Source organism: Diprion similis, chromosome 14, assembly GCF_021155765.1.
Source record: "Diprion similis isolate iyDipSimi1 chromosome 14, iyDipSimi1.1, whole genome shotgun sequence".
NCBI classification, from domain to species: domain Eukaryota; kingdom Metazoa; phylum Arthropoda; class Insecta; order Hymenoptera; family Diprionidae; genus Diprion; species Diprion similis.
In genome coordinates this window covers 10838535-10978751 of record NC_060118.1, presented here as the reverse complement: position 1 = coordinate 10978751, position 140217 = coordinate 10838535, and the positions used below count along the sequence as shown (strand labels likewise).

At 39.4% G+C, this 140217-nt stretch overlaps 15 protein-coding genes and 1 pseudogene across 16 annotated transcripts in view; 2 read left to right on the top strand and 14 right to left on the bottom strand.

Annotated features, from left to right (window-relative positions):
- The window catches only part of LOC124414520 (mucin-5AC), a 95554-nt gene extending 89951 nt beyond the window's left edge, over positions 1-5603 (top strand). The window contains exons 5-8 of one of the 2 annotated variants that reach the window (XM_046895476.1): positions 658-811; positions 891-938; positions 1470-1585; positions 1682-5603. In XM_046895476.1, the coding sequence (XP_046751432.1) occupies positions 658-811; positions 891-938; positions 1470-1585; positions 1682-5524 (4161 nt within the window). In that variant the 3' untranslated portion in view covers positions 5525-5603. The remainder of the gene's footprint in view (positions 1-657; positions 812-890; positions 939-1469; positions 1586-1681) is intronic. The other variant, XM_046895477.1, reaches the window with a different exon arrangement.
- Positions 5604-15507: 9904 nt separating this feature from the next.
- LOC124414490 (collagen alpha-1(I) chain-like) lies at positions 15508-20466 on the bottom strand. The gene is made up of 8 exons (XM_046895438.1): positions 20332-20466; positions 20038-20095; positions 19217-19245; positions 18674-19063; positions 17710-18556; positions 16990-17625; positions 16378-16926; positions 15508-16158 (listed from the first exon to the last, which is right to left on the bottom strand). Exons 2-8 carry the CDS (start codon positions 20060-20062, stop codon positions 15707-15709), a joined length of 2928 nt encoding a protein of 975 aa, XP_046751394.1. The 5' UTR covers positions 20063-20095; positions 20332-20466; the 3' UTR covers positions 15508-15706.
- Positions 20467-45218: 24752 nt separating this feature from the next.
- Positions 45219-51850, bottom strand: LOC124414489. The gene is made up of 12 exons (XM_046895437.1): positions 51667-51850; positions 50869-51027; positions 50235-50488; positions 49345-50112; positions 49111-49191; positions 48724-48825; positions 47898-48108; positions 47659-47754; positions 47429-47596; positions 46373-46635; positions 46028-46282; positions 45219-45917 (listed from the first exon to the last, which is right to left on the bottom strand). Exons 1-12 carry the CDS (start codon positions 51686-51688, stop codon positions 45396-45398), a joined length of 2901 nt encoding a protein of 966 aa, XP_046751393.1. The 5' UTR covers positions 51689-51850; the 3' UTR covers positions 45219-45395.
- A 1601-nt stretch (positions 51851-53451) lies between these two features.
- Positions 53452-54776, bottom strand: LOC124414553 (annotated as a pseudogene).
- Positions 54777-60175: 5399 nt separating this feature from the next.
- On the bottom strand, positions 60176-63561 carry LOC124414488. The gene is made up of 5 exons (XM_046895436.1): positions 63502-63561; positions 63369-63403; positions 62897-63139; positions 61975-62302; positions 60176-61138 (listed from the first exon to the last, which is right to left on the bottom strand). The coding sequence occupies exons 1-5, from the start codon at positions 63559-63561 to the stop codon at positions 60176-60178; spliced, it is 1629 nt and encodes a 542-aa protein (XP_046751392.1).
- Positions 63562-65029: 1468 nt separating this feature from the next.
- LOC124414487 lies at positions 65030-67763 on the bottom strand. The gene is made up of 5 exons (XM_046895435.1): positions 67734-67763; positions 67000-67171; positions 66867-66948; positions 65477-65729; positions 65030-65113 (listed from the first exon to the last, which is right to left on the bottom strand). Exons 1-5 carry the CDS (start codon positions 67761-67763, stop codon positions 65030-65032), a joined length of 621 nt encoding a protein of 206 aa, XP_046751391.1.
- A 5703-nt stretch (positions 67764-73466) lies between these two features.
- LOC124414635 lies at positions 73467-77785 on the bottom strand. Its single transcript, XM_046895636.1, has 5 exons — positions 77711-77785; positions 76052-76553; positions 75156-75683; positions 74435-74635; positions 73467-74151 (listed from the first exon to the last, which is right to left on the bottom strand). The coding sequence occupies exons 2-5, from the start codon at positions 76550-76552 to the stop codon at positions 73780-73782; spliced, it is 1602 nt and encodes a 533-aa protein (XP_046751592.1). The 5' UTR covers position 76553; positions 77711-77785; the 3' UTR covers positions 73467-73779.
- Positions 77786-85315: 7530 nt separating this feature from the next.
- Positions 85316-93404, bottom strand: LOC124414634 (polyglutamine-repeat protein pqn-41-like). Its single transcript, XM_046895635.1, has 4 exons — positions 93322-93404; positions 88175-88389; positions 85668-87713; positions 85316-85623 (listed from the first exon to the last, which is right to left on the bottom strand). The coding sequence occupies exons 1-3, from the start codon at positions 93341-93343 to the stop codon at positions 85785-85787; spliced, it is 2166 nt and encodes a 721-aa protein (XP_046751591.1). The 5' UTR covers positions 93344-93404; the 3' UTR covers positions 85316-85623; positions 85668-85784.
- A 7982-nt stretch (positions 93405-101386) lies between these two features.
- LOC124414836 lies at positions 101387-105205 on the bottom strand. The gene is made up of 4 exons (XM_046895931.1): positions 105053-105205; positions 104661-104897; positions 102373-102515; positions 101387-101494 (listed from the first exon to the last, which is right to left on the bottom strand). The coding sequence occupies exons 1-4, from the start codon at positions 105146-105148 to the stop codon at positions 101395-101397; spliced, it is 576 nt and encodes a 191-aa protein (XP_046751887.1). The 5' UTR covers positions 105149-105205; the 3' UTR covers positions 101387-101394.
- Positions 105206-108086: 2881 nt separating this feature from the next.
- Positions 108087-109094, bottom strand: LOC124414486. Its single transcript, XM_046895434.1, has 5 exons — positions 108992-109094; positions 108821-108916; positions 108451-108726; positions 108190-108373; positions 108087-108096 (listed from the first exon to the last, which is right to left on the bottom strand). Exons 1-5 carry the CDS (start codon positions 109092-109094, stop codon positions 108087-108089), a joined length of 669 nt encoding a protein of 222 aa, XP_046751390.1.
- Positions 109095-111261: 2167 nt separating this feature from the next.
- Positions 111262-114112, bottom strand: LOC124414837. Its single transcript, XM_046895932.1, has 3 exons — positions 113960-114112; positions 113568-113804; positions 111262-111418 (listed from the first exon to the last, which is right to left on the bottom strand). The coding sequence occupies exons 1-3, from the start codon at positions 114053-114055 to the stop codon at positions 111272-111274; spliced, it is 480 nt and encodes a 159-aa protein (XP_046751888.1). The 5' UTR covers positions 114056-114112; the 3' UTR covers positions 111262-111271.
- A 2882-nt stretch (positions 114113-116994) lies between these two features.
- Positions 116995-118002, bottom strand: LOC124414485. The gene is made up of 5 exons (XM_046895433.1): positions 117900-118002; positions 117729-117824; positions 117359-117634; positions 117098-117281; positions 116995-117004 (listed from the first exon to the last, which is right to left on the bottom strand). The coding sequence occupies exons 1-5, from the start codon at positions 118000-118002 to the stop codon at positions 116995-116997; spliced, it is 669 nt and encodes a 222-aa protein (XP_046751389.1).
- Positions 118003-119284: 1282 nt separating this feature from the next.
- LOC124414484 lies at positions 119285-124644 on the bottom strand. The gene is made up of 8 exons (XM_046895432.1): positions 124469-124644; positions 123395-123592; positions 122404-122781; positions 120486-120716; positions 120221-120338; positions 119836-119909; positions 119472-119526; positions 119285-119334 (listed from the first exon to the last, which is right to left on the bottom strand). Exons 1-8 carry the CDS (start codon positions 124541-124543, stop codon positions 119285-119287), a joined length of 1179 nt encoding a protein of 392 aa, XP_046751388.1. The 5' UTR covers positions 124544-124644.
- Positions 124645-128932: 4288 nt separating this feature from the next.
- LOC124414483 (protein GRIP-like) lies at positions 128933-130655 on the bottom strand. Its single transcript, XM_046895430.1, has 4 exons — positions 130473-130655; positions 130342-130394; positions 129923-130249; positions 128933-129205 (listed from the first exon to the last, which is right to left on the bottom strand). The coding sequence occupies exons 1-4, from the start codon at positions 130504-130506 to the stop codon at positions 128933-128935; spliced, it is 687 nt and encodes a 228-aa protein (XP_046751386.1). The 5' UTR covers positions 130507-130655.
- A 131-nt stretch (positions 130656-130786) lies between these two features.
- Positions 130787-132353, bottom strand: LOC124414482. The gene is made up of 4 exons (XM_046895429.1): positions 132303-132353; positions 132077-132220; positions 131518-131721; positions 130787-131083 (listed from the first exon to the last, which is right to left on the bottom strand). The coding sequence occupies exons 1-4, from the start codon at positions 132351-132353 to the stop codon at positions 130787-130789; spliced, it is 696 nt and encodes a 231-aa protein (XP_046751385.1).
- Positions 131538-139772, top strand: LOC124414852 (tol-Pal system protein TolA-like). The gene is made up of 4 exons (XM_046895948.1): positions 131538-131732; positions 132067-132229; positions 136556-136843; positions 138670-139772. The coding sequence occupies exon 4, from the start codon at positions 138694-138696 to the stop codon at positions 139573-139575; it is 882 nt and encodes a 293-aa protein (XP_046751904.1). The 5' UTR covers positions 131538-131732; positions 132067-132229; positions 136556-136843; positions 138670-138693; the 3' UTR covers positions 139576-139772.
- The last annotated feature ends 445 nt before the right edge of the window (positions 139773-140217 follow it).

Genomic DNA, 140217 nt, shown 5'->3' with positions numbered 1-140217 from the left:
GAAATCTAATCGACGACTCGCATTCCTAGAGACTCAGTGAAGTCGGGTGTTTAGCTTCTGCCGCGAGAAAGGCAAAACAAATCAATAACCAGAGGTTCAACGATGGGTTGAAGAATTAGACAAGAGGATGTAACGTCCCTTCTGGAATTGCCAGTATTTAGAAACTGGAATCATTTTCAAACCATCCAGTTTCCTGGAGAACATCACATTTATTTTAGCTGTGTACGTGAATTCGGGGAAGCGAATCCTGGACGTCTCGTTAAAATGCGTGACACCCTCGACTCCATGTTCGCTGACAAAGGTTTCCGGTGTTTCCAGTACGTAATCCTTGTTATAGTCAACCTAGTCACATCTGGTGTGTTGGAAGCATCAGCATTGCGGGATGTCGAGAACCTTGCGAGAGTCTGGCTTTCTGAACTGGGAAACAACCTGCGAGCGTCATTCGTTCTGCGAGGATTACCCGATCCACCTCGTGCTTATATAACCCAGTCGAAAGCGACGGGAAACGGTTTGATCGACTTCCTGGCTCCCTGGTACTTCCTTTCTCAGAGGGGGAAGGAAGGAAGGAAGACTGAGAATTAATTGCCTCGATCCTCATTCCTCATCAACTGATCGTATTTCTCAATTTAATTCTTGTGCATTTTCGCATTTTCACAGGCTCAGGACGATGATCAGCGAGCCAGACTGCCCGAGTTTCTGACGGAACTAGACCTGGCCAGTGTCGAGGCGTCCCAGGAGGATGTCGAGTCCCTGAAGACGGTCGTCAAGCGGCTCGCCCCCGCGAAGAATGGCGAGTACCTAATGTACCAAGGTTTGATGCCACAATCACCACGGATCTTATTACGGCCTAAGTGCCATTCGAACACCTCTTAATCGCTATCGTCTCTTAGTTTTCTTTGGCAACGAGGACTTGCTCAAGGAGTGGCTAAAGGGCGCGGGTTTGTCACTCATCATTAGTATCTTCAGCACGTGCATGATCCTTCTTCGTTTTTATCTTACCTCCAATCCAGCATGAGCTATTAGGTGTATCAGTCTCTCCCCCTCGTGATAGCTCAAAGAAACAGTATATCCACACCAATGATTCCTGGTTATTAGTCGTTCCAAACGTCAGGTTTAATCAGAGCGGCTTTACTAATCTCCGTTTCTCAACGTTGGCATGATGTGAATTTCGTGGGGCTAAATTGCCTCTAAATACAATCAGTAATGAGATCTTGAGGCGCGTTGTAGTTAATCCCGCACGTGTTTCAAATAACTTCCTACGTCTCTCTGCGATCCGCTTGGTTAATTTGCTTCGAAACGATATACACGTGGAAATTGGTACTGACCTTGTGCCAAATTTCACTTCTTTCCTCATTGAACTCGCATGACCGTCGCGTGATTCGTTCTGGCATCTTGTCTCGATCGTAGAATACTTAAATCCGTTAGTACCCCTGACAGAAAGCAGTGAATAAATTTTTTAACACCCTTAGGTGTCATGGGACAACCCGGAGTCGACTTTCCCGTCCTGACCACCATTCCAGCCACGAAGTTCAGCTGCCGAGGCCTCAAGGGTGGCTACTACGCGGATCCAGAAACGAACTGTCAGGTGAGCTGGAGGGATTTTTATTGAAGGTAGTTTAGATCCCACAAAAAAATTTGACTGCGGACTCTTTCTCACATTCGGTTTTCTTCTTCTCTTCAGGTCTTTCACATTTGCGATAACGGAAGGAAGATCTCGTTCCTCTGTCCAAACGGCACGATATTCCAACAGTCGCAGCTGATATGTGATTGGTGGTTCAAAGTGGACTGCAGCAAGTCGCCTGAGCTGTATGAGCAGAGCGCCGAGCAGCTAGCTGAAGAAGATCGAAAACGTGCAGAAGCGAAGAAGATGAACTCGGAGTTCCACAGAGCCAGTGGCAAAAATACCGGGCAGGTTTACTACCAGACGCAGAATCAGAACATCGATTACGACGGAAGGCAGAACGGGCGGACCAATCCGTTTGGTCAGAATCAGGATGCTGCAAGTGAGAGCGGAGAGAAGAACTCGGAACAGATTGGAAGAAATGGAAACCAATTTGGTCAACAGCAGCAGTCTAGAGGCAGTCAGTCCACCCAAAACTACAACTTTAATCAGCAGGCTGACAGGAATACCGATATCCAGCAAAACGTTAGACAAAATTTCAACACTCGAACCGGTCAGGGAAAGCAAGGAGTCAATTTCCAGGACCACTTTAGTGCCACACCAAACTCGAACGCTCTCCAAGACGAGAAGGTCAATTACAGGACTCCAAAGGCCTTCGGCGAGTCAAGGAACAACTTTAACGAACTAACGACGACCGCCAGTCCGTTCAGAGAGTACCAACAGCCCGCGGAAAGCGCGGCCTTCGCTACGAGTCGAAACAACAGATACAACAAGGCCTTCCAGTACAATCAGTTCAACAGTTTTTACTCACCAAACCAGGTCAGCAGTACCGAGGGATACAAGGACGCCTTTGGGCAGAATGGGACGCCTCAGAAAGCGCCGTTCCCGACCTTCGCGCCGATCTTCGTACCCCGGACGACCTCAACCACGCCAACCTCGTATCTCGGAACTACGACTCAAAGAGCTTACGTGAACACCGATGTCTATCGGTATAACACTGCGACTCAGACGCCGTATTCGAATCCTCAAACCACGACTTCCGGCCGGCAGGAAAGCTCGGAAGCTACGGTGGAGACTTACACCCAGGGCTATACTCAGGCTACCAACTTTCCCTCCACCCAGAGACCGTATGTCAATACCGACACGTACAGACTCGGTGGCAGCGGTGGAACAGCAACTGAGGCCTCTACGACGTGGTCCACCTTTGACCAAACAACCTCCGGGAAATCCGAGGCCTTTACTACAGAAGGAACGACTCTGACTACCGAGGGATTCACCTCTGACCAATCCCCAGTCACCGGAAAGAGTTTGAGCCCCTATGACACGAGCTTCACGTACAAGTACGGCAAGATTGGTTCCACCATCGGACCTTACGTTCCGTTTACTAAGAACTACGCATATTCCACTACCACCACCACCACCACATCCACCAGCAAGCCTCCCGTGTATACGGCTACAGTACCAACCATTCCTGATCAGAAGAGGACTGGAGCAGGTCACGAGATCGTTGAAACGGAACGTGAGCATGCCATTGACATGTTGCATTCTCTTCAGGAACTGGAAGCGACTTCGCCAACCACTGGAATGCACAATGGAACAAGAGATGGACTTAGTATTCCACCTTCTTCTGGTCCGGCTACCTTGCATACTTTGGCTCTCTATTTCGCTACTGCTGGCGAGAATTTTGACTCGAATGAGACTTCGACCGATACTGCGGTCAGAATAGGCGACGGGGAGGGTGAGGCAGTCGTCACTACGGAGAAATCCGTATCGGCGGAACTTCCGACGAACCTGCTCACTCAGAATACCGTCAAGTCGTACTCTAACCTCTTTAATATCAACTCTGCCATCCAGGCGGTAGAGGATGTCACGACTAACACAAGGCTGGCTGAAGAAGACGACCCTGACAATGACCTCGACCTCCAGCAGAGCCAGGGACCGGTCAGCGGGACCAATCAGCGAAAAAATAACCCAAAACTACGCGAGCTCGCTCAGGTCTTTACTCACGCCCTTTCCGCCTACCTTCAGGACCCCGAAACCTTCAGGAAGGTACTGACCGAAATCAGACCCACCGAACCTCCCACCACAACGGGGTCCGAGTTCACCGAGAGTACGACTGTCTATCCAACCACCCAGGACGACTATCCATCAGCGACTAAGGAAAAGGACGAGGTACTGGACTTTTCCGACGTGACGAAGACGTCGAGAAGGAAGAAGCCAACCACTCCGTATCCCGCGACTACTCAGACCCTCTTCACACCCGCTGAGATGACGTATCAGACTTTGTACACTACTCCGGGTGTGATTGACGAGTCTTTGAACGAGGCTCAGTCCAGTGACTTCCGATCGTCGAATGACGAGGCCAAAAACGATATCGCCCAGGAGGTAAACCACGTGTTTAGATCATCCCGCAACGACGGTATTTTCAACTACAATTCCGAGGCCAGTGGACCCAGCGCTCCTGCGACTTCCGACTATGACAGCTACGTTCCAATCGGTGCGGTGGAATCGAGGAACCGATTCGGTGGTTTCCAGAACAATAGTGCCCTCACCCATTCGCCGTATGGAGAAGGAGTGAAACCCGAGGGTGTGACGCCTATCGGAGATGGATACGTCCCAGAGGCGACACCAGCGTCTTATGATCAAGCCCAAACGAACATCTTTGCGGACTACGGAAGCGTCGACAACTTCGTCATCACCCCGGAACCTGTCGAAGAGTTTCGAACCGAGGAGTCGACCACCGCGAATCCCACTTCGTCCGCCTATCAGGATGACAACGAGCTTTTCACTACTTCCCGAAGACCCTTCAGGATAAATTATTACGATTTCACAACACGGAGTCCGAGGCACAACGACGAGTCACTGGCTACCGCTGGCAGTACCTACTCCGACTACAGCAACAGCTTCAACGATCTTTGGAGCGGTGGAAAATCCCCGGAGTCTGAACTTGTCACAACCACAACGGACTATCCGAGTGTCGGAACGACTCTTCAGTCAGAAAACGGTCCGCAAAAGTACACTCAACAGCCTTCGACGACCCATTGGACCGCCTCGCCGACCGTTGCGAGACTCTGGGAAACGACTGTGTTCTTTGACCCGAAACGGATCAACCAGGGGTTGACGAGCTCAGGGGAAGATGCGGTCTTTGGCACGACGACGCCGACTCCAAGTCAGGAATCTCTGGCCACTGACTCTTCGCAGTGGCGATGGTCTTCCGGTGAAAACGATTCACCAACGGCGTTCACCCTGCTACCAACGACCTACTCGGAGAACACAGCGACGCCGTCACCGAGCTACACGACGCATTCGAGCATCGTGACGACCATCACGTCGTCAGTAAGCTCGGCAACGAGTCCAAGCCTCAGCTTTGGCGCCCTTAACGTTACCGAAAACGAGATCATCAGAGCTCAGGAGATGTTCGGGGCTCTGAATTCGACCAGCTCGAATCGGCTGATGAGGGTGATGAAACAGGCTGACAGTAACTCCACCGTTCGACAGCTCGTTTTGCTTCTAATCAGCCACTGCAAGGGACCCATGAACAAAACCATGGAACAAGAGAGGCAGCAGCTACTCGATGCGCTCCTCAGGACTCCCGTCAACGAGTTCAACTCCCAGGAGTCCCGCGACATTGTAAACGGCATTAGCAGCCTTCGCCTATCCACCGGAAGTGGCGATCTCCAATCGGCCGACACCACGACGCCAGTTTCCGTTACCACTTTCCGCTCCAGGATGAGCCGGAAGTTCAGGCCCACCACCGAACCACCGATGCCAATCGTTAGATCGGACGATGCCGATCCTTCCGAGGCGGAAAATTCATTGTCTATAGAAGCAGAATCGCCCGCCGATAATCGAGCCCTCGAACTTTTACGCTCGCTTTATACCATAGCTGCTAAGTGGGGCTGATCCGTTACCTGATCGGATACGTTATATAAATATATATTGAGGTATTAAATCAGAATCGGTTGTAACGTAATCGATTTAATGAAAAGTGGGAAGAACTGTCGACACAGAGGATTTGGATAAATTTCACACTTTTATACGCAGGATACTTTTTTTTCTCTTTTCGTACTCTTTTTTTTTTTTTTTTTGCTTTCTTTTTACCTCCGGAGAACTGCTTTTTAGAAAGACGTAATCCGTTTTCGATTTAGACACTTCGTTGCTTCGCTCATCTTCATCGTGATCTTCGCTTATACTGCATCTGTATAATGAAGGCTAAGAGTTTTTTTTTATGAACATGTGCATCATACAAATAAGTATATATGTTATACGAGTTGAGTGAAAGTAATGATTCGGGCAGAGGGAAAAAGAGGAATAAAAATCTAGGGTAACGCATAATTAATAACTCTGTGTGACACAATGAACAATATTTTTATTCATACGTGTTATATAATACTATATATACATGTACGTTTGTGAGGAGGAGAGAAGTGGGTCAATAGCATCGCTCAGTGAGATGCGAGTAAATATAAACCGAATCAAAAGTATGGTATAAATAAATAATATATATATTTACGTTTGGCCAGCATTTGCAAAGTACTTATAAAGATTTAAAGTAATCAAGTTTCAAAGCCGAATGAGTTTGCTAATATTTGATTTTATCTTGTTTTCATCGTCAATTAATTTTTCCTTGCCATCGGTAGCTAGAAACACGTTTCACGTTTTGTCGTTAAAGATAAATAGTAACACTAAAAAACGTGCGATGATTATTCAATTCAGGCAGTTCATTTTCCCCAGAGTGTGAATATGATTCTTTAATTGCAAAATACGTGACGTGTGCAATTTAAGGTATCTAAGCAATTATTGCATTCGTACCGAAATAGGCTTCTTCACATGAATAGCTTATTCATTTAAATTTAAATATATATATATATATATAGAATATACAATAAGGACGGGGAAATTTCTTCGTTAATATTTATAAATACGTATAATAATGTTGAATGTATAGATTATCTAATTCGTGAAGAGCATTCTAATTATTTCCTAGATTTTATTATCGTATGTATGATCTTTTTCGAAAATTATATCTATGATAAACGTAATTATTTTACTTGGAGAAGAAATCAGATTTGCAAGTTTGGCACTATCGACATTCCCATTGAAGATTCATTTGTTGTTATTTTCGTTTTAAGGATTCCGGATTCTTATTGCACGAGGATTATAAACTATGAATCGTACAATAATTATTACGATTATTTATCACCGTTTAATTGCTGTCTCATGTATACACAACGGAAACGTATTGTACAGAAGATTGAAAGAAACGTGAAAAAATATCTATCAGACTAAGAAACGATATAAAAAGAGAGTTTTTTTTTCGTTTGTTCTTATCTTTCTATCGACAAATAATAATAATCATTTTCTCAGGCCTGAGAAAAGAAAAAGAAAAACAAAAAATTGAGAATAAATTTTGTAACAATTGGCGGTTAATTAATAACGTATGAAAATTCGGAAAAAAAATACGAACTGATGCAATGTATACAGATCTACAGAAGTATGCGAACTGTAGCAGAAGAACGTGAGAACGACCAAGTAAACCGAGACAAAAGTTGAGTGTAAAAAAAACTTTCGAAATTTTATAATAACAGTTTCACTTTTTAATTACGATGAACACCGAACGAACAACTTGACACGAATTACTAAATTCATATTTCAATTCAGTCGTTTTGAACGGTATATATTGCAGATTATTATCTTCGAAATAAATGGCAATATGAAATACTGATAATCGAACGATTCGATTAAGTAATACATATACATATATAGATACGTATAATCTAGGTACGCATCAAATATTTATTTCAATTCGTAAAATATGTTACGGTATATTATATAGAATAATATTTGCCTATACATGAGTCCTAGCGAATTAATACCATTGAAAATAGTATTTTAGAAAATACGATTGGTGTTGGTATTATTCTTAAACACAAGTTTTGAATATATTTTTCTTATTTTTTTTTTTTTCTGGACAATTTCAACGAGGGAAACAAAATTACAGAATTCTAATTGCGTGCATATATACACTGTGGTTATGTATACATACCTATATATCTGTATATACGGCATGTATGTGTCGAAAAGAATCTAAAGTATAACTAACCATACAAAAACACGAAGACGAGAATAGCTAAGCAGAAAATATATATATATATACACTGCATATACGTATATACCGAAATTATGTAAAATATGTTTGTACAGAATGTGAATACAAAAGAAACGAGGGTTTTGTTAATAACTTACTCGGCCTTTCCTTTCCCATGTACGCTCTAATACATAGATAATAATTTCCACATGCATGCACGTACATTTTACATTGTATGCAAACATATTTGTATATATATTGTATATATTATTATATAGGTACATAAAAATATTTCATACATACGGATTATACAACGAGGTGAAAACGAAAAATAATTCACTTGTGTTCCAGTTCATCCAGGCCATGTGCAATATTTTTATGAGGGATACACAAGGTAATTGGATTAAAACACACACACACACACACACACATACACACATGCATATCTATTTTAAAAAACATGCACTTTAATCTTTAATGAGGGTTAAATTATTTTACAATTGGAATTGTTACCCGTAAAAAAGGACTCGTTTGAGTTGGAAATAGAAATAGATAGGAACAAACAACATCAAGTCAAGTGCTGACATGGATAATTGTTTTTAAGAAACTCATTTGAGTAGTTCTCAGTTTTTCATAAATTGAACTATTATCACTATAATTTTGAAGAATGTTATTTATTTTTTGATCACTTGTTGTTGTTTTTTTTTTTTTCAGTAAATTTAAAATATCATTGTAGAAACATTTATATTTTTATTTCATTTCTTAACAATGGATGCGTGCGAAAGTTTCGAGGAACGAAACGTTTGAGTGTAAAGAAAAATCGTTGGAAGAAAAAATTTCGGTTTTTTTTGCTATCGGTATTTTCCCAATTCGTCAAAATTCGGCTGTTCCGTGTTTTGTCAGATTCTTATTTCCGCGATGAAGTGAAATGAAGCTGAGGGAGCGGTAAGTTAACATCAATCGTTGCTCGCCGCGTCTGAATTTTCCTCCTTTTCCATCAACTATATAAAGTGACGCCAGGCTGGATCGTAAATTATGACGTTCTTCAACCTGTCGTGAAATTTACGACAAATCAAACGAGTTAAGGATAGTAAGTATGCTTTTACATATTCGACGTGTTGCAGAGCAAAATTCTTCCCCGTTGAATCGTGAAGATTGCAGATTTTCCGGTAATTTGAAAAGGGTGGAGGGCAAAGAGATCGGCAAAAGAGAAAAAATTGCATTTCAAAATGTGATTGGATATAATTTCGTTATTCATCGTAACGTGAATTTTAATCTATCAGTAATAAAAAGCATTTTGAAAATACCGAAGTCCCAGATAATCATTACAACGAAACAATAAATTTTTTGTTCTTTTAAAACCGACTGAAATTGTTAGTCAAAAAAACAGAGTCAGCCCCAGATTTTTATTCACTGATAACTTAAACGATTTAACTATCATTAAAAAATAACATCCAAATTGTTTATTGTGTCTGAGAAATTAAACTTCAGATTTCAAAGGGTAGGTACTCAAATTCGAATGAATCGCATTTTTTGGTCCACGAACCCGAATCGGTTCCGGAAAGTTACCAACTCGATAAAAATCTCGCGAGTATTGAGGGTCGAGGGTTGATTTGCTCAGATTTCAGACCACCCCAAGGAAGTGCTAATTAATAATTAACGGCGTGAGTCTCGACGTGAATAATTCGTATCCTTGAATTGGTGAGAGTTGTAATTCCACGAAGGATTGTATCCTCGCGTCAAACATCCAGCAGCCAAAGTTTCAATCACTTTTCTGACCTTTTCGTGCCTGCTTCTGAATTCGTCTTCAGAAGATCGGCGACGGCTATGATTGCGGATCAAATTTACAGTCGGTAGGCAACACGCTGCTTCCCTTCACCATTCGTACAACCAAACAAACAAACTTCCGACAGACGGATCCAGAAATTAGATTCGCCAAGGAACAACTCGAGAAGAAAAAAAGGGATCGAGTGTGAAGAACGGATTTGCGAAAAGCGAATTCTTAGATCAATACTAATGAAAATCCTCCTTCTTTTCGAGATGTGCAAAAATTTTACTCGCACTTTTACGAAATATTGCAAAGACAAGAATGAAAAGTAAAATAAAAAATTTCAATCGAGTTTCATTCTTTTCATAATAATAAACTGCAGTTTTTTGCGAGACGAGATGGATCAATTCGCGCATAAAATTACGGCTAGTAGCTTGCCTTAATCGCGATGCATCTGCGGCGTAGGAATGCTATTTTGCAAGAGCCACGTCGCCTTGGGGCCTCTTGTTAGGTGTTGTGTGGTTTTTCGCTCGACGAATCGTCTCACCTGAGAATCAAGAGAGCTGCAGGAATGGATTTAGCTCCGTTCCATCAGATCGTTTTCCCCGAGTCTTGGTAGAACGGAGGGGAATTTGTTCGAGAATTTTTCTTTTGGGGTGGTGGATTTAATCGGAGAACAACGCGTTTCGCAATGCTTATCGCGATGGTGGTCGACGTCAAATGCACGGCTTCGGGCATGACGTAGTAGATAATTATTTAACGGATAGGCGTTAATTACCGTCAAGTACGCTTCAAACAACGAGCAGGTGCTCATCAGCTGTTGCTGCAGTGGATTTAAGCCGGTTTCCATCCTACGAAGAATTAATTAGATCCGGTAATTGACAGACGGCTGTCCAATTATCCTTTTGATCGGCGTAAACGTCCGCGCTTAGATTCGGGTTATACGTTATACGCTTGATAAATTATTCATAATCGTTATATATTGTTATTCACTCGTCGGATTTTAATTTGTACGAGACCAGAGTGGCAGGAATAACGTGATGGTGGTGACAATCTCGTTTCAACCCTGAATTTTTCAATTCCAAATCTTTTTTCTTTCTGCACTTTCCGTTTCTCTGTTTTTTAGAAAAAGAAGAAAGTTATTGTAATCAGCCCGAAAATGAAAAGTTGACTTTTCACTACATCTCAACCCTTGCATTCGATCGGTTGAGTATTTGTTCAATTATTTAAATAACAAAAGTTCAAAAAATTAAATGAAAACGATGATATCTTCAGAATGGATGAATGGATTTGTACAGTTCAAAGTTTTTTAAATCGTCATATTTTCGTGTAATATGGTGTCCGAAGCCTTTAAAATCGTTAATCACGAATCAAAATTTGTAATTCGAAATTCGAATTGGATATTATTCCTTTTCTTGCTCTATAAACTTGGAACCTGCGATGTGAAAACGGAAAGTTCGAGGGCTGGTTCATGGCCAGTCTAAAGCCAGTGGTTCTTTTTTTTAGTGAAAAAAAAAAGAAAATATTCAATGAATTTAGCATCACCCAGATCGATATTTCAACGTTACAAATATGTTTGATAAAAAATATTACGTTCATTGAAGTAACGAGCCACCGCTCTAATGCATTTGAACGACCTCCAAGGCAGTGTTTGAAGCGATTAATTACACAGTGCAATTAGTTACATTTTAATTGCTAACCATAATTGTAATCAGTATCGAATTTCTCTTCAGCTACAAATTACAATTGTAATTAGTATCCAAATTTTGTTCCAATTACAAAATACTGTTATGATAATAAATTTTCAATTAGCTAATTGCGAGTTTGCCTAACGCTACACCAAAGTAAACCAAGAAGTCAATTTTGCCTTTTTGGCATCCAGATCTTGAATGATTGGCTGGAGAAGAGGATTTGTATTGGAGTAACGAGCTACCTCGTTACCGTTTTTCAAAAACGTGGACTGAATGAAGACCTAATCCGACTAGCTTTACAGCTCGGGCTTATGCCGGCTATGTGCAAATATTTGCAGAGTTCGAGATCGTGTATCCGCGTGGGTGATAAAGTGGATGAGCCATAAAGGCAGGCAGGCAAGCAAGCAAGCGGTAGTTATCGAGCAAAACCAGCCACTCGGGAATCTATCAAAGGATTCCACCGTTGGTGGAGAAAGTTCAGATGAGTTTTTTCCACTATCATAACAAGCGGGATTGAGGATCGTGTTGCTCCGAAAGCCTCAATTGCCGCATCGCTAATGCAGCCACATTACAGATTTTTCTGCACTATATATATATCTAACCGTCAAGCTAAATAGCAAACATCAAATTATGCGATTACCCGTAATCGACTTTCGATTTTTGTCCATCAATTCGGTCGAGCCGAAGCTTGCATAAATACCGCGTTGTTCATTATCCTCGGTTAGCATTTTAAACTAGCTGTGTATTGGCCGTATATAATTAAGGATACGATATCTAATACTCACGTGTATTCTCTCACGCTTTGAAATAGTAATGATCAGTTACTGCCTAATTATACCGGAATATTACACTCGCGAGAGAATTTTTTATAGCCAGACGCTGCATGCAAGTGTAAAGTACTTCGAGACTCTTCCATCGGATCGATTCACCGCATATTCCTTACCCACTTACATTTTATTATTGGCTACCTCGCTGTCTGGTTTACGTAATACCGATTCAGCGCGTGAAGAAAAAAAAAATAAAAAAAAATAACGTAACTTAACTAAAAAACGAATTGAAGCTAAATTTGCGACTAATGAGTCGTGCAACGACGATTTAGTTTATACCTGCAGAGGTTCAAACGTACTTAATACCTGCTTCCGGTCTCATGAAATTATGATCCACCTGCAATTACCTTTGAGAATCATTAAATCGTCGTTAGACGTGGTTGACACTCCGAAGCTCAATTACACAAATGCAACACGTCGAGTATCACCCGAGGCTTTTTGCCGTTTGAACGATGGTGGCAGTTACGTGAAATGTTACTAAACTCGCCCACGGGAAGCAATCAATTTCAATCATCCCAACACGCAGCGTCTCCAAAGGGAGCTTGCCGGGAATTTCGAGTCAGTCAAGGTGGCCGAAAATCGGTCCCGACGAACAAGTTACAGACCTTCAATTGCACCAATATATGTATCAACATTTCTCAAGATGGGAGTTCTTGATGAGGTGGTGGAAGCTCAAATTACGTTTAGCAGCCTTGTTCGAAGAGCTAGAAGGGAATACAAGGTAATTGGACACACTCGGATGCGGCTTAGAATTTCTTTCTATAAAAGCCAACCTGGAACGCGACCGCAGGAGTTTATTGTACATCGCTGAGTAGCTTCTCTGATAGAAATATCGTCATTTGATTGGTGATTACAGGCCAGAGATGCTGTTTGAAAGTGTTGAAACCTCAGAGGCCGCGGAGTTTTTCGAGATTTTGCGGTCACCACCTCGAATCCATCTTCCCCTTGTAGCCGCTCTCTGATTCCAAAGCCTAGATCCATTGGAAACGGTTTCGATGGTTCTGTCATCTCGGAATCCAAGTCCAAACCCTCGACCATCGCTCATCTCACGACCGCATCGAGATACAAATCATTCACGAACAGTTTGCGTCCGTGAAAATCGCGCAACGAGATGAACTCCAGTCGTTTCTGATAACCTTGATAGTGAACAGCCTCCGCAAAGACTAGGACCAACCGGTTTTCAGTCCGTTCAAGTGCCGCTATACCGTGGCGATAGATCTCGGTGGGTTAAATCGGGAAGAAAAGGTGATGAAAGTTTGTGAATGCAAATCCAATAACAGTAACGGTAGCTACTAATCGCAGAATCTCGGTGCAGATTTTTTCATCGAGATGCGTTCGGTATAGGTTGAATGAAACGCGATAAGGAGCTGAGGACGAACAAGATGCGCCAGAATTCTTAGTACTGAGGGATTCCTTAATATGGTACAAAGTCGCCGCTTCTCTTGACCGCGTTTCAGTGATGAGCGAGTCATCCCAACCTCGATCGACTTCTGATTGAATGGTCATTGTCTCCTAATTAACGCGAGGAATTTCTCGACGGTGAGAATTCAAGCTAAAGATTATTATACAATTAGCGAAGGACGAAACCGACCGGAGTCTCCGACCCTGATAGCTATGAGGGTAAGATTCAAGCGAACAATGCTCAGAAATTTATGGTAATTAGCAGTTCGCGGGTAATGAGCGTTGCGAAATGCGCCGTGAAGCTACTCTGAGTTCGTATAAATCGCGCTCTAGACGCGGTCATCACACATCCAGAGTACAGTTAGCGTTACGCCACCGGTTCACGGGAAGGATCGCCGTTTTGTAATGGCGTCATATCGTAAACTCGACCACGTCATAATCAAGCGATCAATTAGCATGTTACATCCGCAATAAAGTGATCGAAGCCCTACTGTTCCAAGAGCGCAGGGAATATCTGATAATCCTCCTCGTAAACACCATTAGAAGAAGGTCTTCTCGTTTTGTTACCTCAATGATTATGCGGTAATTTTTCCCATAATGCCCGTTCACTTTTTTCTTTATCATCGCATCGTAAACGGAAACTGGCACTTTCAAGAGAGTAGTAGGCGATCATTACTTCGGAGCCATACCGCACTTCATCTTGACGGTTTAACATTAAGAGAGCATCACGAAATGCCTGAAACGTTTTCTTTGCTCAAATTTATGCCTGAGTTCCGAGATAGCGGGTGAATATCTCGCATGGTGAAGAGTTCGCGTGCAAACGCTGTGATAATACCCTTTGCTAGTTTGTTTGGTAAGGTACGACATGTGGTGTAATTACGGAGCCAAGGGGTCGAGCTATGATGCTGGCTAGTTACGGACTCGAGGCTTGACCTTTGACAAAGTATAAGGTATGAGGACTCAATCCGTACACAAAAAACGGTTGAAAATTAAAGGAGAAATTATTTTACGGAAAGTAATTTCTATCGGATTATTATCTCAAGTCAACTCATTAGCCCGAAGCTTACCTCAAATGATAAAATGATGATTGGGCTGCAAAACAATTTTCATGCCTTACGGAGGAAGTGCAGATGGTTTGGGTATGGTTTGTATAATAAAGTTGTAAAGGGTGTATGGAGACGGTGCAGGTTACGGCGCGTCAAGATACACGGAGAAATTTATGTAACTCTGCGACGAAGAGTCTGTGCGGAGTTATACTAATTACAGTAATAAGAGGGAAAGGTATATATGAAGTGAAGACGTGTGCAGTAATGGGTTACGGCTGCTTCCACGCACGTCTCCATGCATGCGGACAGGGTGAATTAAGTAACCGAGTAATACAATAAGATAATGGTTGCAAAGGTGTTTCCTTTATTTCACATAATATTAAATATACATATAATGGCATCTCACCGTCGGAGTATCAAGACCATTGTTACAAAAATATATAATTACAATTATGTCATGCGTTGCTTAACTTCGGTTGTATCAATCCCTTCAGAGGTATAATACATAACGCGAGAATCAGACGTCATGCTGAGAGGAAGAAAGAAAGAAAAAAAGAAAGAAAGGATGAAAAATAAACAAGATATCCGGGTGTGATTTCGTACGTTCGCAGTCTCACCGTGCGTTACGCGATTGGTGAAACCTCGGAGATACGTTTCATTAAAATCTTGATGTGACTTTGTTCATGGGAGTACCAACATCGTCACACGCCGGCTATCTAACTGCTAAAAAATATGATTTGATAGAATATCGAAGAACAGCAAGCCCATGACGTTGAAATTGGGCGGAATTCTCATTCAAGTTGAAATAAATAAATTCGCATATCGCGGTGATACTCGAAGCTGATAAACGTCAGTAAAGCATCTTAAATAGTATTCTTTCTGCCAGCAGTGAAAAAAAAATTGCAGATAACATTATCGAACACAGTGGTTTTTCGAGAAAAAAGGCCCAGAGACTCTGCACATCTTTGTGACATTATAATATTCAAGGGCAGTTAATATATATATATATATATATATATATATATATATATATATATATATATATATATATATATATATATATATAGTTACACAATTACATTTACTTAACGGATAAACACGCGTTCAGGTATACAGCTGGGCCGTTTTTGTCATAGCTTACCGCGTTTTCTATTTATTAAAAAAGAATTAGGCTTGTATTTACACTTAAGGTTCAGCACCAACGGTTCTTGGGGCTGCTGTGGGGTCTTGGCTAAATTTAATTCAACGGTTCACGCTACCTTACCTATCCAGTTCGCGGTGGTAGGTATTCGCGGTCTGGTTCCGAAGGTCCTTCAGAAGGGAACGGGTTGTCTGACTGAGGAACTTTGTTGCCTGGGAAGCCCAATGGGTTCGTTGGGAATGCTGGTCCAGTAGGTCGACCGCTCGGATATCCATCCGAACCTCCTTGGCCCGCCGTTCCAGAAGGTTCCGATGGTCCTTGAGGCTGGTTGCTTGGAAAACCGCCCTGCGTGCTCTGAGGATAACCTTGTCCCGATTGTCCCTGGGGTTTGTTGTTTCCTGGAAAACCTGATCCTGGATATCCGGCGGGACTACTTCCACCTTGAGGTCCTTGAGGATATCCTTGACCCGATGGTCCCGATGGTCCCTGAGGCCTGTTGCTTGGAAAACCTCCCTGCGTGCTCTGAGGATAACCTTGTCCCGATTGTCCCTGGGGTTTGTTGCTTCCAGGGAAGCCTGGTCCTGGATATCCGCTTGGACTGCTTCCACCTTGTGGTCCTTGAGGATATCCTTGACCTGATGGTCCCGATGGTCCCGATGGTCCCTGGGGTTTGTTGCTTCCGGGGAAGCCTGATCCTGGATATCCGCTTGGACTGTTTCCACCTTGTGGTCCTTGAGGATATCCTTGACCTGATGGTCCCGATGGTCCCTGGGGTTTGTTGCTTCCGGGAAAGCCTGATCCTGGATATCCGCTTGGACTGTTTCCACCTTGTGGTCCTTGAGGATATCCTTGACCCGATGGTCCCGATGGTCCCTGAGGCTTGTTGTTACCAGGGAAACCTGATTCTGGGTATCCGCTAGGAGTACTTCCACCCTGTGGTCCCTGAGGGTATCCGGATTGTCCCGATGGTCCAGAAGGTCCTGATGGTCGCTGAGGTTTGTTACCTCCAGGGAAACCTGAGGTGGGGTAACCCGCTGGACCGCTTCCGCCTTGAGGTCCCTGAGGATAACCAGATTGTCCCGATGGTCCTGATGGTCCCTGAGGTCGGCTGCTGCCAGGGAATCCTTGCGTTCCTTGCGGGTATCCTTGACCTGCGGGTTTGTTACCAGTCGGGAAGGTCTGGGATGGATAATTTCCCTGAGAACCTTGGGGTCCCTGCGGTTTATTTACTGGATATCCATTTGGGCCACTTCCACCCTGGGGTCCTTGAGGATAGCCTTGTCCCTGTCCCTGGGGCCCTGATTGTCCTTGGGGTCCTGATGGTCCCTGAGGTCCTGATGGTCCTTGAGGTCCTGATGGTCCTTGAGGTCCTGATGGTCCTTGAGGTCCTGACGGTCCTGATGGTCCTGATGGTCCCGATGGTCCCGATGGTCTCGATGGTCCGAATGGTCCTGAGGGGCCCTGTGGTCCATTGTTGTTTGGGAATCCTGCGCCAGGGAAGGTGCCAGGGCTTCCACTTCCACTCTGAGGACTTTGGTTTGATGGGAATGAGGGACCGGACGGACCCTGTTGGTTTCCAGGCTGCTGATAGCCTCCGACGGGTCCTTGCGGGCCAGGAGATCCCATGATGGAGTAATCGTAGATGTTCTGATTCAGGTAGAACAGACTAGGTGCAGAGTTGCAGTCAAACTGGTTCCACCACACGCACACGAAGTATTGCTGATGGAAGATTGTTCCGTTCGGGCAGAGGAAGTCGTAGGTTTGATTGTTAGAGCAAATATGGAACACCTGACACTGCGTTTCGACGTCAGCGTAGTAGCCTGGGAACTGTTGGGAGTCACAGCTGAATCCGGTTTGGGGAATGTCCGCGTAGATGGGATAATCGCGGCCAGGTTCTCCCGGAATCGCAGAGTAATCACCGTCATCTTGGCTACCTTCGTCATACTGGACCGACTGCCCACCTGGGAATCCACCATTAGGTCCTTGTCCACCACTCGGGAATCCACCGTTTGGTCCCTGTCCATCGCTGGGGAATCCACCACTTGGTCCTTTTCCACCACTTGGGAATCCACCATTAGGTCCTTGTCCACCACTCGGGAATCCGCCGTTTGGTCCTTGTCCGCCATTGGGTCCTTGGGGGCCTTGACCTCCGTTAGGATATCCTCCTGACCCTTGAGGTCCCTGTCCACCATTAGGTCCTTGACCACCTGGACGTCCACTGGGATAGTTTCCACTTGGTCCTTGGCCACCACTTGGTCCTTGTCCACCACTTGGATAGTTTCCACTTGGTCCTTGTCCACCGTTTGGATAATTTCCACTTGGTCTTTGGCCCCCATTCGGCCCCTGGCCACCAGGACGTCCGCTGGGATATCCAGATGATGGTCCTTCTCCTGCACTTGGGTAATTTCCACTCGATCCTTGACCTCCATTAGGTCCTTGGGCACCAGGTCGTCCACTAGGGTATCCAGATGATGATCCTTGACCCCCATTGGGTCCTTGGGCACCAGGTCGTCCACTAGGGTATCCAGATGATGATCCTTGACCTACATTGGGTCCCTGGCCATTAGGACGTCCACTGGGATATCCAGATGATGGTCCTTCTCCTCCACTTGGGTAATTTCCACTCGGCCCTTGACCCCCGTTAGTTCCTTGGCCTCCGGGACGCCCACTAGGGTAACCAGATGACGGTCCTTGTCCACCGCTTGGATAATCCACACTTGGTGCCTGTCCACCATTAGGACCATTTGGCCCTTGGCCACCGGGACGTCCACTGGGATATCCAATCGATGGTGCTTGTCCACCTGGACGTCCACTAGGATATCCAGTCGACGGTCCTTGTACACCGCTGGGTCCCTGACTGCCTGGGCGACCACTGGGATATCCTGGCGATGGACCTTGTCCACTAGTAGGATAGTTTCCGCTTGTTCCTTGTCCACCGCTGGGCCCTTGGCCACCAGGATGCCCACTAGGATAGCCGCTTGCTCCTTCTCCACCGCTGGGCCCTTGACCACCAGGACGCCCACTAGGATGTCCGCTTGACGGTCCCTGTCCACCATTCACGCCTTGAGTGCCTGGACGCCCACTGGGATATCCTAGAGACGGTCCTTGTCCACTGCTGGGGTAGTTTTCACTTGGTCCTTGTCCGCCATTTGGTCCCTGACCACCAGGGCGACCGCTGGGGTATCCTGGCGATGGTCCCTGTCCACCCGGACGACCACTAGGGTATCCTTGACCATCAGATGGGTAGCCATTGGGTCCTTGGGGTTCAGGCTTGCCAGGTGATCCAAGAGCTCCACCTTGCCCAGGGAATCCTGAGCCAGGATATCCTCCTTGGGGATTCTGACCACCGATTGGACCGTTAGGTTTTCCGGTGGATGGAGTAGACGGAAAGCCAACTGGGCTTGCGGGTTTCGAAGGACTTCCAGGTGCACTGGGTATCAAAGGATTGGTAGGTCGCGGATAGTTATAACCTTCTTCTGCCTGAAAGGATGAAAAGACAATGAGATTGATGCGCCGTTTGCAGAGGCAGCTGAGAACGCAGGTCTGGAGGTCAAAGCGGCGTGGGTATGTAATTTAAATATGTTGCAATAACGCCAAGCTCCTTTAGACGTGCATGTGGGTACACAAACTTACCAAAGATGTACGAGCGATAGCCAGCAAGGCTGAAACAGAGGAAATGTTACAATTACATCCTTATACTCGGTTGTTTGCTTGGTTGGATCGTTGGTTGGCTGCTACCAAGTTAATGCTCACAACGCGGGTGAGTTCTATTACGAAACTTAGATAAGCGATCTCATTGTCAGACGAGGAGCCCGCGGCTCTGCGTTTCGCGGCATGACACTATGTAATCCCTGTTGAGGATATGTGTTCCTTCATTTACTTCTCCTATGCTGCGTGTGATTAACACTGATGGTCACGCAAACAACACACGCGCGACCAGATCTAGTCTGTTTATCTCTGCGATGTGAAACGCCTGGCTCTCGCCTCCTCTCCTATGCATACATACATACACTATCGCCCATGTATGAATACCCACACATGTATGAATATGGAGGTTTAATACCTTGTGTGAATCCACCGGGTGAGAACAATGCCCCTGATTAATTAGCGGGAAGTTATGTCACAGATTTTCAACTCATTTCTTTCGTGCGACCGTATTTAATTCCGACTGTCTACCCCATCTCACATCGTCCGTCACGTTGTCTACACAATGCCATGCCACACAAGAGGGTAGATCTTTCACCCTTAATGCGAATTGCTAGATATTTTCTTTTCTACGAAGAGTACGTATCAACGATTCGATTTATGCGAAATGTTATTTTCGAAGAAGAGGAAACTAGTACAACGATACCAGGGAAGAATTGTCAACATCTGAGTTTTTTGAAACGTTCAATATTTTGATTTAAAAAATAAAAGTGTCAGAGTAATGAATGTGTCACGAATGTTAGGCTCACCTATCCACAGCGACCACGACTTCATGATTGTTGGTGCTGCCTTCCTTAAGGTGTAATTCTGAAATTAAGAACTGGATTAAATCGTGCTGATAATAAACGAAACTCTGAACGACAATGCCACTTCGAAAATTCAACAACTGAATCTAAGCTCGATATCTCGAGGTGAATTTATCACTGGCAAACAGTATCTGAGACTGAGAAAACCGCGAAACTCGTGGCTACGTGCGTGCCATATAAGCGATTCACAAAAAAAGAAAGAAAGATAAAAAACACACAGAAGAAGGAGGAACTCACCTGACTGATCCTCTCGAGAAGAGTCGATCAAAGGTAAGTCAGAAGGTGACTGACTACGGAGGACTATTCGGGGTACATATATACCTCCGTAGATCTCACCCCGACGATTGAACCCAGAGTGTCCGGGGATCGAGGAGGCCCCCCACCACCCAGCGAACATCAAATGCAGCGGCGTTAGGCGCGAACCCGCGCGATGATCATCAGGGTGACTTGATTCCTGGTGACTTTTCTTCGGCTCTGTCTACCGCCACTCGCCCCTCTCTACCCCTCGTCTCTCCGGCGAACATCCAAAGCCGTCCAAAGCATGGCTCGACCTCACGACGACGCCACTGACCCGCCCCGAGGAGCGAGGGGAAGAAGCCTCGTGGGCTAACCTGGTGGGGGCCTCAGTCCCATCTCCGGGACATCGGGAGATCGGCTCGTGGGAGGGCCGGGGTTAGTGAAAGTGAAACACTGCAAGTAGAGTAACATCTTCACGGTGCCAGCCTGCTGCCCCCAGTCGTCGAGATTTCCCCCTGCTTCAAAGTCCGCATCTGTCTCTCGTTTCGTTCGTTTCGCATCGACCGTCATTGCTCATCCGTGCATCGGATCTAACCGCACGCGATCGATCGATCCTCCTTTTCACATTCTTCTTTGCACCGTGCTCTTTTGATCGGAGATTTAAATCTTACACCTATTTAGCTATTAACCCATTACCGAATCAGGGAGCGATTGTTGATCGAGAGCTGATTTTTGGACGGGTGCAGGTAATTAACACCGTTCTTCGACGGTGTAAACGAAACCGTTGAACAAGATCGAATCGTGAGAGTATATTAACGTTTCTCTCTGTCTTTTTTTTTTTTTATCGTGATGAAACGTGGATCGAAATTTAACCCAGAATTACCAAACTCTTCGTCAATTCTCACGCAAGTTGTTTTATTTATTTTTTATTTATTTTTTTTCTTTCTTGTGGCTGAATTATGTACAGCTACTAATTAATTATATTCATATATAGATGTATCACTACATTTGCACACTGCGAGTTTTCAGAATGTGGCTGAAAATGCAAATCCGATTTCCCGGAAGCGATGATCAAAGCTGATCAGGCTCGGGGGTTCAGAGGTGATATGAAAACGAATTTCTCCTCATGCGAGATAAGTCGAGCTTACGTTAGACGCGTGGGAGCGAGAAAAGAAGAGAAAAATCAAAGGGAAGAGGAATTGAAAATAATAAACTAAAAACAAGAAAAAAAATGCAAAAAAAAAAAAATAACGATTTAACGACACTGTATGACGAGATTTTCTTACGCGGTTTATTTGAATTTATAATTGGAATGAAATTTACTATCAATACTTGTTCCCGCTTCCCTGTAGTTACCGCTGAATGTATAAAATCACGCTGTTCTTCCGCGACAGAGAGTAGTTAACGGTTTAAACTACTGCAGCTATCCTCTCTCGGATTCTACTCGTAAATATGCAAATACCCGGTTATCTTCAGCTTCTGCCTACACGCCGCTTAACGCTTCCAAAGTTGCAGAAACTCGGACTACGAGACTGCTCAGGCAAGATAACTCCCAAGCACGATTAATTACCGCGAGAAAAGGTTCTACTTTTCCCTTCTTTTCATCCCTAAATCGGTTTATCCCATCCTCGCTTCCGGTTCCGGTTAGAATTTCGTCTCGATTCGGTGCATGGAAGCCTGGTTCTAAGTTCTAGAGTCCAGCGTATCGCAGGTGCCGATTTGATCTTTCTATATCGGAGTCTGCGGGATGTAGGATAAATATGACGATCATTTTCTCGGGGCAAAAGTGTTATGGAAATGAGCGTTAATGACCAAAGCATATGATGAGTCTGAAACAATGCGACGGCCTTGGCTCATCCGAAACCGAAAGCATGGCAGCTGGAATGGGATCTTCTAGGAGGGGATCGGTGCAGCTAGAGATCCTTTGGCCAGACCATCCGTAACGCAGGGGAACAGCATAAAGCCTGAAACTATGGCCAAGCTTCTTTCACGAGCGAGTTATCCTCGGGCGGCTGTTCAATGAATCCATTTGTATTCCGTCTAACCGTTGAAGTAATCACCGAACGAACAAACGCCCACTCGTTTCACAAGAGTAATTCTTTTACAAGAACATTTGCTTTTGCCCATCTTCTTTGGTTTCTATACGGTACAGTTATCATTGATCACTACGATGACTACAAGTCTGGTAATTCTGAAACACAATTTTGACAACATTTGCTAAACGGGCATTCTCGGTGACGCATATTAGCCATTTTTCTCTCTCGGTGCAGTTTCTAGAAAGTCAATTATATCTCGCTGTGCTGCAGTAAATGATTTTGACAGGGTCAATTTGCACGGTATACATCTTCAACATCTGGCTCTCAGGCAACGGACTTCTTTTCTTACCTCCCCCTCCCCCTAAAAATCACTCCGGTGTCCAACTTCTCGAGCAAAAAACTAACAAGCTTGGGTAACTCGGTGCTAATTCGTCTCGCGTCGCAGGTGTTTTAATTGTTAATTCACGGGTTGGACGGCTTCGATATGACAGTGACAACCGCGCGAAGGAGAAGGTTGAATTCCGACCTCAAAAAGTATAATAATTCGTTGTTCAACGCGGCGTGAATTATTACATACACGCGACAAATCTTGTTTACTCCAAACCGCAGGTTTTATCATCATCTTTTTCTATACAAATTCCCTTACGGTAAATTACGGTACAAGGTATTATTCCTACGAGTCTACGAGCATCACGGATGGCGGATATTTCTGCTAAGATTGCACGAACTGCAACGGCAAGTTAACGCGATATGTTTACGCTGATTAGATCGAGAGATTTCCACCTAATTTAAACGCGTATCATGTGAGGCACGTTCAATATGCACTCGAGCCAAACTCACGGAATCACTTGGGCGTCTTGGCCGCTTACATTTGTGAAAAACACTAGAATTAAGATCACGTTTCATCGACTCTGATTAATTTAACCATTAAAAATTAATGAGCCGGTAATTCAGTCACGCGACGTATCGAATCGTTTTCGTGATCGTCAATCGATCGTGGATTCGATTCCTAGTGAATGAACGCTAATCTCACAAGAGCATGAAAAGACTAGCAACAATGGTAATTTTCCAATGCGGTGTAAATTTGGCATGTCTTACAATAAGCTGATACGCGATAGGAGAAACCTGTAACGGCGTAAAGGCTACGAGTTTGCGCCACGATCTTTATTGTTCTCCGTGTTTGTCCAGGTGGCAGTGGGCCAAGGCGAGATCCATTAGATTTGAAATTTTGGAATCGAAGTCCCGTGAACAGGGAAGCGAGCAGCCGTCTATGCATTATAAAACTAGTCGAAAGTCGAGCGGCGAAAGACGCGCTTATGCTCACCCGGTGAACTTGAGGAACTGGAAACAGGCGATAGCAACGCGATACCGAGACTTCAGACCCCAGTGCAGACGCATAATAGGCGATTATCACACTCGGCTGGGAAAGTACGGGAGAATGGGCCAAGGTGGAAGTCCGCTGACCGCGCTGCGGATGGACGCCGTTTTTTTCAAAATTTTCAGTCACGGTCTTCATTTGCAGTTTTTAGCGTAACCGAAAAATCGAGGGGATATTCACTCGGGGATTGGATGACAGGCTGTTGGAATTATTTCAACGATTTCAAGCGATTTTAACTGATTTCAAGTGGCTTTAAAATTACTGCTTTAAAAATTGATTTGCAATTTCATACGATTTCATACGATTTCACATAATTTTAATCAATTTCGAACGTTCTCAAGAAATTTAAAACAATTTCAAGCCATTTCAGTCGATTTTAGTCGATTTCAAGGGATTTCATGTGATTTCGTGCGATCATATGAAATTTCAAGCGATTTCATGTGATTTCAAGCGATCTCATACAATTTCATGCAATTTTATGTCATTTTAAGGGATCTTGTACGATTTTATGCGATTGCATGCAATTTCAAATTATTTCAAGCGATTTCATGTGATTTCAAGCGATCTCATACAATTTTATGCGATTTTGTGTCATTTTAAGAGATCCTGTACGATTTCAAGCGATTGCATGCAATTTTAAACTATTTCAAACGATTTCATGTGATTTTAAAGAATTTCAAACAATTTCATGCGCTTTTATATGATTTTACGGGATGCTATACGATTTCATGCGATTGATTAAAATTTTAAACGATTTCAAGTGATTTCAAGTGATTTCACAACAACTGCTATTCGAAGTGGCTTACGATTCCACAAGTGAATACCCCTTGCAGAAAACATAGTCTAGTTAAAAAATAAAAACAGATCCTTAAACTGTACCCAAAAAAAGTAGTTTTTGATGCAATTCCTTTTGATTACGGTCACTCGTGCTATATTTTCTAGTAATTATCGCAATGCTGAGACCTCGTTTAACCGAGACAACTGAAATAAATTTAACAAACAGATTCAACCCTGCAACAACTAGAGAATATATATACATATATATAAATATAAAAGTATTAAAAACTACAATCACATTCAACGGTCACTTATACCTCATTTTCTCGTAATCCTAACAATTTTGAAATCGTTGTCGCAACGATTACACACATTAAAATTTTCATCCCATAATCTTCAAGTAATATCTAACGAATGAAATCATCTTCATTGTGATCCTCGTTTCAATTGAATGGATATCGAAACTCGACGTTCGTCATGTCAATCAAATCCATTGTTCTTCGCTCATCCAAGTCGGGACTCGATTCTTATTCAATTGGAAAAGAAACGGGCAGTTCCATCATCACCCGAATCGCCTTCGCTCATGTATGATTCTTACTCCGGACGTTCTTTGTCGGCTCTCAACCGTCGGTTACATCGTCACATCTCCACATCTGCTGCCCTCCCCCCCCCCCCCCCCCCCCACTCCCCCCCACCTGAATGATTTTTCAAACGCTTTTGTCGTTAATTGTTTGAGCGGCGCGGTATGTGGGTGAAAGCATTTCCTTGTGCTCGAGATTAGCGCCACACAACTGTTGATAGAAATTATGCAATATCCATTTGGACGTGAGGAGATGGATTCCGGGGTTTCTCCAGTTTCTTTAAGCTTCTCAATGTCTCTCGTTCAATTTTTCATATCACCGACAGAATCCTTGATCGTAATTGGAGATTGTGTCAGCTTCTAGATCGCAACGTTTGGCCATTAGAAGATACCTATAATAGAGATCTTTAAACGTCTCGGTACTTTGTGATTTTTTTTTCAATCGCGTAACAGTGATACCGCGCAGCTAATGCATCTTCGCCTATATAACGGACAGCCGCAATAACTTTCTCTCGCAAAATTTAAACGTAAAAATATAACGTTGTTATATCTGTTTAATAGTCGTAGCGTCGCGGATGATATGGAATTTGAACGGAAAAACAGAATTAGCACGATAATGTATCGATATAATTGACCAAAACTTAATTAATTAATAAATAAATAAAGGAAGGAACTTTGAATGTCGCTGCTGACGTATTAATTATCGCGTGTTATAAATATTTCACCAGTGATAATTAACCTTTCCTCCGAACGAACATAATATGTAATAATATTAGTTAAGCATAATATGCGTAAATGATAAAAAATTGTTTATGCAAATTTCTTGAAAATTTATTCATCCAACAATGTTCTTCCTTACCGCTCAACACTAACCACAAATATAATATAAAATAACGATTGAATGTTGGCCATAAAATATAACAGACAGATAATTATCATTTATGAAAACATCAAAGATCGAACGAACCTTGTATGCTGTAAGCGCGTAAAATAGACACGGATTATAAGCATAATTTGTCGATCGATGATTCATCCTCCGTAATATAAGCGATCAACATCGTTAATTCTGCACCGATATTATTTCGTATTAGCTATCGATCGTGGATTGCAAATCGTTTCTGATTCTCTTTCATCAAAAATCTGAGCTCAAATTTGAATGTTATATTTCTCGGTAACCAGGATCACTCGGATCATTGAAGAAAGGATAATTCGCAGAGTTTGCAGTCGGAATTGCCAAAGAGAGACATCGTTATTATGTGATTTGCATCAATTTGCAATTAGCACAGTTGTGAGCGAGTTTTTTCCGTGACTCTCTCCCTCGTCATCTTCTTCGCATGAAAATGTCCTTCGGAGTGTTTAAGAAGCTGGAAGTAAGAGGGCGGGGGGGGGGGGGGGGGGGATCAACAAAAGGCGATATCTGCGAGCACAGATCATCCTCCAAGGTTCTTCGACGATATGTAATGCAATCGTGGTGAAGATGATTCGAAAGAGTCGAACCAACTGCCCGGAGGCCTCTAGCTTCGAGTCATCTTCTTCCCCTTTGGCTTATCTTCTTCTTATTCTCATTCTGATTTCTTCTTAACAAGCGTCAGCGCATTAATATTGCTCCATTGCATGCACAGATACGGATTGCAGCGAGGATTCTCGCGTCAGAAGATATGACGAGTAGGAAACCGCCTCTCACGCTCTTGGCTCATCTTCACTAGGTATAGCAAAGTACATACGAACGGTTGCAGTTGCGTCCAATTACCGAGCTACAAACTTACAAATCGCGACCCGCGAGTCACCTTTCGCAATAACTATAGCACCGTTTTTCTGTGCTCCAACCTCCTATCCTACCGTGATGACTCCTGTCATCCCGGACGCGGATCGTCCTGGCGATCTGAGAAACGTAAAAGGACCTCTCGAACTCTTTTACCTGTAAGGAAATGAAAATCGAATCTCCTTACGAATTACATTTCATTTATTTCACTACGGCTTACAGTATGCCACTAAAAATTGCAGTTTCGACGAGAAATATAAATTTTATCAATGTCCGGTGTGATCCTCCATTTCGGCGACCGACGTTCCGACCGAGAAGAAAACGGCAGCCCAGACAGCGAAGAGGGTTATCAGAGTCAGAAGAGTTCGGGCTCGAAATTTGTCCCAGCGTAACGAAATCGCGTCTCTTCCTTCACTGCACATCATTTCTGCACTCGAAGTCACCACGCGGATTGCTTCGTGATGATCCATTGCAAAGTGTATGAGCTAAAAACGAAGAGATAAAGTTAGAATATGAAGAAAATTAGAAGATTTTGCGATCTGCTTTTTCCTACGATCTCTGAGAATTCCTGAAGATAATTTTCTCGCCGCTACTCCACACGTGGAGTCTGTGTATTAATTTACGGTGTAGATTCATCGCGATTATATGTACAGCTAAGAGATGACGCGGATCTTTGTACAATATAATATATTCTGTAATTGAGTAACGCTCACCTTTTCTGCTCAGCTCTGAGCTCAGGATGACTGCTTATACGGCTTTAAGATCCAGCGATGTAATAATATTTTATTGTAAATATTCGAGAAGATCGAGTGCTTTTGTCTATTCAAGAAATGTAGAACGCGGCCGTTAAGATAGCCACAAAATTGATTATGAATTTATGCCAGAGGCTTCTCGATTCATAGCTTATCTTATCTATCTGATAATGCCAGATCACTGATATAAGCGATGCAGCTATTAATTGCTTGATATAATAAAATTACTCGGTCAATCCATTAAATGAATGATCAGACGTTCTCTTATCGAAGCAATTCGCATCGAGAAATTCGTTTTTTTTTAATCGTTTGAAATTCTACGAAGTCATCTTTTGAATCAGAAAAAATTTGCCAATGAATTTTATTCCGATCGCTAATTGCAGTGAATTATTTAGACAGTTTAGTATTAAAAATAGCGGCGATTTTGTGTCTTCGGTAAAAAAAAAAAGTTCTTGCACTTTCGCGAATCACGTCGCCCGACGACGTACGAATCACCTGCGACCCAACGCGTATACTTTAACATCGTAATAATATAATAATTTCCTACGGCAACCGAATGCATAATCTTCCAGCGCATAACTGCATGATCATGAACATGCACGTGAAAAGATAAGTGCACCGATAGCCGAGGGATAGCCGATAAGATTTTCATCGAGTTGCAATTCTTCCGCGTCTTAAATTCTCGCTACAGGCGTTCACGTGCAACGAGAGAAATTTCCACAACGGTTTTGCTCACTATACATCACTTGATTTTTTTTCATTTTTCACTTGTACATACATACGATAGAAAAATAGAGTTTTTGGGTAAAAAATGAAAGGAAATCTTGTCTGTGTTACAATTATTTTTGATTTTCATCACTTGTATTATATTATTTTCTTATAATTATTGCGATTATTTGATGTGGTGAACTGAATTGAGTTGGGATAACCAGAAAATTCAGCGTCGAAAACTGTAATCACACTAATTATTGCAGTTACTTTTGTTATTTTTTCATGTAATTCTAACAATATTGAAACGGTTATTGTAACTGTAGCACCGATTTTAGTAAAATTTACTAGTCAAAATTAGAATTGATTTTTTTTTTTTTTTTTTTTTGTTAAAAGAAAGTTTTGTTGAAAAATCTGAAATGAAGAAGCGTAACGCTAGTGGAAGAAAATGACAAATTTGAAAAATGCGACGCCTCTGGCTAATCGCTGGTAATGAATCAGCGTTCCTTTGGAATCGAGAGGCTTGGAACGCGCGTGGTTTAGTGCCTTTAGAAATCAGAGGCACGCGACACGCACGACATCATCTCACTCCGACACCCACGCGTGTTCCTCAGAATCCTCTGGACACGACGTTCAATCGCCGTAGGAAATGAGGAGAATAATACGGGACGGGAAGTTGAAATGAAATCGAAAAGCTGACTGTTGCGTGGGCGGAAATTAAAGAATCGCCATTGCTTTTTTTTTTCTCTGGCTAAATTTTGTTCCACTTTTACCAAATGTTTACAATTTAACTTGCAGATGAGTTTTTTTTTTTTTTTTTTTGCTTTGATTTTTGCTCCTGAAAAAAACTGTAAACTCTGCGAAGAAGAAAAACAACGACGAATAAAAAATCGTATATGAACATAAGGTAAAGTTTTTTCATTCTAGAAATGAACGAAAAAATAAAAAGAAAATCAGAAAAAATATGTTATACGGTTTTATAACGATTGAAAATTTAAAAAAATAGAGACCGATAGGAGAAATTCACAAGATAGTGTAAAGAAAAATAAATTGTTTATGTAAACATTTATCTATATGGTGATTGACGAGTAATGCAACAAAGTTTATAATAGAATATAAAACGAATCCTTCTTACTCGTCTCAAGCCAATAAAATTGACTTCATAGTTTATCGTTGAACACGAATAGATCGCACAAGGTGTATAAGATGAAAATAGAATTCAATTAAAAACAAGCCGTAAAACAGAATAAAGAGGAATAGAAAATGTAATAGTTATTCGTTATCGGCTTATAACCTGATCACGATTTACTTCTTTATACACACTTCGCGTATTTTCCTTTACATGAATTTGAAATCGACTTCCTTCCTTCGAGCGTTGCAGGCTTACTTTTCATCGCAACTAGTCAAAAGTAATTTATTACTTATTCAAACAATTTTTGGAAGTACAAATTATTTTCCTTCTCCGAAACCAATTCATACAAGCACCGGTTTCCTCCCCAAAAAATAATCAACACCTACCTACCGATAAATCGGAGAACAAAATTGTTTTGTTCCAAGTGAGGATCATCAATCATCTTACAGGTAACGATTATACGAATAGCCGATAAGAATCCATGCAGCGGAATCAAATCCTCGGAGGTTTGAGAAACGTGTTTAAAGTCAAAGCGGCGGATTCTTGACCTAAAAAATCATAATTCGTACGTGGGGCAAACGCGAAAGTGGGCGGTCTGTAAAATTTCATCGGTACACATATACACACATATATATATATATATATATATATATATATGTATAAACAAGGTGTAAAGGTACAAAATATATGTATATAGATACTACATTCGTCGATTGATGATGTTCTTCTAGAATGTTTCTTCTTATATCTCTTCTAGCATTGAGTGTTGCGCTATAACGTTCGCATAATTGCGACACTGACGAGTTCTCACTTCTTTCATTTCGTGCATTTCGTACCTACATAACGTCTATAAAACATTTTCTAACGATAAGTGAACAAGCTCGTCACACCAATTTCTTATCGAAAATTTTGCTTTAGCCTAAGCGACGGTTACAAATCGACACTCGGAGTGCCACTTAGTTTTCTTTTCGATCGAAAAAAGGATCGAAATAATTAAAAAAAAAAAAGATATAAGAAACAACTTCGAATGATTTTTGGGTCAACGGTTCTCTCCTATGCAGTGAGAAGAAACAAAATGGGAAATCAGAGGTTGCGTAAATTTATTTCCTTCGGGGTGAGCAGGACGCTCGTAATGCTAGGAGGACGAGGCAATCATGTGCCTCTTTGATCCTTTGATCCGCATCGTTCGCCTCCCTCGATCAAGCAACACTAGCTATTATACGGAGCCGGTGAGTCAGTGATCGAGTATATAGTGACGTGGTTAAAACGACTGACAAGAAAGAATTTTTTGAAATTCGAACAGCAGCAAAATCTCCACCAGATCACGAAGGATTATAAAAAACAGCTTCCTCCTTAACGATTTGCAGACAATTTCAGAAGTGAATTAATTCGGCGACTGATAAACTCGCGATAAAGGAGGTCAATTTTTTCTGATCCCTAAAAGACTTGAATGGATTTTAAGGGGTGAATTTTTTATGGTCAAGAGAAAATAAACGATCGAAGAACGGGTGCTTAAATTGTCCAAGCAACCTACAAGCTCGTCGATAAACCGTGAAATTTATTTCTTTTTAATACACAAATCGAAGGAAAATATGAGTCAAGTTAACGATTTTATTAACGATTTTATCGATCTCTATTTAAGTATGTAAAGAAAAGGTGACTATAGGAATGATTTTTTTCACTCTAGTTCAGAAATGATTCGTAAATTTTCTCTGCTACCGATCTCAAACTTTTTGATAACGATTTTTCGACATCGATAAATCGATTTTAAACATACCGATTTCCTAAGCCAGGCATGGCAAGCAGCTCCATGAATCACAGATTCTCGATCATGATGATCATCAAATAATTAGCGATATATCATGATACCGATCTCTCGAAATACCGAACGTCTAGTTTCGGTTTGAATTTTTTTTCTCTTCTCTTTCCTTCTCCGCGGATGATTCCCACTCTCTTTGCGGATCGTGGAGTCACAATATTACGTTATAAAGCCACGTTGGATAAACATGGTTCTCATAATTATGTCGTAACGATAATATCATACCGACCTACCAACCTCGTGCCTTTGTCACGGCCATCACAATAAATCAGATCAATCTCGGGGGAATAATTCATCGATTTTTTCCCTCGATCGAATCGAGTCTGAGAAAGAAGCGCTGAGCAACGAACTTTGCAAATAGTAAATATATATATATATATACACACACACCTATTTATCTATAGACGATATGTAATCAAAGATTGTGAATAGAAATTGTGACAGAAATGAAACAATTGAATACGTCAGCGGATAATAATTCACCCTGATGTTCTCTCGATCTCCTTTATATATATATATATATATATATATATATATATATATATATATATATACATAATTATATATCCTTTATACTATATTCCTCTCATAACTTATAGTGAAGTGATTTTTTGCTCGGGATCATTCGCGATTCAGGCGAAAAGAAAAGGACAAGAAACAAGGTGAAATACATTTCACATTCGCCTGATGCCACACACTGCGACCGTCCGTCTCACGCTCGTAATTTGCGATATAATTTTATTGTGTGTGGTAATACAGAAGTCGAGAAGAACTCGGCGCTCAATTATCTGCGCATATAAACGCACATTGTATCATTCAGCGCATGAGAACTTTGGAAACTCGGTATCACCGGCTGGCAGTACTGACAGAAAATCGAGCAGGAATTTCGCCTTTTCGTTCTTACCAAAAACTCCAATTTCCAGCGAATTTTATCCAATTTTACGCGGAGTCTTGAGACCTCGTGGTGTGCAAAAGCCTCGAAAGATTCGCGATCAATTCCACGGTCGTTTCCACTGCCAGGTGCATGGGAAAACGCATTACATCTCGAACTGATTCACTCAAACGGTTCTGAATCACCGCCTCTCGATCCTTCAAGAATAGTCGTACTTGACTACAAATCGAAACCCGCGACGCCGATTTATTCGCGATCTTGAATATCCTTCTCTTGCATGGATAAATGGATTATCCAGGTATGTATATATGCAACTGGCACGTGCGAATCTCTTTTCATTCCACTGACGTGTAGCTGATTACGTATGTAGACAATTGAACGTGCATCCGCTTTGAGATCTGGACCGCAGCCACCGGCGATAAACGCTTAAAGCTGCACGCTCAGAACGGCTACAATAATAAGGAGAGACGGGAATCAGCCTGCAGCTGCAATCCTGAGGCTGTAATAACGATTTCAGGATTCATTTTTTTCTCTCTGGTTTGTTTGATTTTGTTTTTTTTTTGGTTTTCTCAATTTCCTCACCAGCCATCCGATTTTACCCGACATGAAAACCGATTTCAGGATTCATTTTTTCTCTCAAGTTTTTTTTTTTGGTTCTCATCAATTTTCTTACCGGTCATCCGAATTTATCTGATTGGGAAACCGGTTTCAGGATTCACCGTGTGGGATGACGTTTCAAATTCGAAAAGTTCGACAACAACAAAGTTTCGAATGGTTGGTGTAACCTGATGGCTGAAAGTTTCGGAATGCAAGAAAGTTACGATAGAACAAAGTTCCGAAAAATAAAGCTTCGAAGGAGTAAAATTCTGACGAATTACCTAAAATATAATCTGACAGCGTGTTTATTCAAAGAGTGTGTGTAAAAAATAAGAAAAAACGAAAATCGGAAGAAGCAGGATCGCGAACGTAAAAACATCGAGAATCCAAAACAAAGAAAGATCAAAGTGGAGAAAATCTTGTATCATTTAAAATTTTTATGTTTCAGATTTCGAAATCTTCTCATTTTCAGACTTTCGAAACTTTGATGTTTCCTCAGAGTTTGATTTTCTTACTTCAAGTTTCGCTACCAAAAAATTCAGGATTTGATGTCTTCGGACTATGGAATCTCGGAATTTCAACCCGCTCAGAATTTCGCAAAAGTGAGAACGTCTGGTTGATGAGCAATTCAGTTCAGCCGTTGCACGTTTCCAGGCTCTTTTTACATTTCGTGTTATTCTAGTATTATATCATACGCAGTATATTATCAGCCTTGGCATCTGCCCGGATCGAGACATTTGATCTCGGATCTATAAGCTCGATTTCTGTTCTTACCTGCACAGATATCCTCTCGAACATGTATATATAAAAAGCCGTACGTCAATCGAATACAGAATCGGATGATCGACAGCCGTCAACGTTTCTCTTTTGTGGATCTAAATCTTCACAGCGATGAAGAGTGCTTATATCCATCCACATGGTCTTCCATGACGTGATATTTTCTAACGCGGATGTGGAAAAATTCGTGAATAAAAAATCGCTCGATATTGCGCTCGAAGATGTAATAAACGCAAAACCGTTTCAGTCACGTCCGTTTTCGTCATCCTGACTCGGTGATTGAATAACGCTGTTCTGCAACGAAATCCTCCTTTTCATCACGTATGTATTACGTGATATGATTTTTTTTTTATTCTTCAAAAAACTTAGAATTTGTCATTTTTAGAAGATTTTTTTTAAACAAAATGAAAACATTTAAAGCAATTCGAATTCGAGGGCTTTATTATTCATAGTTTCAGGAACATTTTCAAAAATTTTCATTTTGTTATTTATTTCGTTGAAAAAAATTCTCGAATATTCTTGAAATCATAAGCAATAAAGTTCTCAACCTAAAACTGCTCCAAGTGTTTTCATTTTCTTATAAAAAAAAAAAAAATAAACGCCTGAAAAAATTTGCCCATAAAAAATCATTACATTTTGATTCAGGAGCATCAAATCCATGATAATTATACATAATAATAATAATAATAATAAAAGGAAAATTTTTTTTTGTTCAACAGTGTAATTAGCCAACATGCCGCGGAGTAATTATTCCATTAATTATACAAATAAGCGATTATTTCACGGCCTAAAAATGTCTGCGATGCAGCTGACGGATCTTTTGAGATCACCAAAGGCGCCAAATTGCGAAACGAAGCTCAAGGATCAGTTGCAGATTTGTAAGCCATCTCGACTTTAATTCGTCCGCGTTATTCGACAACTCGATGTCTTTATTCGAGGTGAAATTTCCTGTTTCGTTACGGCGTGAAACGGCTTACATAGACTCCTCTAAAAATCCACTCTTATCTCGAGTTCAGCAGTTCGGTTTCCCAGACGTGCAACGAATATCCAACGGGGTTGCGCAACTGATTGCGGTGCTGATACAGCTCGGTGCCGATTGAAAAGGTGGTGAAAAGCTGTGCGAATCGTGGAAAGAAGACTGTAAATGCGAGCTTTGCTCAGATATGGAAAATTTTATATGAAATTTAATCCGAAGCTTCTAAAACCATTTTCACTGAAATCGATATTCCGAATTGCATTTAGATTCAAATATTCCTCAAGATCGTGCAAAAAAAATGAGAAGTAAAAAAATTTGAGAAAAAAATTTTGTCAAATTATTTGAGAAATTGAATATATGATAGAAAAAAAAAATTGTGGAGAAAAATTAATCAGAATTTTCATTCGAACTGTCTGACAATAAATCGGGAATTCGAGAAAAACGCGTTTAAAGATTCGTTTTGGCCTAACCGGTTTAGTTGGTGCGTCAAAAAAATAACTGTAAATCAAAAAATTACTTGAATTTTCAAAAATCCTTCTACAGGCCTATTCTTAAACGTCTAAACTTTGAAAATATGGAGAAAGGAAAAACGATTTTTTCAAATTTCTATACCAAAATACCTTCTTAAAGATTTCTATCGATTTTTGCAAGATAAAATTATATTTATAGCATAAAAAATGGACCCTATTCTTAGGGGAGAATCAGAGATACTGCCTCAAAATTTTTGCAGGATATTCTTGAAAGTATGAACTGTCGAGAAGGGTAATCAAAAAAAACTACGGAAATGAGAACTGATTTTTTGAAAGTGTCACACTGACATGGTCCCTTAAACTAAGGAATCAGAAGGAACTGAACACGCCTGAAGTGATTAAATTGAAAGAGATCAGGTCAGATTCCAGAGAGGTGATAAAACCACGGAGCTCAGGGATGAAGAGTATCTGTCGAGACGTTCCCGGGAGATTAATCGTATCATTTCGCTCGACATTTCGCTTATAATAAACTCTCGAATGATCGCCTCAATTACCCGGCGTTGATTAACTGCTCAATAGCCGGTCTTGCAATTCTTTAGACGGCGATATTTCGCACCGCGCAATTATGATTACCTAAATACTTTATGCAAGGATAATGTGAATCATCATCATCATCATCATCATCATCATAAATATCATTAAACACCGGTGATTATTAGATTCGTTCACAGTTGCGTTAGAAACCAGGGAATTTTTTTCTCATCAAATTTTAATCCGCCATACGAAATGGAACAAATCTACTTCTGGCGATCCATCTGACTGGCCAGTTAATTACGCTCACTTGCCAATCAATCGTAGGATATATCACAAAGCTGACTGATTAGCTGACGTATCGGTAAATCGTGGGCCAATTATTCAACGCCATATTCTCTGTCAATTATCAATTCACAATTGAGATGTCACGCCGGTGTCTTCAAAATCCCACGTGGATCGATATTATCAATCTCGTCCGAATTAATCGAGCGATTGTCGTGAATATTAGGCTGGAAAGAAAAAAGAAATTGAAATTGTCTAGTAATTTCGTTTTTCGCTAATCATTTGATTCGAGTAAAATCTCAACGATCTACGATAATATAATTCTTAAATTCGTCTCTTTCTCTGAGGAAGAAAACGAGCGAATATTGAAGACAAAATTTTTAACCAACACGATTTTATCCTCGGTGTAATCCCTCGGCTCTGAAATTGAATTCGAGTGATTGGTCAATCGGTAATTCGTGATGACTTAACATTTGACCCGTGAACCAACGGATGTGAGATTGATCGATGGATCAGGAATCTGGGAGTAGGAAGCACGTACCTACCTTCCTTCAATGAAAAACATTGTAATTACAGGATGACAAGTAAGACCTGTACGTGACCGAGGATCCGCAGGCTGCTGAAGTAAGACTGCAAAGAGGAAAGTGAAGCGTGACGAAGGCTCGCGGAGATGAGCCGTCATTAGTCGATGATCCCGGGATGCGGGAGTAAAGGAGAACCAAATCTACGTATAAATACGCGGACAAGAAGAGTCGAGAAGAGATGATGAAAGCGGCTGGAGACTCCCGCAGCACGTGTGTAAACGATTGCTTTTATAGCTAAGCCGAACGATCGCGTAATTGAATAATCGGTCATTGCGAAAGGCGTTTGAAACCGTTTCAACCCGACGATGGACTCTGCATTACTTATAATTCACGTCGGACAATGGTTGAAAGGATACTAAAACAGAGAGAACGATCGTTTTACTTCGGAAGGTAAAGACCTAAAAATAGCAATTGTTTTTCAAATTAAAAATTTTCTAATCGACAATTTAGATAGACATATTATAGACTTCGTGAAAGTTGGGAAGCAGCGAGTTTTAACAATAAGTCTCTCTGTATGTGAGAGATAAATTAAAATCGAATGGTTTTACCAAAAATTATTTAAACGATATTGAAGATTCTTGGATAAATTAATTTAGATGAAAAAATGTTATTAAAAAATATACGCATGTAATTATTCCAAGTTTTTTTTTTTAGAAATTATTCAAAATCTCGATAACATTGATAATTCAGATCGTTTCTTTAAAAACAATTAATTGAATAGAATAAATTCATATACTGTACAGTAAAATGCGATAATGTATCTAAAATTTAGAGAAAAAAAAAAAAAAAAAAAAAAAAAAAAAAAAAAAAAAAAAAACTGGAATCGAGCATCATGGCTCCAAAAATTTGACTCTAAATATTTTCAAGATTCTCAACACATCTGTCGATCTGTTTTAGAAAGCGTTGAGGGAAGTCTTAATTTTTTTTTTTTTTTTCAAGATGGCTTAGAATCGCCCGAAGATCTAAAAAGTTGAAACAAACGTTAAACAAACCGTTTAAACCGAAAGATTGATGAAAAATGTATCCGTTCAATGTTGCCAAATCATCCGGTAATTACGAAGACTCTAAGAGGCTGTAAAAATCTTGACGTCAGTTAAGGTGTCGGGTTACAACAAAAGTAATAAATACATTCGAGATCTAAAGAGGCACCCAAGTATCTTGTTGCTTCTTAACTCGTTTATTTTTTCCTCTTTTTCTTTCCTTCCCTTTTCATTTTGCAAAATACGATCTTCGCAGTACAGGATGATCATGCGCCTCGGGTGCAAAGGTCTCGGTGAAAATAAAATTGTAAACCGCGCACTAAATGTATACGATGCACATGCTGCGATGTGCTAAACCTCAATTAGCGCATTATTTTGCAACACGACGTCGGAGTTCAGACCGTTTATATAGCAGTGACTGTATTCGCAAACATAATCCGAAGTCCAGATACTAAATGAGTGAGGAGAGAGAGAGAAAAAAACAAAAAAAAAAAACAACTAAATTAATAAATAAACAATAATTTCATAAGTCTGTCAATTTTACCACGAATCAGTCTTCAACTTTCAGGTTAAGAATTGTGCAAGAATATTTCATCAAGTGTAATGAAGATATTTGAAATATAACATAAATTGAGCCACGATTTGAACTAAAAAAAAAAAAAAAATCACATATGGTATATATATATTAGGATGGCGCAAAAAAACCGACTATTTTTGTCACTCCACATTTTTTAAAACGTTAGAAATCGTCAAAAATCTATTTGTTTTAAAAAAATTTTTTTTCTCGTTACGGTATAATTTTATAGACAAAAAAAAAAATAAGTTTCTGAAAGTTTCAATTCAAAATTTGAATTTTTAAAGGTCACTCACAATTTTTTTTCAATTTTTTGGTGCATTTCTTTAGATCTTTTCGAGCGACCTTTTAATATTCATATTGAAATTTCATAAATTTTTTTTCTTCAATTTAGTAAGAAAGAATCGATAACAATACACCACGACATGAATTAAAAATCAAACAAAATACTGAAAATATAATTTTTTTATTATAATTTTGTGACGATTTTTGACATTTAAAAAAAATTGGAGCGACCTCTTAAAATTTTTTTTTGATCCAGATCAATTAAAACCTCTGATGATTTCTTAACCAAATTCGAATCACCTGCAGCCAAGGGAATAATTAACTAAACATTCTTAGACAATCGTTAATCTGGATAGATCGAGAGTAATGAGGAGGTGTCACCGAGCGCCGGGTGATCTAAGGATCAACGATCAGCGATCGGATGTGGGGCGTATGCTTGCAGGACTGCTCGATCTTCGCTCTTGCGTTACGTGGAGTTCGAAACGGCCGTGTCAAAGGTTGTCTACGTGACGTTTAGGCCGGTACATTCATCAAATGAGAAATTCAGAACCTCTGGACGAGCACAGAGAGTGATTTATGCAAGGTAAACCAGCGCTGAACGTTCCTCACGACGACGACGACGACGACGACGACGACGAGATCGCTGATCATCTTCGTTGGGCAAGCGACTCGAGGCGATCCACGTTTGATATGCTCTCCGGAGGCTTGATTGATAATAATTCTCGACTTGTCTCACCTCCGTCGGGTAAACCGCTTTCAATTAATAACGAGAACTCAATTCCAGCTCGTTTTTGCTTCTCTGCTTTGTTTCTCGTTTCTTATTTTATGTTTATTTATTTATTAATATCTTCTTTTTTTTTTTTGCTGCTACTTTTTTTTTTTTTTTTTTTTTGTTTTTTTTTTGCTTTCTTGCGCTACCGACCTTTTACTATATAGACAACTGTATTTACTACGGCTCGACTGATATATCTCTGCACGTCACCTTATTACTACAAGTGGGCAGACAGGCAGTTGGTCTGATTGAAAACCTGATCACCCGCGGGAAGCTGGGGAACGTTGTCTTATGGTTCGTCGTCCAAACAACAGTTTGCTGACCTTTTCATTACAGACGCTGCTGCTGATGCTGGGTGGGAACGCAAATTCAACTCAACAAACCGGCTAACTAGAGACAACCGATTATTATTATTATTATTGTTATTGTTATTGTTATTAGGGAAAAAATTACATCCGTACTGTATTTGTAGAATTTTTTTTTTCATTTCATTTTAGTTTGGTCATCTTAAGAAGGCACTTAAGATGAGAAAAGATTTTTTTCGGTGAGGAGGCTTCGATTTTTTAAAATCAAATTATAACGCAATTGTGCTTCTTCCATAATTAAAAAGAAAGAAAAAAAAAAAAAAGGTTTGAGGTTGTTTCGAAGACGATTTTCCGCTAAAGTTTCGCGGCTGAGGAAAAATTCAAAGTAATTTCAGCGACAACGGTGAAGCGAGTCGAAGGAAACGGTGAGAGATCGAGACTCTTGACAAGGCAAAGTGACAGCTGCACGAGTTGTCCGCTTTAAATTTCCCTTTAAGGTTTTGCCCAGATCCAGATCGGCGGCCTTGCGAGGTCGCGGTTCGCAAATTATCGCGTTATTCGTTCTCTCTATTCGCGAGAACGCGAACGCGTATATGGAACGGGAGTTAAGTAGGTCGACCCCTCGCTAATCAGACGTAATCGACTCGCGGTTTTGCCTCTTTTGTTTTCCATCTTATAGGTACGTTGCTTTCGATCCTTAATTGTGTTGAAATTCGACACGAAAAATCGGTTCGGGAAATAAGCAAAGAGCACCTGCAAAATACTTTCATCTGTATAATTTTCAAATTTGTCGATTTTATTTCTGTTTGAGGCAAAATTTTGCAACCTCAACGAAAATGCTATTTTAATCAACAATCCCAAAACTGGTTATAAATTTCCATCGCAGAAAAAATGCGATATCTTTTGATTTTGATTTCGAACAGATCAGCAAGAATTTTTCACAGATTTTATTCCAAGTTCGGACATTTTTTTTTTTTTTTTTTTCGTTTTAACAATAATATTTGACCATATTACGGATGACCGGGTTCTCTTCTACCGTGCAAATTTGTCGACTAAGTTTTAACTACTGGGCTCGTCCTAAGAAAACAATGCCGTTAAAACTACCCTTTAAATTGATTCTCCAAATAGAATTAGGATGTCGTTGACGAATTTCGAATTGTCGAAATGAATTCGAAGAAACTTTTTGTATTATATTCTCTAGGTCGTATTTTTTTTTTTATCGTCAATCAAATTCTTTATCAGGAAATATTAAAGAATTCGAAATCTCAAAAACGGTTGTAAATAAATTTCTTCAATATTGAAGAAATTTGAAACAAATTTTTAACTGTGAAATTTTGTCAAAAAATTAACATTCGAGAATCAAGATCATAAAGAAGAAAAATAAAATCTTAGAGAAAAGGTTAATTACACTAGGCTAAAATTTTTTGTACTCGTTTGCAAATGAACGTCATATATCAACGCGATAAAAAAAAAAAAAAAAAAAAAAAAAAAGATAAGAAAGAAAAAAAAAATGTCGCAGTCGCGAAGCTTCTGGCAAAAGTGACGTTAACCGGTCAACGTTAATACGAGGTCCATAAAATGGGGGACAAGGACGATTCTAAGAGGCATGCAGCGTGACCGAAGACTTTTGATGTGACTACAGAGATTGCAATTGTATGTGGAATTAAACGCGTGTCAATTGATTCGATTGTTCAGTGGGACATCCGTGGTTGTGAGTGACCGTCGAATAATTGTCTTTGACGTTTCATTCATGATACCCTCTGAATCTTTTGTTGTCTTCGTTTTTGTACTCTTCATTTGCTTTTTCTCTTCGCTTTGCGATCGGACTCTACGATTATTCAACGTTGCATGCATGTGATATAAGAACAAGCGTGGTTATAACGTAACATTCTGATTTGGGACGAGCGTAATTTATACTCAGATTCAGTCATTGACCCAAGTAGGTATCTTCGGGTCGGAACAAAAGCCTTTTGAAATTAATTTGGAACAGTTGGAGAAAAAATTTGATTCAACAATTGGAATTGAATTTGTGTCAAGGTAATACAGGATCATATTTTTTGACTTTAGATCCTCGTGTAGCTTCGTTTTTCATTCTATGGGTCTACTCAACTGACGAGCAAAAACAAAGGGTTTCTTCAAGAATTTTTTTAATAAGTTTTAAATGTAAATATTGATATAGGCTTTGTTGGACTCAATGAATACACTCTTGAATTACATAAAAACAATTTTTTTTATTGATTTTAATCACTTTTTGTACACTAAAATCGTAGTTTAAAATCAGTCAAGAAAATTTTGATTTAACTATACTTTTTTTGTAGAAAAACGGCAAAAAAAGCGGTCTTTTTAAATTTTTTTCGATAAATGGCCGTCATTTTGTTAATTTTTCAAGTATCAAAAATCGCATGATTCACTCCAAGGCCCCTTAACAATCAAATTGATAAACGGAAATAAGATAGATTGCAAGAAAATTTTAAACACTTGTTCTTGCCTTGGTTTTGAGCGGAATATCGAGATTGTTTAAATGGCGGATAATTGTGGACGAATGAACATTCGCATTAGACATGCGCAACCGCATCGCAACCTGCAGCATATATAATAAATAATACAACACATATAGAAGGTGGCTCGTTTTTTTCCGTCACTCTCATTCTTCCTCTCCCTTGAAAATTGTCGAATAATTAGGTAGCAATATGGCGTCTGTGTTCTGCAGCTTTCTCCAGCGGTGCGGAATTTCTCGAAATAGTGTTAATGCATAACATCTGCCAACAGCAGCAGTAACTTATATTATTACGCAATTTCTGTAATAAGTGGATTATCATTAGCGTCAGTGACATCACGCAGGGGTTTAAGGGGCTTTAAATACAACTCAGTCGGTATTCAAACATTAAAGTTGATTGAAGTCAATTTTTTTGTCACGAGATAGCGAAAGAAAAAAATTAAATTTTAATTTAGAATTTAAATTTACAGTCTAGATAATCGAGTTGAAAATATAAATTTCAAGCTTACTTTTGACTCGGTTAATATTCTCCAATTATTGGTTACAAAAAAAAAAAAAAAAAAAAACCAATTGTATAAATTTTTTGTTTTCAGAAAGTATCGGAAAAAACGTTTTTTATAGGCTTCGTTTTTCTACTTTTTAAAATATCTTCGTCAATAGGGAATCGATTTCATCGAGGATTTCCGGGCTCTACATCATGCACCGCGATAAATATATTCCGGAACGGAGAAAATGAGTCGATGCCGATGTCGAGATAAGAATGGCTGCAAGGAGTCACGAACGGAATCGAAAGCGTAAATTTAAGTTTGGTGAGCGTTAAGCTGCAGCCGAAGATCTTTTGCACCTCGGCTTAGATCGGCTCTTCGTGCCGTCTGCTTCCGCTTTTGCATCGAGCGAATAAGCGATTCACTTTCTCCAAGGAGCGGAGGGTTTAGGTCGCCGGTATCTGGTTCAGATCACTTTTTTAATCACCTCTTTATTTAGACTCCAGGCCTTCGAGCCGATCGAGAATCGTGACGAAAAGAGCTTCGGAGATTTATTTCTTTCCGTATTTCTCTTACCGAAGAAATCGGCGTGATTCTGTAAATTATAGATCGAAGAATGCCGATTAAAGGAGGAAATCCTGTGAGACAAACTCACTTCGCACAAGGACGAACTTTTATGGAACTTGATCGGAAATTGACGGCGTTGCGACGCGTCGTGGACCTCAAGGATCTGCTCTACGCTTTTTGCGATGATCAGTCGAGCGGCAAATTCGGGGATGAAAATCGGGAATATATATAAATCCCTGAGGCGTCAGGGTGTAAAATTTATCGGATGGAAAATACACGTTGAAAATAAACAAGGAATGAGAAGGATAGCGGAAATTCATTTCTGCGTGATAGTCCAGTCAAAGTAAAGCTAAATTGAAAATATTCAGGACATAATTGAATTTTTGTGTTTAGAGATTTTCCACCCTCAGGAACTCAAATCTGAAGCTAGTTTTAAGTTTTATAGTTGAATGTGTAATTTTTAATCCATCGATGGCATTTTTTTTTTTTTTTTTTCTTAAACGCAAAAATGTCAATTTTCACCGTTTTAAAAATGACAAAAATTACCTATTTGAGTGAGAGTTTGAGACCCTGAGGATCGTTTTATACCTTTATTATTCTGCCAGGATTCGCAAAGGAAGGACGAAAACTGACGCAGAAAATTGGATTGGAGGACGACGTTGCGAGGCGGTGATGCAAATGGTACAGATACATAAAACATGGAATACCCGATGCATAATGCATGACTACGATCGTCTCTCGGTCTCTTTGACGCGGAAGGCCGGCTTCTAATATCGGGCCGAACTTTTACCGCGTTTGTAATTCGCGCGTAATATTTTGAAATTATAATTGGCGGGACGAAATGAGCGCGTAATTTAAATGAACAATTTCTACGTCGTCGGATAGATTCCGTGCGGAAAATTGTTCGCACATTTGGGAATGAAAATATTATTGTAAATCCGTGGCTAATACTTCAGACCAATTCATCACGCAGCTGCTGCAGCACTCTGGACTTGTAACTGCAATAATAGTTCGACCTATCGACTTTGATAAATCACCGCTGTTATTAGACTGACGATAATCACAGCGATCTATTCGAATTGCGAAGCGAGCGTTTTGTACGCAAATGCATTTTGCAGTTTGCTGTTCATTTCTTGATGGGAAAAGTGTTCTTCTCAATTTTACCGAGTATGCCGCAATTATTCGATCTGTGGAGCGAATAGAACGAGAGTCGATATCTTTTATTGTTCTTGTTTCTACCATTCACGATCGTTGTATCCAGGATGCTGTAGGTATACGAGAATTGATATTTTTGAACTCTCAAGGTTCATTATTGGCAATGACTTTATTGACCCCTCGAAAACGATATCCTGAAACTTATGATCCTCGAATTAGCAGCGGGTATTTTGAGTTTGAAAAAGGTGAGTCAGAGCATTAATACGTCGTATTAAATTGATCGCGTGAGGCGATTAGAAAATCAATTCGGACGTGACTCCGTGCGTTTTTTACAACACATAGCTTTGTACACACATCTCGATTGCACGCACCGTGTTCTATGAGCAGGTGTCGATACGTGAGAAAATTCCGATTCATGCTTATTCGTACGGCCGGCAATTGCCAATCGAATCTATTATCGTCGAAACTCGTAAGTCTGTTACTTTACTCGTTATGTGAAAACACGCGATGAATTTCACTCGCTGTATTTGGATTCGATAATTTAACCAAGAAATTTCATCAGCAAATCAAGTCTTTGTCAGCAAAGAATCGATTAGTTACTATTTCAACATGCGATGGATTCAAGGTTTGACCGGTTTTTGTTAGAAAAATTTTTTATTTTTATTCAACATTTCGCATGAAAGTTGAAATTATTGAATTGTGATCAATGACGAACGGTTCAAATTTGTCCGGTCAGTGGATGTTTGGGATTGAAATAAGGACTTTGATCCATCGAGAACACATCGATTTTTTTTTTTATAACAGAGAATAATCTTCGTCAAATTGGTCCTGTTTCATTTTTGGAAATTTCCAATGCTGGAAATCGAAATTTTTTTTAAGAAAAATGAAGAAAGAATGCCTCTATGTTTTTGAAGGATTGATTTCAGTTTTAGCAAAAATGCTTCCATAGGTGAAATAAAATATATTCTATACTATGAAAAGCATGTATATACAGTGAAAGATTATGGAATAATTTATTAGATATGCGTAAAGTTATTAAATAAATATAGTAAAATACAAGCTTATCATATACCAAATAATAACGAATACTGGATAAATATTTTTTGTTATTTTCAAATTTCTTCATAGATCAACAGAAAGAAAAGAATAATTTGGAAATGCAATAATAAAATGTACAATTTTTAAAAGCGAAAAAAAAAAAACATGACATAAAGGATGTATATAGATAAGAGAACACGTGACTAAAACCCGATACAGCAGCTACGATGAAAATAATCAGAACACCACAAGTAATATACTTTCTTCGAAATGGTCAAAAGGTGATTTGTCAAAACTGTGAAAAACATGAGGCACCTATGTATTAACTATCGTTATCTAATCGGTGTTTTCTATTTCAGAAAGTACTTGCACTTTTCGTGAACCTTGGTCAAAAGAGCAACGGACAATTTGTCCTGCATATATTCCGGAGTGTGATTATTTCCGGCGGATACCGAGGCGACGGTTACACCGTCTATGGTGTGTTCTTCGTTCAGGGTTGTTGCCGGGGCGATCCAGAGGGCCATGAAGAAGCCGTAGAGCTCGTGAGTCTTGAGCTCGTTCCTCAGCCATTCGATCGAGAGTTGGTCGCGCGTTTTTTCGGGGATCGAAGACAGTCTGGAAATGAACACCGTGTGGTAGGCCTGCAAAAGATCTTCGAGCCGCTCCTCTATCACCATGTGATCGACGCTCGTGTGGAGAAAGTAGAGGACGTCGATGGCCACCGAAGCGAATCTCGCGCCCTGAAAGTCCAGCAGTCGCACCTCCGACACCGATCGACTATCGTTGTTATTTTCCTTGTACTTGAAGAGCAGATTCGTTATCCAACAATCGCCTGCGCACATCACGGCAAATTTTTTCGGCTTTATTATCTCCTGAAACGACGTAGATCGAAGCGTTGGTGAATTCTTTGATTGATATTACAGGTACATTCAGCTTTTTCAACTAATTCACTTAATTTTCTTTTTCTTTTTTTTTAACTGACCTTCAGCATGTTGTACATCTTCTCGGACTTGTCCTCGAAGTAGGCCATTTCCTTGGCGTGATCATCTTCGGGGGTGGCACTGACCTTCAGGTAGAACATCATGAGCGTTGGAAGGGCTGTGATCATGGCTTTGATCCCCTCGTGATCACCGTCCGGCGGAAATAGTACTTCTCTGATCTCGTTACGTATTTCAGAGTACTTTTCCGGCTCGTTGTACTCCAGGATCAAAGACGCGGCGTGGAATTCAGCGAGGGCCTGAAAGAATTATAAATGTCTTTGTGTACGAAGAGAAGATTCAAAGTGAGCTTCACGGACACTGTTAAAACGGTTAAAAGAGCATCTCACCTTCATCACAAGTATCGCGTGATCGATATCGAGACCCTTTCTCTTGTCGAGCATCGTGAATCCCTGGTCCTTCATGTCCTCCAGTATTAACAGATCATCTTCAGCGTGGAGACAGTTTGGTATCAGCTTCTGGTTCTCGCCAAGGAGGTGAGATAACGCTTTGTACGCTTTTACTTCGTTCAAAAATATCTCGAAGCTCTTAAATACCATCTGATGACACTCGTCATCTAGAACTTTCTTCGTTATCAGGCTGACTTCGTACGCTACAACAAATGGCGTCGTTCTTATTTGTTACTGTAATCGATGAAACATAGTTGGTATATAGAAAGGATATCCCAAACTATCCCTTCAAAAAAAAATTTCTAGATCACAAGAACGTGGCTCCACCGATTCATAACTCAATAACTTCATCCTCTGTTTCCAAGGGATCAAAAAAAGAGAGTCTGTGCATTCGATTTCTTATCTTAAGACTCACTGCATGGATTCTCATGGAAGAAATGATGGGTACGTATAACAGAAAGACCTCTTCTGGAAATTATTTTGGTCATTCCCGAAGTCAGGAAAAAATTCGTAAAAGCAAAAAATCGTTACATTTCGAAATCTAATCGATGTTACAAGACCCTTCTTTTTCTTATTCCATTACTTCAGGCATATTTCACCCCTACGAATTATTTCAGATTTATTCCATTTATACGCCATGTTGAAAATGATAATTTTCACATTTCTTCGCCATTCTTCTACTATTTTCGAGCATGTTTTGAGAAAAATTTGTCTGAATAGCCGTCTAACTATCGAGATCTTCCTTTCAAATAATAATATATGATAGCTTTGAATTGGTGAAACGTCTTACTTCGGGGTTAAGAATAGTAAATCATAACAATTTTTTTACCCCCCAGAAAGGGGTGAGGGGGTTACTGAATTAGAAACTGCTGGATACCCATTTTTGTGACTTATGAAACACTTTTGACCTCTGAACGGATAGTTTAAGAATCTTCAGAGAGGTGCATGTGGTCCCTCTTAACCAGGGATGCGTTTTACTGTTTCAGGCTTACTTACGCGAACCGTCACCGCGTTTTCCTTTTGCGCAGATTCTATTTACCACCGACATGAAGTTGATGCCGAGCCCGCAAGCCGGAGTCTCATTGACCGAGGTCAGTTCAAGGCGTGAATCCTTTTCCCACTTTCGCAGTACTTGTTGCAAAAACTGAAGGTCCATGGTTTTGGCTAAAGCGATTTAATTGTTATCGATGATTTACTTCTTCTTCACACTCTGGTTACATTATTACCTGCTTTCTCCGGTCGTTTCTCAATCTCGTTGCTCTTCTTCTCGAACTTCTGCTCCAGTGGATTAATTTTTTTCCAAATTCTGTTGACTTGAAAAACTTTCGAATGATTGAATAGATGAATTTATATGTTCTAAACCGAGTCAAGGGATTAAAAATACTTAGTTGAATTCAATATCGGGTTAAAGTTAAAATTTCATTAAAAATTCTGCCGACTAACACGTCTCTCGATAACCAATCACCTGATAGTTTGATGGCGTGCAAGTTACTGCTTCGAAATATTGTGATTTCGGATATTTCCACGACCTTTAAGTTCGATTTGTTGTCAAACCGATTATCGGCGAACCTTTGCTCAGCTAAACTGGTACGGTTCCACAAATCAACGATGTATACAATCCGTTGTAGTCGACTGTTACGTTCGTTTACCTCTGACCGAAATCCACTGATTCTAAGCTGAACAAACATAATTAAAATCTTATTTAAAAACGCGAAAAGAGTCAACATAAATTGGCATTGAGTAAAAATTTTCTTTGTTACATCGCTCGCGTCGAATCGTTTCCCCCCTTTTTTTGTTCTCTTTGAGAATTCGAATTAACCCTTAGAGGACCGGAGTCTGAGTAATTTCTAAAAATCTTTTTTTCTGTATAAAATTTATCTACAGTCCAAAACATTGAACCAAATTAAAGTAAAACGTTGATTGATCAATGACCGTATGCTAAAGGTTAAAGTTCGACTTTGCGCCTGCGTCGAGCAACCGATCGTACATCGACGCTTATGTGTTGCGTAAACCGCGTAGAAAGGGGCGCTAATGCACTTCAGTTATTGAGTAACCGCTTGCAATTAGAACGTTCGAGCGAATTGATCTTTGAGATATTAATTTTCGGTTTATCGGAAGGTGAAATAGAGGCGGAAGAACTTACCTGCGCTAGTATAAAAAATCCGGTAATTGAAATTGCAGATTGCAGTGACGGTGACGAGCTGCTCACACTTATATACCTGCTGCTTTTCGAACGAGCAACTGTCCTATTATATGCACGGGCGTAGCTCTGACCGTCATTTAGATCTCACGTAGTCAGTTGCGCGATTAGATGTGCCTTCAAAGCTGTAGAGATAACTTTTGTCGTTCATCGACCCGTAGTCCATGAAAATCGATAATTTTGCAGTATCGGACTAATCAGTGCGAGAGTGCGATTCACTCGAATTCAACGATCAAGATTTAAAAAAAACTGTCACGGAATCACGGGAATTCGGCCAATGGTCGGGAACAAAAATTCATTCTATTGCAAAGCCAATTCATTATGACAGATATTTATTAATTTCAAATCCTTATTTACAGCATTAAATCGCAAGAATTGTGAGTGGAAAGAGAAGATTTGTCGTTTCATGGTCCATTGATTCTCTGGAATTTATCTCGGCGATGAAAAGATCAGTTGCTTCACCAGTTCAAAGACACACCAACTTTTCAAATATGTACACGTCAAGTAATCGTTCCATTTGCTTTGGAAATTTTCGAATCACTTCATCAGCGTTTCTTTTCTGGTCCCACCAAAAACGCATTGATTTCCATTCCATTTCCATCCCCCATCAACCTGTCCGAATTGTTTAAGAACACCGGTGACCACCACCACCATTTCAAAAATGCCACAGCACATGATCCATCATGCCGCATGGAATTCCACTTTCCTAAATGTACCTACGTACATAATGAACAAGTAAGCACTTGAGCCTCTCAGCGACTTTAGGCTTGACCTGAATGTGCCTGTTCATGAAATCCTTCATGAAATCTATGGTGACGTGGTCCATATTCACGGTGTCCTGTTCCTCGGCAAGAATGGCTTGGATGATCCAACATGCGGTGAATATTCCGTACTTGGCACATTTCCTGAGCTCGTCGTTGAACCACTCAAGACTTAGTCTTTGGCGGGCTTCCAGTGGAACAGACTTCCTCTCGAGGGTCTCGGCGAAGGCGGAATGGTAGGCCTGGACAAGGTCGTCATAGTTATCTTCAACTACGGAGGACTTGGGGCTGGAATAAACGAAGTAGTGAAAATCAACAGCCGGTGAAACATGCCGAGTTATTTGGAAGTCGACGAGCTTCACGTCCACCACTCTGCCGGCATTGTCATGCTTGAACATGATGTTGTTGTTCCAGCAGTCACCGTGGGTCAACACATCAAACTCGCCCTGACCAGGGACCACCAGCTTCTGCACCTCCGAGTAGACGCTCTCACCAAAGCTCTTCAGGAACTGTATGCCGATCTCGAGCTCCTCGCTCTTCGGCTCGATCGATTGCAGCTGAGCCACGGCTATCTTCACGCAATCATTTATCGACACTCCCAGACTGGGCCTCGTGTCCTGAGGGAAGATCGCCTCCGTAAGCGGGCTCACTAGCTCCTCGAACCGCTGAGGATCTCGCAACTTCAGCGCCAAACTCGAGGCGTGTAATCGACCCAGGATCTGAAAACAGATCGGTATTAACCAATTTGAGAATACAGTGAGAACGAGAGTTCCGAAACACGACCAGGTCAACCGACTTTTGAACCGCACTCCAAACATGACTGACCTTTTATCGCACTTACTCTGACAGTGGCCAAGCTGTGATCGAGATCGAGAAGTTCTCGTCGTTCGAGGACCGAGTATCCGAGGTGTTTCAGGTCCTCCATTAAAATTTTGTCTCCATCAGCGTGGATGCAGGTCGGTCCCAAGTCCCCAAACAGAGGTAGAAGTCGTTCGTAGAAGTAACTCTCGTTCTTGAACAGATCGGCTGTCCTGAAGATCAGGGTAATTTCTCGGTGATGAGGTAGGTACTTGGTCACTATCGATTTGGCGTAGCCTTGCGGTAGGTTGACCGGAAATTAAAAGAAAACAAATGATGTGATAATGAAGCATCGAACGTTGTTCCCGTAAGGGGACAATCGGTGCTCCTAATCTCTACTACCAGAGAGTGAAGATAGTGTATCGACAAAGTGTTTACTCATCATTTTGAACACGAATCAGAATCGATGTGTTTTCGTGCAAAGTTTATCTGAGAAAATGTCCACCACTTGGAACCTTAATGTGTCTTTTTGATACTCTCAAATCGTTGTTCAGACGCAATTAGTTCTGAACCCATTTTCTTCGACTGATTTGCTTTTGATTTATTATACTCGTTGCAATTGCAGCCGAGTTGCGCAACTTGTCAAGGTGAAAGACACGACGCCCTAGATTACTGACTTGTTCCATTTCCACGCGACCCCTTCACGGTCGCTCGCATAACGACGGACATGTAGTTGTCGCCCACCTTGCACCCGGCTTCCTCTGTCGCTTCCGTGATTACCAGGCCATCGTCGTCCTCGAATCTCCGCAATAAGGGCTCAAACTGGCTTATCAGATCTGTGGAGAACCAATGAACGAGTTCGGCCATGTATCAGTCTGTCAAAACCGCGGACCGACGATAGTCAGTGATAAATGAAACGTAAGGATTTCTTTTTGCTACTTTAAACGCAACCCGAGTGCATATATAGCTGAGGAGTATACAAATTTTTTGTCTTACGTCCTTCGTTCGAGTGTAACGAGGTCCAAGGGCAACGGTTTGAACGCGCGGTCTCCACCTGCATTGCACGTTGGTACGTATATCTATAATTGCATGATTGAGTTTAAATGGTAGAAACTGTCATTGAGCACGTTATTCAACCGCAGAAGATAACAGCGAAGACCGACGAAACTAGCACGTGAAACTAGCAACGAGGAAAACGAAGTTAAATCCGTCATCAAATATTAAATCGTCCTAATTCGCAGGCTTCGCGATGTCTCGTTCAACCCTTGACGACCGAAGTCAGAGGAAAATTGTCAATCTACCAAAACTAGAATAGCTCGAGGTCGAGAGGCGTGTTATGACGTTGACGATGATCTCTCTTCAGGTCAGAGGGAGGAGATCCGTTGAGAGGATGAAAATACACATTCGAAAATGGATGAACCGCGATTGGGGATGCGTTGGGATTGGGGATGATCGGTATGTTTTCCGCGGCGTACCTGACACAGATCGACGCTCCATTTCTGAACTGCACTAGGCCTAGGCCAGCAACCAACTGTAACGATAACCTGATCAGAGCTTGCAATGTTAAGTCCGGCGGCGGAATTCAGGGGCTTGATAAATGTGCAGTGCGTGCACCCACGACGACAATAGATTCATAGAGAGAAGGAAGGGAGATAGAAGTGCATCAGGTTGTAGACGTAGGTGGTTTTCTACCAGTGCGGTTGATCCCCACCACTTTTCGCCTTGTCGCGTGGCCTAGCCTAGACAATTTTATTGGCACTTGACTGTACGCGGTGCAGCACTTGTCCCACAATCAAAGTGCACCTCCTGCATACAGTGCAGCTCATGTAGGAAATCGCGTCGCGCTCAAGTTAGAACAGTCAAGGTTGCAGCACGTACACTGCAATCGCACTACAAGCTGCTGTGCAATTGCAACAAAGCGTGGTGACATAATCATCGTATGTATATATACCGCTGCACACACTGATTAGTAATTATTTGTAACGCTCGCAGGCCGAGCAGCGAATCTGCGCAGATTCGTTATGGGGTTGAATTATGAGAGGATCGTTGAGCCTTGATACAGTTTGTAAAAGCTGTTTGATCAATGGAAGCATTTGGTGATCAGAACTTGATTTATACTATCTCTATTGAGTCGCATCATTATATACTTAGATAAGGTCATCCGCGAGTGACAAGGCTGCAATTGTCGTTCGAGCGGAACTCGAGCGTGTGATTAGAAACTGAAAGTGGATGTTTAAACGGCGCGAGTCTTCTACACGCCAATGCAAACACATAATAGTTTATAATAGCGTCAAGGTTAGGATAAATTCTAGCAATTTATCAACGCGATGATGGATGTGTAGTTAAACAATTACGACTATTTGCTCTTCTTCGTTATAGCAAATATGCAGTCCATCAGGGTATGAATTTTAAACAAGATAAATGGAAGAAAAAAATTATGAAAATCTCAAAATTGCTTATCTATTGCAATTGCTATTGCGAGGAACCAGAAAAATTGCGAGGTAATTTGCAAGGTTGAATACGCGGCTGCTCTTCGTGCACTCGTTCAGTTAAGTGAATTCGTTCAAGTTGCGCAAATTGGTACTTGAATAAAGCTCGAGCACCTTTTGAGTTGGGTACCGTCCGTCTTTCCTTTCAATGCCAACTAGGTACACTACTACTTTGCCGTTTTCGGTACGAAGTCTACCATGAAATTGAAGCAAATTGCTCGGCTACCGGCTCGTTTTAAAACGGTTCTATTCCCTTGGAAAACCGTTTCTATAACACACGGATACGAAACTGTTCTGCATTTCAAACCCATGAAGTAATTCAAGCGGAATCATTTGCATCGAGGAAATTCTGGAATAATTCAGAGTCAATATTTCCTCACGTGAAGTTCGTGGTTGAATGGAAATCGTGGTTCAAACCATCTTGCTGGTGGATGATAAAATAGGATGAGTATTGGACTTTCGAGAAAATTATATAAGGGTTTGATTTTGTCTGAAATTTATTTATTACTGGCAACTATATATTTACTCTACATCTGTACATACGTATATATATATATACATATATAAATATATAGATAATACAAATATACAAATATACGAGATATCGATGGAAAGGGAAAAAATATCTAGAAGAGAGAAGATCTTGGTTTCAAAATAGATTTGATAAGATTTGCTGATTTTGAAACTTGTTGGAGAAAAGAGCAGCAATCTAAGTTTAAATTTCCAAAAAAAGTAGTATCATCATTATCAGATTATGGTTGACATGAACTATCGATTCCAACTACCGAATATTTTTTCCCCGCCACACCGTGCAGATTTGACGAACTTAGTATTGACCAGCCTGATATTGTGCTGGAAGATATTTGCTGGATGGTTCTTGAGCAGGAGCTCCAGAGTCCCTGGGAGCGTTGGGTTGCTGTTCGAAAATGGCGGCGGTGATCTGAGATGCCCCGGGATAAGCCGGAGTCGGTTGGCGTCTGAGAACTTCCGGTCTGTCGTAGACTGGACGTTGGGCTTGAGGAACCTGAGCGCGATTCGCTGCCGTTCTTGCAGCCTCAACAACGACGGAATCAAAGTCAGAAGAAGGTCCTTGCGGCTTCTGCTGTTCGTTTTTGAGGCCACCAGATGATGGCGAGGAATACCGGTAGCCTTCGGCGGCCTTCTTCTCGGCTGCGAGTCTAAAGAAGTTAAGAAATCGTAGATCAGTATGTGGTCAAAAGTAAAGTCCAGTCATTGGAGCCCAGATTTGGTCTAAATCCAACACCATTTGATGTTGACCTTCCGAATTGGCACCATTTCTTACCTGTCCGCCTCTTCCATGGCTCTGACGATGGCTTCGTTTATGGAGTAGAAGTTCTGAGCCTGGGCACAGTCGAAGTTGTACCACCAATCACAGACGAGCTTTTCCTGGTTGAAGATGGTTCCGTTAGGGCAGAGGAAAGAGTCCTTACGTCCACCTGACTGGCAGATGTGGAAGACCTGGCACTGGGCTTCAGGGTCGGCGTAGTAGCCCGGGAACTGTTGTTGGTCACATGCGAAACGCGTTTCCGGTACCTCAGCAAAGACTGGATAGTCCTTGCCAGCTTCTCCGGGTATTTCACCACCAGAAACCGATTCCTCTTCGTTACCATTGTAGTTGTATCCTAGACGATCGGATGGGTTTTCTCTAGGGTATCCCTCCTGCGCCTAGAATAACAGAAGTACGATGAAGTTAGGGAAGAAGTCGGAAGAACGTTTTGTTAAAGAGTTTAAAATCTGACCTTGACGATGGCGACGAAGCCGAGAATCACGAGGCTGAACCTGAGAGCCATTTTAGCCGTTTTCTAAAACTCGAAGTTGAATGGAAAGAACTGTGAGACGAAGAGCTTGTTGGGCTTCTGATGTGGTTTGGTGAAAAAGTCTCGACTTATATAGTGGAGATCCGCAGCTGCGTTTTGGCGGTGGTTCTTCGGCGGTTCGATTTGGCGGTTAAGGTGCCCCACCATCGTGGTTCTCCCATGTTTTTTACCCTTTTTCTCATCATCCTCGTCTACCTTGTTGTCTTTTTCTCGCTGCTCTCATTTTTGCGTTTCATTAGGCATCTCCGTATAGGCCTAGGTATCTCACTCACTGGCGAAAGTGATCTGTATTCGGCAATACGCGATGGCGTAACGCGGTGCCGATGGCTCATCTTCGTCAGACAGACGAGCTTAAGACGACCCACACTAGATGTCTGACGTAATTTCAAGGTTCTTATGGGGATTCGTGCCCTTGTTTAATCCTCTCACATTCCACTTCTTCGAGGGAAAATTTATACGCTTGCTAAAAATGGACGAGAATTTTCTTTCATCCTTAAGAGACGAGGGAAGTTCTCTTTTGATATTTGATTCTCATTGTCGTCTCCAAGATCAGGTGATTCAAAGAACGTCGAAGTGATTAATTCGTTCCTTCTTCTCACTTTCATCAAATCCTCTTTTGCCGGGTCAAAAACACGCGTTTATCGTTTTCTCCATATGAAAGAACACAGAATCTCGATCAAACGCGCCATCATCGTTTTTAGAAATTCAAGTAAATGCGTTTCAATCGTCGACGGATGTTCATGGTTCCATTTATTATTTCCTCTAACGACAGGAATTCTCTGCAGCTATTTCCTCGTCATTTTGTAAGTAGATTATTAAAAAATTTGCGATTCGAATTCACAGCGCAAACGACAAATCGTTACAAGAATTGCTTTTCGTCGGTTCATTTCATTTCATTATATCCCGCAGGAAAATAAGCAGCGCATGAATTTGCAACGCGTTGTCAGCCCCAAGGCATGGGGCAATAATATCGGACGTTTGTATAATGCTCGTTTAGCGATTATGAAACACGTACGTTGCTGCACGTATTAAGTAAGTGTAACGCCATTATTTCGATCGATGTTACATGCCCACCTTCCAAGTCATCCGTCTCTGTTATTGAAATCTTGAAATTAGTGTGGGATGAGAGAGGTTGAAAAATAATAATAATAATAATAATAAGCGAAACGTAAAGAACACAAAAGCGAGTTCGAAGGAATTGGAACAAAACGGATCGATTTTTAAACCGTTCCGCTTAATACGGCGTCACAAAAAATTTTATTTTTATGTAACTCTAGAAGATCTTCTTTCTTCTCCTTTTTGTCAACATTTTTTTTATTCGGTTTTTTTTTTCGCTCCTTTTGTTTTAACTTCATTTTTATTAATTTTTTTCTTTTACTCCCTATTTGGATAAAACTTCATTTTTATGGGTCACTCCGAGGCTCACAACTAGACGCGTTTCTAAAGTCCTTGGTAAAAATTTTTCTTGTCTTAATTATGCCGAGAGTGACAAGAAATTTGGGAAGAGACTGTAAAAGGTTGTAGAAGTATTCTATCCTAGAGAAAAATCAATCATTCTTCATTCTTCAAGTCTAAGACGGGTGAATATGATAATCGTTGCAAATGCGGGAAGGTGTCATTAGCATGTTAACGTGTGCGTGTATATATGTAACTCGGTGCTCCGGTATAAATAAGGTCAAGACCGAGCCAATGTCACACGTTCACAGTGTAGAAAAGTACAACAAATGATTAATACTATGTGACAGACGTGTTTTTTTGTTTTTTTTTTGCAATTTTTTTACTTCCAGCACAACGATTTGGTTCAAAATCGTCGAACAGGAAGTTCAAAAAAGTGTGTAACTCCCCCCCCCCCCCCCCCCCTTCCCACAGGAAAAAAAATAAAAGGAAAGCAAAAACGATTTTTTTATAAAAAGTGTTTTAAAATTTTTTTAATGACTGTGATTTAAATTTGAATAATTCTATATAGTTAATGGTAATAATAGTTATTATAGGGGTTTCATTATTTAGTTAATTATTATTACCTTGTATTTAGTTATTTTATTATTGTACCTTTCTATTTGAAAACTTTACCTTTTATTGTTATTATTATTATAAAAATAGGTATAATATTAAGATTTATAATTTATTATTTAAATGTAAAAATATAAAAATTGAATTTTTATTTTTTTCAATTTATTATTTATGATGAAATTCTAGTTATTTCGATAGATAATTATTATATTGAGTAACATCGCATCGGCAAAACGGTGAATGCTGATTGATAATTAGTAGGAAGAGTGTGAGCAGACGGCAGCATCAGCATCATGACTCGGCCGTGATTCAAACACGCTGGACCATTATATCGTAGAAGATGATCTTGATTAATGACGAACGCATGGCAAGCTTGAACGTTGAAACGTGCTCTATTCGATGCATGAAAGGAATGCTGATGAGTCGTGGACCAGATTTCGGTGTAGGTAAGCAACTCCGTCCAGAGATGCGGAAATCTCTAATCCCCTTAAGGGGGGAACTTTGGTGAAATTTCGGTAATATCGAGTTTTTCGTTTTTCAAATGACTAAAAAAAAATCCGATCAAATATCCCTTCCAAAAAAATTTAGACTACGGTAGTACGTGTCCTGAAAAAAAAAAATTCAATCTCCTATAATGAAAGTGTATACGGAAAAAAATTTTGGGAGCGATACGCTGGAAATTTTCTGCCAAAAGTTCATTGCGCGTACATTTTCGTCACGGGAGATTGAAAATTTTTTTTTTTTTTTTTTGCAACACGTACTACCATTACCAAAATTTTTTTGTTGGGAGCAATTTTTTTATCACATTTTATTTAATCCTTTCTAAAATCAAAAACTCGATACTATCAAAATTTCGATGTAGTCTCCCCTTAATCACGAGGAATCAGGTCAGCCGAAAATATTTATCTTTCATTAACTCAGCTTACGAAATATTATATATTGCAACCTCGTGATTGAATAATTAATCCTATAACGGTAACTTTTTTTTTTTTTTTTTTTTTATCTCTTCCGGTAACGGGGGGTGAGGGTGGTTAAGAAACGCCCCAATCTTATAATTTCCATCTCGCTGTTAGATGATATCGTTAAGGGTCCTGTAGGATCTCGTTTTCTCTGTTTTTTTGTTGAAATAAAAAAATCACGTGGGCCAAAAATTTTTTTTCCAAAGTTCCACAAAAGTGGTCAAAAATTAGTGAGCGAAACAGGAAAATTTAATCAAACCGTCCTCCTGCGGCGGGAAATTTACATTTGTGTGGGGTGTTTTTTAACCCCCCACTCCTGTTATCGTTTTAGGGTTAAAAAGTATCGATTTTTGGTAAACGAACCTCGATAATAAAGTAGGTACTTAGTAATAACAGTCGTCGATACAATTATATATTGTTAATTGTATAAAAAAAAAAAAAAAAATGTTTATACATCTTTTCAGAAAATTGTCAAAATTTTCCAGCTTCCGAAAGCTTTTTGCCGACGATTCAAATCAGCCAGATATCGATTTGGAAAGATTCGACCATCCTGCGAGTGCGTCTGTGTTGAAAATCTGATCATAACAGATCGATAAACGCCCCGTTTAGAGTCTGCGAGAAACAATAACATCGGGTGTCACCGCTCGGTACACAATTCACAACATTTCTTCAGTCGAATTTGGTCTTCCGAGATGAACGTATCGGAGCCGAAGGCGTGGCAGTTTGTGTGGTGAAATGTGTGCGCTAGTGTGAGTGTAGCTTAAGATTTAAATCGGTTAACGATAAGCCGTAGTTCGATCGAAAATTGGAATAACGTTTGGCGAACGGATTTCGTTGCGATTATAATTCGATCACCGGTGAAATTTTTTTTTCCAAAATTCGCTAAGCCGTTCGGCGATTTTCACGAAATCGATGATCGGCGTGTATTTAAACCTTCGGCGGAGAAGTTCGACGTCAAGTTTTGGCGGAGGAGCCCAAGTTGGTCGATTTCTGCAATATTTATCCACCGACCACGTCTCCAAGTCCAGCGGTCTCTTTGGCTGCACCATTTTTGGCGTGAAAAGCTTCTTCCTGGGATCTTCCCATTCGCAGGATCGTCTCATCGATCGGCAGCCTCTTTTTGGAACCAGAATCAACCGAAGACAGAATCTCAACGAGCCTCGATGAGTGAGTAGAAATATTCTGAAATCGATATTTTCTTCTTTTTGGGAATTTTTTTGTTTGTTTTTTTTATCAAAAATTCCTTAATTTGTTGCATACACTTCAAAGAAAGGAAAAAACATTTTGTCATCGATGAAGTGCTTGATTTTTTTTTTATTTTACACTCGAATTTCGAAATGAAAATTTGGTTTTTATTTTAAAAAATCTGCGTTATTGCTCTCGTTTTTCTATAAAGAATTTATTTCGTAGCATACTCACCTCTTATTCATTGATAAAATCTTGTAAATAATTGATAAAATATATGTAGATATTAAAGGTTAAAACGCAAAGTTTATACTCGTGATTCGTCGACACGCAGGACAAGCTGTGGAATATAAACAAACGATCATAGTTTTCTCGTCTAACGATTGTTAATCGATTGATACGAGCGGTTTTTTGTGAAATTTTTTTTTTACGCTTTTAATTTCAACATATTTTTATTCACAATATACAGTTTTCAACGATCAATAAAATTTTGAATTTTATATCGAATGGAGGTAAAGAGAAAAAAAATCAGTTCTGTGAAAAACTTTGCAATTTAGTAAATTGCGAGATTCGTTTCGAATATTGTTTCACTTGTAAAACAACACAAAAATACATTAATAAAAAATTCTACAACCGTAAATATATTTGGGGTATTCGACGCCAATTCGGCCTGGGTTTTACCCTTGATCTCTCAGAATTAGCAGGCGATTTTTTTTATGATTGTTATCACTTTGAAAGGTACTCTGGTTTTTTTTTTTTTTTTTTACTGAATTTGAATTTTCTACAGTTTTTAGAAACGATTTTATCGACCGACCAAAACTAAAAATTTGAAAGAATTCTGGAAAATCCTGCGTTAGATATAAAAATTTTTGATCTTGGACCAGGAGTGGGACGAATTTCCGTTCTTACTATTTTCAAGCTTTTTCCGAAAAAAAAAAAAACGTTAGAAACATCAGAAGTGAAAGTAATTTTACTATAGATGGTTGCTGAAATTTTTTTATGCGTCACATTCGATTTTTTTTAATTTGTTCAGATTTTTCACAAGACATTTTTTTTTCCTCTTCATTTTGCTGATGCAAAGAGAATGAAAATCGTATAATGGTTCCGAAAAATCTGAAAACATTTTCAACAATCCAATGTGACAAATATTAATGTTTCAGCAATCATCCATAGTAAAATGACTTTCGCTTCCAATTTTTTCCACGTTTTCTTTTTGGAAAAAGCTTAAATACAGTAAGAAGAGAAAATCGGCCCAATCCTAGTGCAAGCTTAAAAATTTTGATTTGAATTTTTACAAAGTTTTTAATTCTGATCGGTCGATAAAATCGTTTCTAAAAATTGTAAAAAATTCAAATTGAACTAAAAAAAAACAAAACAGTTTCCTTTCAAAGTGAGAACAATAACAAAAAAAATCGCGTGCCAAGTCTGAGATGTCAAAAATTAAACCCAGATCGAATCGGCGTGGAATTTCCCGTTTATATTAAATAAAATTTTTCATATCTTTTATAAAATCGGCACATATCTTCTCGGCTGATTATAATTAGCTTGTGAATTTCCGGTCTTGCCTTCGTCCTGAACAATACCAAGTAGATAATCATTCTGTTGATTTTTTCCTTCCGGTTTCCGAACTCTGTCCGAAGAATTCTTTCGCGGATAATTTTGGCGGATATTTTGACCGACAACTTCCGTTTTATGGAGACCAAACTCTGACGCAGGTTCAAAATTTTCTCCCCCTCTTTGATCCTCCTTGTCGAAATCCACGGGGTTATCGTTATCCTCGTTTCTTTCACGATCCAACCGCTTTTCCCCGAACTTCCGGTTCCTCTGGCGAACGCGTCGCTCTTCTAACCGGCTTCCTCGAGGCTGATTATTATCATAAGAGACGTCGTTAAGGTTTTCGCTGAATCCGTTCGATTCCTCGCCGTGACGTCCGTTCCGGAAATGAGGATTCCCCGCCGCCCTCTGAGGCTCCTCGACCGCGTTTCCGGCCCGATAATTACCCCGAGAATTTTCTCCCGCTTGGAATTGCCGATCTTTATCCGGAGAAGACGAAGCGGCTGGTTTCCTTCCATCGCGTCCTTCCGCCTCCTTACCGGAAGCCAATTTCCCCGCATTCTTCTCCTCTTCCTCCACGTTGCTCTGGAATCCTCGACTCTTTCCATTCCTCGCGTATCCTGGACCCCCTTCGCCGGTTCCGGCAAGCGATAGCTCGAAACCCTCGGCCACAAAATTTCCCTCCTGCAGGTTCAGGGGCTCGATAACCTCCTGCGTGGTCCTGCCTGGTCCTGAAGGACCCGATCCTGTGCCTCCTCGGTTCACCTTTTCGTTTAGCGAGTAAAGATCCGTAGCGTCATCGCACTCGAAATCGTACCACCAATCGCAGACCAAGTATTTCTGGTTGAATATACTGCCGCTTGGACAGATGAAGGAACTTTTTTTACCATCGGTGTTACAGACGTGGAAAACCTGCGTGTGAATATAATTTTACAATATTTCACAGAGTTTTTGTCAGAAAATTTTACTAAAAAATACAAAATTTATAGAATATAATTTTTTTTCCTCTCATCAGATACTCGTTTCATACTAAAATCATTATACGGTAGTTTAGTACTGAGAATAAAAAAAAAACTCTCTTCTCGCAAATTTGACGAATAAACATTTTAAAATAGTTTATAAAATATATTTTTTTTTTTTTTGCAAATATCATCATCAATTTTAGCACAAATTTTTCACTTGCTTCGAATCTTACACTTTCATTTTTCCTCACGTAAATTCTCGTTTTAGTGTAGTATTATTTCTGTCCCTGTGAGTAAGGATTTACGGGACATGCAGAATCAGGTGAAAAAAAGTTTAAAAATGAAAACTTGATAATAACAGTCAATAATGTTAAGAAAAAAAAAACTCATTGAACCGGATTTCTTTTTACGTATTATCTAAAAATTCCATTGAGTGTAAAAAAAAAAAAAATATATTTCAACCCCAAATTTTAACGATAATTTGACCTCATTGTATATAATATTAACGACAAAAAAAAAATTTGCATCACATTTCCCATTTATTTGTTTATTTTTTATTTTTTTTTTTCAAACATTTTGTACAATTTCTCGTCCAATTTTGATTAAGAATATCTCTTTGCATTTGTGAATCGATTCTCCACAAATCTTGTAAGTATAAATCAAAACTTTTTTTTTACGTTAATGAACATCATTTTTCATCGAGTCAGCTTCAGCCCTACTTTTGAAATTTTTGTTCTCTCGCGCTTTGCTTGCGACACACGTTTTGCCAAATTAATCTTCTCGTACCTGACAGCGTGCCTCAATATCGGCATAATAGCCTCCGGGTGTTTTGCCCTGGCACGTGAAGGAGGTTTCGGGAATACCATCGTAGTTTGGATAGTCCTTTCCAGGCGTCCCGGGAATTACGTCTAGCCATCCGTTTCCTTCTAGTTGATCAGCGACTTCGGGGTCTACAAGACTTGGTCTTCGGGCTTCTGCAGAAATTTCTTGGTCTTTTAGACCCGGTTGGGTGTCAAAAAACGCTGAATCCTGTCCTTCGGAGTCCGAATTTTCGTCGAATTGTGAGTCAGGAGATTTGGCCTCCTGGTAATTTTCATGGTGAAATTTAATGAAAAAAAATATTTGAAAGCGGGTTTATTACAGATTTTTCATTTCATATGCAAGAATTCAATTTTTATAATAAGGAGATTTTTGAAAACAGATATGCGTTACGTTAAAAATTTAGAAATAAATTTTCAGCTAGTTTTATCTTTTGTTTTCGTTTCTTTTTATCAGGATTCTATTTTGAAAAATCTAAGGTTGACAAACTTTCAGCTTCGAAACAATACTAAAGTAATGTAGACTTTATTTTTGAAGCGATAACTTTAATTCCACGTGGAAGTTTATCGACGGTGAAAAAAAAAAAAAAAAAAAAAAAAAAAACTTGCTCTCTAAATGTCTTTATGTAATGCACCACATTTTTAGCGTAGTTTTTCGAAATTGAATCCAATAATTTATTTGATTAAAATTTTCATACATGGCTCAAAAAAGTAATTTTCTATTTTTTTCCCCTAATATCCAAAATTTATGAAAAAAAAACTAAACTGCTTAGCAAAAAATAATAATAATAATAAAAATAATGATACTTTTCGATACCGAAATTCTTTCCGTGACTAAAGGGCGGTACTAAAAAAAAATTGAGAAAATTAAAAATCAAAATTCTTTAAACCGTATACGGTTTGGCGTGGAACGCCCCATAAATATATTTTTACATATGTGGATGCAGTGCAGTGCATCAGTATCATTGAACGATGCAACGGACCGAACCGCTGCATATATGAATATTGAAAATCGTGCAGAGACATTAGAAAGTGAATTCTTACAGAATCTATAATGCGATTCCTCGCGATGCACGATCTGCACGTGCAGTTTCACGTTTATCTCTACGCTTATTATTCTCCTGCAAAGTTGTCTGCACGATTATGATAGATCGATCGGTTTGAGATTGTTATGTAAATCGGAGTGAAAAATGATGGCGACAATTTATGGAAAAATCTATAATAATTTTGGTGGAAAAAAAATTAAACTGAGTTTTGCAATCTTTGGAAAAAAATATTTTGCAGGTATTCGTTTTGATTATGGAACGATAAAAAACGAGTTATTATTTTTCAAAAAAGTGAGAAAACCACTTTTCAAAAAACCGTCTTAATCCACGGTGACAGGTTTTTGCTCCTGACTAGATAAAAAAAATCGTGTAAAGATCGTGTCACGAATCACGTCTTCAAGCTTTGAAAGGTTTGAAAAATACCGTTAATCAAAAAATGAAAAACTCACCGATTTCGCCGTCGTTGCAACGAGATACAGACAAAAGCCGAAGAGCATCCAAAGTTCCATTGCCACTTTTCGGGAATAACTGGTGGCCCAGATTTTTCGTTTTTCTTCTTCTAATTCTTTGGGTAAAATTTTCTTTGGCTTAAATTTTTTTTTCAGTTTCAATTTTATAAAAATACTACGTCAAGAGTCAGAAGAACTTATAATATTACTGTGATCGTTCGGTTGGCCTTTGTTGATCTTTTCGCGCCCGGAAAGAGGTCCTCGGTTTGAGAAGCGTGGATGATCTGCGAGATGCGCATCTCTCGATGGGCCTTTATATCGCATCCCCACGAAGCGCGGTCAAGACAAATAGTATATTTCCTTTTTCTTCTTCTTCTTATTCTTCTTCTTGCTTTCCTTACTCTGTCGTCTCTTTCTCAAGAGCGTATTGTGCACATTTTCTATAGTATAACAGAGAAATGCCATCGTTATGGGGAACCGCCGTTTGTTCTATAATATATATCCACTACTCATTCACCACCACAAAGATATTCGCTGGCAAATCTCTTATCGAGATGCATCGATTCGCTTACAGCCTCATCTCAGTTCCCCCGACTCTTGCTCAACCAGCTTTCGATGAGTAGCTATACGTTATTGCAGATATTGCAGTTATATATCACGACGCTTCGTGATCGTGCGGGGATCATCGTCACGATTCGATAAAAATATCCAGTCAGGAAAAAAGATTTATGATCAATAAATCCCTATTTTTTTTGTTTTTGTCAATTTCAAACATTTTACATTTCACTTTTCATCTCTCTTGGATAAATCAAAGGAATAGAAAATGTATGTTATTTTTTAGTTAGAGAAACAGTAACAGAAGCATAATTCAAACTACGAAACGCAGATTTTTATGACTTTTATTCTAGATAGAAGTTTCTTTGATCGTATTTTTGTCTCAAGTATCAAACGATTCAGTGAGAAATTATTGAAGAGAAAGTGACAAGAATCTCGTCAAAACTTATCCACAAGTATTAAAATCTTCGAATCTTGATCTTTTATTTTTCAAAATTTAAAACAATTTCAAAAAATTGTGTCTGTCGAATCTCTAACGATTAGAATATGACGTGTGAAATTCAGCAACAGGCTGATGGCAACTTCCTTTCGTTGATGCGTGTTCGGTGGCAGTATATCAGGAGCCAGAAAAAACGCAACTAGATTGCTATACGTGCGAATTACAACTAATTAGCGCAATAAATTTGTGATTTTCTGCTTATTGACTCATTAAAAGTGGCACGAATAATGAGCGCAATAATGAACGATTTTCCTGATTTTACTTCGATAATAATTTATTCAACGATGATTAATAACCTAGTTAATTTAATTTGTAAATAAATAGAGAAGTCTTTTGCTCAAAGAGTAAGATGAGAATAAAGTCGTTCATACGTTTTACAAACACCCAAGCATATTGTCACAGTTTCGCATGAGTAAAATAATGAAAAGAAAAGCGTTCTTCAAATCACTTTTATAACGTTGAAAAACACATTTTTTATCTTCTTTGTACGAGTCCAGCGTTGTGAAGTACGCTGAATATTTTTTCTCTCGGTATTTTTTCCGCCTCTCGTTCTAGTACCTGCAGAATAATTTCAATATTAATTAAAATATGCTCACACATCGTAGTTTACTCAACAAGTGGGTGTGAAAAAATTAGAAAAACCGAAAATCAGAATGACTAGGATTCTGAACGTAAAAAAATTGAAAATCCAAAACAGAAAAAAAACAAAGTGTTGAAAAAACTAAAAATCTTGGATCATTCAGAATTTTTTGCCCTTCCGGAACTTTACTTTTTTGCAATTTTAATGTTTCCTTAAAGTTTAATTTCTTTGCTCCAAGTTTCGTCACCCAAAAAATTCGGAATTCTTTGTTTTCGGCACTTTTCAAATTCGGAATTTTAACCTCGCCCCAAATTTTTAAAAAACGTCGACACTTGACCCACCTGCATTTCCTTGTTGCCGAACCACGATTCCTTGGCAAGGCTATTAGCGATCCTGGGGTTCTTGTAAAATGGATTACGCAGTTCTTCCGGCAGTTGGGACTCCATGTGGGAGTTTATCAACACCGCAGGATGAGCGTACGGCGTTTCCGGGTTTGCTATGTACTGAGGTGCGGCAAAACCGCTTCCCACAAACGCGAGGAGAAATGCGATGGCATAAACGAGGATCCCCTGCATGATTACGTCGTACGTGTTTCTGAAGCAGAAAAGAAATTACGTGATCGTGTCATCTAAGATCAAAAAACCATACAAGATCTATGAATCATTTCTTAAAAATCTCGTCGAAAATAATTTCTCCGATGAAACGATCAATTCTAACCGAAATCAAAATTATTCAAACTTCTTTGAGTAATTTTTATTCAATGATTTCCTTGTCCTGGTGTGATTTTCACTGATTCATAAAATAAAGACCGCGTTTCTCAACCTTGACTCTATTCCAACGATATTATATACAGGGTGTCCCATTTAAAAAAATATACTCAAATATATCGAAAACAACATTAAATTAAAAAATATTTCAGATATAATTCTTTAAAAAAAAAAAAACTAAGAAAATGGAATGAAAAATATTAGATTCCATTTGAAAAACAAAATCTGTGTCACAATGGGCCCACCATAAACCTCTGACCCAAAAAATGGGACTTTTGTCCCAAATATTGTTTAATTTATTGCTTATTGTTAGTTTTTGATATATTTGAACATATTTTTCAAACGAGATACTTTGTATGCTTGTAAGGCTTCGTTGTTTCAGCTAAAGTTTCTTCAGATATTATTATATTATATGGTGCACTTGAATTCACATTGTCACATATATAATTTTTTTTTTTTTTTTTACACTCAATTTAATCGAAAAAGTGTCGCCATGATTCGTTGGAATGAAAGCTCGAGTAAATCAGAGAGGAGCAGAAATCGTATTCCTCGTTTTACTGTGACTTTGTTCTCCCATTAATCGAAAGCCTTCAGATCACCGCAGAATTGCCGAATTAAAACGTCAAGCCGTCAATTTATCGGTTCAATTAATTCTCCTCGCGAACGAATGCAGTAAAAGTGACTAACAGTAGTTCAAAAAAAAAAAGTCAACCCAGAAACAAAGCGAACTGATAACGATTTCCATTATCCTTCCATCGATGATTTTTATTCGGAAATCGTACACGAACTGCTTTCAAAATCACGTCGTAATTTTTTTCAAGACTATTCTTTTTTTTTTTTTTTTTTTTTCTTTTATTCAACTCGTTACTCGGATTTTCTTTTTCCTGTTTTATTCCACGCGTGTGAAATGATTTTTTAATCTCATGATTATCGTGCATTTTAACTGACTGATGCTTTTACTGACCGATTAATTGACCGATACTGATCGATGCTTTTCGTATGTCTCTTGACTGAACGCTGCAACGTCTTACTCAGAGTCTTATATACTGGCCAGGGTCAGCAGGTGGTTTGCCGGTTTCTTCGGAGGAAGGAAAGACCTTCGAGACAAATCCCCTCCGGGGCACGGGGCAGCAACCTTTGCGAAAAGCCCTTGAAATTCAGACGCCCCTTTCCGATTTCCGAGACTTCCGGTTCCGGTAAACGAGGCTCGATTACTTTTTTCGTTCGTCGCCGTTTTGCCAAATCCTGAACAACAAATATTCTTCCTTGCTTAGCGAAGTTTAGCGAGCGATTAGGAGCTGATAAAGGTTGCGTGTCGAAATTAAAAAAAAAAAAAAAAATATATATATATATATATATGTATATTAGGGTGGCGCAAAAAAACCGACTATTTTTTTTTTTTTTTGATTCTCGTGTGACAAAATGTTAGTTTTTGATGTTTAAGAGCCCAATCCAAAGGACAGCTGAAAAAAAAAATTTTAAGCGGTCGCTCCAAATTTTTAAAAATGTCAAAAATCGTCCAAAAATTAAATTAAAAAAATTATATTTTCAGTGTTTTGTTTGATTTTTAATTCATGTCGTCGTGTTTTGTTATCGATTCTTTCTTACTAAATAAAAGGAAAAAAATTTATGAAATTTTAATATGAATATTAAAAGGTCGCTCGAAAAGATCTGAAAAAATGCACCAAAAAATTGAAAAAAAAATTATGAGCGACCTTTCAAAATTCAAATTTCGAGTTGAAACTTTCGGAAACTTATTTTTTTTTCTTTTGTCTATAAAATTATACCGTAACGAGAAAAAAAAAATAAAAAAAAATAAAAATCGATTTACACATGTAATATCCGATTGACCTGGTTTCATATGTACAAAAGGTGACTAAAAATCGTAGAAAAAAGAATAAGAAGAATAAAAAGTTTCGACAAACTTTTAACAGTTAAATCGCGTTCGACACAAACGCCTGCACGTTTCGTTCGTCCTCATTTGTAATCTCGTCGACTTTTGCAATTTCGTAATTTCTTACCGAGACTGCAACGCGCACGTTACAAACAATCGAGCGTTCCACGTATTATAATAACACGCGTTTTAAATTCACAGTGAAAATTGGAGCAGACTCGCCTTCGATTCCGTCTATCGAAATCGTGTCTGAGTCGACGAGTTCTGTGCTCTGAAAATTAAAACAGCGCCAAATTTTTTCTCCGTCTCAGACTTTTTTTTTTTCTAGAATCTCATTTCCACCAGCGAGTAAACAAAAGTTATTGAATCTTAACATTATAAGTGAATACGAGTTTTTGTTAAAAAAAAAAAAAAAAAAAAAACAACGAACAGCAATTGAAAATTTGCAAAAGCAAATCTATAAAAGTAAAATCATCTCGGCAACTAGATGAGGCAGAATTTCTTGAATAATTTTTTCACTTCTCGTGATTATTAGACTCCTGTTTTAAATTATTGCAGTCTCTAAGTGTCCGTAAAGTGAATCGCAGTGACTGAATTTCAGCAAAGATTTTATGTTCGAGAAGAAAATAGCCCGCGGCCAGGTCGAACAACGCTGGCTATAAATATACAGAAAGGAAGAAGGGAACGTGTCGATGGCGTCGTATTCAAACACCTGCCGACGACGGAGGTGCGTTGTCCTGATATTCGTGTCAGTGTCGCAACCTTGTCCATAAAGTTGTCGTCCTTGCGGATATTACAATCCGGTATTATTATTTCCGGAAGAATATCAGCGCAGAGGCTAAGCCTGATTTTTCTTTTAAGTGACCTGAATTTTTTATAATTTTTTAATTTGATTTCATTTTCTTGGAGTTTAATTTGGAAAAATTCTACAAGCGTAAAGTTGTTTTAACAAAACTGTTAATTCCTGAATTTTGTAATTTTTTATACATATTTTGATCGAACGGAACAAAAATTAATTAATCATTCTCTGAGTTGAAGATTGCTGATAAAATATTTTTTGACAAATTAGGTAATTTGTGAAGATATTTTTGTTCGCCATATTCGATCCGATATTTTGAGTTTCTAAATTTTTATCTCAAATTTGTAATTAGCGAACGTAATAACCTTTTATTAAAATCGAAATACTTTACTTCTTATCGCTTGAAGTACAAACAGAAATATTGTTTCATAAATTCTCATTGTTTCATCAGCTTACATTAAGTTTGATAAATCTTGTTATCGTTTGTATAATTCATACGTTTTATACACAATAATTAAATAAAACTGTTTTATTTATGTTTCAAGATTAATTTTGAATGGAAAAAATATTCATTTAACATATAAATTATTATCCATATTATTTTATTGAACACGATAAAAATTTTCAAAATTCATTACAAAAAGAAAAATTCGTATAGTCGATAAAATTACAAGATTTTCACAGTTGTAGCGAAATTAAAATACATAAATTTTGAATGTTTTCATCAATCGATTAATTTTAGGCCCATTTTTTGAGACCCAGTTTCGTCTGTTCCATTATTCATCGATTCTGTTTATTCCTGTTTTACCGAACTACATACCCGACGCATCCATAGAGCCAATCGAAAGCGTTGTTTAATTTCGCACAGAGTTCCCTGCTAGCTGCTCAGGCAGGCAACCGAGTAATGAAATTCCGGAATTCCTAGCTACCGCGTAGATATAATAAAAGCAGAAATTTGACGATGTAACTATGAAATTCTAGGCGAATTCCGCGCGTCCAGTGACGGCTTCAGGCTTTGGATTTTGCGAATTACGCGTTGCAAATTCCCCGGCGGGGTTTCACGGATCGTCTTAGTCATATCGCGTCTGAGCTAAAGGACTTGTAGATGACTCTAGAAAACGGATGTGAAGATAGATCATCATGGCGACTTTTCCCAGCTTGTTTAACCGCGTGATAATTAGAATTCTGAAACCGCGATTAACGTTTCCGGCGGAATCCTTCAGCGCGTTGACATTAATATGGATATATAAACACTCGTGAATTGTTTTTGCTCTTCAGTATTCTAAAACTCCCGGCAAAAATGTTTCGCCAAGTTTTAATACTCGTCTGGATTCTGTTCGCTTCGGCGAATTCAACGGCCACTTGTCGCAGGAGCGAAAACAGGATATTCTGCAAAAACGTGGATCTCGGTGTCGTCGAACGGCTCTCATTCTACTATGAAAACGACGTCGACGTAGTTCTAACGAATTCGTCGATTCCGGTACTAAAAACCGGCGTCTTCGCGAATTTGTATCCTGTGCAGAGGCTGAGCCTCGTCGAATGCGGTATCGAGGTCCTCCAGGAAGGATCCTTCCGCGGCTTGACGAACCTGACGCATTTGAATCTCGCGCAAAATTCGATCTCCCGTTTATCAAAAGACTTTTTTGAAAACTTGACGAGCTTGAGGTACTTGGACTTGTCTCGCAACGTAATTCGGAGGCTGGAATTCACGGTCAGGACCCCAAAGGACCCGCCGCATCTCGCCTACGTCGATGTGTCAGGAAATCTCCTGCGGAACCTGAGCTTTGCAGCTGATTTTACCAGCCTGGAAACTGTCAATATGGAGAACAACAGCCTGACTGAATTCCAGGTGGAAACGATGATCCGTTTTCCGAAAATCAAGCGCGTTTTCTTCGCCGGAAATCCGTTTAATCGAAGCTACGAGAATTTTGTAAGGTACGTTTTATCCTGCGGTAATATCGACGTCGATTATAAAAACTCGACACTCGACGACGGTTGGAATGTTCCCGAAAACTCGACGCGCAGTTCCGGAGGTCAGGAAATTCGCAGGGACGATTCTTCCCGCTCGATTTCTCCCAGCTTTGAAGACGACTTCCGTTTATCGCCGGAAGTCATCGAGTCTCTAAGCCCCGCACAGCTCGCCAATCTCGTAGACCGGATTTTGATACTTCGGAATTTCACCCTGACGGAGAGACGGACGCTGGAAATGGACCGGAAGCTCCTTTACGACGAGTCCAGGAGCGTCAAGGACGAGCTTACCAGGATCGAACAAGTCCGAAAAAGGGTGGCCGAGGTCTTCGGGAAGGCAAGGAACGAAGCGGTCGACGAATATGTGGAAACAGTGAGTCGAAAGCGGAAGATGCTTCCCTCCTTCAATTTTTTTCCTTCAAATTGTCTGATCAATAATCATTGGTTAGGTTAGGTTAGGTTTTAAGTTAGTTTAGGTTAGGTTAGGTTTTAGGTTAGATTAGGTTTTAGGTTAGGTAAGGTTTTAGGTTAGGTTAGGTTTTAGGTTAGATTAGGTTTTAAGTTCAGTTGGGTTTTAGGTTAGGTTAGGTTAGGTTTTAGGTTAGGTTAGACTAGGTGGGAATCGGAAGCTGACTCTTTTTCTGATTTTTATCTCGTTCGAAATTCTGCTTAATAATAAATAGGTATACAGCTTGCAAATAAAAAAAAATAACAATAATAATAATAATGATAATAATAATCCACAGAGTTGCGACAGAATACCGAACGACTCTTGGTGGCGGAGATTCAAACGGTGGAAATGCAAGATGCTGTACAAATGGATCAGGCGAATTACTAATCGATAATGAGTTATCGATCGCGGCGGATAAATTCGAGAATTTGTCGGCAAGTCGTTCTCGCCAATTTGTGCAACTTCAGAACTTAACGTGAGGTTTTTCCAGCGTTCAACGTCAGAGAGCAGCACTCGTATCTTCGCGAATCGCGATCTCTCGCCGTGCAAAATATTTCGCAACTACTGAGATCACGTGCGACTGGCGAGCTGTTTGCTAATTGCGCGCGAATCCGAAAGTTCGTTGACTTTTGTTACTTCTGTGTCACGCTTAAGCAGTGCAGAATGTCATTGTCAATGATACTTTTTTTGGTTTCAAAGCGAGTTAGTCGATGTTTTTCAGTCATTGTTCAACGATTACTTCTTGAGTGATTAAATGAAATCGCTAGTCAAGAACCCCGGGGTTTTCTAACGTTGATAACTCAAATCGAATGGAATATTGTTGTTGTTGTTCCGTATTCAAGACGCGAATCAGCCGAATCGCTACCACGTAAGCGTGAAACTTCCTTGCTTACCTAATAATTATTCCACTGATATAGTTGCAGCGAAACGTTGACATTGCATCCAAACTTTCGGTCTCTCACTGAAAGCTCATTGTTATTTAGGACGTTGGATTGCCTGCAAGGGGCGAGTAGGCGAGTTAAAAAAACATTTCCGTATCGCCTCGAAACGATTTGACACTAACAACAGTCGAAATGAAAAATTTTTCCTGTCATAAAAAGTCTTACAAATTGAGTAAAATATTTTCCCATTGAAGTGCGGATTTAAATTCGACCTAAATTTTGAGATTTTTTCTGAAATTTCCAGAACAATTGTCATTTATATATTTATCATAATACTGCGTTTTTTCATATTTTTGAATTCGCTTAAAAGAAACACAAAATCTACGTACGCAAGAAACTTCTTTACAAAAAAAAGTTACCAAACGACGAGTCTCAGTCCAAAGGAATTTTGGTTCTCATATAATCATAGCTTGTGTAATTCCCGATGATAAAAAGAAGCAGATATGGGGAATAAATGATCAAATGTATTGAGAAAAAAAAAAAGAAAAACGCTGCGTTAAATCATTTATTCATTAATTCGTTCTATAATCAGCATACGAGGCTGGAATATAGAGCGTGACAAAGTTAAGCCATAAATAAAAATAAATTAATCAGGTAATAACAATCTACATTGAGTTAAATAGCTAATTAGTTTCATTAAAAAGTCTTTCACATTAATTATGATGAAAAATTAATGCCGTTGAACGTGCCTAAAAACGATTAAGGAAAAATTAAATAAATCTAATCTGCATGTTTTTATTTTCTTCATTAATTCATTCCTCTATCAAATCCTCACATTCTTTATCCGCGATTCAAACACTGCGGCAAATAAATGGGCTTTCCTCTTTGCACGCCTAAAGCACTGTGGGAATTACAGTGAAAGGCGTATTTTTAATGAGGCTACCGCCTCCTGCCAATGCGTGTATCCACACCGTTTAACCAAGTTGCGCAACGAAAACCTTGCTCCAAATTTACTAATCACCGTCTACGCTGTGTCTTAATGCCTTTTTTTTTATTGGGCGTGGGCTTTTCAGATCACTTACTACTCGAACCTCGCAAGACACGCGTGTTACGTCGCTTATCCCATTCGTCACCTGGACTTATCCATCGTCATTCGTTGCGGAAAGAAACCGTATAATGGACGTCACTTACTAGCAGCTGCGGTTTGTAGGCAAGAAACTGTCCTAATACGTCACGAGCTGATTGTGAGTCTAGGAATAAAGTAACGAGTCTTTTATTGGAGTCTGATCATTTTATAAAAAAATTATACTGCAAGTGAAAATCGTATTTCAGTCGATCAGTTGACGGAATTGAAAATTTATCGGTTCTTTCATTAGTTTTTTTATTTTTTTATTTTAGTCAATTTATTCACGGTTGTTTAGTTTTTGATACTTTGGATTTGGACGCCAGGAAATTTTCTTAGTCATTAATAGTTTATAATTAACACGTTTAATATTTCCAATTCAGTTTCTTGAAAATCGAGCTTGAAACTGTAAAAGGATTTGAACAAAATTACTGACGAAGGGGTGTACAGATAATTGATTTAATTTATTAAACTGATAAAATGATGATATACATACAAGATAAATCGTTCGATTGATCGATCATTGGCGAATATTTACACCTAAGATTTCGATAATATAATATAATGTATATTATATAATTATGTTTAAAAGTCGAAGGGTCTCGAACACTGCGGTGTAAAATGATTATCACCGTCGCTCTAAAGACGAGTGTCTATAATTAATCAATCAATCAATCCATGAATCTCTCGCAGTGTGAACGCGGAGCTATTAGTGGGCTGCAAAAAGCCGCTGCACCAAAATTACGGGGGCGATGAAGTCCTCAGTGGTAATATCCGTACTCAGCAGCGGGGGTGACGGTCTTCTGAAAAACGGGGACCGATGCATGGGCGACTGCTGGTGCCAGGGCCTTTCCATAGACGGGAACGGACGTCTGGACCTTGACGTGATGGGTGCGAGCGGTCTTGATGACGGTGGGCTGCTGGTAAGAGACCCTCTCGATCTTGGTCGCCGGCTCCACGACGTCGAACTCCTGGAGCGTCTCGATCGGCCGACTAACGACGACACGTCTCGTCGAGACACGTTCGCCAGTCGGATGAGCGTAATCCGGAGACGGAGTTGCGGATAGAACGCGGGCATGGACGTGGCCTGCATCACCGACGTAGCTGGCGGGACCTTCGCGGCCGAATCCAACCTGCAAGTACCAAAAGCTCAGGATCAAGTCAGATCATCAACTGACAAAGTGCGGTTTGACCCAAAGTTAAAGGTCAGAGTAGTCCAAGCCTCGAATGGTCAAAGTCCTGGATGTCAGTGACTTTCACATACGTGGCAAACGCTTCAGGACGTATGTGAAGGCTGCTAACGTTTCCAGTTCTAACCATTCGTGGTTTAGATCATTTGGAAATGTCTTTGCTTTTACAGTTTGAATCTTGACATCCACTTCGTCCCTTCATTAGAAATGGTTTTACTGCATTTACCTCAGCCACTCCACCTCGTGCCGTGAGCAGTTCGATAAGCTTGTGCTGGTTGGCATGGGCCTCTGCTGGGCTTGATTTGACGCTTGGTACCACCGATGGTCCAGCTTCGTGAGCAGCCAAATGAGCCACGTGTTCCTCCAGTGGTGATCCGTTCGAGTGCGTCACGATTCCGTGATGAACTCCAGAGTGGGCGGAGTGGGCCTTGAATGGGACAGTTAGATTGGTTCGTTATTGGTTCAGAACGCCTTGAGACGCTGGACACAAAGGAATCGATCAGACGTCATACTGTTCTCGAGGTTTTATGGTCTACGGTATTGAGACTTGTTGGCGTTGTTGAGTTCCGGTCTTTCACGAAGCATCGAAGGCTTGTGACTTGGGTTGAATCATCGCAAACTGAAGTTGTATTGTTAATCGATCTTTTCAGGAAATGGTGATTCATTCGAAAGTGATTTTACCCATTTCATGATTACGAGTTCAATGTAGACCGAACAATTAGTATTCAAAGTTTGCTCTCTTTTCTGGATTCAGGAACTTGACAATCAAAGTTTTCGGGATCGATACTCAAGTTGACGAGTTTCTCTGAACCGTAAAAAGACGACGATGACGTCTGACCACAATTTTGTCTGACATGAGTCACCGAAAGCAACGCCTTAACTCAAACTTTTTTGGTCACCTAAGACCAAACCACATTCTCACGGGAAAAAATTGGGCCTTATTATACCTGAGCAGATCTTTCAGCATTAATTTCAGCCTTGAGGATGTCCTGCTGATGCTCGAGGTCTTCGATCTGGCGTTCCTTCTGCTTCAGCGAAGCGACGGAGTTCCTGAAGTTGGCGTTCTCCACAATCACCGAATCGCTCTCTTCGTAGTGCGGAGCCACGGTGGAGGAGACGAAGACTGGAGAGGGGGATGGAGACGAGACCAAAACTGGGGCCGGGGTCACGTGGACGGCTTCGTGAGCATAGACGGGGGTCGGGGTTGCGTGGACGAAGCCTGGAGTCGGCGTCACGTGGATGGTTCCGTGGGAATGGGCGTCCAAATGATGCTCCTGATGGTGATGATGATGATGTTCGTCTGCGACTGCGCTCACTGACAAAGGAGCGGCGTGTTCGAGGGCCTGGACGACCGTCGGGCCCTTCTGCACCTTCGACAGAGGCTCGGCAAGCTCCACAAGCGCGGTTCCAGCTGGACGCACTACGACATGCTCTTCGATATCGTAAAAGTGTTTTTGGATAGCTGGTCTTCGCACCTGGAAACGAGGTCAGTGATGTTGAAAACATTTTTGGAAAGGTCTTTTTTAAACGTGACTTGTACAGTCTTCTGATTCAGAGTAGCTCAGACTTGTTTGGAAAGGATCTCAAGTATTGCGTTTATAAAGTTTTGGGGAAGGTTTTACTCAGCAAGTGACATTCCCAGATAGTTTTCGATTCTTGATCAATTCTAATCAGTTCCTACTTTGACCACTATATTTTCACTTACGAAATTCAAATCTAACTTTCAACCATTCGGACTTTGGATACCATGGTGAGTGAATCCAAGCTTCGAACGAACCGAATTTAGACCATTCAAAGCTTAGTTCCTCGACCAAGAGCATTGAAGAATCGTCAATTGGATTACCTGGAACTTCTTGGTGGCTACAGCGGGTTTCGCTACGTCGACTTGCTTCTCGATGAATCCGTGCTGAGCCTCGATTTTGGTAACCGGAACTTCGGCGAGGGCAGGGACGTGTTTGACGACGGGGACTGCAGCGACGGCTGGAACTTGGGCCGTGGCGTAGCCGACGTGATGGGCCTCAACGTGGGCCGGAGCGTGGGCGGTGTACTGGAGTTGGGCCTGAGGGTACTGGGCGTACTCAAGGCCGTGGGAGTGTTGAGCGTACTCCAGTCCCTGGTGATGGTGTTCGTACTCCAGGCCATGGGGCTGCTGGGCGTACTGAAGAGCAGCTTCTCCGTGTTGGTACTCGAGGTTTGGACCTGGAGCACTCACCAGCGGAGCACCGTGAGCGGAAACTCCACCGACATAGTTTACTCCAGCTGGATTCAAGTACGGAAGTCTCACAGCCACGTGACTTGACACTGCAACCTGCAGGAGCGCAGCGACCACTGCGAAGGTCTTCATCCTGGAATTGAGTCGTCGGAACGTTTCATTTTTAGACTATTACAGGCGAAAAAATTTGACGGCATCGGTTGATTTGGAAAAAAATTTCCAAAATTGATGTACGAAGTTTTTGAGCCTTGCAATTATTATGATCGTAGCTCATTGCATGATGCAAATTTGTTTCCTTTACTATTTCGCTGGAAAAGCTAGGAATTCAGTATTTCATTGAGTTAGTTTCGCTGAAAATTTCCAATCCAGATTAAAAATGTCCGATTTTAAAGGGCATTCGAATCATCAAGAATCCCACGCATATTTTCGCTTTCATTTATCACAGTTGCTCAACTCATCTTGAAGTGTATTGATCAATTTTAAATATTTTTTTTTATGAAGAAATTTATTTGTTCAACGATAAATTCTGGCCCAAAGTAATAAAATATTTCCAAACTTCATAGACAAATTTTATAGACAAACAATAAAGGATCTTTCAAACTATGATAGATTGTCGCAATAGATCCTTGACTAGGCTGATATTCTATGGATCTATGCAGGTATTCAATATGTCGTTGAATAGCGTTGAAGGCGTTACGTGTGTTGAGATATTATAAAAGATATGACTACTTTCCAATTTCATGGATACTTGTTAATTATTATAAAATGCAGACCTGATCTAGATTCAAGTTGCGTAAGTCGATCGAGTCATTACTGAGAGTCAGGCGCTAATAGACTTTGACCACTTCGTTCTCGGGTTCGACTAATGAATTCCACGAAGAATTCTCGAGTTTTTCAAAAACCAAATATTAAAATGAAAAATTTAATCGTCAAGAAGACCATCACAATAACTAAATAGAAATCGAATCACATTTGAAACAAATAAATAAATATTAACCGTCGTAATTTTTTGCAAACAAAAAGTGGACGACGGGTAAAAAAAGCTGCTGCACTTTTCAAATCCGTTTCACTGGAAAATTTTTGATGTAACAGAAATTTCTGCGAAAAATGGGCGCACTGATTGAAATTAAGAAAAAAAAAACGAAATAAATAATCACGAAATAGAATAGATTGAAAAATTGTTTTTCGACGAATATCCGATGATTCTGCACCGCTTCTAGGCAAAATAACGCGACAAATATGACCTTTTGCAAATCTATGCGAAACGTCGTTTTAAGCTTAGTCGCTCACCTGAGAGAATGTTTCGAGCGAGGGTAGTGGAACTGTATCCTGTTGATGGCTGAACGGTGTTCTTATATGCTCACGTGAGGCCCAACACAGCGGGGCCCCTCCCTCCTGCCGGGGGACGCGGGCCCCTCCCGACAAGGGCCCTCAGGTCCGGAAAGATCTGGGTCGAATTCGATGCCGCAAAAATTCACTCTCGGGTCATCCGATCGTCTGCGTTTTGTGTTTTTATAAATTTTAAAATTATTTTGACCATTTTTTATCCACCCTTCTGTCGTCCTTTGCCGTTTTTTTTAAGAAGATTTTAAGAACACGTCTGCGATTTGCAATTCATTATTTTTTTTTTTTTAAGTAATTAAAATTGGAAAAAATTTTATACCATCGTAAATTAGGTATTTTGATAAATGAATCTATGATCTATTTCTACCCCTTTTTTCATTTTCTTCCCCTTCTTGTTACACAGTGGCGTAATTCTTGCCGCAAATATCAAACGATCGATATTCTACTCGATCAATGCGTGCTAATTATTCTGAAAAAAAGAGAGCTGTTGCACTGAAATCGGTTTGGCAAACGCGACTTTGTTGTAATTGATAGGCGTGATTTCACTCCTGCGAGATAGGAAAAAGAGGTGCAAAAAACAAAAAACAAATAATGAATATTCAAAAATGATTTATTAATAAAGAACTGAGTCGATTAATAAAACGCAAGGCCTTTCGCGGATTGAATATGATTTCGTTTTTTCATCTCGTAAAATTCATACCGACGTATTATTATTTTTATTTCATATATCTAGTAGCGTAAAAATTCTCGCCAACCTTCAACTTTGGGAATAAATATTTTTCAAACGAGTCGTAAAGAACGAAGACACGCAATTGTGAGGATCGAAAAAGAGAAACCGGTAAAAATCGTGGATTCAAAAGCGAGTCGAAGCTCGATTAATATGCCGATCGCGATCGAACCTCGTGTTATCCTGAGCACAATAAGCCAGCAGTCTTGTTCCTCGGATTTTCACACCTGCTGCTCGTAAGTTTATAAACAAGAATGAATATCCATTACCTACAATCAAAGTAGTTGCACGCCTTTTTCAGCACATAGATCGAAAGTGGTCGCGTCGATCGATGCCGTCTGTTTCTTTTAACGAGGCGAAATCATTCTCACACGTTGCCTCTTCCTGATTGCACAAAAGTGAAGAAGAGAAAAAGTCACGCAGGGAGAAATCTATCGTTAAAAAGTTGTCACACAATCGAATTTCAAGATGACGAATCATCGTATATATATAGTTATAACGACAAAAACAAGCCAACGAATAATAAGGAAGAAAAGTATAAATCAAGGATTAGATACGCAGGGAAAGTTTTATCGCGTAACAGCTGATTTCTTATCGATCATGTTACGCGATCGCCTCGTCCTTGACCTTCTTCCTTGAGGATAGGCGTATAATATCAGCAACGCCGAAGAGCTCGGCTCTCTTTGGGGCCCTAAGCCTACTAACGGGGCCTGACCGATCGGGCCCAGCTCTCAATGCCCGTTTTGAGCCACGCCTCTGCTTCTGCCGATCGTCCGGCGGCGGGTGAAAGGATCCATAATTTACTGCCCGGTCAATCGAGCTGCAGAGTGTCTTGTCAACGTTTTCAGCGGAGTCTGGATCACCAGCATCAGCAGGGCGTAAAATCGAGACGGCCGCGAAATGTAATCGACTATCACTTGCCGATCGCCAGGCAAGAAGTAATTCTTTAACACTGCTTAAAGAGAGAGAGAGAGAGAGAGAGAGAGAGAGAAGTAGCGAGATTACTTGCATGTTTAGTTTATTTTTCGCCAAGTCTTTTCTCGCTTTTTCTTCTATTTCTATCTTTGTCAGCTTTGTACCCTTTCATTCTCCGCGTTCTGATCTAATGTCACAAATGACGCACGCCTGGCCTTGCCAGGAAATCGCGAAATCCTTGGGATATTAACAGAGATCCGAATGGACAAGAAGGGTTTCACATTACGGACTGAAATTCATCGAGCCGGATGCAAACTGGAATCGGGGAAAGAATATAAAATCGACGAAAATTGGGGGGGGGGGGTTAAAAAATCTATATATGACCTTATCTCATGGGAAGGGTGGGTAAAAGTCATTCTTACGTAATATTTTACAAGTCGGAATATGCATAATAGACATTTTCCATTCAGACAAAATGTCTGTACAAAGCGATGTCTCAGGAAAGAAAAATCACACGGAAAATTAAAGGGCAGTTACAAAAACTAGAAAAAATTTCTATTCAAACGTTCCACAAACGATGAGATCGGTTTTTCATTTTTAATATACAATTTCAATAATATATTGTTATTGTAACATTTTTATTTCATAAGAAGTTTTTCAAATCGTTAATTTCTTCATATTTGCACACTTTGAAGCTTATAAATGAAAATTATGGGTAAAATTTTACAAAAGAAGTGGGAGAGGGAGTTCAAGAAATCTTATGTGTTTTTACATGGGGTAGGGGGGTTAAAAATCGCTAAAATCGTTTTCACCCAATTAATGAATGGCTCCTAAACCCTTTTCACCATGATTTTGAGTTTTTATCTACCTAAAAAAAATACTAGACTGTTGAGCCAGAATCTATTAGTCCAGAATTCATTGGTCTCTTTCATTCTTGCGCTATTCTTTCTCAACATAATTTGCGTAATAGCTTTGACCCAACTTGCTCCGATTTACGCCGCTCTTTGACAGGTTAAAAACCGGATCTTTTGGCTTCTGGGCCACTTTCTGAACGAGGAATACACGAGTAAAAAAAATTTTGGCGAACATTCGAAACCATTCATTCACAACCGAGGTGATAATGTGATCAATATTACAGAACAACTACCCACGCAAGGAACAAAACTAAAAAAAAATTTCAATCACTAGAAGTTATGAAATTTACAATAAAAATCATAAAATTATTATCTAATCGATTTTTGGTTTTTCCCCATATCTTTTTTTTTTCTGGCCACATAAAGTAATTATTATTCATACTATAATCTACCCGAACGGTCTTGAATGTTACAGAATAATTTAAGGGGCCTAAATTCAACGCGTAGATACGTTGAAATATTTCAACAGTGGACACGTTTGAGGTGATCGAAGCCTGCATAAAGTTCAATTCCGTGTTTCTCGCGGAATGTCGAAATGCGAACGAATCGAACTGCTGCAAAGTAAGAAGGCAGGTATAACGTAGACGAAAAATAACAAGTTGACAAGAGAAAAAAAAAAAAAAAAAAAAAAATTCTACTAGACAACTAAAAAAATCGCTCTAGGGTTTGCGTAGCTCCGATCAACATTGCACAACGCAAAACTGTACACGATGACACTATTTTACAGCCCGCTTTCAAACTCTATCAAATAAGAATATAAACTAAGATGACAATTGTATGCCTGGTCATTTCATTGGAAGTCTAAACAATATTTGCTAGATTTAAAATGAGAAGAAAATAGAAAATTTCCATTGATTGAAAATGAAACAGAAACAGTAGAGTAAAAATTACTTACACACTTGTTACTTGGTTCGAAAAATCCACGTGGTTTTATCAGTGACGACGAATTCATCAATCACTCAATTATTTTTGATGAATGATAATTTATCTACTGCGGAAATTTTTTATATATATATTAGGGTGGCGCAAAAAACCGGCTATTTTTATTTTTTGAGTCTCGTGTGACAAAATGTTAGTTTTTGATGTTTTAAGAACCCGATCCAAAGGAGAGCTAAAAAAAAAATTTTTAAGAGGTCGCTCCACATTTTTTAAAACGTCAAAAATCATCAAAATTCGATTTTTAAAGAAAAAAATTTTTCTCGCTACGGTATAATTTTATAGACAAAAAAAAATAAGTTACCGAAAGTTTCAGTTCAAAATTTGAATTTTGAAAAGTCGCTCATAATTTTTTTTCAATTTTTTTGGTGCATTTCTTTAGATCTTTTCGAGCGACCTTTTAATATTCATATTAAAATTTCATAAATTTTTTTTCTTCAATTTAGTAAGAAAGAATCGATAACAATACACCACGAAATCAATTAAAAATCAAACGAAATACTGAAAATATGATTTTTCAAAATTCAATTTTTTGACGATTTTCGACATTTTAAAAAATTTGGAGCGACGTCTTAATATTTTTTTTGAGCTGTCCTTTGAAGTGGACTCTTAAAACATCAAAAACTAACATTTTGTCAGACGAGACACAAAAAAAAAAAAAAAAAAAGTCGGTTTCTTTGTGCCACCCTAATACACATATTTAAAAGAAATCTTTTTTTTTTTCATAGTTTCATAGTTTTTCTCGCTGTACAAATTTTGTGAAAATAATTATATCACGATCGCAGTTTGTATGAGAATAGAAAGACTGAAAAAAGAAATAAGAAACGGTTGCAATATTTATCATTGCCTCGACTAATTAATTACCACTAATTTATTATTACCCGGGGTGATTTATTCGGCGATCAAAATATCAAATATGCGTAATGTGATTCAGCCTAGTTAGCAATCGTCCAGCCGCATAAGTCGAAAGTTCTGTATGTAATAATAGCTTTGCGTTTGCACTCGAGACAGAGAGAGAGAGAAAGGGAAAAATAACAACTTAATGCGGATCTCAGGCAAAGTAATCGATTAAACCAATAATAATTTTTGGTTCTCGCTACGTATCTCGATTCTTTCAATTAATCGATCTGGCCTCCGCAGCTTCGATCGCGATAAAATTTGTTCAACAACCACGCCTGTCAATAAAGGCGAAATCAATAAACACATAAAAAAAAAAAAAATATATAGATAGATCAGGGGATGAATTGCAAATATGTAATCTAAATTGTAAATTTTGCGTGCCTTGGAACTTTAGAACGATGCGAAATTCAACCGCAAATGAATAACGAAAAAAAAATACCTTATTTTGTCCCTTTCGCCTGAGTGGGAAACAGTTTCAAGATCGTTCCGCGTCACTTGACGATAAATCATCCAGTGAAATAAATAAAGCTGGGCTGAAATTTGTTCAGCGATGGGAACAATAACGAAATCACAAACAAAATGAAAAATCAAAGCTTTGCGGAGTTTGCATGATTCAGGCTCCTGCTTATACCGATTATAGCGATCGGTTCACTTCATGTTGAAAGGAACTTGGTTCACGGTAGTAAAAATCGTATTATATTATTACGTGGAGAAAGGACTCGAATCGACGTTTATTTGCGTTAATTTCAGAGCCGCGGCCTCGGTAGCTTGTTTATTTTTTTATTTTTCATTTTTATCGCGATTAAAACACGTCCAGCATGTTTCGAGTTTCGAAAGGATTTAGGAACAAGTTTTTATTTCTTTTGCTGAAATATTGTGGGAAAAAAGTGAAATGAAAAAAAATCTCTGGAATTTTTTGTCAGAATTTTGAGGATTTAAAAAATTTTTATTTTCACTCGATCGATTTTTCGGACTCTGAAGGCCCGCAGAACAAAGTTATAAGTCTGGCCTTCGCTGCGTGTAAAAATTACGTCACAACGCAGGCTTGACCCGGAATTTATTTCAAGTCTGGGAGAACTGCAAGAACTGTAAGCTGTATCGAAGCGAGAAATGAAGGAAGAATCGCCTCTTGTCCGGTGAATATATAAATAATAAAATAGCTTTCAGGTCACGCCTTCATTTTTTAAATAAATCCCAATTTTATCGCAGTTATTAAAAGCTTGTCGCAAATCGACCTCGTTTTCAAGTTCACGAGAAGTCTATTTCAAAAGTTAAATTTCGAAGCGATGATTTATTGTCATTGATTGTGCGAATAATGTCAAATTTATTTTTTACAAGTTGCAGGATTTGTTGAAAGTATATGAACAAAAATTTTTTTTTTCAAAAGACGAAATACTTTTCTCCTGATTTGCAAACGCGATAATTTTCGCTGACGTTGAAACCGATTTCACGCGAGTTAATTGCAATATTTAAATAGCGAAAGTGATTCGATTTGCGAAGGCGTGTATCACTGACAGAAAAAACAAATTATCCTATCAATTTTATGAGCAAAAAAAGATTGGAGATTAAAATACATGAGGATGCAGATAAAAACTGGCCTCGCGATCTTATCTTGCAACTTCCCTCCATTAAATTTGAAAAAACTTCGACCGCAACTCAGCAGATTTAATTAAAATTCAGCAACAAAAATGTAAAATAAAGTCGTTGTTTCACCGATATTGGCAGTTATTTCAATTGATCTCTAACTGTAACAAATTGGGTCAACGATTTAAGTTATTTACAGATACAAATAAACTTACTCTCGCTTAACCGGTTGTAAAATTTCATTCATTTTTATTACCATGATCGTTGGCATTGTTACTACTGAATTATAGGTCTTATTTTTTACTATTTTAACACCGATCTGATTTTTTTTTTCCTCATTCTTTCCGTGTCGAAAGTTATTGCGAAATTTCGGAGTTACCTCACATAATTAAACGGCTGACAAAACAGCGATAGCTACGATTTTTTTCTTTATCGTTTTTATTCCTAATCCTTCTTTTTTTTTTTTGCCACATGTGAAATGTGATCTATTCTTAATGAAACGTCAATTTAATTTTCTCTCACTCTTTCTATAATAAATGCTCGATTCGTTATTCAACAATCATCTTTGTCAGAAGATCGATTAATCTTTCAATTCTTACCATATGGGGAAACGTCTTTTATACCGATCAAATTTACGCTGTCAATTATAAACTGTTTGGCCCCGATAATAATTAATCGGATCTCCATATATACAGTCGGTCAGGCACTTAAGTAGGTCCTTTTTAAAGTGAACCTGATTTATAACAGGCTGGATTCAATGTCCGAATATCGAACAAGGACGTCCGCTACATTTGAATAATTATTTTTTTCACCAATCCGTTTTCTCAGTTCCTTGTTTTTTATTATTTTACCTTTCAGCTGGAAGTTGAAGTCGTGGCCAAGGATTTCAGGATCTCTCTCAGATCCTGAATCGAAAGCGTGGCAACGGAACCTCAATCAGGATCTAAAGACGATTTTTATCTGAAGGGTGAAAAATTTGGGTCAACATTTCTTCCCGGAGGTTAAGTAAAACGTTGAAAACTGATCTTTAACAATTTTATTGGCAAACATTTTTCTATAAGATATTTACAAACGTGTGTATCACGTACGTTTATGTGTATAAATATGTAGTTTATTTTTTCAACTTTTCAGCAGCGCCACCGTCTCTACACAGCTTAAATCCTTCCCCCCCTTATCTTCTCCGCGTGCTTTACAGATAGTAAAAAAAATAGCGAAAGTTTATATAACTTATTACTAAAGGTTGATTGATAAAACGAAAAAAAAAAAGAAAAAAATTTTTACATGATCTAAAATTAAAATAGAGAGTAAATAAGAATCGCGAAAAGAGAGTGAAAAAAGTTCCCTTTCGCGAAAATGATGTGGCAGTTTGGTGCATGAAATTGGTTTGCCTAAGTATATTATAATTTCATCTCTAGGTTGAAAAACAAAAAAAAAAAAAAAATCCATTCGAATATAAAATTAAAAGACAATTTAGATTTGGTTAAACAAAATTTCATTCAACCGTGAGTAAAGCGTTAATCTGATTGAATAAGGACTTTCCCTCTTTTTTTCGGGAATAGATTGTATGTATAATAGATTTGGGCGATTCGAATGAATTTTTTTTTTCCCTCTTTTTTCTTTTTACTTCAAACTAAGGAAAACAAATGTTGTTTTCAGTCACAACTCGTCGCCTAAGGTCAAAAAGCGTGGTTCGCAGTCGGGTGATAAGTTTCCAATTTTTTTCTCTCAAGAATTGTAATTTTTTCTAATCCAAATTTTGTTAAAAAAAATTCTTATTTAATAAAATTCCTGAAGATTATGATTTCAAATCGATGATTATATCGATCGACTAAGATTTGGACGCAACGTTTATCCGAACCTCCCGAGACTCAACCATCGCGATGTAAAAAAAAAAAAAAATAAATAAAAAAATAGAAAAAAATTAAAAAAAAACTTTTAAGAAAAATTCAAAAAAGAGAAAAAGCAAGCACCCAAATCAAGCAACCGCGGTGCGATAATTCCGTCCATCGAGATCGTATTTTCTACATAAATTCCGGCGACTTGTTCACTCCTTGGCGTCACTTGATTCATCGCTCCTGACAACGTAAAGAACCTTTTCGCTGGCGCTAGAGTCAGTTTCTTGGGCTACCTGATGCAGCCTCTGCCTTCTGGCGGGCCTTCTCTGTGCGGTCGATACCTGGGCCTCATCGTATCCGTACTCGGGACTGCGCTGTTTTTTGTAGTAACCTACGGACGAGTTTTCAGGGTCAGGATACGCGGTTCTCTGCGCGGGTTTCGCGGGGGGAACTGGAGTGACGGAGTAGCCGGCGCTGATGAGGGCTGCAACATCCTCCTGAGTGAGGGACTGAGGCCCACTCAAGCTCGGGAGCCGAACGACTTGGGGACTGTTCTGCTGATCCTGTTCAATGATCTCCTCGATGGTAAGCGATTTGACAGGGGCCTTCTTGGGGATGCCAGACTGGGAGACGTAGATCGAGGACTGAGGCTGGGCCTTGTACTTGTGGGCCTGACGGGGCTGGTTGACCTGCTGCTGAGCGTAGCTCTGCTCGTCTTGGGCCTTGGGCGTCTGCGTTGAGCGGGGAACGTAGGAGGAGGCCGAGGTCGCGTACTTCTGGATCTGCTCGTTGGTGAAGTAGCTATTGGGTGGGGGGAGGGGGACGGAGGTGGGGAGGAGGTACTGAACCACAGGGGCGTTTGGGTCCGTCTTGCGGGCTTCGGTCTGGGCGCGCGCGGCAGCCTGAGCTTCGCCGTGGGCCTTGGCTCGGACCTGTTGCTGGTGCTTGTAGAGGGCCTCAGCCTGGGCCTGAGCCAGGGCCTGAGCGTGGGCCTGAGCGCGGAGCTGGTTGCGCTCCAGAGCAAGTGCGTTGCGGTGTGCGTCCTCCTGGGCCTTGACGTGGGCCTGTTGCTGGGCCTGAAGGTTGCGAATGGCATCAGCGTGGGCCTTGAACTCGGCAGCTTCTTGGGCCCGTCGGGCCGCCGCGGCTTCGGCATGGGCCTGAGCCTTGAGCTGGGCCTTGAGCTGGGCCTCGTGATCTACGGGTCTGGGGTGGGCCTGCTCCTCAGCCTGAGCGGTGAGGTGGGCCTGGCCGGCTTCGCTGACGTGAGCGCCATTCTGGATCTGCTCAAGAGCGTTCGTCTGCCGCTGTTGTTCGCTCCTCACTCGGGCCTCTTCGGCAATAACGGCCTGTCTGTGCTGCTCGTTGTTCAAACGGATCTGTTCCAATGCTGCCTGCTGATGCTTGTTGTGTGAAGCATGCGATATTCGCTGGAAGGCAAGTGCCTGGGCCTGAGCCTCAGCCTGGGCCTGAGCTATCGCTTGGGCCTCAGCCTGCTGTTGGAGCGCCTTGAGGTTCACCTGCTCTTGGGGGTCCTGGTACCGTGGAGAGGGCCTGAAAGCCTTGGCCTGTTTGGGTTGGTAGCGTGGGGTCTGGTACTGAATCTGGCTCACGTCTTCCTGGGCTTGGGCCTGATATGCGGTCTGGGCTGACGGCTGGTGATACCTTCCTGCACTGGTCTCGACATGGTACTGTTCCGGAAGCTGATCGGCGTAGCTCTGCTCAACGTATCTGGGTCCAGCCTCAGCAGGCCCGCGAGCTAGTTTGAACTCCTGGGCCTGATTGGCGGAAACTAGCTGAAGTAGCTCCTGCTCGAAGGATCCGAGTTTGGGGTCCACGTAGGTCGGAGCAGCCGAAGAGCCGGCACCGAGTCGTGCTGCTTGCAGGGCCTCAGCGCGGGACTGAGCATCGATTTGGGCCTGGATCTGGGCCGCCGCCTCGGCTTGGGCCAGTGCCTGAGGGTGAAGCTGGGATCTGGGTCTCGGCGGAGCGACTGCCGGCACTCGAGAGTTCTGGTAGGCCTGCTGAAGTTGCTGTTGTTGCTTGGCGTAGCCTGGGAGTGGTCTACGGGCCTGAGGCTGTGGGGCCTGCTGGGTATGAGTGTACTGCTGAAGCAGTCCCAGGTACTCCGGTGTCAACTGAAAGGCCGAGGCAAAGGTGAGTGGCAAAGGTCATTGTTATTTATAAATCCTGCGGACGAAAGGTCTGCGACTAAAAGTTCAAAAGAATAAAAAATCATCCAAGGACTCCAATAAAAGGAGAGGATACCATCTTGGACTGGTCGAGAAGACAAACCATTCTTAAACGCAGTACTTCAGTATCTACTTCAATGACGCACTGTTGTCAAGTGAATGTCTCTAACGCGATGTGACCATACACGCGAGAGAAAAAAGTATCCATGCAGTCTGTACTTAAAAATACCAAACTTCTTGCTACCAAAGCGTCACGCTTCGCTGACAGTAATGGTGATCAGCGAACAGTGACCTGAGTTAGGAAGTCCTAGTCGCGAGGATTGCTCGGGGCGAGCATCACAGTCCATAAAACTGAACCTTCACTCTGACAATTACAATAAAACATTGAACTCTTTCAGCCAACGAACCTCTTGACTTTCGTCACCATGTCTAATCACGTATTGACTTGGAGAGGCACCGTAGACGGCAGTTGCTGTTACCGGGGACCGTTTTGCCGGGTCCTTCAAGTCGATCTCGAGGAGCACGAGATCGTCCGGACTCGACGAACTCTTCTCTGCTGTCGCAGCGACGGATGATGATGACGAACCGCTGCTTTCCTTCCCAGCGGAAACCGCCAACAGACCTGAGGACATTGATACAGAGGTATGAACAACTGGGCTTACGGTTATTGGTATCGTCGTCTCGTCGAATGTAACCGTTCCACTCCTTTTTTCAGTAATCGTATCCTGCTCAAGGCTCAAAGGCTCAAATGCCAAACCGGATCACCGAGCGACCTTGCCTTCGGCAATTTACTGACTGTGCCGTAATCATTCCTTCGATACTTTTCTCACCATTGTCAGGATCAGCTGATCACCAACGGATCACGCGAGTACGTGGATCCAGTATCCGGTGAAAGGTGAGTTTATCGTTACAAAGTTATGACTTGGTGATCATCGGTGTTCTTCTTAAAACGAGCGAAAGAGGCATGACGACGACGCGACGTAATTACACGATCGTGAGAAACTCTATAAAGGTTATAATTTGATCGAAGATTTTTGTCCTGTATACGGACATGAGATCGGCTGAATCGTGACTCGATAAAGGTCAGAGCTCTCTGACTTTTCTGCCAGAGTGAGGTTGACGGGTTTGGTTTTTTACCGATGCAGTGTTTCAGCGTTCTTACTCAATATCGAGGGCTCGGATTTTCTCTTGAATGAGAATAAAGCCAAAATTTGAACACCCAGACGATCGAAGATCGGTAACTGAGCTTCTGGGCACCGCGCCTATGCGATCGGTGGACGACTCAAAGTCCTCTCCGATTCGCGGCCTTAAAAATATGCAAATTTGTGCAGCGAACTGCACGACTAGAACGTAAAGCGGTTCGGTATTACATGCAAAACGAGACTAAGGCGAGCTCGGCTGTTATGTGGTCTGAGAACACTTTCTCTAGTAGCGGTAAACAAGCGAATGTGTGGGTCATTTACGCCCAAGACTATGTCGATGGTTGGCTGGCTGGCTGGTTCACACGCACAAACCACGGGAAAATATCTGGAGTAAAGTCGCCTGCAAGGTTCTAACAACGAGTTCACATCCTGGTTGGGGTTTCACACCGTCCAGGCTCTGCCTTCAGTGATTGTGAGTAACTGGCAGTGGCCAGCCTTTGTCCATTTTTGTTCCGAATCGAAGCGATTGCCTCCTTTGACATCGCGGAAGTCGTTACACCCGATCTTTGTGATCCATTCCAAAAGAGGCGACTACCAGATGATATAATATCGTTAAGGAAACTATAAAACCCATGGTTCGTTAGAGATGGGAAAATGTCTCGAGACAATAACAGTCTCATGGGTTACATACATCTGCCAATTAATGTAATTACAGTTTCTTCGTTAGCTGGTTTCTTTTATCTTCCTGTTTTCGAACACGCGGCTTGGAGAACAGTTTTACATTTTGTTACGTTACATGTTTCGCCAACTAATGTGGGTAGGAATAAACTTGCATATTTATTGGGATTGAGACATGATCGGATCTTCTTTTCAAAGGTTACGGAGATCGTAATTTGATCGCAAACGATTTTGCGATCGTAAAATAATGCTCGGTAATTGGTCCTGCTAGAGTGTAGGTACGTTTCTATAATCACTGCAATCTCCGGGTCCTCTAGATATCCAGACTCCTATCTACTATGGAAACCTCTCACTGTAGCCAGCAGCTGGCTGACCACAAGGTCGCTGATTAGCCTGAACGTTATTACTCTTGCAAAATTGCCTTCGCGAATGCGGATTCATTGGGACGTTTTTTTAAGCCGATAATTAGATCTTAATTTCGTTGAAAAAATTCTCCCGTCGCTTTTCTTGCTTTTAACTTTAAACAAAAAATGACGAAACTGTGAAATAAAGATTTGTGAATCGTGACTGAGATGACAGATGACAAAAAATGTACTCTCTGAAAGCGGAAAAAGTACTTTCTCACTAATTTCAGTGTAGAAAGTCTGTAATTTTCAAGAAACTTACCAAAAACGAAATAATTTTTGTAATCACATTCAAGCCGGGATTATTTCCGTATGAAATCGAATTCGTGAGTTCGATTTTGACTTTCATACGACTTCCTACATCCTTAATCCTCTCTGGTTAACTGAGACGGACGGAAATCAGTTCCGGTTACGCAACGAGACGCGCAGTTTGTGTAACCGTATCGCAAAAGAGAGAATCGCGGCGATATGTAAGGCGTATCTTGGCAGGAGGCACGAGCCGTGTCTTTAAGACTCGGATATTATACGTGCGTCCGTTTCGAAGTCGAGAGTTACAGCCTGCAGGTTTCACTTTCCGCATCGTCTGTATGTGCAACGCAGTGCTTCACCCTCGCAGTAGGCTTATAGCATTCAACTCGCCTCCGCAATTCACTTTGACTGCGGTGAGATCTACGCCCGCCGCGTTTCTACCGCGCCCCGGAATCGCGATTAATCGCCGCGTTTCTAGTCCACCGAGTTTCCTGCAGATTCAAAGTGGAATGACGGGGTCACCCGGACCCCGCTTTTTCTCATCGAAACACCGCGGAGGTTTTGTTAGTTCATTGGAGCCTTAGATTATGAAAATCAAACAGTTGGTTGAAAATCGATCATTTTTATGATCATTTTTTAATGAAAGTGCCAAGTTCCGAATTTTTTGCTTAAGAAACTTGGAGTAAAAATCAAAGTTTTGAATGGTCCGAAAATCGAGACGAGTCATAGTTTCGGAGGAGCGATAATGAGAAGATTTGAAAATCTGAAACATCGATATTTCAAATGATCCAATATTTTTAGTTGTGTGAATTTTTGGATTGGTGAAATTTTAGCACCTTGATCTTTTCTTGATTTTGACTTTCGATATTTTTACGTTCGAAATCCTGGTCATTCTAATTTTCGGAATTTTAATCTATCGAAACTTATTTTTCGAAATTTTTCTGCACTGGAACTTTGCTCTATAGTAATTTGAATTCTTTAAACCTTGTATTTCGGAATTTAGGGCCGTCGGATTTCGGACCATTCGAAACTTTTTTGTTTCTTGAAAAATGATTTCAGTGTTTTATATTTTAACATACACAAAAAGATTTCCATAATTTACAAATAGAATAATTTTGCAAAAAATCGATGCAACACTAACTCGTATCAAAATTCATAAAAACTATCGACTTTCGACCAATAAATCTCCTCGATCATCATCTATCGAACATTCATTTTCCGGAAATAACTCTACGCATAAAACCAATCAATTCCCAAATGCTGAACTCCGGCTTCTACGTTTCCGGTTTCAACTACAAAGAACAATTCGCAATAAAACCGTGTTTATTTATAAACCAACAAGTTTCCTGACTTTCAAGTTTTCCGCAACGAGTTGCAGCGATCAGTTTCACTGGTCAATCGTTAATCGTGCCCATCGGCAATTCGAGTCGCATGCACTCCAGTCACGCAACGAAAATTGCGCAACACGCTTACCGTATCGCCTTGTGCATAGTCCTCCTGCCTGTATTATTCGAATCAATAAATTTTCCTTCTTTCCTATTATTTAAATACACATCATAATTCATGCTCATCGTGACATCACTGCTGTACATAATATTTTCTCTACCATTAGTTGATCCGTCGTAACGTATAGAAGAAAATTATCAGGATTAAAAATTTTCAAATCAGCACGGATGAAATTTTTTCTTCTTTTTTTGTTTTATCTTAGATCTGATATCTACCGAAACTAGTAGAAAATTATCGTGACAGCTTCTACTTGATTACCTTTCACGTGTCTTCAAGTATTTTGAAGAAAGAGAAAAGGACGATTAGACCAAAAAAAAAAACGTATGATGCAAAGAGAGAGAAGGAGAGCTGTAATTGCACCCTCCTTGCGACACGTCCGCACGATTCCATTCAGACCGTAATGATAGAGCTGATGTCGTTTTACCATCTCCATCTCCACTGCAGTGAATGCACACGAATAGAATTTGCGACGCGGATGTATTTAACAATCTAATCACCGCTCGGAGACAAATCGCGAAGCGGTTCTTGTGCTGTGATTATATATATTCTAAAAATGGCTATTTTCACTTCCCACTCATTCGAACTCTCACCAAGAAAGTTCTGGATTTGGTTCCAATTTTCCAGAAATGAAGGAAAAAAAAAAGTTTTCTCGGAAACGGGGATTTCATTTTTGCAAAAACTTTTTCATTTCATTTCTCCAAAAGTTTTCTTTCATTTTCTCGAAAAATTTTCGTCGCTGTATCTGATGGCGGAAATTTGAACTAAATTCAGAACTCTCGTATTATATCTACTCCTGATCGTGAATCGGTTACTGAGTTTCTAATACTCGCGAATTTATGCACACGCTTATATAATGTGCAAAGTGTATAATTTATTTCTACACGTTTCCGTAATTCCGTACAAGGTGCCGGTGATATTAAGACTCCTGGAAAGTCGCGATCGTCGAGTTAATTGTTGCAACATCGGTGTAATAAGTTTATAAATAACCTCCGCCATCCGGTGGTGAGAAAATTTAAATAAAACAAGAAAGCGAGTGATTTTTATCGAAAGTTTTCAAGTCCAAAGAAGGTCTAATTCTTATACGAGAATTTGAATAACGTTGAGTTTGATTTTTATTTTCTGTAGTATTTCTTTAATTTCGCGATAGAGAAAGAAAATTTCGCAAATACTTGGACACAATAAAAATGCAAAACTTTTTAGATGTTAAAAAAAAATTTTGTCGCTGTTTTTTTTCTCTTCTCTCTCTTCCCGTAATCTCTTGTTAAATAAAAGCATCGATATCGGTAGAAAAAATGTAACTAAAGCGAAAAAAATAAATAAATAAATAAATAAATAAATAAATAAAGAAAAAGAAACGATGAGAAGTTCACTTTCACACTGGACTAAATTTCGTTAACAAAATCCGGTCACGTTTCGTTCTCACATAAATCACCCCTGAATAATCCGAGAGAGGTATTATAAAAAAAAAGGAATTCATTAGAAAATTTGAATAAATAAAAATTAATCTACATACGAGGGGAAAAAGATGTTCACAAAATTACAATTGATAGTATTAATTTGAGGAGAAACACTCACCTGCTAATACGAGTAGCCACATGGCGTGAATGTAAGTTAGGAACCCGCGGAGTGAATGTTGTCCTCAGACAAGTTCCTCGTCACTTTATAGACCTCAGGGGAAAGGCCGCGCCCGTATTTCACGGAGCAAACCTCCTTCAGGTGGGGTGCACTATTCCCTTTCTTATTTTCTTCACTTTTCATTTCATCTCATTTCATTTCCTTTCGTTAATTTCTTATTATATTCGTATTCTTTTTTTTTTTTTATGTTTTTCTTATTACATCCTCTCCTTTTCAGAGGTTCAAAGACTTCGAGATCGGTTGTATGAAATCGTGATTGTCTGTCATCCACGTGCTTTTTACCCTCTGCAAATCGTTACAATATTATTTAGGTACTTCCAACTACTGACCACTTTTTATCTCCATAAAAAATCATCGATTTTATACGTTTTCTCGATAGATCGAGCTTAATCAATTATTTTTAAACAACGATTAATTGACCTACTCGATTATTTTTTCTCGCAATCAATTTTTGGTCTTTCAACTGAAATTAAAAAATGTTTTGAATGATACTATTATAAATAGTGAAAAAAAATTTTCGTCATCAAGACTACTTGATGAAATTTACGAAACTTTGGTTTTAAAAAAATCGATATTATCGGTTAATCGTGTCGTTTTTTTTTTTTTTTTTTTTACTGATCCAATCGAGTCATGTTCCATTAATTTTTCGTATTCGATTAATCGTTGCATCGATTATTCTTACCTTAGTGGCCGTCGCTATTATAGGCGAATTGATTCGAGTCAAGATCGCTAATTTTATCTGGAAATCCATACGTGCTGTAGACTGGAATGAAATTAGATCCGAGTTATTTATCCCTCAGCTCTGGGAGTGATTTAGATTCGTCGTGTGTGAAAGAAGGAACGACCCTGATTATGCCGTTTCGATAACGACTGTGTAACGAAATACGTTCTATTGATAGTTGTCTGATCTTTTTCTGTCTCCCATTCTTTAATTATTTTTTTTTTTTTTACATTCTATCCTCTAAACTGCATTTTGCAATTCTGCAATGGCGTGACGAAAACGAATCAATCGCCGACCGAAAAAGTGCAGAAGACCAAAGTTTAAATAAAGAGAAACAAAGCGATCGAGCTACGACGACGACGTTCCTTAAATATTCACCGATAATTTACTTTCACGTAGGCACTAGAATCGCCATTGCGCAAAAAGAATCGTACGTGAGAATTTTGAAAATCGCTGGATTTAGGCTGATCGAAAATGATCAATTCGAAGCGATGGAAGAAAATCTCGAAGAGCAATAACCGAGTTTCTTTCTTTCTTCAAAGTTTTCTTTTATCTCGAGAGAGAAACCGAATTCTTTTTATTCCAATTTTTACGTGTCTAAAAATTCTAAAGTTTCGGTTTCAACGAATAAGTTGAAGAACTTTGTATACTCGGAGATTGCAAAATAGAACGTCCATAAATTTATCGCTCAAACCGACACTCAGCACCGCGATTACGAAGAGTTATTGAAACGCCTCCGTAACTTTACGTCAAAGAATAATAAAGAAGTGAATAAAAAATGGTTAAATCCCGGAGCAAATTGCTGCTCTAAATTCAACGGAGTACATAAATTGGTGTAATTCAATCTACGAATCAATTCCCATAATGCGTTTCTCTGATCTTTACATTACTTACGCAGTATTTTAAAATTACCTCCTTCCCTCCCTCCTCAACTTCCTTTTACACTTAACTTTTATCTATTCATTCAAATTTTTTCTTCCCCCTTAATAATACCTATAATAAAATAAAATTTCGTCCTTGCAAAATCCAATTCCCATGATAAAATATTTTCGAATAGATAAAAAATTCTTCTCACCACCGTCAATCAATTGCGTCACAGTCTCTATAAGCGACAAGCGAGTCCTGAATCAATGTGCATACCTACAACTCCATGCACCGCCACTTTTCTCATGGCCAGATATCCTGGCAGGCTTCTCCTTGTCCTCGACGTCGCTGCATGAACGCCTAGAATCTCACCCACACACCCAACCCTCGATATTCGTACCTAGATTTTCCACCGACTATATAACGCAAGTTCAGCCTTACATACTTGCAAAGGGAACTCCTTGGCTGCAGTGCATTGCACGTTTGGTTCGGGCGTGGGAAAGTGAATCGGTTTTAAACCAACCGCTACTTTATCCGTACACACCCTAATAAAGGACTCCGTTTTTTCGCAATTCGATTTCTTTTTTTTTTTTTAGTCCTCTAGTTTTTCAGCAAATCTGTTTTTTTTTTTTTTTTTTTTTTCTTCTTCTCTTTGTCTAGATCAATATTTTGCCCTGAATTCTTGCGATCGCTGATCACGAATCTGGAGTTAGAATTTGATCGTTTCTTTAATCCAAGACGGTGGATCGAATATGACGGATGTAAGATCGGAAAAACTATCAAAAATTCGATTATTCCTACCGAAACTTTTTACTCGAGGATTTTTGGGATCCCTGATCACTAATCTGAACAAAAAAGTGGCCTAATATTAGTGCCGACTCGATAATTCGAGTCTGAGATATTCTAAAATTATATTTTTCCATATTTTAACAGTCATACGAAATATCATAGATCATTTTGAGATGTAAATAAACCGTGATAAGACTAGGGCATGAAAGTTTTTGACTTATTGTCAGGATAACTCTCGTTTTTGTTTCTTCTTTTCGTAAGAATAATGATTAGTTAATTGTTAATTATTTATCTTGACATATTAACAATCGATACTTATTTGCAATGATTTTTATTTCAGAATCTATTTTTATTATTCAAATATTCTCAAATTAGCATTTTATCAACGTATTTCGACAAAAGAATACGGGCTACAAAATTTGTTTCTTCTTTTTTCTTTACCAAAATATAAAAACGCGTTTTTTCTCCCGATTAAAATACACGCTGCTGTTTTTTTTTTTTTTTTTTTTTTTTTTTCTTACTTCTTATTAACATTTTGTTTAAACTCTCTTTCTCTACACTTTTAAACCGGAACTTTAGCTCGACGCAAAATCTACTGTACAGCCTTGATCCGATTACGATAAATAAAATTAGCGATTATGACGATGACGAAGGTGTAATTAGCGAATGTAAAATTGAAGAGAAATTTAAACTGGAGAAGACAAATCAATGAAAAATAATACAAAAATCTATATAACTGTATAAAAAATTCTGACATCTTCGAATAGTGGTAAAGACCGGTGTTTTTTTTTTTTTTTTTTTTTTTTTCTCTTTCCTTACCGAAACGTAAAGTTTCGTAACGCGGAAATAACGAATCGACCAGTGCGTTTCGTAAACCTCGTGACTTTCAGGTGAAAAGGTGATTTTTTTCACCTGTAATTATTATCTTTTTCTTTTATTCCTTGCTCTTGTTTTTTTTTTTTTTTTTTTTTTGGATTTTTATTTCTTTTTTTTTTCGTTTTTTTGGTTTCACACATTATCCATCGTGCAATTTACAAAGAGGCCATTGTTTGCGCTTTATGTATTATAAAAGTATAAATTCATGTTCAAATAGTTCCTCGTAATATATATATATATATATGTATATATAGATTTAATACCGAGCTGCTTTCTAACAAGTCGTATGACTCAAGTGTGCAGCTGAATGTACTCTCCTCTAGAAACGCGTTATGACTTTAATAGTATCATAGGTATCTATAGTATAACTATAGATATTCTTATACCTTCATCCTGTGGTACATTCACCAAAGGCTCGTTGTGCTCACCTTCTATGCTCTCGCGGAGAATACAACGCTTCATAGTGATCGCTGACAATTCCGATCCCACAGTTTTATAAAGTGCGCGGAGGAAAAAAAGCAAAACTTTAGCGCAGCGCGTATCAAGAATTATTATAAAAATTATATAAATAAAATCGGCCGATGAGTATGAGGCGAAAAATTAAACGATTTTCTGCGTATTCGGATTTTTTTTTACTTACCAAACTTCATAGTTTACTATCATCGTTTCTATATATATGATCGTTTTTCATCCGAAGAAAATTCACTTTTTTTTTTTTTTCACACACAATATACATACTCGCAATTTCTCCGTTTATTTATCGGCATGATTCGTTCGGTTATCCTCATCGGATCTAAGACACGTTCACCATTGTTCCTTTATACGGGATTATTGTAAACGAGGCGATGGTAGAATTATGCATATATCACAAAACCCAAGAAAGAAAGAAAGAAAGAAAAAGAAAAAGAAAGAAAAAAAAAAGCAATTTACCTCGCGATACGTGCGAATAATCTGCGATGAAAGTTTCCTCGTCTATCCATTGTTTATTCTGCAAATTTATTTCTGCAGATGAACGAAACTTTTTTTTTCCCTCTCTTTCTCCCTTATTTTCTTTGTCTCCGAAAAATTGGATCAAGAATTATCGTTAGATCGTTAGAAATAAGAATTCAAAGAATTCAAACAATAATTGTGCAAACGGTTTAAATTCTTTTTACTTACTTACACTTTTATTGTAGTAAAAGTGGCAACCTGTGATTATACACAAGATTTGGGAAAAATTGAGAAACGATTTTTAGGCACGGATAATTGGTGGGAATTCAGGCGGGCTTCTCTGTAACTCGGAGTATAGCAACAGCGGCTTGTAATTACGTGTCGCAAACATAACAAACTAACGTACAACAAGTAACAATTAGTAAGTCGGTAAAGTGCCTTGAACGTAACGAGTAGGCGGGTGGATTTGTAACCGTATTATTCCGCTAAGCTTAGGAAACGTTTTCTTTCTTTCTTTCTTTCGTTTTATTTTTCTTCTTCTTTTTTTTCAAATTTTTTTGTTCCCTCTCGATTCTCTTTCCTATTCTCTTTTACGTTGTTCACCCATTTTTGTTCAACGGGTGAACAAAGGTACGCTGGTAATCCGGGATTAGCTAAGAGACTTGTTAAATGGCCGCGGATTTTATACCCTAAAAGTAGTAAAAGGTAACAAACGAGGTTAAAGTAGAATAAAATTAAAAGTTGAACGCGAGAGAGAGAGAGAGAATGAGAGAGAAAAGTAAAGGTAAAAAACAACAGCTAAGATGTGAAAAAAGTAAAATTTCTCACTTATATTTTCTTTTTTTTTTTTTCATTTCTCTTCACTTGCATTTTTATACATTTTATGTTTTTTACCGTTTCGAGTAAATTTTCAATCCCGATTACTCGATCAATCTTCGTTACCGAATAACTTTCGTAATGAATTAAAAGATAACAGAGTAAGTGAAATAAAAAAAAAAAAATAATAATAATAATCAGTACGAAGATCTTGCGAATACAGCCGGCAATGATTGTCCGATGAATTTTTATTGCGCGTGAAATCTTCGTGTGCGATTAAAATTTTTTTATGCACTTATTGCATTACAGTTTGTTTGCACGCGTGAAATCGTTTTTTAATTAAACGAAAGGCACGTTCAGGATTTCGCATAAATTTACCTCGTCCAGGGAAATTGATGCCAAACATCTTTAAAGAAAATTTCATTAAATTTTGAACAAAAATAGAGAAGAAAAAAAAAGAAGAAAATTCTTTTACATAAAAATGTAACTAATAAGCCGTGTTTTTTTTCTCTCTCTCTCTTATTATTATTATTATTATTAACGTGCAATGTTTTTCTCCCCCCCCCCCCCCCCCCCTGGAAAAATTGCAAATCGTCATTGTTGCTGCAAGCCGAATGTGTTAGCCAGGTGTGAGAAACTGTTCGACGTAAAGAGCAAGTTGGCTTATTGCATTTATTGCATACCATATGGTCTATTATGCAAAATCCGGTACCCACTATACACACGATATGTAAAGAATTTGCGCAAACTCGTTGTATTGCCCGCGAGAATTTTCATTCTTTTACTTAGTGTTGAGGTTTTTTTTTTTTTTTCTTTTTTTTTCATCCCTCTTCTTTGTTTAATTTTCTTTTCTTCTACTTATGTTCTAAATCTACTTCTACATCGTTGGATAATTAGGAGAGATAATTATCCAGAGGGAAGAAATTTTGTTAATATATTATATGTTTTGCAAATGTCTGTGAAATATCGTTTATCTTCGAAATAATTATCTTCTCTCACTATTATTATGGTTATTATTGTTTTTGTTGTGTTTGTTTTTTCTCGGTCCATATTTGACACAAACAGACCTCTTTCGAATGTCATTGACTTTTAATTCTATTTCATTTCTTTTTCATAAAAAATTTATCTCAATTAACAAGATAAGAAATAAAAAAATAAAATAAATTAAAAAAATCAGGTCAATTCCCAGTTGTTGAAAATTCTTAATCACACGAGTTTAGATAATATTAATCCTCTCTGTTTATTTCAGCCAAATTTTCTTATCGGATACGAATATTTATCTATCAGGCTTGTTTCTTTTTATTATAAAACGTCAAAGAATTTTAATAGGTATTTAAAATTGAGTTGTATTAAAAAAAATTATATATTCATTCATTTGTCTAAGCTTATGTAAATTTGAAACATGCGCTTAACTAATCGGTTGACATTTAGAATAATAACTGTATATACTTATACCTAGAAGTTATTCTGTTTTAGTCGTAAAAACTGAACGTATAATTGCAAGAGACGTTAATTTCGCAATTAGTGTATACCCGATTCCTGGGAATTGATGCACGGCCTGATGGCAGGGGGATAATTAGTCGTAAACGAACCGATTTTATCGGTGACTCTCTAATTGCAGTAAACGCAATTTTCAACAGTTGTCATTTATCTAAAAAAAATTATTACAGATTTCACGAACGTTGAGAAAAAAAAATTTTTTTTTCCTACTCTTAATTAGACTCGTGAAATATATTAGTCTTTCAAAAATAATATCTCTTAAATCGAGTGATTGTGTTAAAGTGAGAAATGGAAGAAAAAAAAAAACAGTAAGATAATATTTATTTCATAAATTATTCGGTGAACGAAGTTTAGTTTTTATGCAAATAGTTTTTTTTTCTTTTCCTCATTTGTTTCCTTTTATTTAGTTGCATAAATTCGTCAGGTATTTGATTTGATATTAAATTTTCCGAATAATATGAAAACTAAAATTTAAATTATTAATAAACATTCCATTCTGCTGGATAAATTTTCTTTATTCATACATAATATTCTGATCAAACATATTATGAATAGTTGGAATAATATTGACGATAAGGATTTTAGTTATCGCGATTATCCGAATTATCAAAAGTATAACATTAATATGCTTATCTAATTTTATATATTATCTATATAATAATATCGTGACAATAAATATAGCGTGGGTAAATCTATATATATATATATGTATATAAATATGTATACATTTAGAAATAAATCTGTACATATAAAATATGATAACTGCCATACGCGTATGTACGTTTCGACTATTTCAGGAATATCGGTGAAAACGGTGACTTTCTGTATTATGTATTATATATGTTTTATATACATATGATATATACGAGTGGTGGAAATTTGAGAGCAAAGAGATTCGGTCCACCGATTTCACACGAGTTTGCTGAAATCAGCCAACGTTAGAAAATTATACACTCACAAGTTATGGCTCATGTATATGTGCAATAATATATAGCATTACATAGCCTCACAATCGATACTTATCAATACACAGTTATTATAATTACATATTTTTAAAAAACAAATCTTCAGGGTTGCCATATAAATAATTCGCGAATAATTGCAATGGTTTATACGATGGTAATATTAATAATTTATAAAAATAAGCGAATAAATAATAGTTTAAAAGCCGATCTCGTTTCACTCGAAAGTGCAAATATATATTATTGCCAAAAAGTTCAGTATCTTTATAGAAGAGAGAAAGAAGAAAAGAAAATCACTTATGTGGACGATTTTTGCACTATTTCGCGACACGAAACGAGGGTTAGTATCAAGAAAAAAAACCTTTTACCCCATGTTAAAGAAAAAAAACAAAAAAAAAAAAAAAAACACAGTAATTGATATTTTGTTTTGAAAAATCTTTGTCCGGTTTGCTAGCCATTTGTCAATCATAAACGCGTTGTTATACAAAACGGTTTTTCAATATTTTTAAAGTTGATTTTATTAACAATTTTTTTAAATCTATTTGACTAAAATGTTTAAAAAATTGCGATCTTGAACTTATCCTGACGTGATTGCAACTCCTCTTCCGGTTTCTTTTTCGGGACGAAGGGATTCTTCGTTGGATCCAAATTCAGGCTGAAATTTCATGAATAATTGATGAATGAACATGTAACACTTTTCTGACGGTATATATATATATATATATATATATTGTTTTATTATATAATTTGCGGCACGTATGTGTGTATTATCCTACGTATATAAAATCTGGGCTGCAGCTCACTTTGCAAGGTTACGAAACGAATCTATATAAAACTCGGATAGATACGTGCTTTGATCCCAACGAAATAGAAAGTCACATTTAAACTACATTCACAGCTCGTTTTACACGCGTCTATATATCGAGTCCAGTTTCACAGCCTGCTCCGTAACAATAAGTCGTGCAATCAATGAGTACATGATTAAAAGCGAATTTGCACCAAACCGCAAAAACTTTTTTTTGCATACCTTATTTATTATATTACTTTGGAACAGTTTTATTTATTCACCTGTTTTTTGATATGCTGATATATTTCGGTCGAAGGATTATTCCTTCGCGGTGTGAAATCAAATCATTTCAAAATTGGCACAGATAAAATATATGTATTTGATAAAAAAAAATAAATTATACCTTTGAAACAGTTGAAGAATTGTTTTTTTTTTTTTTTTTTTTTTTTCTTGTTTAACGGTTTCAGGCAAGTTTTATTCAACGGATTGTTGAAGCTTTTCTATTTTGTCATAAAAATTTTTTGGCTGGGGTTGAACTCTGAATCTTTTTAACCCGATACTTGAAAGTAAAGTTGAAAATTTGAAGGCGTCGACTTTCCGGACATTCGAAACTTTGTAGTTTCTTCAAAGTTTCATATCTTTACTTGAATTTTTTTCCACCAAATAATTTTTTAATTATACATATATTGAAAAATTTGATAAAATAAAAGTAATTCTAATAATCCGCAATAAATTTATCATATTACCTGTAGAGTGAAGGAGCGTCGGCGCAATTCACGTTGTACCACCAATCGCAGGCAAATTCATGCTGGTTGAACAGGGTTCCATTTGTGCAGAGGAATGAGGCACCCTGGTGTCCCTCTCTTCCGTCGTGACAGACGTGATATGCCTGGTGTGGTGGGCGATAAAAAAAAATTGTTCAATTGTTGTATTATATTCTGCAGCAGGATCTGAACGCTGAGAGAGAGAGAGAGAGAAAGAAAGAAAGAGAGAGAGAGAGAGAAAGAAATATCGAAGTCAGTATGAGGTATCACTTATCAGGACACCTGTAATATCAGCCGCCTCTTCGCAATTCGGAACGCGCGTGAAAGGCATTCATTATCATACAATATTACAATCTCTTAGACACCTGCATCAGCGCGAAACGAACAAACTCCATAAATTCGATCCCATATGATATGCGATCGGATCTGACTTGCAGCCTTGATCCGCGTTTCTTGTTGGAATATTTGTTTCTCTGATTTTCTCTCCCATTTTTCTGCGCGCACATAAAACGAAATGATTTTTTTTTTCTCTTTCCAGAAATATATCTCGTATTCGTACGATGCAAATATTCCAAAAGTGCGAATGAAAATGTTGAAAATTTCTTCTCATTCTTTTTTGTTTTCATTTTTTTGGTCGATTTTTAGTTCGCCCCCCCCCCCCTTTTTTTTTTTTTTTTTTTTTTTGTCAATTAACGCAGGATGATATTTAACTGGCAAAAATACGAAATTTGCAACTGTCTCGGATTACATAATCCGTAACGATTGTTCTTAATAACTCTTATATACTTAATACTTAGTTGTAATTTCATCGCAATCACGAAACAATTCGATAAATTTTAATACCATAAAATTACATCAAAGCGAGATAAACGACAGATGAATATCTGATGAGTGCAATTTATATTGTATTCGCGGATTAGATAATTTTTTAATAATTAAATTTCCGGTAGAAGTAAGAAACAACAACAACAACAACGACGATTGTAGAGAAAACGAAAATTCTTTGCATTCAGTTTACAGAAATGAAATCCGGATAAAAAAAATAAATAACAAGGTTTCACGTATTTTATTCATTATATTCACCGTTTCAAATTTACTTTATTAAAAAGAGATGAGAAAAAAAAAAAAATTACATATTTTCGTTTCTGATAATCAACCGAAAAACTGCGGCACTTTTTTACGTTCGGATTTTGAATTCTCATTTAAAATAATTTCCAAACACTCGACTGGTTTAGTCCAGTATTCCACACCGACGATGTTTGATTACCTACACGCGTTGGCCTGATTGTGAGGCACGTTTTACGGCTCTAATTAAGATTGCAGCAAGATATTGCTCATCTCAATTTTCTATTACAGCTCAGCCCTAGGGAGGCAGCAGAGTAATGGCCAAGGTAATGATTGCATACAGCGATCAGGCTAATCCTTACAGAATCAGGACACGTCATAGGGACGACAAAATAAGGTGAATAAGGTCACGACGTAGAAAATAAGGATGACACGTCAAAGGTGTGATTAAAAATTTTCTAACTCTTCTTCGTTGTCACTGTCTTGAGATCCGGCGCTAAGAATCGGAAATGATTGGACTTATTCGGGTTTATTAGGCTCGAAATATTTTTACTTGGAAATATATCTTTCACTTCGAATTTGGGTGAAAATTATTCCATTTTAAAAGGCTGCGCGTAATTATTTTGAGCTTGACAGAGGACGTAGAAATGTTTTTTGAATGGAGGAAATGTTATCTGATTTACGAGCTTTGATACGTGCAAGATTGCGGTTTTGAATTCAAGTCGTTAATCTTGTTGAATCTGAGGCAAAGAAAGATAAAAAGCTTGAAAAAGCTTGAATCATGAGAAATGGGTTTTCATCAAAAATTTGTTCCTAAATATGTTCGATTCTGTGCGAAATTGAAATCGTTGTATTTTATATCTGAGAAATTCAAGTAAGACAGGAAAATGATCAAAAGGAGCTTTAATAAAACTTGAATATCTGAATAAAGTTTCACCCTTAAGTGATTTTCGAAATACGTTTTATTGTATTTGAATCTGAAATCTTCGAGTTTTTGGTACAAAGCAGCGAAACTGAATGGGAAAATAATCCAGAAAAGCTTTGAAGCAGCTTTCACAGCTCGAAAAAATATTCCCAAAAAATTTTTCACCATATCCGATTCAAAAATTCTGAATTCATAATCCAATGCAGCAAAATAAACGGAGGAAAAATCTAATTAAGCTTGAATAAGAAGCTTTTGAAACTAAAAATTTTTTTTCCATTACCTGGCAGCCTGTTTCAACATTAGCGTACATTCCAGGTGCGTATGGAACGTGGGCGCAGGAAAAACTGGTCGGAGGAACTTTGTGGAAAATGGGATAATCCACACCGGGAATTCCGGGAATCTTGCTGAAGTCTTGCTCGCTCTTCTTGCGCGGCTCCTCGACGACTATTGGACGATGGTGTCCCACCACTGGCTGGAAATTTTGGTAGCCATTGTAGCCAACGTCGAAGGCGCGGTGCTGCGAATTCATAGGTTTGTGTCAATTGCTTTTCTCACAATAGAACTAATCAGAGCGAAATTATTTTTTTGTTACTGTAAGATAATGAAAATAGTAAAGACTCTGTGCGGCGGTGAATTGAAGAAGAAATTGATGAGTAATCGGGAAGTTCTCACCTCTGGAAATCCGGCCGACGTGATATCGAGGATCGCTGCAAGGACGAGGACTACGCCGATCGTTTTGGTCCCTCCAGTCGCGTACCACCTCGCCATTCTGCGAAGAGTTTGGTACTGCCGATGCTGGAGTTGGTCCAGCTTCCGTTGGAACAGCCTCGCCGTGTTCCCCAGCTGTGAAATTATGTCACAGAGAAAGTCTCCATCCCCCACCCCGAAAGGCCAAGCTGCCCTGGGCGAACAGCGCGAGACGTGTTATTACATTGTACAATTCATTTCGGTCCTCTAGTTGGCTCGTGGGTCGTAGAACAGCTCGGAATTCACCCTCGGGCTAAAAAATTTGAACAAGCGGTTTCGAACTGCGAACTACAAATTCAGATTCGTGATTAACGCTTTCACAGCCCTCGGATATCGTGTTAGATAGAAATGTAAGGATTTTTTATCATTTTGAAAACTACCTGAAAGCGACGACTTCTCTCGGCGCTCATACCAAAATCGTTAAAATTTGTCTGAAATCAGACAAAGAAAATGTCTTGAAATGATTGGAGGTGATTCTCTAAGGTTCAAAACGTGGAGATCAACTTTTCATTTTAAGGGTGATCAGAATGACTTCTTTTTTTCTCTCTAGAAATAGAAAAATACAAAAAGTTAATGATTGGGGATGAAAATGTGGAGTGATTGGAATTGAATCGTAGCATCAAGGGGTTAGCTCGGCTCGGGGTAAAAAACTAGGACAGCCGATTGATAAGAGGACCAAAACCACGAACTTTGACTTTCTACATTTTTAAATTGTATAAATTAAATGACCGCTTCTTAAAAAAATCGATATTGTAGCGCTTCCATTTTTTATTATATTTATATTCTTACGCTCGTTCGTTCGGCGCTTCAAAAATGTGAGAATCTATTTCACAGAATTTGAACTTGTGCAAAGTCGAAGTACGGAAAACCCAGAATATAAAAAAGACCAAAATCGTAGCCAGCAAAAACCCATGAAATCCTCGTAATCCTCGTAATGTGAAAATTCTGTAATTCAGCTGTGATGAAAAAAAAAACGGCCATCAATCATGTTTCGAAATTCAATATACTCAAGTTAGCACCAAAAAATTCAATGAATTCGAAACCTTCACTTCATTCAGCAGAAAATGAGGTTTTTTTTTTACGCTATACGACTTAATTTGTAATCAATTCAACCTGATTTTCCGACAACTTTTCCCTCGTACTTTTAGATCCTTTTCAAAAACGGTACACAAGAGAAATTTCACGATCGGAAGTGTGTCTGTGTGAGAATGCGAATATCCGTAACTCGTGATCAGTAGCTCGGAATGCGCGACGACGTTGGTCGAGGATTACGCATTTTCCTCACAACTTTTTCCCCGCTTTTACTTGACGAAGTACTCGAGTCATCACCGTGCGATTTAATTGCCGCAGATTACATCGGTACGTAGAAGGAACACTTATACACTGGATACCGGTTGTTTACTCCCGTTCGTTGCGCAATGTATAGACAGAAATGTTTTATAATTGAGATTAGATGTTGTGATAGCTTCATTTGGCTTATTCAGATCGCACGATATATGAACCGAGTGTCTATTTCAACGTACGTGCATCCAATGATTTAGGAAAGGGACATAACTTTTTACGACTCTGCTCATCGATTGGTTTGATCGATTTTCCACAATCCGGGTTACCATTGGAAATAATTACAGTTTCAGATTCTAGATTTTTTATTACAAATTCAAAACTGTACGCTCGAGTGATTTTATTTTTGTGATAAAATTGACCGAAGACAGTTATGCTCACAATCCTTTCTACAATTTGGTAACTCGTTGAATTTCTGACAGTCATAAAATTGAAAAACAAACAATAAACTTGATCTTTTTACTTATTTACGAATAGTCGATCGAACTTATTTCTAATTTTTTCGGTAAGGTTTATTCAACTATAATCAATGACGTGATATGCGATGAGGAGAAAACTCGATTTTGAATACATTTATGATTCGTAATCAGAAAGAAAACCGATTATAATGACATTCGTATGACATATTTGAAATTGATATTTTTTAGCTAAAAATAGCAATTGTAGTTTGTACTTTTCACTTTCCAGATAACAAATTGAATTGATAATTAGTAATTTTTTACTCCTCATTGAAAATTCTACTTAACGCAGATACTTTTATCATATTTTAACTCGTCTCGAATGACACAAATAAATTTATAAATAAAAAGAGAAATAAAAAACTTCAAATTGTGACCACAGGTGGTTGAAAAAAAAGAAAACACTCGATCAGGTAGCGCAGACGAAATTATGCATTCTTCCATTCAATTGCACGTGGGGGATAATTGAAGCTTTTCGAATAGATATCGGTGAGTGGCACGGCAGTCCTCCTACAATATCGGTCTTATTCTGGATCCCTCCCGAACCTCACCCGACCGATAAGGTAGGCGGTTGACATACCGAGTACAGAAATATCAATGAACATTTTTCCTGACGGCTCGCTGTTAACTTAAAATATCAAAGGGAGAAAGAAAAACATCCGATACTCATCAGGTAGGGAATTTATAATGAAAATATTTTTATTGTAAATATGTAAATTTCAGTTGGATGAGTGTTATTATTTCTTTTTTCGCCTAGTTACAAGTTACCAATAAAATGAATATTTTTTATTACTTTGAATTACGAATTAAATTTTACGAGCATTAAGAATATCACGTTCCAGTACATCGAAATCTGAAGAATCATCGATGGATTTAGCAGAGCCTGAATTTTTGTAACAATCTCACTGATGCTTTTATATTCCTATGCTGTAGAGCTCGACTGAATTTTTTTATTTTTGTTCATGTTACGAAATGATAACATTTCTGACCTCTCATACATTGATTCGATGACGTGTGTTTCTTAGACTTATTTGACGTCACGTGACTTTTGACCCGAGGTAAGTAACAGAATTAATTTACTTGGTAAAGGCAAGAAAAAATACCTTCTCCAAACATGAACAGTATTTGAAGATTTTATTAAATATGCGTACAATATTTCATTATCGTTTACTGCAATTAAAGAGAATCCTTTATTACTTAGCCGATTTTCTCGGTTTTGTTTAGCCCGGGCGCCGACCACGTCAACTGGAGAATATTTCTCACAAGGTGTTTTCCGGAATTTCAATCTCGCAGAGATAATACCCTAATGGCGAGTCGGCTTGAGAGTATGTTTCGTTGCGGTGGCAAGGGATAGTTTCGAGAAGACCATCCCACGTTCTTGTTCTGACACATCCGTGATTCAGGTCAACGTGACCACTTTCAAATGGTATATCATTTACAACGGATCCTGTAGAATGAAAGAATCGATCGATTATTTCACGTAGAATTCACATATAATCAGGATTTTGAGAAATTGAAACTCACCGTCTCGAACGCTGACCCATTTGTCGAATAGACGGTAAATGCCTACGTGTATTCTTTTTCCGTTACTCGGCAGGTGAATGAAATAGATGTACGTCTCTTGGCTATCAGCTATCCCCAAACGCGCACCATCCTTCTCGCATAGCTTTTTCGCCTCCACCCACGATACCTCCTTCTCGTAAACCTTATAGGCTACACTCGAGTTGCGATATGGGGCGTAGCCTTCCGGAAGTGGCGTGTTGATTTTACTTTGGTTGTAGATCCGATTCATAGGTGAATCTGTGAATCCAATGAAATGTATAGATCAGCCAAATTCCACAAATATCACATACGTATCTGGTTTCCGATCTACTCAGCGACGAAAGATCTATACCATCTGTGACATTTTTCGTGGTTGAAGCTGCCGCGATCAACTGACCCAATTGCTGTAACGATATTGAAGTACAGACTGGGACCCGTACGTCATTACCTGGAACAAAGAACAAAGTTTGTCTCAGTTTCCTCGTTCTTGCAACCTTCGAGTACTCAGATATTGTCTTATTACTCAAACGGAGCGTGAAGCTGGCGTTTGGCGCAGGGCACAAGATTCCCATCAGGGTCAAAAGGCACGCAAACTTCAGGAAGAACGATGTAAACCGTCGCGTCATTTTTGCGCTGACGTTAGTCTTTAGCGAAACTGACCGTGTCAACTGGTGCGTGCAGCTGTTGCTGGCGTCTTTTATATCATATAATTTCTCATGTAGGGGGGGGGGGGGGGGGGGGGGGAATCCCACCCCCAATATTAGCTATACGAATGGCTTCCATTGCTTGTATTATTTGGAAGCTGATATGGCACAACTTTGAACAAAAATGCAAATTCGGTGTGTGAAGAAATTTTTTTTCAGTTGAAATCATTTCCACGCATTTACAACTTCTTGACGGATCTTGCTGACGCGATGGAAATTTGTTTTTATGCCTTCTCGTGAAATATTTTCGAATTCAGCGATTATTCAGGTCTTAGAATGTCAGAATCGAAGATACCGAATGTTCTTATCGCCTCGCACTATTTCTGGACGAATAGTCGCGCTTTATTTCGTTTTTTGGTTCTCGTTTCGTTAAGGTTTTCCTCGTCAAATCTTTGTACGTCAGTTTTGCGATCGGCTTCACGATCTTTATTACCTGATCAGCGGTTATCTTCGCTTGATTGACATGGAGAAAGTATCACGAGTAGGTTTCGGATAGAAGATTCAGATCGGAGTTTGGAAAATCATCGGGAGATCAGGCCACGCGTCTGTTTTCATAATAGTTTCACCGATGTTCATACATTTCAATAATGAAATCGAATAAAATTATCGTTTCCTTATAGTTTTTAGATGAAACCTTTTCTAAATTTTCGTACATTGCTTTGAGGATTGCTGTTTTCCAGAGTTTCATGATGGTACAAGAATTCGTTATTCGGTGTCGGTCACCGTTATCATTTTTATCATATAACACTGATTGTGAGTTGAAATTCCACTGACGACATCAAAAAACCCACTTTTAAAATATCTCCTTTCATTTAATTACCAAGTATTACTGAATTTCTTAACAGTCTTATCAACAGATGTTGACGTCTTCTAACAGAATTATAAGGAAAAAAGTACAAAATATTCCATGGAAAGCCCCATGCGTTAGTCTTTCAGCCCGATATCTGTCCAGAGCTATATCTACCAATCCGATTGGAGGGCGGAAGTTCACAGGTCGTTTCCGGAAGCCAATAGTTTATTAACTTCAACCTGCCTAGTCAGCCAGCACATTGATTAGAAGTTTATGATTCACAGAAACGGACATTCTTTCATTTTTTTCTAAAATGTGCGTCCGTCCGGAGTTGTCTGGGCCAAACTAGACTACATATCAATCAGAGTTTCTGGTCAGACGATCTTTCAGTACGGCCAATATCGGCTGTGACTACTGATTACCAAAACGTGCAGCGCCAGGACCGTGAATAGCTTTTACTACTGATCGAAGACACGGTGGGAACGAATATCATCCTATGCTCACGTCAGATGATTTCTTCTCCGTCGGTAAGTCATCGACAGTCACACCCGTTACCTCGAGAAAAAATCTCCTCTGTTTTCGTCGGTATGTGGCTCACTGTCGGAGTTATAGATCACCGTTATTTCATTGGGCGATGCAAATTTCTCACTGTACTGACGGATAACGGAAAAACACCTGAGTTCATTTCGCCAAAAAATTTGGCTCGTGGAATTTTCGTTTCATTTTTATACCGAATTACGTTCTAATTTTATCCACGTTGTTTTCTTTCTTTTCTATTAGTTTTCTTCAAAGCAAATTTATCCATTATTTTTTTTTCTGGAACAGTGAAGAATTATTTTTGATTTCTGTCCACCTCGGAATAAAACATCAACGTCGGTCGAAAAAAAGGATAAGTTTCCAAATTTTTCTGGACTCAAGCAAAGTTCAAAAAAATCCAAGCATTCGTCATAGTGTTAACTTACTTGACTGATCTTAAAAGTATATTCGTATAAATAACTTTGCAATGTTTTCGCACGACTGAATTCTGAAATCCTTACTATTTCATATTAAAAATATAATATATTAATTGGCAACTCTCTCTCATCTGGGCATATAATTTTTATTACAAAACGCGAACAGTGTACAAAAATATTCATATAAAGATATCGATTTACAATTACATAATTATAAATGTATGGCTTCTCAGGTTATATATTTAGACCCTATTTATATACAGTACAAATGTCAAGTCAATGTTGAAAAACAAAAATAATAATAATTCTATAATAAAATAAAAGAAATTCTAATAATCCGCAATAAATTTATCATATTACCTGTAGAGTGAAGGAGCGTCGGCGCAATTCACGTTGTACCACCAATCGCAGGCAAATTCATGCTGGTTGAACAGGGTTCCATTTGTGCAGAGGAATGAGGCACCCTGGTGTCCCTCTCTTCCGTCGTGACAGACGTGATATGCCTGGTGTGGTGGGCGATAAAAAAAAATTGTTCAATTGTTGTATTATATTCTGCAGCAGGATCTGAACGCTGAGAGAGAGAGAGAGAGAAAGAAAGAAAGAGAGAGAGAGAGAGAAAGAAATATCGAAGTCAGTATGAGGTATCACTTATCAGGACACCTGTAATATCAGCCGCCTCTTCGCAATTCGGAACGCGCGTGAAAGGCATTCATTATCATACAATATTACAATCTCTTAGACACCTGCATCAGCGCGAAACGAACAAACTCCATAAATTCGATCCCATATGATATGCGATCGGATCTGACTTGCAGCCTTGATCCGCGTTTCTTGTTGGAATATTTGTTTCTCTGATTTTCTCTCCCATTTTTCTGCGCGCGCATAAAACGAAATAATTTTTTTTTTCTCTTTCCAGAAATATATCTCGTATTCGTACGATGCAAATATTCAAAAAGTGCGAATGAAAATGTTGAAAATTTCTTCTCATTCTTTTTTGTTTTCATTTTTTTGGTCGATTTTTAGTTCGCCCCCCCCCCCTTTTTTTTTTTGTTTTTTTTTTTTTATCGTCAATTAACGCAGGATGATATTTAACTGGCAAAAATACGAAATTTGCAACTGTCTCGGATTACATAATCCGTAACGATTGTTCTTAATAACTCTTATATACTTAATACTTAGTTGTAATTTCATCGCAATCACGAAACAATTCGATAAATTTTAATACCATAAAATTACATCAAAGCGAGATAAACGACAGATGAATATCTGATGAGTGCAATTTATATTGTATTCGCGGATTAGATAATTTTTTAATAATTAAATTTCCGGTAGAAGTAAGAAACAACAACAACAACAACGACGATTGTAGAGAAAACGAAAATTCTTTGCATTCAGTTTACAGAAATGAAATCCGGATAAAAAAAATAAATAACAAGGTTTCACGTATTTTATTCATTATATTCACCGTTTCAAATTTACTTTATTAAAAAGAGATGAGAAAAAAAAAAAAATTACATATTTTCGTTTCTGATAATCAACCGAAAAACTGCGGCACTTTTTTACGTTCGGATTTTGAATTCTCATTTAAAATAATTTCCAAACACTCGACTGGTTTAGTCCAGTATTCCACACCGACGATGTTTGATTACCTACACGCGTTGGCCTGATTGTGAGGCACGTTTTACGGCTCTAATTAAGATTGCAGCAAGATATTGCTCATCTCAATTTTCTATTACAGCTCAGCCCTAGGGAGGCAGCAGAGTAATGGCCAAGGTAATGATTGCATACAGCGATCAGGCTAATCCTTACAGAATCAGGACACGTCATAGGGACGACAAAATAAGGTGAATAAGGTCACGACGTAGAAAATAAGGATGACACGTCAAAGGTGTGATTAAAAATTTTCTAACTCTTCTTCGTTGTCACTGTCTTGAGATCCGGCGCTAAGAATCGGAAATGATTGGACTTATTCGGGTTTATTAGGCTCGAAATATTTTTACTTGGAAATATATCTTTCACTTCGAATTTGGGTGAAAATTATTCCATTTTAAAAGGCTGCGCGTAATTATTTTGAGCTTGACAGAGGACGTAGAAATGTTTTTTGAATGGAGGAAATGTTATCTGATTTACGAGCTTTGATACGTGCAAGATTGCGGTTTTGAATTCAAGTCGTTAATCTTGTTGAATCTGAGGCAAAGAAAGATAAAAAGCTTGAAAAAGCTTGAATCATGAGAAATGGATTTTCATCAAAAATTTGTTCCTAAATATGTTCGATTCTGTGCGAAATTGAAATCGTTGTATTTTATATCTGAGAAATTCAAGTAAGACAGGAAAATGATCAAAAGGAGCTTTAATAAAACTTGAATATCTGAATAAAGTTTCACCCTTAAGTGATTTTCGAAATACGTTTTATTGTATTTGAATCTGAAATCTTCGAGTTTTTGGTACAAAGCAGCGAAACTGAATGGGAAAATAATCCAGAAAAGCTTTGAAGCAGCTTTCACAGCTCGAAAAAATATTCCCAAAAAATTTTTCACCATATCCGATTCAAAAATTCTGAATTCATAATCCAATGCAGCAAAATAAACGGAGGAAAAATCTAATTAAGCTTGAATAAGAAGCTTTTGAAACTAAAAATTTTTTTTCCATTACCTGGCAGCCTGTTTCAACATTAGCGTACATTCCAGGTGCGTATGGAACGTGGGCGCAGGAAAAACTGGTCGGAGGAACTTTGTGGAAAATGGGATAATCCACACCGGGAATTCCGGGAATCTTGCTGAAGTCTTGCTCGCTCTTCTTGCGCGGCTCCTCGACGACTATTGGACGATGGTGTCCCACCACTGGCTGGAAATTTTGGTAGCCATTGTAGCCAACGTCGAAGGCGCGGTGCTGCGAATTCATAGGTTTGTGTCAATTGCTTTTCTCACAATAGAACTAATCAGAGCGAAATTATTTTTTTGTTACTGTAAGATAATGAAAATAGTAAAGACTCTGTGCGGCGGTGAATTGAAGAAGAAATTGATGAGTAATCGGGAAGTTCTCACCTCTGGAAATCCGGCCGACGTGATATCGAGGATCGCTGCAAGGACGAGGACTACGCCGATCGTTTTGGTCCCTCCAGTCGCGTACCACCTCGCCATTCTGCGAAGAGTTTGGTACTGCCGATGCTGGAGTTGGTCCAGCTTCCGTTGGAACAGCCTCGCCGTGTTCCCCAGCTGTGAAATTATGTCACAGAGAAAGTCTCCATCCCCCACCCCGAAAGGCCAAGCTGCCCTGGGCGAACAGCGCGAGACGTGTTATTACATTGTACAATTCATTTCGGTCCTCTAGTTGGCTCGTGGGTCGTAGAACAGCTCGGAATTCACCCTCGGGCTAAAAAATTTGAACAAGCGGTTTCGAACTGCGAACTACAAATTCAGATTCGTGATTAACGCTTTCACAGCCCTCGGATATCGTGTTAGATAGAAATGTAAGGATTTTTTATCATTTTGAAAACTACCTGAAAGCGACGACTTCTCTCGGCGCTCATACCAAAATCGTTAAAATTTGTCTGAAATCAGACAAAGAAAAAGTCTTGAAATGATTGGAGGTGATTCTCTAAGGTTCAAAACGTGGAGATCAACTTTTCATTTTAAGGGTGATCAGAATGACTTCTTTTTTTCTCTCTGGAAATAGAAAAATACAAAAAGTTAATGATTGGGGATGAAAATGTGGAGTGATTGGAATTGAATCGTAGCATCAAGGGGTTAGCTCGGCTCGGGGTAAAAAACTAGGACAGCCGATTGATAAGAGGACCAAAACCACGAACTTTGACTTTCTACATTTTTAAATTGTATAAATTAAATGACCGCTTCTTAAAAAAATCGATATTGTAGCGCTTCCATTTTCTATTGTATCTATATTCTTACGCCCATTCGTTCGGCGCTTCAAAAATGTGAGAATCTGTTTCACAGAATTTGAACTTGTGCAAAGTCGAAGTACGGAAAACCCAGAATTTAAAAAAGACCAAAATCGTAGCCAGCAAAAACCCATGAAATCCTCGTAATCCTCGTAATGTAAAAATTCTGTAATTCAGCTGTGATGAAAAAAAAAACGGCCATCAATCATGATTCGAAATTCAATATACTCAAGTTAGCACCAAAAAATTCAATGAATTCGAAACCTTCACTTCATTCAGCAGAAAATGAGGTTTTTTTTTTTACGCTATACGACTTAATTTGTAATCAATTCAACCTGATTTTCCGACAACTTTTCCCTCGTACTTTTAGATCCTTTTCAAAAACGGTACACAAGAGAAATTTCACGATCGGAAGTGTGTCTGTGTGAGAATGCGAATATCCGTAACTCGTGATCAGTAGCTCGGAATGCGCGACGACGTTGGTCGAGGATTACGCATTTTCCTCACAACTTTTTCCCCGCTTTTACTTGACGAAGTACTCGAGTCATCACCGTGCGATTTAATTGCCGCAGATTACATCGGTACGTAGAAGGAACACTTATACACTGGATACCGGTTGTTTACTCCCGTTCGTTGCGCAATGTATAGACAGAAATGTTTTATAATTGAGATTAGATGTTGCGATAGCTTCATTTGGCTTATTCAGATCGCACGATATATGAACCGAGTGTCTATTTCAACGTACGTGCATCCAATGATTTAAGAAAGGGACATAACTTTTTACGACTCTGCTCATCGATTGGTTTGATCGATTCTCCACAATCCGGGTTATCATTGGAAATAATTACAGTTTCAGATTCTAGATTTTTTATTGCAAATTCAAAACTGTACGCTCGAGTGATTTCATTTTTGTGATAAAATTGACCGAAGACAGTTATGCTCACAATCGCCTCAACAATTTGGTACCTCGTTGAATTTCTGACAGTCACAAAATTGAAAAACAAACTATAAACTTGATCTTTTTACTTATTTATGAATAGTCGATCGAAGTTATTACTGACTTTTTCGGTAAGGTTTATTCAACTATAATCAATGACGTGATATGCGATGAGGAGAAAACTCGATTTTGAATACATTTATGATTCGTAATCAGAAAGAAAACCGATTATAATGACATTCGTATGACATATTTGAAATTGATATTTTTTAGCTAAAAATAGCAATTGTAGTTTGTACTTTTCACTTTCCAGATAACAAATTGAATTGATAATTAGTAATTTTTTACTCCTCATTGAAAATTCTACTTAACGCAGATACTTTTATCATATTTTAACTTGTCTCGAATGACACAAATAAATTTATAAATAAAAAGAGAAATAAAAAACTTCAAATTGTGACCACAGGTGGTTGAAAAAAAAGAAAACACTCGATCAGGTAGCGCAGACGAAATTATGCATTCTTCCATTCAATTGCACGTGGGGGATAATTGAAGCTTTTCGAATAGATATCGGTGAGTGGCACGGCAGTCCTCCTACAGTATCGGTCTTATTCTGGATCCCTCCCGAACCTCACCCGACCGATAAGGTAGGCGGTTGACATACCGAGTACAGAAATATCAATGAACATTTTTCCTGCCGGCTCGCTGTTAACTTAAAATATCAAAGGGAGAAAGAAAAACATCCGATACTCATCACGTAGGGAATTTATAATGAAAATATTTTTATTGTAAATATGTAAATTTCAGTTGGATGAGTGTTATTATTTCTTTTTTTGCCTAGTTACAAGTTACCAATAAAATGAATATTTTTTATTACTTTGAATTACGAATTACATTTTACGAGCATTAAGAATATCACGTTCCAGTACATCGAAATCTGAAGAATCATCGATGGATTTAGCAGAGCCTGAATTTTTGTAACAATCTCACTGATGCTTTTATATTCCTATGCTGTAGAGCTCGACTGAATTTTTTTATTTTTGTTCATGTTACGAAATGATAACATTTCTGACCTCTCATACATTGATTCGATGACGTGTGTTTCTTAGACTTATTTGACGTCACGTGACTTTTGACCCGAGGTAAGTAACAGAATTAATTTACTTGGTAAAGGCAAGAAAAAATACCTTCTCCAAACATGAACAGTATTTGAAGATTTTATTAAATATGCGTACAATATTTCATTATCGTTTACTGCAATTAAAGAGAATCCTTTATTACTTAGCCGATTTTCTCGGTTTTGTTTAGCCCGGGCGCCGACCACGTCAACTGGAGAATATTTCTCACAAGGTGTTTTCCGGAATTTCAATCTCGCAGAGATAATACCCTAATGGCACTCCGGCTTGAGAGTTTGTTTCGTTGCGGTGGCAAGGGATAGTTTCGAGAAGACCATCCCACGTTCTTGTTCTGACACATCCGTGATTCAGGTCAACGTGACCACTTTCAAATGGTATATCATTTACAACGGATCCTGTAGAATGAAAGAATCGATCGATTATTTCACGTAGAATTCACATATAATCAGGATTTTGAGAAATTGAAACTCACCGTCTCGAACGCTGACCCATTTGTCGAATAGACGGTAAATGCCTACGTGTATTCTTTGTCTGTTACTCGGCAGGTGATTGAAATAGCTGTACGTCTCTTGGCTATCAGCTATCCCCAAACGCGCACCATCCTTCTCGCATAGCTTTTTCGCCTCCACCCACGATACCTCCTTCTCGTAAACCTTATAGGCTACACTCGAGTTGCGATATGGGGCGTAGCCTTCCGGAAGTGGCGTGTTGATTTTACTTTGGTTGTAGATCCGATTCATAGGTGAATCTGTGAATCCAATGAAATGTATAGATCAGCCAAATTCCACAAATATCACATACGTATCTGGTTTCCGATCTACTCAGCGACGAAAGATCTATACCATCTGTGACATTTTTCGTGGTTGAAGCTGCCGCGATCAACTGACCCAATTGCTGTAACGATATTGAAGTACAGACTGGGACCCGTACGTCATTACCTGGAACAAAGAACAAAGTTTGTCTCAGTTTCCTCGTTCTTGCAACCTTCGAGTACTCAGATATTGTCTTATTACTCAAACGGAGCGTGAAGCTGGCGTTTGGCGCAGGGCACAAGATTCCCATCAGGGTCAAAAGGCACGCAAACTTCAGGAAGAACGATGTAAACCGTCGCGTCATTTTTGCGCTGACGTTAGTCTTTAGCGAAACTGACCGTGTCAACTGGTGCGTGCAGCTGTTGCTGGCGTCTTTTATATCATATAATTTCTCATGTAGGGGGGGGGGGGGGGGGGGGGGGGGGAATCCCACCCCCAATATTAGCTATACGAATGGCTTCCATTGCTTGTATTATTTGGAAGCTGATATGGCACAACTTTGAACAAAAATGCAAATTCGGTGTGTGAAGAAATTTTTTTTCAGTTGAAATCATTTCCACGCATTTACAACTTCTTGACGGATCTTGCTGACGCGATGGAAATTTGTTTTTATGCCTTCTCGTGAAATATTTTCGAATTCAGCGATTATTCAGGTCTTAGAATGTCAGAATCGAAGATACCGAATGTTCTTATCGCCTCGCACTATTTCTGGACGAATAGTCGCGCTTTATTTCGTTTTTTGGTTCTCGTTTCGTTAAGGTTTTCCTCGTCAAATCTTTGTACGTCAGTTTTGCGATCGGCTTCACGATCTTTATTACCTGATCAGCGGTTATCTTCGCTTGATTGACATGGAGAAAGTATCACGAGTAGGTTTCGGATAGAAGATTCAGATCGGAGTTTGGAAAATCATCGGGAGATCAGGCCACGCGTCTGTTTTCATAATAGTTTCACCGATGTTCATACATTTCAATAATGAAATCGAATAAAATTATCGTTTCCTTATAGTTTTTAGATGAAACCTTTTCTAAATTTTCGTACATTGCTTTGAGGATTGCTGTTTTCCAGAGTTTCATGATGGTACAAGAATTCGTTATTCGGTGTCGGTCACCGTTATCATTTTTATCATATAACACTGATTGTGAGTTGAAATTCCACTGACGACATCAAAAAACCCACTTTTAAAATATCTCCTTTCATTTAATTACCAAGTATTACTGAATTTCTTAACAGTCTTATCAACAGATGTTGACGTCTTCTAACAGAATTATAAGGAAAAAAGTACAAAATATTCCATGGAAAGCCCCATGCGTTAGTCTTTCAGCCCGATATCTGTCCAGAGCTATATCTACCAATCCGATTGGAGGGCGGAAGTTCACAGGTCGTTTCCGGAAGCCAATAGTTTATTAACTTCAACCTGCCTAGTCAGCCAGCACATTGATTAGAAGTTTATGATTCACAGAAACGGACATTCTTTCATTTTTTTCTAAAATGTGCGTCCGTCCGGAGTTGTCTGGGCCAAACTAGACTACATATCAATCAGAGTTTCTGGTCAGACGATCTTTCAGTACGGCCAATATCGGCTGTGACTACTGATTACCAAAACGTGCAGCGCCAGGACCGTGAATAGCTTTTACTACTGATCGAAGACACGGTGGGAACGAATATCATCCTATGCTCACGTCAGATGATTTCTTCTCCGTCGGTAAGTCATCGACAGTCACACCCGTTACCTCGAGAAAAAATCTCCTCTGTTTTCGTCGGTATGTGGCTCACTGTCGGAGTTATAGATCACCGTTATTTCATTGGGCGATGCAAATTTCTCACTGTACTGACGGATAACGGAAAAACACCTGAGTTCATTTCGCCAAAAAATTTGGCTCGTGGAATTTTCGTTTCATTTTTATACCGAATTACGTTCTAATTTTATCCACGTTGTTTTCTTTCTTTTCTATTAGTTTTCTTCAAAGCAAATTTATCCATTATTTTTTTTTCTGGAACAGTGAAGAATTATTTTTGATTTCTGTCCACCTCGGAATAAAACATCAACGTCGGTCGAAAAAAAGGATAAGTTTCCAAATTTTTCTGGACTCAAGCAAAGTTCAAAGAAATCCAAGGATTCGTCATAGTGTTAACTTACTTGACTGATCTTAAAAGTATATTCGTATAAATAACTTTGCAATGTTTTCGCACGACTGAATTCTGAAATCCTTACTATTTCATATTAAAAATATAATATATTAATTGGCAATTCTCTCTCATCTGGGCATATAATTTTTATTACAAAACGCGAACAGTGTACAAAAATATTCATATAAAGATATCGATTTACAATTACATAATTATAAATGTATGGCTTCTCAGGTTATATATTTAGACCCTATTTATATACAGTACAAATGTCAAGTCAATGTTGAAAAACAAAAATAATAATAATTCTACATTCCTGTAGACACAGGGAATTTTTTCATCAGTTTCAATAATACAAAAAAACAGTTTCAAGTCCGTATATTCAACGTTTTAACTTCCAGAGTTGCAAGTCACGGTATCCCACCATTCGCACCTCTGTTTAGTCACGCTGAATGCCGTTCCAGCTGCGCAGAGAAATGAGCTTATTCCATTTTCGCGACACAGGTGAAATACCTGTAAAATTGCAAGTCACGTGTGAAAAAAAATCAATAAAAAACAAAGTAGCGATAAATTTAAACGGCGAAAAAACATGTAGATGATAATCGATTGCAATGGATACAAAATCGATCACCAACGTAATGAAAGAAGAAAAATACTCACTTGACACTTTGTTTCAGGGTCAGGAATCATTCCTCGTTTTTCTCCGCATCTAAATTTCGTTTTCGGTATCCTCTTCAGGCCTGTGTATCCGGGCAATTCCGTTTCCGGCGAGTGTGAAACGGATTTGGAACCGGAAGTAGAAGCTGCTCTTTTAACCGTCCTAATTCCGGACGTCCGACGGAAAGATCTATCGTGATAATCGTTCAAAAATCCCTCGTAGTTTGTAATAATCTGTAAATGAAAACGACTAAAATTTCTCTGCAAATCTAAGAAGTTGAACCATTTTCAATTCCATGGACCAAAAAAGAAACAGCGATTTTTTCTAATCCAACGAATGAGTTTTATTTATAAAACTAGTCTTCTCATAATTGAATAATGTAGATAGGGTTCCAGTTTTTCATTGAAAAATAACAAAAATCGGTTCAAATATGTTTACAATTTCCACAAATCGTTAAAAAAGAAATATATTTTTACACACATGGCAGATCCGTATCAATGATGATTTATTCCACGAATAAATGAGCGCGGTGGGAGCTAGAAATTGTCCCAAGAAGCACGTGGTGAGGTAGTTCTAGGATGCAAGCGTGTGACGTAGATGTATCGATCTAGTAAGATCTACAAATTACGCAACGAGCTCGTGGGAATGAAGATAAGCTTCCGAACACAAGACGTGCAGATATGCAATGCATGAAACGCTGCAGCCAGTGAATGCCTCTAATGTGTGCATCGGTTGAATAATAATAATCATAACAATAATAACAACACGATTATGGAAAGCGCGAAACACGTGTTACAGAACAGAAGACGTAAGAATATCATAACGTGTAGCTCGTTAATTCGAGAATTTATTTGAACTGTGTTTAATCGATTGTATAAATCAGAATCGATCGGAGATCATGGATTTTGATTGATAGTTACTAAAAATGCGATTCTACGATTCCAAATTTTCAACAGAATTTCAAACGTTTTACTTTTACATTCTTTCTCATGTGTTTTTTTTTTTTCTTTTGTCATTTGCCTTAGATAGCCAATATTTTATAGAATGAGAAACTGCTGCTGAAATAACTAGGCACGAAAAGAAGTTCACTTTTCTCGTAAGCGCATACAACTCAAGATGAAGAAAAGGATATTGTTCATCGTGTGAATAACGCGATACACTTTATAACCTGCTGAGGCTCATCACGTTTCAACTATTTACAAACTGTCTCAGAAACGTGAGAGTTTAAATATTTCGAAGATTAGATTCTCTCGATTTCAAGGCCTTTTTACAAGTACTCTATTTCTTATCCCAAATATTTGTACAAAGCAGAATTGAGACTTTGCATGTAATCTTCAAATTTATAATATATCGAATTGACTGTTTGGATTTACTATTTTTCCATCAATTGATGTGAAAATCACATCTTGAAAATTGAGATTTCTCTGCAGCGAATCGCATCGCGTAATCCGAGCTTAAAGGCGCGAGACACGTCTGTGGGATAAGTTGTAATTCGCTGTGCACTTTCATTACTGTTTTAAGATGCACTGTCTTGATGCTACCGCCGGCGTAATTACATCAAAGCTACGAGCTATACTGAAATTATCATCTTTCACTACTACAGTCAAAGCTGCATGAAAGAATGTCAGTCAATTCAATTCTTGAAACAAACTTCATAATCCGATGTATACAAGGTTCCAAAAATATTCCAACAATTTTTGTCTCTCATTTCAGTCTCCAGAGTCCATGTAGCAAAAAAAAAAAGTCACGAATCCTGGATCGTTCTTAAAACAAAACCGTTTTCACAACACAGTTTTGGTATAAAGATGTTTCGTAAGAAGATTGAATAAAATATTTGAGCTGAATGGTGATTACGAAATCGTGATTCTTGGAAAAACTGAGGACAACGGGATCTTAAAAAAGGGTTTAAAAAATCCATACCTGATGAGAATCGAAGTAGGGAATATCGTTGACGAAGTACTCGTCAAACGGATCGTAAATCACTTCCCAGCTATATTCTGGGCCCCAGATTTGGCCATTTGGAAAATACGTCTTGTGCTCGAACTCGCTCCTCGAAGGGATGACCAGAGGTGCATGGATGGGCTTAAAAACGCGTGGTCCGTTGGGTCTGATGCAACTGGGACGACCCGAGGGACTCGAAAGTGCATTCAACGAGCCTCGATAACCGCTGCCAAATTTCCCTTCCGTCTGGCTTTCGGTCGGACGTCGAACCACGTACGTCGTGTCGACTGTCATCGGATGCTCGTAGCGATAGCGACCTTCCGGAGGCACGTATCGCCCATCTGGGGTCAGGTAGACCTTGGAACACAAGTTTGCATCGTGAACGGTGATATTTATGAGTCAAGAAAATTTATCGGGAATTTATTTCAACGACGGGAATCGAAATTGGAAAAATCGCGTGTTTCCGGACTTGGAGAATCAATTTTCCAGAGCGTTTCAAAGTGTTATAAAATTGTTAACAATAGAGGTACGTTGGTTCGATTTCATCAGTTTCACCATAAACTGCATAACTAGGGACAGCGGTGGGATGACTTTTGATGACTGAAATATTCTGGTCCCTTTACGAACGTTTCTTCCAATTTTTCGTTTACTGTACCTGATTTTTCTTATTTATTAGAAAGTATTTTTATATCTCTTACTGAGTAACAAAAACAGAATTCAAACCAAGTACATCGTCGTAAGAAAATTCATTTTCTTTGAGCATTTGAAGCTGATGAAATCTAAATAAAATTTTCTAACGTTATTTTTGAAAATATCGATCAAAGATATCGATGTTCACACCAAAAACTCAGACATCCATTTTGTGATAAACTTTTTATTGTATTCCGTATCTCTTGAATTTTTCCTTTACCGATCGTTTCACTCAAGAATCTCCGCATTAAATATAATTCCAATTAACCCGTTTCTCTACCTTCAGGACTTCCGGCATCGCTCCCGAGGGATTGAAGTGTTTGTGGACATGACGAGCGTCGAGAACGACGCCATCAGGGATCGTGATTCCTTCTTTGTTCAGGCGATTGAGGGCTAATCGATCAGCGCGAAAGGCTTCTTCGGGGATTTTCCCGCCTTTGGAAGGCAGCACCTGCTCCCTGAAGATTTGTCGCTTTTGCTGTAATTCAAATCATTCCAATGAATTCTCGGACTCCTGATGAATCGGTCAGTTGATATCGGTATAATTTTAAAGGCTAATTTCTTCCAGTGCAGCGAATCTAATTGCAGACAAAAATTATCTCGCGTCTAAATCCGACGCGTGTTTAACGTGCGTTTTATGTCCCAGACATTAAAAACCGTTCACTCTGATTCTACGGTTGTAAATCCTCTCAGCGTACTTTCACTCGTCACTCGTTAGGTCTTCTGCATTCTCTTTGTTCACCGCTATTATAACCAAGATTCGAACAACAGCCAGCAGCGATAGCGATAGCAACAAATAACGGCGCTAAAAATCGATGTGCAGTTCTAAATTCTCTATAAAAGTCTTCTAATTTTTTAACCGTAGACAAAAAAAAAAAAAAAAAAAAAAATCCTCCGAAAATAGTCTTGAAAATACGTCCTTATTTTATGACCAACGTACTTATGCATTGAAAAAATTTCCCTCGAGAAAAATTTCAGCATCATTGCATGCGGAGAATAACGTAACTTAAGAGCTTCCGTAGATATTGTGTAATAACGCGACTAAAACGTTGAAGTAATTATGCATGTTTCTAACAATCCAAGCGTAATTAACAGAGCGTAAGATCGTGCGGTAAACGTGAACTATTTTGCATCGATGTAAGAGTCACTCGTAACGCGTTTATATTAATGCAAGAAATCTGTAAGTCGTTGCGTAACGGATTTCAGGAGTTGCTTCCTCGAGCTGTTCGGAGATCGCTGATGAAAACTGGCAGTTTTGAATTGGTGCGAATTGGTTGAAGATAAATTCGCGTTTCGTACGGTTAAAGAAAAATTAAAACGTCAAAACTTGGTAAGAAAAAACTGTCCTTCTCACCTTGTCAGCTCCGTGGACGTGGAAGAAAAAGCCGAGCACCAAAACGGCGAGGAGGTAGAAAACTGGAGTCGCCATTTTTGAGATCAACAATTTGAATCTGTCGTCAAAACTTCTGGCGCAACCGCGACGTCCATCATTCTATCGTCTCATCTCGTTGATGTCAAACAGACCGCATTAATTCTCTGGAAATTACAAAGACGACGATAAAATCGTTGAGGTAATCAACGCGTGGTTGCAGCTTTACAACGCGTGTACAATTACGCGGTACGTAAATGTCGGTATAAATATTTAGACCGAAACCAAACGGCCGTAATATCTCATGTCCGTTAAACTTATGACCGAGAATAAAATTGGCGCAGCTGTAAAATGGTCGAAAATGTGTCTCAATATCGTTGCAACTAACTGACCTTATAATTTTTACTTTTCCTCGTATTTCAGACATTACAGAAGCTCCAGTCATCATTTGCACGGTCATTATTAGAAGTGAAAGCAGGATGCGAGACAAAAGGGAGGAGCACCTGCTCGCAAGACAAGATCATAAAGAAGTAAGTGAACGTGAGATGAAAATTACGCGAGAATACGTTAAATATTTCCGCACTTGGCATACGCGGCACGCTAAGTTGATGTTCTTCAGTCTGGAATAGGTAAATATTGCGGAATTGAGAAAGTGTTAAGATTTCGCTGTAGAGTAGAAGAAACGTGAAAAATTATTCGGACCATTTCAGGGCCAGTGAAACCGGAAAAACCAGGAGGATTTTTCGGGACAATTATTTTCACCCGGAAGTACTGGATAAAGTAAAAGTATGAAATGGAATCCGGTTGGTCAGGTCGAGATGTGAAAGTTCAAATTCAGGTGCCATGAATTCAGTTGCGTCAGAATATCAGAACGGTATCGTTTTTCACGGATGGATCTGTCTCCGTGAAAAAAAACAACGAGGTACTTATACTGCATCAAATAAAAACGCGAAGGGACGAAAAAAACGCTCCGTTTTCGTCGACGAGTGAGTCTATCGTTGCAAGGAATTACTTTTACCCTCGTCGCCTAATCGAATCGTTTCAGATCCCGTTCACCACTGCAGCAGCAGACAACCAACCATAGACAAACCCAAAACCCATCTGGCTCTCACGCACGCCGCAACTTCTTTCTATCCACAACAATCTAATCCCAATGAAAGCGGATCCGCGGCGTGGTCAATGGTTGGAAAAGAATCACATCGATACTCCAAGTCTAATCAGTGATGGCATCTAAGCGATCTCAGAGTTCCGGTTTAACAAAAGGATTTAAGAGTTTGAGGACATGAAAGGAGGACATTCAGCGTTCGATGTCTTCTACGTTTCAAGTTCCCTGAATGTAGGTGATGATATTCTACACTCGAAACACGTGCTACTCGTTTACCAGTTTTTTAGGACAATTTCCGTGAAATTTAAAGGAACCCGCTAGTCTGGTTCACTATCAGAAAGGTCAATCGCGTGGGAAGATGGAATGACGAACGATGATGGTCGAGTATGAAACAACTTAGGGTACTTTGAATGCTGTAGAAAATAGTAATCGCTTCTAATCAGCACTACTGATTGCTAATCACCATGGATATTAATGGGGATTTGGGTTTAGACGAGAGGTGTACAGAGGCATGAGTCAATTATCCGCTTGACAAAGTTGCGGTAACACGATTATCGCGTCTCCTCAAGGTTGACACTTCGGAGTTTAATCAACGTCGAAATTCGCGGCGAACCAAAAGTGAACGATTTGAATTACCTAATGCTCGTTTCATCCTCCGCGTCGTCGATGAACCTCGGGCAATTTGAACCCGTCATTTTAAATCGACGATTATTCGCGTGATCACTGTACCATTTTTATCTCACTTTCTCTTCATCATCACTATAGAAGATGATACTTAGAAATTGCCACATATGTTATTCCGAATTTTTGCCAGTCACGATTACCAAGGACTCTTTAAAATTCGTTCTGTTTCTGTAATACGTTGAATAATTTCTTTTTACGATACTTAGTCTAAATATTTTCGCTGTATAAAATGGACGTTATACTCACATGGTTCAAGACTTTTCTCGATTCTTTTACCACCTCGAATTACCGTGGATGAAACACTGTATCTACCTCCAAAAATTGTGAACAATTTTACTTCACCCGCTACTTTTTGTATCCTTCTTCAAACTTTCAACCCTTATTCTTAGTCCTTTCAGCTTCACGGATATCGGGAAAACGGGAAAAACTGAAGCCAAGATCGAACCGGAAGTCAACTTTCAACGGACAACTTTTGGCGAACTTCTTGTCCGTCGCAAAGAAAGGATGATACTAGCATGAAGACCGTTCTTTCCTCCGTGATATACCACGGCTAGCCGTCCGAAGGTATGAGACCCCCTTACACAGTCACCCGTAATGTCTACATGAACACAATTACACAAGCCTGTGTAAGAATCAGATTGCGTGTACGGATGTACAAGCCTTCTCCCGCAGGAGCAGCAGCTTCTCGGTGAAGAAGCTGAAGTGGGCACTTCGGTTGGCCTCCGAAGTGCACTTTCACTGTATGAGTAACGCTCTGCCAGCTTCCGTTATTAAACGTCGCGATTAATCCTCTCTTAATCTCATTTCTAAAGTGGTGCGGAATTTTCACACGTCAGGTTTATAAGGCAATTCGATGCGTCCTTTTATCGGTACATAAGTAAAATGTTTTACATGGTTGACATCGATTTCCAAAATGATAACCGAAAGTGCATTTTGTAATCAAACGAAGAGTAATAATCGACGCCACTTTTCTCCAACTTCTCTCTACTTTATCAGACTTTGATTCTTTGATCTGGATTGTTAACGGTATCTTCTATGATCAGGCAATTTCATCGGATCAAGACTTTCTCGTTATTGGATCTAATTGCATATCGCGGAAAATTGATCTCGTTTCACCTGATCAGCAAGACGCTCTACGAATCGTTCAAATTCTAATCGCAAGAGAAAAATCCCACCTAATTTTCAAAACGATTTTTCCATCTTTCCACGCATTACTAAATACACTGACTCATTACCTCGAGTGTTGTTACTCTATCCAAATACGTACCAAGCGCGGGTGAAATTTTCGTAATCGTGATTTATATTCTAGCCTGTCAACATCTCACGGTTATAAGTGAACGGACTGCAGTAAAAAATGACGTCATACGTTCGTCACGGTTATTCAAACATATTTGTAATATCGAAGTTTCTCAGGACATCTCGAATCCGAAGGTGAACTCAGAGTTTCGACAAATTTTTCGATTTTGAACGAACGACTACATTCTACCTTTTTTTTTTTTTTTTTTTCTTTTTGCCGGAGTTGCCTCTGACACGATATTTTCCAGATCGTGCTCCGTGCAATTATCGTTCACTTTCAATGCCTCAGCTGCAATCTGCGTGTCTCGCGGCTCTTTTTCCTTTTTCCGTCGGTCCTTTTTCGCAGGATTATTGGCCAACGAGTAGAGCCTGCGACCGGAGCTGCAATATTACCGGTTTCGAAGACAATGATGTGGCCGTGCGATATTGTTGCGAAAACCGACAAGCAGTTGCGTTTTACACCGGATTTCGCGAACGCCTATACAAATGGCTGACTTCTTATTGTCCGAGAGCATCGAAATGGGTAAAAAAAAATTACAAAAAGAAAAAATAAAAACTTCCGGCATTGATAAAATGATTCCGGGCAAAGAGCCCGAACCCCCTGACCTTTGGCTTGACTGGTCAATGTCCGCATATCGAAGTTCACTCACGAGCATTCAGGTGAAAGGACACTCGGCCAGTTAGTTGGATAGCAATAATTCTTTGGACAAAATTGTCCCGGTTATTCTCGCCGATTGTTATGTCGAGTTTATGCATGTATGCGTGCCGCTTAATGGTAAGGAATTACCTTTTGCAACCGTAATGCGCACCGCATTTATGCGGTCTTATACGGTGAAATTCAGAAAATTAGTGTTATTAATTCCATCGTTTAAAATTCTTGAAGAATTTTCCAAAGGTCGATTGGAAAGTTCAGTCGCGTTTGAAAAGGTAGAGAAAACGTTCCTAATGAAAGTTTTCCAAAAAATTCTTTTAAGAAATAATTTAATCTCGATAAATGTAATCAAAAAGATACTTTAATTTCTTCAGAAATTTGTCTGCAACAACAACGTTTTTTGACGAAGACAATACCTGAACAGGTAAAAAAATTGAATGAAAATTTGATTTTTCATCGTTTCTCAAAAATTTATTCACACACTTTGGTTATTTCTTTATTATTATTATGATTATTATTTTCTCACATAGCTGTGTTACAGATATTCTCTGCGATACCAAAGGAGTGAAAGGCGTCTGGATAAATCGCATCCGCAGCGGTGAGTAAAGCAGGACTTCATCAGTTACGAAAAACCAACTGCCGGTACACAATTGACCGTGCAATGATAATTAGAAAACGGAAAAAATGGATGAGGACGAGGAAAATTTCGCTTTCACCCCAGAATCCCAACCTGTCCTCGTTTGTTCCTGTTCGCATTAAGCTTCGCCGAATGGGCGGCTGCGCTGGCTCTATAAGCAGCTTGCTTCGTGTTAGTCAAATCCACCTTCGCCGACTGCAGCTGCTTTCCTAGCTCATCCACTCTGTGTCTAGCCGCCTCTACCAGCTGCTGCTTTTCACTTAATTCCTGCTGCGCACCCTGAGCTGCCGCCTCCGCGTTTCCCAAATTTGCATTCGCCGTTTGAACCGCCTGTCGCAACGTTTTTAACTGAGAAAAAAAAAACAAAATCGATGTGATTATTATCGCGGATTACAATGATATAAATTTCTGTATATTTTCTAAAATATTTTATCGTAAATTTGAGAAAAATACATTGTAATTTATGTAGACACAACGAATTTGACATGTTTTTTTTTGTACAGTAAATGCGTAGTAAAATTGAATGGATGAGAAGTAACTGGAATTAACGATGGACTAGTTTCAAATCGTAAAGAGATATTATAAATCCTTGAAAAGAAATACTATCCAAATAACAGAGGTTACAAGTATTATTGTAGAAATTTAGTCTATAATCAAACGATCAAAAGTTGAATTCCTCCATAAGAAAGAAGCTAGGATAGTTACAAATGGATATTTTAAAAGAGCTTGCTATTGATTGGTCGAACATCGACGCTTTGTATCAATTTCAGTACATCTATAACTCACGAAGATCTTTGAAAAAATAAAAAAATATCAATCTTTCATTTCAAATCACTTGAAAATTGTGAAAAAAATTCCGTTCATTTTATCCCTGTAATGAGTTTCATTGATTGAGAAAACTATTTTTTACGAAGCCACTGGAACCGGTTCCTCTTCTTCCGTATTTTCGTCATCTCTATAAATAATTATTTTACACATTGACGTAGACTAAAGGTGCGATTATCTCGTAATAAAACGAATCAAGAATATCTTCAACATCCATGATTCTTAAATTTCGACGCTTACTTCTTGTTGAACTTCCTGAGCAGCTCTGAGAGCGGAATTAACATTGGACTGAGTATGTTCGAGGGACGAACTTTCCTCCTGAACGACGGCTTCGGCCTCCTTAAATTCCTCCTGGAGCTGATCGACGATCGCTTCTTTACCAGCCAATGCAGCTTCGGCAGCCTTAGCAGCTTCTACGGCCTTTTCAGCGAGCTGAGATTTGACTTGATGAGCAGCTTGTGCTCCGGCTATGTTCTGAGCGTCGGAAGCTGCCTTCGCTTCTTGTGCAGCCTTCTGAGCGATGTTCGTCACCTTGTTCGTCTTCCTTGCAGCGTCAACTCCAAATTGCTGAGGGCAAGTGATGAAAAAACGAATCGGTCGAGGGGTTCTTCATTTCTCATAACCTCCAACGACTCAATCAAAAATGGAAAACTACTCACCTCCGTACGTTTCAACCGCCGCCATCTTCTCCCTTCGGAATGACCGAAGACGACTGTGAAGGGGAAGGATATAAAACGTAGGATTGAGATTGATTAGGTTAAGGGTGAGGTCGAGGGTTGTGCAAACTCACGCATCCATATCAACACCATCGGCAGTATCTTCATGTTAGAAAAGCTGATGAACCCGACGTTTCGGTCTCTTCATAATTCCCGGTAAGTTAATAAAAAATGTAATGGCGTATTTTCTCTAAAAAACTGATCACCAATAAACACATAGACGATATCTCTGCAGACATGCGATAATTTGCCGCACATTGACAGCCAAGGACAAAAGCCAGTCTGGAAATTGAAGTCGTCGACTTCGACAATGAAAATACGGGAAGGATATATGCGAATCAAGTTTAATGGCGTCAAGAAAACAACAATATTTTCATCGATCGTTAAATCAGTCGTATCTTCTTCTCGTTCTCCACGATCTCCAATTCGCGACGCGTCTTCTGTTCCGGTTGGCGTTCGCTTTAGCAGCGTTTGCAGCAGCGCTGGCCTTCAACGCGGCCTGCTTGGTGTTGGCGAGATCGATTTTCGCGGCTTGAAGCTGCTTCGATAGTTCGTCGACTCGCCGCTTGGCGGCGTCGAGGAGTTGCTGCTTCTCGCTGTAAGCTTGCTGAGCTCCTTGAGCCGCAGCTTCAGCATTTCCGAGGTTGGCATTTGCGGTTCGGACGGCGGATGTGAGCGTCTTCAGCTGGAGAACAGGACGAACTGTTTCACCGAATATTCACAAGGATTGAGAGGGTGAGAATGTAGGAATATCGAGGAACAGAAGGCCGTTCACGACGTCGAAATTTTACGAAATTTTTTAAACTTTGAGATTCGAAATGACAGAAAAGTCAAAATACCGAAACGTCGAAGCCTAGACAGCGAAAATATTGAACCCTCAGAATTCTGACGGTCATATATTTTCACTGTTGAATTTACAAACAACATGGCGTTCGTTTCTGTTTAATTTTTGTGGCGAGTTTGCTTCAAGTTTCAACATTTCTTTACTTTTCCGCACATCGAAGTTATGAGAAATAGATTTTCAAGTCTTTGAAGGTTCGACGCAGTGTGACCCTTTTATTTTATTATTCACCCCCTTAAGAATTGGTTCTCGTCTCTGTTTGAAGACCGTCTTCGTACCTGAATCCGCGACTGCTGAGCCGCGTCCATCGCCGATTTGACGTTGGACTGAGCCTGCTGCAATGACACGCCCTCCTCTTGCACCACCGACTCTGCCTCCTTCACCTCACCCTTAAGCTGGTCTACTATCGCCTCTTTTCCCGAGAGGGCTGCTTCCGCCGCCTTAGCTGCCTGAACCGCTTTCTCGGCGAGCTGGACCTTCACCTTAACGTTATGTAACATACACGGAAATGTCAAGTTTTGATTTCTTCAAGTTGAACAATATTGACTCCTTATTGGAGTTGAATAAATACTCTTTTTTCGATCTCGGTAAAAATCCTGTTTCGAAGGTTGGTAACACAGCCATGTTCACGTTCCGTTTTTTCCATTTTTGAAGTTGAATAACAGTTCCTTTTTGGAGTTAGATAGCAACCCCTTTTTGAAATTGAGTAATACTACAATTTTTAGGTTCAAAAACAACCCCCTTTTGGAGTTGAGTGACAACTCCTATTTCGAGTTATATAACAAACCTTTTTTGAAAATGACTAACAACCCCCTTTTGTCCCGTAGCTTCACCCACCTGATGTGCAGCCTGTTGCCCAGCGATGTTTTGGGCGTCGGAAGCAGCTTTTGCTTCCTGGGCAGCCTTCTGGGCGATGCTGGATGCCTTTTCACTCTGTTTTTTGTGCGCGTCGATGGAACCAGCTTCGGAATTTATGGAACTCTAGAAAAGGTAAGAATCCTCCATCAATTTCGAAGTAATAAAAATGACTAAACAATTTTTGGAAGCAGTATCTTAAAAGTACCTTTTCGTTCGACGAAGGTCTGTGTATCCATCTGCAATCGATTTGCCCCATTCCCAGGACGACTAATAATAATTCATGAATATTGAATTGAATGACGAATGAAAATATTTTTCAATAAATTTCCAGTTCGAACCTACCTATATAAAAAATGCAGAGTGTGCTTCTCATCTTGGTTTTCGTGTGCATAACACCTCTTCGCAATGCATGATTCTCGTCAGTTTTTGACTCGTCGTTTAAAAGTTAAACACGATAATTAATAAGGTCTAACCAAAAAAGAAATACTTAAAAACGATTATAATATTATAAGCCACGCGTTCGTTGATCGTCGAAACAACGGAACGAATTCTCTATCTGGCAGGTCGCACGCTTCGATTAATCGATTAATGCATCGATTCACGCTTCTCTGATCAAAAGGACTGTACCTACTTTGAATTTGTAAAGAGATGCCAAGACGAAATATATACCGACCCGTGTAATTTATCGATTTAATCGATTTCGAGTTAGGTAATTAAAACAGGACTCGTCATTCTAGAGTAAATCAGCATGGATCCTCAATTATTTGGTAACACGGAAGCGAGTGTGTACAGAGAAAAAAAAAAAAAAAGAAAAATTGTTGCATTTACAAAATTGAATGAGAAAATACGGCAGAATAAATATTTTGTTTATTTTTAATTGAATCTGGTATCATCTAATAACTCTAATTTTTATTTTGACTACTTTTATACTTATTCGATCGATATTTCTTTGGTTAAAACAATATCTCTTCCGAATTATTAGGTCAATTCAAAAAATCCTTTCTTTGTGTTTAGCACGGAAATGAGAAAGGTAGAAAACAGGATTGACAGATTCTCTTTCACCAATTACGAGTCCGATGAAATGATAGACAACAGTCGTGACCTTTGCACCGTCTGCGTCAATCTTGATAAAAAATTTACGTACAAGATAAAAACGTTCAGAATAGAAAAACGAAGAGAGAAAATAAAAAAACTAAGGTACAGGATTTTCTTACATCAGTATACAAAATCCGCGAAAATGTTTTGTTCAGGTTACGTTGATACAGTGAAGTGAAAGAGACGAAGAATCCAACGATTGAAAGTAAAAATGAATTCAAGAAATGGTTAGCAGATATTTTAAACCGCAGTTGATTACAGCGATGAATTATTTTCACAGAAAGTTGCCTGTGCACAGGTCGAGTTTTCGATTATTTTTAATAACAGTCAGACCGCGGTACCATTCTCCGATTGTTGACGTGTATAACGAAAATATTACGTGAAACTGTACGCTCTATAACTATACATGATATAATAAAAACGATTCGTGGGTGGAAGGATCGGGATAATGTTTAATTAGCTGGATGTGGTCAAAGGCGTTTGAATTAGTCCAGATATCTGAATCACCGAAGAGAAGTCACACTTCCAGAGTGTTTAAGGAATAAAAAGCGAGACGAAAGTTCACGTAACGTTCCACAGAAATCGAACAACTAGTTGCCTGCAGCATTACGCGAGTAAACACTTTTTTTCCAACGATTTTTTCAATACTTTTTCTACCTTTTAAACTAAAACTATTTATTCTCCTCGGCGGTTTCTTCTGCTTGGGATACTTTTCTTCCTCTAACGTTTCTCGACTTCCCCCTACCAGCTTCCTTAAATACTAATTTGTAATTAGTCCTTGCGAGAACAAATAAACTCTCCAGGTATTACATTCCACGCTGAGACAAAGATAAAATTCGATTACGTTTACTGTCGATTTACATCATACATTTTGTTTTTAAACATAAATTATTCTTTATTCGTTGCAATTTCAATGAAAACAAGAAATAGGAACTCAGAACGACAAAAATTTTTCCAATAATGTAGATCCAAGGTTTGCGGAAAATCTTCTGCAAGTAATTTTCTGCTATTTTTAAAAACGAGCAGTAACACCTGTTGATATTTATTTTTTCCTGTATGTGCACGGTTACCGATCCTTTAAACAAATTATCGAGAAACTAAAAACGTTGAGTAAACAAACAAAACCAGATCTGTTTAAATAGTTTACAACAATGCCGTAATACAGTAATCACAAGTCAAATTTGCGCCATTACTGCTTTCCTTGAATAATCGATTCTAACCGGTCTATTCGATTCGGCAATTAGGCCGATCAGTTGTGCGTACGTAAGATATCGTGTAATAGCAACAGAGCCACATTTCCACAGACAATCTGCGTTCCAGATACTCAATTGATTAAACAAAAAGACAAAAAAAAAGAAACACACACACACACAATTAAGAATTTTCATTTTCACCTGCAATCAGAATCTTAATCTCAAAATTCGAAAATCGTGAGTGTCAGGAAAAATACTAGAACCAACAAAAGACAAGCATGTAATGTAAAAATAAAATAAATATCATACCAACCAATTAATTAACAATTTTTTCGGTAAGCTACGTGAACTAAGAATTGGCGCAGACCCATTTCGTTAGATTTCTTTTCTTTTCTTCTCTGTTTTTTTTATTTGTTTGCAAATGTAAAACAATCGTAGGAGATAATCGCGTCGTACAGAATCGAGTCACGGTTCGAAATGAGATCATTGAGGGCGGAAGAAAAGAATCCGGGGGGGGGGGGGAGAATTCGTTGAACCGTATAAGAAAAGTCGCGAAACCCCGGAGACCTTTTTGGCGACCCGTCAAAAGTGCAGGCAACACCGATCGTCGAAGAAAGTTCTCTGCTTAAGATCTATCTGTGCGAGATCTGTCCCTTGTTAGAACAGCAGCTGCATAATCCCGGATGCGAGATATTTTACTGTTGATTTTATATCGCACCACGATATGGAACGTTCGCGAGAGGGAAGGGGGGGGGGGGAGGTTTTTTGCGCTCAAGGTTTTTCCACCCAGTTAAATTCGATTTCGAATCGTAGATAGACGAAATATCTTCGCTGTCGGAATCGTTATTTCAACCGTTTGATCGAAGTTTTATTTCCCAAGATCCAGCGTCGGCTATTGGCCAAAAAAAAACACATCGTCTTCGGCTGGGTGATCTTCTGCTCTATTTTGTACCGTGTAAAAAACAGTAAAAAAAAGTACCGATTTCTCGCCACTTTTTGCCGCTGTTCCAATCGCCCAATAGTACTCAATGCTCTCTAATCTTCTAATCACTAAAAATCGCGATTCTCGATCAATCTCGATCTGTCAGAAATTATCGTTCGGCTCGATCGATCTGTGCCAATTTTTCCACCGCACACGTCTTCGATACTAGAATGGCGGAGCGTTTTTAACCCCCGTTTTCTCCGCCCGTTAGATTCCTAATTTTCGACAAAAATCCATCACGTACTCGGTTCTCATTCTTGCAGAGATCTGAGATCAGAGACATTTTCTCTGAAACTTTTTAACCTCCGCCCACACGTTTATTAACGTTATAAAACGATTCTGGGATCCGTGCACTTCCGCGTCTAAAATAAACGCAAATCTGCAAATCTATTTTACTCAAAAATCGAGATCTTGTCGGTCGAATATTTACGACTCGATTCTTTAGGCTCGATTCAGGCATGACGGTGCATTTTTACACTAAACACAATAGAACTTTTATTTCTAATAGGCACAAGCTCGGACACATACAAGCATATCCTTACATTATGCAAACGTTGATAATATTTGTCAACTGTTGCACAATTTTTCAATCAGATTACCTAACCTTGCCTCTCCAGCCACTTGAACACGTATAATATTATACCTAGCCACGGTGTAATTGTTTCATTTTCATCGACGAATTATTTCTCAAGCTCCTCGAAGGAATGCGCCGTTATGAGATATCTGTCAGACGGACAGAGTCTGGCGATATTTTTCGTCCATTCTTTACAAATTCTTTTTACCTTCAATGATCTCGTTTTCGATTGAATGCTCGTTGAAAAAAAATACCGTCTAATCGCCAGTCGATTGCATTCTTTTCGCGGTCAATCGATATCGGTGTATCGGATACTTGGTTCAACCAATTTGAAACCGAATTCATGTTTCATTTTTTCACAAGATCAATCGTTCCATCTCAGTCAAAAAAAAAAAGTACTTTGTTACAATTTACTCGCGGAATGATCGGCATTCACAAACTACGATCGGATAGGTCAGTAAAAATGACGAAACTTAGTCAAGCCGTTGACGTCTTTCGCCACTGCGAACACTGTGCAAGTTTCTAAGATTTTTCTCGTGAATAATGAAAAGACTTATTTCGAACTTGGGGGTAAATAAATAGTCAAGTTTGTAACATAATTTGGATCTTCCCAGGGAACACGAGCCCTGGTTTCGTAAGATGGAAGTAACGACACGGTCCAAGATCGACGAAAAGTCGATTAATCTTGGATCACAAGCTGACCTCCCTTCCTCGTGGTCTCCACCTCCCTCCCCGACATTGAAGGGGGAACACAAGACGTCTGTATAGCATGGACCAGGCAGCACTGACCAAGTCAAGAGGTATAAGAGGTCCGATTGCCGAGTGCACAAGCATCAGTTCTCAGCCCTCTTCCGGAGCATAGACAGCTCCATTTACCAAGCTAGCAACAAGTGTGGTTAACCGTAAGTATATCTTCGGTTTTGAGTACCATTCTCCATTCCACGTTCACCAGTTCACTGGTCCAAAGTTTCGCTTCAAAAACCGTAATTTTCCCAATTTTAAACCACACATCGAGTTATCTTTTCCCGAGGGTAGCACAGCGTCCGGTTTGAAAAGGGGACAAGACGTTAATCGCTTAAACGTCAACTCAAGGTATTGCGGGAATGCAGGCGAGGCCAGTTTTTCAAAGTGCATTCGAAAGGTGGTCTATGGGCGGTTCGTTATAGGAATAAAATAAATGTTGCAAGGCAGGCGTAGGTAAACGGACATGCATACGTTATCTTTCCACCTGCGCGTTCTCGGGCTTACTCATGCAGTCCGCTCACCATTCGCGGCGCGTGCACTCGAGGGGATTGGCCAATGATATTTTTTACGTGGCTTATGGAGCGCGACCGGGTAGAATGAATGTTAAGTTTCAACAAACTAAGGCGCGTTGTTACCAAATTTTTACCAATTATATAGAGCGCGACATTCTACGGAGGTAAAAATAATACGCGCGCAGAAACGAAGGTGAAAGTCCACGCTGAGACTATGATCCGGTGATCGGTGACTCGATGTGGTCGGACTTCTAATGGTTTTTCCGGTATCTATTCATTCATCGATTCCATTATTCGCTCGACGACTTCCTCTTCATTCTTTTCTCTAATTCTGCTACTGTAAACGGCAGATTTTACTTATCTCTCACTTAGAATCTCAGGCAGAATGTTCTAACGATCAATCAAAGCTACAACTATACTTAGAACAATCCCCGATTACCGGGTCAATTTTTTTGCTCGCACTCCAAACGCTGCCTGGCTAATCGTGCAACGCGACAAAACGAGAGAAATTGCTTTGGGACGGTTCGGGACAAGAAGTTTGAAAAGAAATCGTTGAGTAATCGACTGGCGTAAGCCGTGTCGACACGTAATTGCGACGCTTTTCAATTCAATTCATCGCCAAATTTACTGCATATTGTTTGAATTTTTTTTTTTTTTTTACATTCTTAAAATTTTTTTACAAATTTTGGAATCATCTTTGACGAGTAAAAAATTTATCAGAAGATGTTCTCAAGTTTCAATCGATTTTCTTCATTTCAAGTGTCAAATTGTTGCATATTTTTAACCCTTTGAAATAAAACTCTTACAGTTTTTTTCTCCATAGATGTAAGATTGAATTTTATAAGATGTTAAAATCTAAATAACAGTGTTTTCCTTTTTTAATTTGCAAAGCTTTCGAATGGGATAATGGTATTCGTTCTACAGTTAACGATTTCTAGTTTTCTTTCTCCGTCTCGAATTCGATGCAGAGTGATAAAGCAGCTTGAATCAAGTAACAAGATTCCCGCGGTAGTACCGATTCGCATTGCCAAACGTTGAATAAAAACGTAGCGATGTAGCTCTCCGTGCGTTTTGTCCCGATTATCCACGCTTATACAACAAACCGATTTCCCGAGGGTCAATCTACCATGGCGATCGAGTCCCCCGCTTGCATAGTTTTGTCGTACCGATCTCACGGGCGGGAAAGTTTCTTTTACGAAATGCCTTTCTTTCGATTTCAACACAAGCAATTCGCGTTTCGTGCAATTACAATATCCGGCGAGATGGATCGATCGACCGTCATTGATCGCGATGCATGAAGCAGATCCCACTGGTGCATAAAAACGATTTACCTAGTCGTAAATTGACTTCGGAACGTACTTTGTAGAAACTCAGTCGGTAATGCAGGGCCAAGATGATAAATTTCAGTTCCCATCGTTCCTCTCGTTCAGGATTCCCTGCATCTAACTAAGCGAAGTCCATTCTGCCCACAGCTTAGCAGTCCGATATCCCTCGAGATGAAGGTCTTCCTGGTGATCGCGTGCGTGATCGGCATGGCCCTGAGCGGCCCGAGCAAACGGCAGCAGCAGTTGGAGGCGGAGCAGCTCGAGGCAGAGGCCTACGAATACGACTACGGAAGTGAGCCATCAGCCTCACACTACGCAGACGCCGCAGTGGCGGCCAGCCACGGCCACGGCCACGGCCATGGACACGGGCACGGCCACGGCCACGTGGGCTATAGCTCAGGGGGTGGTTTGGTGAGCATAGCTCAGGGGGCGGCGGACCAGGCACACAACCAGGTAGCAAACCAGCACAGCGCAGCCGGCCAAGCAGCCTACGTGGCGAAGAACACACTGGCCCAAGCTGCGGCCCAATCAGCGGCCACAGCGGCGGCCGCACTCGCTGGAAAGCAGATAATCCTCCTGGGTCTGGAACAGCAGTCAAGGGACGCTCACGTCGCCGTTGAGGGTGAGAAAATGCAGCTCCAGCAGGCCCAGCGCGCCGCCACCGCTGCCCAGAACACCGCCCAGCAGGCGATGCACCAGGTCCAAGTGATCACAGCTGCTCTGAACGCCGCCCAGGCCACAGCCGACCACGCGGCCCAAGCTGCGGCCGAAGCTGCGGCCGAGCTTGCGGCCCAGACCGCCATGGTAGGTCAGGCCAAGGCGCGCGCCGAGACCATTGACGAACAGCTCCACGCTTCCAGGGTGGATTTCGACGCTACGCAATCCGCGGCGAACAAGGCTGCAGCGGCGGCTCAGACCGCGCAGAACAACGCGGCCGCGGCTGCGGCACACGCTGCAAGCGCGGCCAGCGCTGCGGCTGGACATCATCCCGCCAGTCTTCATCAGGCCCCGCAGTTGGGGGACTCGCTAGAGTACAAGGGATACCGGTACTAGGCGTTGTCAGGCCCTTGATCGTCAACGCTTACCATCTTTATCACCGTACCAACCACGATCTGGCCACTTATGGCTTGTCACTTCTCATCGAGTTGGGCGTCATTTGTTACCCCGGTTTTTTATACTGATGATGATGTTGTCATACCGACCACGTCGTTTTAATTTTTCGGTGTTTTTTTTTTTTTGAAAATTTTTTTTTCTTTCTCCCCCAACCCCCTCTTGCAGTGGTTTGAATTACGATGGGTATAATAATAATAAAAATTGTTGCCATGTATGTTGAACGATTATATTTTTCCTTCCTTATACTTCTCGGTTACCGATTATAACTAATTATACGTTAAGATTTATATGGATTAGGGAACCTAAAGCAGCCAACAATAGGCACCTTTGCTAGAACATTGAATTCATCGTGTTTGAATGAATGATATGTACTTTATGAAATTCTGTGGCCAAAACACAGGTAGCTGTTAATACGATATTTTAATAATTCGTTACATTATATAACGGATTCCAATCATCAAATTCACGATAGATAACATTGGTTTAAAGGTGAGCTGCTGGTTGGTTTGTCAATAATCTGTTGCTTTTCACGAATCAATCCAGGTTAATTAATTGCACAAAAATTTGGATAGAGTATGGATA

Excerpts from the sequence above, each read along its gene's own strand:
- LOC124414634 (XM_046895635.1), bottom strand. The coding sequence starts at position 93,343 with ATGTGGCTACTCGTATTAGCAG. Across the intron at positions 88,390-93,321 it reads GTGGCTACTCGTATTAGCAG|GTCTGTTGGCGGTTTCCGCT; the intron begins GTGAGTGTTTCT and ends CAATGTCCTCAG. Across the intron at positions 87,714-88,174 it reads ATGGTGACGAAAGTCAAGAG|TTGACACCGGAGTACCTGGG; the intron begins GTTCGTTGGCTG and ends TCGGCCTTTCAG.
- LOC124414837 (XM_046895932.1), bottom strand. The coding sequence starts at position 114,055 with ATGGCGAGGTGGTACGCGACTGGAGGGACCAAAACGATCGGCGTAGTC. Across the intron at positions 113,805-113,959 it reads CGTCGGCCGGATTTCCAGAG|CACCGCGCCTTCGACGTTGG; the intron begins GTGAGAACTTCC and ends ATGAATTCGCAG. Across the intron at positions 111,419-113,567 it reads ATGTTGAAACAGGCTGCCAG|GCATATCACGTCTGTCACGA; the intron begins GTAATGGAAAAA and ends CCACCACACCAG.
- LOC124414482 (XM_046895429.1), bottom strand. The coding sequence starts at position 132,353 with ATGGGGCAAATCGATTGCAGATGGATACACAGACCTTCGTCGAACGAA. Across the intron at positions 132,221-132,302 it reads GACCTTCGTCGAACGAAAAG|AGTTCCATAAATTCCGAAGC; the intron begins GTACTTTTAAGA and ends TACCTTTTCTAG. Across the intron at positions 131,084-131,517 it reads CTCAGCAGTCGCGGATTCAG|CTGAAGACGCTCACATCCGC; the intron begins GTACGAAGACGG and ends CCTGTTCTCCAG.
- LOC124414485 (XM_046895433.1), bottom strand. The coding sequence starts at position 118,002 with ATGACGCGACGGTTTACATCGTTCTTCCTGAAGTTTGCGTGCCTTTTG. Across the intron at positions 117,825-117,899 it reads CAGCTTCACGCTCCGTTTGA|GTAATGACGTACGGGTCCCA; the intron begins GTAATAAGACAA and ends TCTTTGTTCCAG. Across the intron at positions 117,635-117,728 it reads CACGAAAAATGTCACAGATG|ATTCACCTATGAATCGGATC; the intron begins GTATAGATCTTT and ends TTGGATTCACAG.
- LOC124414486 (XM_046895434.1), bottom strand. The coding sequence starts at position 109,094 with ATGACGCGACGGTTTACATCGTTCTTCCTGAAGTTTGCGTGCCTTTTG. Across the intron at positions 108,917-108,991 it reads CAGCTTCACGCTCCGTTTGA|GTAATGACGTACGGGTCCCA; the intron begins GTAATAAGACAA and ends TCTTTGTTCCAG. Across the intron at positions 108,374-108,450 it reads ATGGGTCAGCGTTCGAGACG|GATCCGTTGTAAATGATATA; the intron begins GTGAGTTTCAAT and ends TTCATTCTACAG.
- LOC124414490 (XM_046895438.1), bottom strand. The coding sequence starts at position 20,062 with ATGAAGTCGTGGTCGCTGTGGATAG. Across the intron at positions 19,246-20,037 it reads GTCGTGGTCGCTGTGGATAG|CCTTGCTGGCTATCGCTCGT; the intron begins GTGAGCCTAACA and ends CCTCTGTTTCAG. Across the intron at positions 16,927-16,989 it reads GGGACCATCGGGACCATCAG|GACCATCAGGACCTCAGGGA; the intron begins GACCATCAGGAC and ends CAGGACCTCAAG.
- LOC124414483 (XM_046895430.1), bottom strand. The coding sequence starts at position 130,506 with ATGAAGATACTGCCGATGGTGTTGATATGGATGC. Across the intron at positions 130,395-130,472 it reads GATGGTGTTGATATGGATGC|TCGTCTTCGGTCATTCCGAA; the intron begins GTGAGTTTGCAC and ends TCCCCTTCACAG. Across the intron at positions 129,206-129,922 it reads CTCAGGAAGTTCAACAAGAA|TTAAAAACGTTGCGACAGGC; the intron begins GTAAGCGTCGAA and ends TTTTTTTCTCAG.
- LOC124414488 (XM_046895436.1), bottom strand. The coding sequence starts at position 63,561 with ATGGAACTTTGGATGCTCTTCGGCTTTTGTCTGTATCTCGTTGCAACG. Across the intron at positions 62,303-62,896 it reads TCCACGCCAAACCGTATACG|TTTCATTAAATTTCACCATG; the intron begins GTTTAAAGAATT and ends TCAAATATTTTT. Across the intron at positions 61,139-61,974 it reads ATATTGAGGCACGCTGTCAG|GTTTTCCACGTCTGTAACAC; the intron begins GTACGAGAAGAT and ends ATTCACACGCAG.
- LOC124414484 (XM_046895432.1), bottom strand. The coding sequence starts at position 124,543 with ATGGCGACTCCAGTTTTCTACCTCCTCGCCGTTTTGGTGCTCGGCTTT. Across the intron at positions 120,339-120,485 it reads ACCCTGAAACAAAGTGTCAA|GTATTTCACCTGTGTCGCGA; the intron begins GTGAGTATTTTT and ends GCAATTTTACAG. Across the intron at positions 119,527-119,835 it reads ATACTTTTAAGATCAGTCAA|TACAGTGAGAAATTTGCATC; the intron begins GTAAGTTAACAC and ends GTTATCCGTCAG.
- LOC124414852 (XM_046895948.1), top strand. The coding sequence starts at position 138,694 with ATGAAGGTCTTCCTGGTGATCGCGTGCGTGATCGGCATGGCCCTGAGC.
- LOC124414489 (XM_046895437.1), bottom strand. The coding sequence starts at position 51,688 with ATGGAGCGTCGATCTGTGTCAG. Across the intron at positions 51,028-51,666 it reads GGAGCGTCGATCTGTGTCAG|ATCTGATAAGCCAGTTTGAG; the intron begins GTACGCCGCGGA and ends GGTTCTCCACAG. Across the intron at positions 48,109-48,723 it reads CTAATCGCGCAACTGACTAC|CTTAGAATCAGTGGATTTCG; the intron begins GTGAGATCTAAA and ends ATGTTTGTTCAG.
- LOC124414635 (XM_046895636.1), bottom strand. The coding sequence starts at position 76,552 with ATGAAGACCTTCGCAGTGGTCGCTGCGCTCCTGCAGGTTGCAGTGTCA. Across the intron at positions 74,636-75,155 it reads ATGCTGAAAGATCTGCTCAG|GCCCACTCCGCCCACTCTGG; the intron begins GTATAATAAGGC and ends GTCCCATTCAAG. Across the intron at positions 74,152-74,434 it reads CACGAGGTGGAGTGGCTGAG|GTTGGATTCGGCCGCGAAGG; the intron begins GTAAATGCAGTA and ends TGGTACTTGCAG.
- LOC124414836 (XM_046895931.1), bottom strand. The coding sequence starts at position 105,148 with ATGGCGAGGTGGTACGCGACTGGAGGGACCAAAACGATCGGCGTAGTC. Across the intron at positions 102,516-104,660 it reads ATGTTGAAACAGGCTGCCAG|GCATATCACGTCTGTCACGA; the intron begins GTAATGGAAAAA and ends CCACCACACCAG. Across the intron at positions 101,495-102,372 it reads GACGCTCCTTCACTCTACAG|CCTGAATTTGGATCCAACGA; the intron begins GTAATATGATAA and ends ATGAAATTTCAG.
- LOC124414487 (XM_046895435.1), bottom strand. The coding sequence starts at position 67,763 with ATGAAACCAGGTCAATCGGATATTACATGT. Across the intron at positions 67,172-67,733 it reads GTCAATCGGATATTACATGT|CAAGGAAGAATATTTGTTGT; the intron begins GTAAATCGATTT and ends AACTTCGCTAAG. Across the intron at positions 65,114-65,476 it reads TCGGCAACAAGGAAATGCAG|GTACTAGAACGAGAGGCGGA; the intron begins GTGGGTCAAGTG and ends ATTATTCTGCAG.